The sequence below is a fragment of the Acomys minous genome, assembly GCF_964271855.1.
Source record: "Acomys minous genome assembly, chromosome: 18".
Lineage (NCBI taxonomy): Eukaryota > Metazoa > Chordata > Mammalia > Rodentia > Muridae > Acomys > Acomys minous.
This window is the reverse complement of record NC_140501.1, coordinates 52,377,474-52,521,652: the sequence shown is the minus strand read 5'-3', so window position 1 is coordinate 52,521,652 and position 144,179 is coordinate 52,377,474. Positions and strand designations below refer to the sequence as shown.

Below are 144,179 nucleotides of genomic sequence, written 5' to 3'. Positions count from 1 at the left end.
AGGTGCATGACATTCTTTCTCAACTAAGCAAAACAAAGTGAAATGTGCAATTCCAGCCCATTTACTCATGTGGGGACTGGGGATAAGAAAGTGACTGTAGCAAGCTAGGGCCCCAAAGCAAACTGCTCCCATCAGCTGGGCCTTACGACCCAGAATGTCCATGCTGCATGAAATCACCATGGAAACCAGCAAGGTTGTGTGAAGCCTCTGACATGCTTCAGTGGCAGCAGCCTCCTCAGGGCTGTGAGGTTTCAGAACAGAGCACCGGCCCCACTGCTGGGCCTGCAAACGATGAAGCAACCTGATCACGGCACATCCTGCAGTTGTGTGGCCTGAGAAGCCATTTTTGAATGGGGTGTGGTAGGACACAGTGACTTCCAGTGTTAGGAATCACAAAGTCTGAGGTGTGTGTTTATGGATACTGAAGGGATGCTGAATTCAACCTGAGCAACTTCAAAGACACAAGCAACACACCCACGCAAGATGCCTCAGGCTCCCCAATGCCCAACCCTCAATCTCTTCATCCCCTGCCTCAAGTCAACCTATAAAACCAGCCTAGTCTATTTTCTATTGCCTTGAGAAACACCATGGCTTTGCTTTGTCTTACAGGTTACAGTCCATCACTGAGGGCAGGAACTCAAAACAGGAACCTGGAGGCAGGACCTGAAGCAAAGGCCACGGAGGAGCTCTGCTTACTCGATTACTCCTTATGCTTGACTCAGATTTCATTTTTTTTTAATGCAACCCAGTCCTGCTCAAACTATGGCACCAGCCAAGGACAATACATGCAGTAAGCCTCAAACCCCTACCCAGATCTAACCAAATGGACAGGACATTCTCTACAATTGAGTGGAGAGTGGGGTCTGACTTTCACACAAACTCTGGTGCCCCATATTTGATCATGTCCCCTGGAGGGGGGGAGACCTGGTGGCACTCAGAGGAAGGACAGCAGGCTACCAAGAAGAGACTTGATACCCTATGAGCATATACAGGGGGAGGAAGTCCCTCTCAGTCACAGTCATAGGAGAGGGGAGTAAGGGGAAAATGGGAGGGAGGGAAGAATGAGAGGATACAAGGGATGGGATAATAATGGAGATGTAATATGAATAAATTAATAAAATATTTTTAAAAATAAAAAATAAAAATGCAACCCAGGACCACTTGCACAAGTTTAGCACTGACTAGACTGGTCTGGGCCCTCCCTCCCTCATCAACTATTAGTTAATAAAACACCTCCCCCCACAGCCTTGCCTGCAGGCCAATCTGATGTAGGTGACTTCTTGGTGAAAGCTCCCTCTTGCTCTGTGTCTTTAGTTTGTTTCAGATTGAAAAACACGAAGCAGAACAACCATCTGCTGGGGATCACCCATTGGCTGACAGAATGAAAAGGCTCTGGCCTTGGCGTGCATGGGTCCAAGCAATACAGGAACAGGAGATAAACTACTGACAGCTGCTCAGTGGTACTCTGAAAGACAGGAGAACTTCAGTCAGCATATTGTCCATCTTCCGGGGAGAGGCAGTCAGAGGCACAAATTTCAGTTGGTTTTGCTGGAGTAGATAATGTCACAGCCGTTGGTCAGGGACCTGGAGAGAGCAGGCTTGGGAGGTTAGCAACCAGGGTTTCCTCCAGAGCAGAGGCTCTCGGTGATTAGGGAGGTGCGAGCAGACCCTTGGCCAGCTTCCTAGCATGCACAAGAAACTTTGGTATTGGGGATGGAGGCACTACATGCACCCACTAATGGGGGCTCCTTCACACTGAGGCTGGTCTAGCTAACATCGCTGTTTAATCTCTCAACAAGAACGCCAGTGTTGAGCATGAGTCATGGAACTTTTCCCTGGAAAGATCAACAGCTGTCTGGTTGTTGTTAGTCTTGACATCTCCCCTCCCCCCCCAAAAAAAATATAAATAAATAAATAAATAAAAAGAGTCATGAGTTTAACCTTGTGTTACAGTAATGCGTTACCCTCTCTGTATGCAACTACATCACTAGTATGAATGTTTGTGTGTTTTCATAGTTCAGTAGAAGTGTGCTGATGAGCTCAGGCCCTTGACGACACACTTTGGTCTAATGAAGAGCCCATCCCTAGACACTGCAGGCCACAAGGACCCAATGGCCCAGTAAAATGGCTTCCTGAAGGCTCAGTTATCATGTCACTTGGTGGGGGGCAGCCTAAAAAGTTAAAGGTCTCCCTCACGATGGACTTTGAGACAGCAGCTGGCAGGCTACCAAGTCCCTGAGCCCAAGAATAAGTGGGTGAGCTAGACTTAACTCCTCACCATTATCACTGATGCTCACCTAGGAGCATGTCAGACTTCTGTTGTCGCCGTCCAGTTAAGGTGTGCTGGATTGGAGGTGCTAGTGTTTAGGGAAGGAGTGTGCTCCTACAAGGGGCAAATACAATGGCTACATAACAAGCACCCATGATCCTCTTGGGTTCTTCTGTACTAGCTCTGATGGTTGACTCCAGGAAACTGGGTTAGCACTGTACAAAAGACGAGAAATGGGTGCTTCTGGAAGCCAGTAGCTCTGTGCATTCTCTAATACTCCCTTTCTACCAGGAAAAATTTGTGTCCATAAAGGATCAAGATTTGGGTCATGCTATAAGATAACCAAAACCTCAACCAATGTAGGTCCTGGGCTGAGGGAAGGAAGATAGAACAGTCTAGAAAGAAGGCTGTTTAGACTGATGCATTTTATGTTAGGATATAATACAGATGGTAGAGAGAGCCTGTGCACCTGTGTCTTTTACCCAGTGTCCCCTAATGTCATTAGATTTCATTGCTGGGGGACATTTTCCAAGCCAAGAGCCCAGTGTTGGTTGGTCCATTGCTAGTGATTAATCCTGCAGCTCGACTCAGGTTTCAGTGTTCCTCCACTAATATTGTTTTGTCCATTCCAGGATGCAACCCAGAATGTGGTTTCTGTTGTCATGTCCCCTCAGCCTCTCGGCCTTGTTTGTTTTTCATGACCTTGAAAATAATAAAGAGTAATAATCCTAGATCTTGAAGGACAGCCCTCAGTTAAAATTTTTCTGGTCTGGGCAGTGCTGTCGCACGTCTTTAATCCCAGCACTTGGGAGGCAGAGGCAGGTGGAGCTCTGTGAGGTTGAGGCCAGCCTGGTCTACCGGGTGAGTTTCAGGACAGCCAGAGCTGTTACACACAGAGAAACCCTGTCAAGAAAAGCAAAACAAAACATACAAAAAAAAACCATTTCCTGGTTTCGTTTTTTCATGATTAAACTTGGATGGATTTTGTCTCCTGGAATTATGGGGCTTAGAAAAGAATGTCACCAAGGTGACATGTCCTTCTTGTCATAGCCTTATCACAGAGGACAGAGTAGCCACAAGGTGTCACTAGTGCTGTTGCCCTGCATCTCACGGTCAAGGTTATGCCTGGCAGTTTCACCACTGCCAAGTTGCTGTTGTTTCCTTTTCACTGCGTGCTCACTTGGAATGAGCCACCGAATCCAGATCAACCTCAAAAGAAGGTGCAGAGAGAACAGTGTGCTTCCTTTCCAGAGGCGACTAGTGTCTCCGTGAGCCATCAGGAACCGCACTGTAAGAAGAGCTGGGAGGTGGCTCACCTGTTAAAGTGCTTGCCACACGACCAAAGCACAAGAACCAGAGTTCAGGTCCACAGACGCCACATAAGAGCCAGGAGGACAGATAATGACAGGAGCCCTCGGCTGTAACTCCAGCCTTGGGAAGGAGGAGACGAGGAGTTCCCAGAGCAAGCTGACTGGGGCAACTAGCCACGTCAGCGAGCGCTGGGTTTGATGGAGAGGTCCAGCCTTGGTGAACAGGAGGGAGGAGTGAGTAAGGATGACAACCTTGGCATCCACAAGTGCGCACGCGCGCACTCAGGAACACACGTGTGCACACATGGGAACACACACATACACACATTTACATGGAAGAGGAAACAGACCAAAAGAGAGAGAGAGAGAGAGAGAGAGAGAGAGAGAGAGAGCTGTCTCTCCATCTATCACTCATTTAATTGCTCATTTAATCTCAGTAGGGATTCATCTGTATTTTGGACTGTAATTTAAAAGTAAGCCAAGTGTGTGGTGTGTAGAAATTTCTTCCCAGATTAAAAACCTCCCACCTTGGAGGGGAACTCACTAAGACACAGCAGAGGGTGGGGGAGTGTTCTAAGGGGAGGTGAAACATTCCATCCTTCAAGGAGGCTCACGGACCTCAAAGTAAACAATCTAGTGGCTTCGGGAAGTCCCTGAAAATGACCACATATGCTAGGACCCTCCCTTCCCAAGGGAATAGAAGCAAGAGACACTCTGAGAGAAGCTGTGCTGCCCAAAAGTGACAGAGACTCACCCGGGATGCCCAGAAGAACCTCCGATCCACTGAGTGTCTGGAAGAGACACTCTCCCATATGTTGAGCTGCAATGGAGGCTGTGCAGTGTGCTCCTGGTCCCCAGCTCTGTGAGCTGTCAGCCTGTGCCAGGAGGGACTTCTGGTGATGCAGCTGCTCTTGAGCCATGACTATTCCTATAAGTGGCCTCCTGCTCATCTCTCTGTGAGTCTAGTAAACTCATTAGTTCATCAAAGGGGACGTTGGTGGTATCTCTAGCTTGTCCTCTGTTCCCTATCCAGGGTGAGCATACTCACTTGTCCACATCTCCCCAGGAACAGCACCACAAAACAGCACAAGGCTGCAAACCTTTAGTTCCAGCCCTTGAGAGGCAGTGACAAGCGGATCTCTGTGAGTTCCAGCTTTTTCAGCTTCTTTGTCTTTTATGGGGAGAGTCTGGGGCTCCTTATTTTATATGAAGATAGTTGTGTCTCATTAGACCAAAACACTCAGCTACCACTGTGGTCATTCGGATGCTCACAAGCGTATGTGGATGCTGAGTAAAACGTAGCCTATGGCAACGTAAGAACTGAGTTCCTGCAAACGCTATTTCTGCTTTGTCAGTGGACTCGCTGCTTGCTTTTGCCTGGAGAAAACAGTAGAGTGAGATCAGCTGGCTGGAGAAGGATTTTGCTCCTTCCTGCTCCCAGGGTTCCTGCCAGCCCTGCGCAGCAAGGACCCTTCACCATATTAGCAGCCATTACTTCAGCTTCAAGCCTCTTTCCAAACTTCCAGAGCCAGGATTACATTGTGTGCCATTATGTTACTTGCCACCTCAGAGTCACCAGCAGCAGTGGATGGTGTCCGTGCCAGCAGCACAGAGAGCCTCCTCCGAAGCTCCCAGCTTCGGGCACCCTCACCTCACCCACTTCTCTGCATGGCCTGTTGCTTTTACAGCTTCATGGGCAGCCTGTTCTCTACAGGAAATCATTGTCCACACACATTGCCTGTGTTTTCTTGCTTGGTCCTCGCAGATAGGAAAATAAAGTATATAAGCATGCAACAAAGAAATGACAAGCCCTCTGCAAAATGAAAGCAGTTGCTTTAGTGGGGCAGGCTCACGGGGGCTTCCTTATCTACCTTCCAGTATGTCTGAAGGCCTGCCATGACAGGATTTCATAAGTCTGTGTCCTTTGAGGAGGACAGCATGTACCCAGGGCAAACTGCTTCCCGCTTGTAACAGTAGGTAAGGAGACCAATTTATGTAACTTGTTGTTAATTGCCAGGTGGGTGGAGACAGAGTGTGAATTGCTGGAAGAAAAAGTAAACAGAATACTGAGAGAGATAGTATCTAGGGAGAAATGTTTTCTGGAAACAGAAAAGGCCGCTTACAGGATTCAAAGGCAGCAGATACATTTTGCTACATTAAAAGCTGTAGGGAGGGGATAACTCAGTCAAGCGCTTGCCAAACAAACATGAGAGCCTGGGCCTGGATCCCCAGCGCCAGTGTAAATGGTGGGTATAGCACCTGTCTTAAAAAACTCAGCTGAGCATGGTGGTGCACGCCTTTAATCCCAGCACTCGGGGAGGCAGAGGCAGGCGGATCTCTGTGAGTTCGAGGCCAGCCTGGTCTACAAAGCGAGTCCAGGCCAGCCAAGGCTACACAGAGAGACCCTGTCTTGAAAAAAGGAAAAAATTTAACTCAGTTATAACATGAAAACACATTTTTTGTTGTAATCCCAACTGTGGGGTATGGAGCTGCTTCAAACTGTCCACAGCAGCTGACCATTTGCCTCACGCAGGCTCTGGGGGCGGCATGATCTTTGCCAGCTGCAAATAGTTTAATTCCAGGGACTCTAGATCGGGCATAAATGTCAGATCCCAGGAAAGAAGGGGCCACTCTGAAGAAGAAAAGGATGGCTGCTGTTCTCCCTCCCCCTCCCCCGCTGCTCCTGGTTCCAGTCACAAGCAAAGGACAGAGAGCCGAGAATAAATTGGAGATCTCCTGACTGTAAAGGCTGCATTTGCTCCCCAAGGTACTCTAATGAACATAATCAGCAGAAAGTAGGCTAAAGAGACCTACACCTCCTTTCCCCTTTAACCTTCTTTCTTGTTGAGGTGTTGGAAGGGACTGGGATGGAGAAGGGTGGTAGATATATGAACCCGTATGAAGTATTGTTAAAAAAAAAAAAAAAAAAAAAGTAGTCCCCATGCTAGAGTTGAGGGATAGGCAGGTGGACACCACCTCATCCAACCCCCACAATGTCTGGCTAGCCAGCCTACCTAATCTGTGAGGTACAGGATCAGTGAGGGACCAGGCTTCAAGCATTGTCATTATTATATCAAGTACAGGCATTAAAAAGGATACACTGCATAAACCTCTGGCCTATATGCACGTGTATTCACATGCCTGTTCCCCCTCACATACAAACATGTCCTGAATTTTCCTTTCTTACCATTTGTAAAAATAAGTGGGGTACACAGGGAAATGTGGGTATACATAAAAGAAGCAAGCTGGCCTTCCAGAAGCATCCTCTAAGACAGAAATGCTGGTCTGACTCGTTCTCAGCAGGCACCAGCGCCCTCTGCTGGTAAGGACGAAGAGGACAATGCAGACCTTCCTAAATCGCTTTAAGATGAACCACCCAAAATTTGTTTTGAAGACCCAACTCCCAGCCCCTCTGACTGTGGCTGCCTTATGCTCACGTGAGACTCTGTGATGAGTCCTAATCTAACATGACCAATGTCCTTAGGCAATGAGGCAATCCAGGCACAGGCATAGACGAAGAAAGACTACATAACTACACAGGGAGACTCAAAAGGCCTCATTTTCAGATTGGACCTCGAGAGATGTGATAAAATAATTTCCATTCTATATTTATTTATTTATGTAGGAGGGCGCATGTGCCACAGCACACGCGGAGGTCAGGGAACAATTTTCTGAAGTCGGTCCTCTCATTCTACCGTGTGGGTCCCAGAGATCAAAACCCAGGTCATCAGACTTGGGGAGAAGTGTTTTTTACCCACTGAGCCACTTTTATGGCTCAAGTTTCTGTTCTCTAACCCTGTCTTTGGTGTTTTAGCATAAAGGCCTCATCAAACTAACAGTCTGAGTACTTTGGCCACGAGCACTCCAAAGGAATATTTCTCTAGACAGAACGGGGACCCAAGTCCTTACCAAGCCTTGTGCTCTGAGTGCATCGAGACAGTCAGAGAACTCCCTGTAAGGAGCAGGTGGCAATGGGCTGTAGAGGAGAGGGCCCAGCTTGGACCCCATAGTTCCGCCCTAAATGCTGACCACAGCACTCCCTGCCTGAGAAGGCACACGGAGCACTTCCACTTTCTTCTTTCACACAACACAGCCAGTGCTCGCCTCCAAATGGTCTTTGGAAGTCCACCTTCATTCCCACGGTAATGCAGTCTAGACTGTGACTCAATATACCACCTGGGCTGGCTTGGAATTCATAGCAATCCTCCTGCCTCAGACTCACTTCTTCAAAATTGTTGAAATTCTAACTTCAAGTAGGTGTATTTTGAGATGGTCTAGCCAAAGAAGTGGCGAAGAGTGTGTGACGTCATCGTGGAACTCCAATCTGACAGTATTCTCAGGGAAGGGAAAGCAGGGACAGCAAAGTGGCTCAGTGGATAAGACACATGCTACCAAGCCTGGTGACCTGAGTTCAAATCTCTGGTTCCCATGATGAAAGTGAAAGAAAACACTGGCTTGGGCTAGTTGTCCTCTGACTGCCAAATGTGCACTATACGCACACACACACACACACACACACACACACACACACACACACACACTAATGAATATAATAAGCAAAAATAAGGTAATGTTTGTAAAGAAGAAACACCAAAGAAAAGTCTATAGACACACTATATGTGTGTGTGTGTGTATATACACATATATATATATATATACACACACAGTAGGAAGAGAGAATCCTCACCAAAAACTGAGTCCTGACCTTGAATGTCTAGCCTGCAGACACTGAGGAAATGACTAAATGTGAAACTACTGAGTCATTGGGATTTTGTCTGCTGCCCCAAGCTGGCTAGCACACCCGTGGAGATGCCTCATCTCACCTCACTAAGCAAGAAGCAGCCGTCTAAACCAGCGGTTCTCAACCTGTGGGTCGAGACCCCATTGGCAAAACTTTATATCCAGAAATATTTATGTTGTGATTCATAACAGTAGCAGACTTGCAGTTATGAAGTGGCAACAAAAGCAATTTTATGGCGGGGGGGGGGGGGGGGGCCATACCATGGTCACCACACCATGAGGTCACAGCATTAGGAAGAGTGAGAGCCCCTGATCTGCTTGGCCAACCCCATGCACCCCTGAACCCAGCCTAGTGTGAGCCTTGGGAACATCCACTTAGTCTATGATTTTGAGGTTCAGCTCTCAGCTGTCTCCACTGCTCTTCGTTCCCATTTCCTTCTGGAATCATCTCCTTCCCAGCAGAGGGGTTTGCTGCTTTGACACTTCTGCAGCGTGAGGACATTTATCAATACATCCTTCCATCATTTCCTGTCTGAGGAGTTCTGCGTATTTTTTTTTATTTTGTTTTTGAAAATGCCTGTACTTGATATAAAATAATAATAATATAATAATAATAATAATAATAATAATAATAATAATAATAATAATAATAATAATAATATCTCTGCCTAGAGTTTTTCCCTTTGGGCCTCCCTCCGCTGGCTTCTGGCTTACCCTGACCCTGACATAAAGTCTGCCAAAATCCTTACATTTGTTCTTTCCTCAGGTTTCTTCTTCTGGTTGTTTTTGTTGTTGTTGTTGTTGTTTTACTAAAACTAATAGACTTTGCCTTCAAGCAGTTTTAAGTTTGGAGGAAAAAATAAGCAAGGAGTAAAGAGGATGTCTGCCACCCCCTTCCCTGTTTGCCCTTCCTCCCATCCTGCATTAGTGCAGTGCTTGTGTTGCAGCCGATGAGCCAGGGTGAGTGTACCACTGTCGCTGAAGGCCACCGCGCAAGTCCGGCTTCAGCCCAAGTTGTGTAGTTCTATGAGGTTTTTCCTAACACAGGATGTCACTCACCTGCCGCCCACCCCGTGGCAGAACCACTTTAGCACTGTAGAGTCCCTTTGCTCATCGGCCATCGGTGCTTGGTCCTCTTGCTGCCTTTGTAGATGTGTCTCCCCGGCCGCTTTTCACTCGCTACAGTAGAATCTGCATGTTCTAGGAGCTTCCGTTTTTAACCGTTTCTAAGTCTACAACTCAGCGGCATAAAGTAGATTTACCATTTTGTGCGACTGAATCCACTCTCCATTCCCCAAAAAGAAGCGGAGCTGAGGGGCCTCTGGAGGGAACCCCAAGACAGAGAACAAAGGGCATCCATGTTTTCTTATCATTGTCAGGGAGCTTTATTATGTTAAGGAGACCTCTTTAACATGTCTAACGTTTAGCTCTTTTTTCACTCTTCGTATGTGAAATACATCAACTGTTCCTTTGTTTGGATATATTTATAACCGGTAACAGCTCTGGGCTCTGACAGTTTTATAGGCGAATCCATTTAAACTTTCAAATAGACGATTCTTCTTCTGTGTAAGTAAAGCATTCTGCAGCACAGAGCATATGAAGACAGAATTTTTTTTTTCCAGACAGGGTTTCTCTGTGTAGTCTTGACTATCCTGGACTTGCTTTGTAGGCCAGGCTGGCCTCGAACTCAAGCTCACAGCAATCTGCCTGCCTCTGGCTCCCAAGTGCTGGGATTAAAGGTGTGTGCCACCACCACACCCAGCCTATGGAGACAGATTTAACAGGCTGCTGTAAAGACACAAAACTAACAAACACATCAGAAGATGCTTAGAGCTAGCCCAGGTGTAAACACTGATCTAAATGAAAATCTTTTAAAAGGTTGATGCTGTGATCTGGTTTGCTTCTCTGCTACTGTAACAAAAACCAACGTGGTGGGGGAAGGCTTATTTGGCTTACAGGTTACGGCCCAACCAATGCCCAGAGAGAGAAGCCAAGGCAGGGACATAAGCAGATAGTATGGAGGGGCACTGCTTTCTGGCTTGCTGCCCACGGCTTGCTCAGTTTGCTTTTCTTACTCAGTCCAGGACCACATTCCCAGGAGTGGCACTTCCCACAGTGAACTGTGTCCTCCCACATTAAGCATTAATTAAGAAAATACACCCGTGGACTTGCTTACAGGCCAGTCTGATGGAGGCAGTTCTTCAACTGAGAAGTCCTCTTCCCAGGCGACTGCATTGGTGTCAAGTCCACAACAACCAAGCAGCACGTGCAATTATGGTTTACCTCCTTTGTAAAGGCTAGATAGCTGCCCAATAGGATTGGGTGGAATTAAGCACCTCTTTTTTTATTATTATTAAAAAAAAACGCTTACTAACATTTTTACATTTACTAAAATCTTTACATTTTCTTTTTATGTGTATTTGGGGTGGGCATGGACGCACACCATGTGTGGAGGTCAGAGGGCACTTACATTCGTTGTTTCTCTCCTCCCATCATATGGACTGTGGGGATAAAACTTGGGCTATTGGGCATGGCAGCAAATGATGTCACTCACTGGGCGATTTTGCCAGCCCACATTATATTGTCTTAAAATGATAATATCTTTGCAAACCCAAGAGCCAGTATTATATCTACTTTGTATTTCTAAGAACATATTCCAAATAGTTAATTCTGAATTTGATTAGTGCGATTTTATTAGTAAGGACCATGTAAGGAACAAACTCTTAAAATTTGAACAAATAAGGGACATGATTAATAGAGCAAATGAAACAACCATATGCACCACTGTACACTGTGACTCCCATGTGTTCCCTTGAAGAACAGGACAATGTTTCTGTAAGATGGTCCACCAAAAAGGGCTTTATTGAACAACACGACAAAGACTCAAAGCCAAAGACATCACAACTGAGATCTATACTCCTCTTGAACACGTGCAAAAAATTCTAAAAAGAATGTTAGCCAAATAATGTTAGAGAAGGCTAATACACCACAACCACGATTGGCTTCTCCAGTAATGAAAAGTTGGGTTAGCATTTGAAAATCAATCTATATAGTTACTTTATTAACAAATTTTTAAACATAAAAAAAGTTCATCTCAATAGAAAAAGAAAAAGCACTGGATAAAATCCAAAGTCTATTAACAAATATTTTTAAATCTCCGAAAACAATGAGTGGAAGGAAACTCTCCTCTTTGTAAAACTTAGGGAGTCAACAAAAGATACAAGTGACTCCACACACTGTATAGTCTACAAAAGATACAAGGACTCCACACACTGTATAGTCTACAAAAGATACAAGGACTCCACACAGCCTGGATGCTTTACCCATAAGCTCTCAGTCCACTTCTGAGCAGTACTGTTTTAGGAAATGCAGTCAGTGTAATAAGACACAAAAAAAAATGGCACCTCTGTTGGAAAGAAAAAAGTAAAAATGTCTTCATTTGCAAACAACCAGCTGTGAAAGTCGTCCCCTGATCTCCATATGTGCACACCCATACACACACTCACAAAACAAATAAATACAGCTTCTGAGGATGTAGCTCAGTGGTTAAGAACATTCACTTCAGCAGACAGCTGTGAGTTCGAGGCCAGCCTCGTCTACAGAGCAAGTTCCAGAATAGCCCAGGGCAACACAGAGAAACCCTGTCTCAAAAACAAACAAATGAACAGAAGAACATTTTCTTCTCTTGTAGAGGACCTGTGTTTGGTTCTCAGCACCAAAATGGCAGCTCCCAGCCACCTTAAGTTCATTTCAAGGGAATCAACTCCCTCTCCCAGCCTCCTCAGGCACTACATGCATGTGTTGCACATGACAAAAATTCAGGCAAAACATTATACACGTAAAATAAAAAATAAATCTTAAAAACATAAAATGTTAACAAAATTAAAAATAAATACCACTACATTCTAAACACTAAACTATAAGATTATGTACACAATGTAATTTAGAGTAGCATTAAAATATAAAATAGGGATAAATCTGAAAAGCCATTCACTAAAATGTTTATGCTGCACCTCAGAGACACGAAACCCTACCTACCCTCATTTCAAATGCATATTGTTCAAAGAAATGAGAAACAGTAATTCTATTTTAAAAAAAAAAAATCTGAAAACCACTTCCTCAGCTAGGTGACCAAGATGAACAAATACGGTACATTATGAGGGCGAAAAGATGGCTCATTGGTTAATCATTTGAGGGGATACTAGGGAAGAAGACTAAGAAAGGAGGAAGGGAAGGGAGATTCGGGAAGGAAAGTAGAGGAGGAACAGGAAGAGGAAGGAGAGGAATGGATGTAAGGAGGGAAAGGAGAGAAAATATGTGACTACGGGACATCACCACTTCTTAACATTTTTGAGACATTAAACAATTTTTACTTAAATTTTTCCATATATTTTGATCATGTTTTTCCCTCCCCCAGCTCCTTCTGAATTCTCGCCACCCGCCTGAAGTCCGTCCTTAATAACATCGCAGGCACCCTGTTGGAGAACGGGTTATCATCACCCGAAGACCATGCGAGGCTCTGGCTCGACTTACTCAGTGACTTCCTAGCTGTACAATCCACTTCCGGGTCATACAACGCCCCTGGATTCCGGGGGTTTTTTGATCCCACACCAGAGCAGCAGAAAGCTGTCTTGAGCGATTTTTCTTCTTCTCTGGCTCGTGCACTGTCGCCATCTAGTGGCCAACTGCGCTCACTGCACAGCCAAGTCTGAAGTCCCTGATCAACTGCTCTAGCTTCTGTCCACCAGGTCTCTGTGAAAAGTGAAGTTTTCGATACCACACTGTTTTTATAAGGTAGACCCACGGACACTTCCCGTGCCCGGCATGGGTCCTGGTGGATGTTATACACCAACTCATCTGGACCTCACATGGTCGTCCTTCAGAGGGAGAAGCTGAGAGCTTCCAGGAAAAGCCTGCGCACCAGCTCAGAGCTAGGCGTGCAGTGAGCAGGCGCACCGCTCCTGCGGGCATTGACTCCCACCAGGAACCAAACGTAGGATGCGAGCCGCTGTCTCTGCCTTCAGATGGTGTCTGTCTCCTATACTTCAGGCTGCCTGCTTAGCTCTGCGCACGGATTTGTGAATCGCTTAAGGAGTGTTCCGTTTCATCCCTTTTAAGTCTGAAAACCTGGAGATAAGTTATCGTCCTTCAGTCACCTTGAACCTCTCAAGAGGTTCAACAATGCCCCTTATGACTTCCTGGAGGACAGCCATCCAGTATGGCAAAGCTGCATCCTGGAATAAGCATCTCCCAAGAGCCAGATTGATTCCCCCTAAGTGGTGATAAAAATCAGGACTTCTTCCAAGCATCCTGTGCAGAAGCTGAACAGGAACAGTGGCCATCCAGACCATGCCGTGACAGGGACTGTTTGGCCATGCTCACCTCTCGCCCCGCTGCCCCAAGGCTTCTCTTTAAACCTCTTGTCAGAACCTTGACACAAGACTTGGGGCCACACTGAACTTTGGCATGCGTTCCTCTTCCCACAATGACCATAGGAAGAGGTGTCCTAGGCCTGCTTTTCACCAATGCACAGCTCTCTAGTTGCTGTATTGTAGCAAGTGGCCCAGCCCAGCCCTCTTGGGGTTGCTGAGGACCAGTTACAAATACACATCTGTGTATTAAAGGGCATGGTGGCACACACCTTTAATCTCAGCACCGGGGAGGCAGAGGGAGTTGGGTGGGTGTGAGTTTGAGGCCAGCCTGGTCTATAAAGTGAGTCCAGGACAGCCAAAGCTACATAGAGAAACCCTGTCTTAAAAAAAACAAAAAAACCCACCATGTCTGTGCTTAGCCACAGAGCCCACGTTCATCTGCACTGACTTCCGTGTTGTCTCAGGACTAGCAAAAGTAGTCCACGACAGGAAGGACACACACATTTCAAACTTTGTCATTTACTAGAACTATAAGATGAGTTGGAGAGATGGCTCAGCAGTTAACCATCCTGCAGAGGACCCGAGTTCTGATCCAGCACCCACAGCGGGTGGCTTAGGACATCTTGTAATTCCGATTCTGACATCATCTTCCGACCTCTCTGGGCACCGGCACACATGAAGTATCCGTGCACACACATACACATAACAATAAAATTTAAAAACACTTTTGAAGGACTTGACTCTTTCATTTAGCCTGTTTCCAGACCCATAACTTGAGATCACGCTCTCTGCCTTTCCTCACTGGGTGGCTAGTACTAGCGCTAAGGCCAGCAACCGATGGTAGCCGACCCAGAGACCCACAGCCAAACACTAAGCAGAGCCAGGGGAACCCCACAGAAGAGGGGGAGGACGGACTATAGGAGACAGAAGGGTCAAGGACACCATGAGAACGTGGCCCACAGGATCACCTAAGCAGGGCTCATAGGGGCTCACAGAGCCATCCTCTTACATGCTATGGTTATGTGGCTCGGTGTTCTTGAGGGACTCCTAACAGTGGCAGGAGGTGGGGGGTGGGGGAATGGGGGGCTGTCCCTGACTCTAGTGCCTGCTCTTGAGACCCTTCCCCTCCTATTGGTTTGCCTCTCAAAGCCCTGATATGAGGGCTCGTGCCTAGTCTTATTGTAACTTGTTATGCCATGTTCAGTTGATATCGCTGGGAGGCCTGCTCTTTTTTTTTGGAAGGGAAACAGAGAAGCGACTCTCAAGGAGAGTGGGAGTGGGATGAGGGGGAGGGGGAGGGGGAGGGGAAACTATGGTCAGGATGTAATGTCTGAGAGAAGGAATAAAAATCAGACAAACAAAAGAAAAGAGGAGAACATTGCAGGCAGGCGCTCCAGGGTGGAACTACACAGATATGTGTAACTGCCCCTCCCCACAAGGTGTTGTTACACTCAGCCTACCACAAGGAATTACTCACCTTACCGAGTGAGCAAAGGCTAACACCCCTGGCACAAGGGTTTCTTGACCTTTCCCTCAGGTGTGCTTGCATCTGTGAAGTATTTCTTGTGTCTCCCCTAAGTCCCTAGCCTGAGTCTCTGCCTGTTCTTTTCAACCTTCTAACTTCAGAGCGTTGGCCTCGTTCTGCCAAGCTACATGTGCTCGGGTTAACAAATCACATTAACCATAACCTTGGCCCGTCATTTGAAATGGCTCTCTCTATTCTTCACAGCAAGACAACTACAAAAATAAGGAGAGAGTACCTAGATCACCTCCGTGGTGGGTCACTTCTCAAGGCAGAAAGCACAGCAGCAATTTGCCAAAAAGATACCCTGTACCTGGGCAGAAGATGGTGTCTGGGTTCTTTTGTCTGTGATAGCATACCCTGACCAAAGCAAGTGAGAAAAAGTGGATTGGAGAATCACATTGGCAAGTGCTTGGGATATAGTCGGTTATGAGGATTAGAGTAGTTAATTTTAGTTGACTAGTAAGTTAGTAGCAGTTTTAGATTCTGCCCAGCCGAGTGCTTGCAGCTTTGAATTACATTTCAGTCTCATTGTGTCAATTATTGGCTTCCTAGGCCTTACAGATACAGTAACTGCAACAGTGGACACATTTAGACTAGCAGTTTAGGGTGCAACCCATACAGATGGGGAAATCAAGACAGCAGGAGCTTGGAGCAGTTGGTCACACACTGCAGACACAACTGGAAAGCCAAGACCTTGAAAGCATCAGCTAGATATGCCCCTTTATTCCACGCAGGACTCCAAGCCCAGGGATTGAGGCTGCCTACTTGCAGGCTGCGTCTTCCCACACCAATCCACATGATAAAGACAATCCTCTGTAGGCACACCTGGAGACCGTAACCTACAGGATATTTCTAGAATTAACACTAAGTATCACATATGGGATGGGACAAAGCAAGTGAAGGGCTCTCTTGGGTGGCAGGACATCAAGACGTTAAGCTGGAGCTGAGCTACCTATTTTTTAAAGTTTCCAGAACATTCTGTGGAGGCCACTGAAACAGGATTGCCACTAACAGTTTTTCTAAGCTATGGATTTTGGGTGCTATGCTCTTGGCCTGCCAGACAAGATGTGCCCACTGCTGCAAATGTGGCATGGGTGTTTTGAGAGTAATCAACTACTTTATAATTGTATTTGTGGTCCATTTCACAGGAATTCATATGTGGTGCCTTAGACCTGGTGAAAAGCCTGTAACCAAGGAGAGGACTGACTTTAATAGAGAAATTATTGCTGTTTATTGCTAAATGAACATGATAAACCTGTCAAATTGCCGTCCAAATTTTTTATTTTTAAGCCCATAAATGAGTGCTGCTCTCTGCCTTGACAGCAGGAGATGGCTGCTGCAGAGGCCCATAGCTGGTCAAAGTGCTAAAAGTAAATAGACTGTTGAATGCTCAGCAGTAAATGAAACATCAACAGGCCCTGCCCCACTGCTCAGCAAAACTGTGAAAGAGAGGGCAGAAAGAGGATAAGAACTGTGTGGTGTCAGTTCCTTCTTTCCACCTTTCTGTTGGTTCAGGTGATGAGATTCTAATTGTCAGGCTTGTACAAGTGCCTTTAACTGCTTAGCCATCTTGCCAACCAGATGTTTTCTTCAGTGGTCTAGCCACCCCATGCTCCTATAAGCAACCCTAACAGCACTTATTGGATTTGGGGAGGGGAGAGAATTCAGTATCCCTGCAATGAAAAATATTAGCCTATGGTGTATGTCAGGGTTACAGGAAATTGTGGTGAAATGTTTGTGTCCAAATCTTTGTCCACTTTTTACAGAGCTCTTGGAGACCCTATCTTCTTCCTTGTATTTTTAATCTGTTAGCAAGAGATATCTCAAAAGTTTTCTAGGCCCAATTGAGAGAAATGTCTTTTTTTTTTTCTTCAAGATAAATATGTTCTTGCAGCTAGCTACCTCCAATTCAATTGGCAAGATGGAGGCTTAGCAACTAGGGAAAAGAAGGAGAAACGGCAAGCCATGAGTGCGTTCGTGTCTAGTTTCTTCTGTGTCTTTTCTTCATACTCCTTTCCCAGAACTCAATTCCTTTCCTTTCCTTCCTTCCTTCCTTCTTTTTTGTTTGTTTGTTTTGTTGTTTCTTGTTTTTCAAGACAGGGATTCTTTGTGTAACCTTGGCTGTCCTGGACTCCCTTTGTAGACCAGGCTGGCCTTGAACTTACAGAGATCTGCCTGCCTCTGCCTCCCTGAGTGCTGGGATTACAGGCATGCACCACCACACCTGGCTCAGAACTCAATTTCTATTTTGGCTGGTTTTCTCCAAGCAGAGAAGCTGGCTATTTTGGTCCTGTGGAAGAATGTTTGGATGAAACCATGTAACTAGTTCCCTCAGCCAGGGCTTTTTCTTGTTGTTGTTGTTGTTGTTGTTGTTGTTTTGCTTTGCTTTTGTTTTTGTTATTAAGTATGGACACCATTCTGAGAATCGTTAGTGTATAGGTAGACCTAAAAGGTACTGTTGGGATTGGAGTTTGGCGGGGGTGGGGGGAGGAGGGAGGAGGAGGGGAACGTTCTCTTTGTTTTAGTAACTTTTCTCATTGCACCACCATGTGTGACTTAAGAGAGGAAGGCTCCCAGGTAGAGGTTGTGGTCCACGGCGGTGGGAGGGCCATGGCAACAAGAGCGTGAGACAGCTGGTCCCCTGTGTTCCCAGTCAGATAACCTTTAGCACGTAGAACCTGCGTGGAGGAGGTGAGTCACTGTGAACAGCACATAAGGAGGTGGGTGATGGTGCTTAGGACAAAACGCAAAGAAGGAAGTAAGAGAATAACCGTGGGATGGAGAGAACGGTGCGGAGTTGAGAGCCACTGGTGCAGCAGAGCTAACAGGAGAGGCCGCTGACGCAGAGTGGGTGGTGGGCAGCTGGGAGCTGTTGACCACTGGATTCTTGGCTTGCAATGACTAAGGGCCCACAGGGCTCAGGGTTATGAAACACTAAGGGTTGAGACAGATGTGTGGGAGGGGGAAAGAGTAATGTTTGTGGTTATCATAAACTATGAAGTGAAGTTTAAGGAATGGTTAGATACACAGATTTGGCCTTAGAAAGGGACTTTTTTTTTCAGGTCATGGCTTCTTGAGAGTATGTGGCACGTAGGCAGTGAGCGTGGAAGAGCTTGCCTGGGAAGACAGGGTGGGGTGGGGTGACATAAAAGCCCCATATGACAGATCCTTTGTGGATTCTAAATACCAAACTCTGGAGAAGAAGGCTGCCAAGGAATGCCGAATAGCACAGAAGACACCATAGGAAAATAAGGCAAGTGGCATGAAAATAAAGCCCAGAGGGCAGTCAGTCCAGAGAAAGATGGAAACAGCCCTTAGTAGCAGGGAGATCCGTCTGCAAGAGGAGGGTAACTGAGTACTATGGTGCTGTGGCTTGAATGGTGGGGTGACTGTCCCCAGCCGTCCTTGTACAAAGGCCGAAGTACTGGGAGTATTCATCAGTAACTAAAATCCTCAGGCCCCGAACAAGTTGATGGCCAGAGGACTATGTAACAATTTTCTCTGCCCTCCATCTCTTTCTATTGAACAAGCCAAGATCGCTGAAGGTCCTGCTTGGAGCCATGTGTTTGTTAGAACAAAGGTAGTTTCCATAACTGTAACAGCAATGAGGCTTAGCTGTCAATCTCGTGGATCTGTCATGTATTTTAGGTCACCATAAGTCTTTGTAAAGCCTGGTGCTTGGTCTTCTCCAACTTTTGCAGTATTCTCATGAGCCCTCGGGCAAAATGTGACCTTGAGCCAAAGATGGGCTTCCTCTAGCTTCAGGAAAACCCTGGTGTTCAGGGATTCCCTTGCCTGTTACCCTGTGGGCACCAGCTCTCTCCTGCTGCTCAGGGCTCCCCTGCTCTGCCACCTGCTGTGGGCACCAGCTCTCTCCTGCTGCTCAAAGCTCCCCTTGTCTGTCACCCTATGGGTACCACGTCTCTCCTGCTGCTGAAGGCTCCCCTAGTCTGTCACTCTATGTGTACCAGCTCTTTCCTGCTGCTCAGGGCTCCCCTGGTCTCTCACCCTGTGGGCACCAGCCCTCTCCTGCTGCTGCTCAGGGCTCCTCTCACTTGTTATCCCCTATGGGCACCAGTCCTCTCCTGATACTAAGGCTTAACCAAGTAACAAGGCAGTCAGTATCTAGGTCACTTCGCCCTTTCCAAATGATTGTTTTTACAAGTGAGTCTCATAGATATTATTTTACTTACAGCCCAGGGTCCTTGTAAGAATTAATTACATGTAACTTGTGTATAAACACATGTTGGTCTTTTCCTACCATTTCAACACGCTGTCCCCAAAGCTCCTCTATAAAATCGAGCACTTTCAGAATGGTAGTTTCCTGTTAACTCCTATCATCTCCTAGGCTACCTTTCCCCTGGATTTTTGTGTGTAGTATATACCACTGGGTCTCTTGACTAGAGGCTACGTATTTCTGATTTTGCACCATGTGTGGTTATCCTACACCCTCCATGTTTGTCCATGTTTCCCTCGTGCTGGACAGTCCCCTGGTGCTCTCCACCCCTCTCACTCCCGCGCTCCCAAGCAGGAACTTTCTCATGAGACAGTGGATAAAGGTAAGTGAGGATACACTTGTTGCTTGCTCGGTGCATTAAGTGACACAGTTACTTACTACTCCTTAAGTAGTTCTCACACTGCTAGCCAGAGAGGGGAATGCCTTTCCTGCATTTATTATGGATCTATCCTGGATTCTTATTGCTACTTTATTTCTATTGTTATCACTCTCTTAATTACTAATTTATAGTGGCTTGATGTCCAGGAAATCCATTTTGCCTTTTTCTTTTTTCCCTTCTTCTTTTTCTTCTCCTCCTCCTCCCTCCCTCCCTCCCTCCCTCCCTCCCTCCCTCCTCTCCCCCTCCTCCTCTTCCATTTCTCCTCCTTCTCCTTTTGGTTTGGTTTTTTTGAGACTAGATTTCTCTGTGTAGCCTTGGCTATCCTAGACTCACTCTGTAGACCAGGCTGGCCTCGAACTCACAGCGATCCACCTGCCTCTGCCTCCCGAGTGCTGGGATGACAGATGTGCACCACGACTGCCCGGCCTGTTTCCCTTTTTCATTATTCTTTTCTCCAAATATTTTCTGAGTTGGGCAGAGTGGTTTGTGACTGTAATTTCAGCATTCAGGAAATTAAGGCAGAAGACTCATGGGTTCAAGGCCAGGCTAAGATACCTAGGGAGAGGACGCCTCCAAAAAGCAAATCTATTTGAGGAGTGGAGAGATGGCTCAGTGGTTAAGAGCAGTTGCTGCTCTTGCAGAGGACCCAGGTTCAGTTCCCAGCACCTCCCATGGTGGCTCCCAATCATCTGTGACTACAGTTCCAGGTGATCTGATGATTCCTTCTTCTGGCCTCCTTGGGCATTTTTGCAATATTAAATACTCCCTTGAAAACAAATAAGGTGTGTGTGTGTGTGTGTGTGTGTGTGTGTGTGTGTGTGTGTGTGTGGCTGCGGACTCAAAGCTGCTTCTAAGACACTGGCTTGATTCTCTTAGCTCTGTCTCCTTTATCTAGTCACCAACACAATGGCATCTTCTTCATGACATTCTAAGATAAGCTGTGTTTAGAAGCTCTTACTTAGCACAGTGCCTGGTGCATCCCAGTGAGCGTTAGCTGTCAGCCTCGTGACTAGCCGGCAGATTGGCTGGAAACAATGGGCGCTATCTCCCACATCTCCAGCAGTCCCTGGTCCACCAAAGACTGTGGGTGATTACCCATCATGTCTTGACGTTTAGATCTTAGGGGAGACCTGGAGGACACGGTTGCTGGAAATTTCCTGGTGTTTGTTTGCCATACTTCATTCCTGGCTTGTTCACCAAAGGCTGAGGAGCGATCAGGGAGACACCTCCCAGGTCCCATTCGGAGAGCTAGGTTGTCTAAATACACTCCTGCTCCACAGCATCACATCACGGAGCTGCTCCCAAAGAGCCAGCTCCACCCCCTTCTAACAGAATGCTACAGAACCTTGCCTGAAGATGGCGCCTTCTGTTCAGAGCAGTGTGAGGCTCAAGCACAGCCTCTGGTCTAGGCATGCTCTGGACTTTTCCTAGCTTTTGCCTGACACCGTCTTCTGTCCTCCTTAGGCTGTTGTGTATGTATCTAGAATACAACATGCCAAGAGTTACACAGCTGGCTGGACTTATCCTCGCCAACAGCTACCTGGCCTGCCTTTAGAGTTTGCCTCCCCCAGCGTACCTCTTGCCATTCAAGAGGAGCGGCCAACATTTGATGAGACACTAAAAGCCACAGCCTGGGCTCCAGGACCTGAGGTCCCTGCTCAAGTAGATCCACACCTCTTAGTGCCTGCAAGGGCCTCTGTGGGGTCTCTGAGGGATTAAACGGAGTGTGGACTCATAAGCTACAGGGTCCACAGGCCCTTCTTGATTAGTCTAGAAGCTGATGGACCATGAGTCTGGGGTCTTCACTGTCCCCACACAGCTTCCTTGTTTTGAAGAAGAGTTCATGCTCGCCTTGACTTATTCAGTCAGTCAAAGCCAGCCCCTCACACTTCCGCTCCCAGGAGAACCCAGCCTTTCCCTCTGGATTCAGTCTTTTCTTTCTTTCACCCTTAACCATGGTCAGTGTCGTAAGTGGCCATAGGAGGATCCCACCAAGGGTTTAAAGGATCCAAGCAAGTGTCTTGTTCCACGTCACTTGGGGCCTTGTTTTTCCTGCCCTTACTTTCCCATCTCTCTTCTTATAATGATGACATCGTCTTTTTCTTTTCGTTGCCTTTTTTTTTTTTAAAGGGGGAGATCTCGTTATGTCACCCAGTCTTAACTCAACCTCCTGAGTGCTTGGCATTTGTCCCTGTCAACCACCAGGCCGGGCTTGTGTAATTCTGCATGTCACCTCACACACAGTTTAGACTATAATAGATGATGGTGATGATGATGATGGTGGTGGTGATGATGATGGTGGTGGTGATGACGATGATGATGATAAGGTGTTGCGGGGATAAACTAGCCCTACCATATGATAGGCCCAGGGTGCCCAAAGCACACAACCTTCTTCATTCAGAGCCAATACCACCCAAAGCAAGGAACTGTGCCAACCCAAGGCCCAGAAACTCAGTTTGATTCTCACCCCCACCAGCACCCTCCATCCTGGCCTGAGGGTGGTGGCTCAGGCCTTGGTCCTGGTTCAGATAGCACCTCCACTGATGTGTCAGGACATGCTTGGCACTCCCTCTTTTCTCCTGCACCAAGCAGTTGGAAGATTTCCCAGGGGAGACACATTAGGAGGAAGCCCAGCACCTACACTGAAAACCCACCTCGTCTTACGTGGTCCTACTTGAACCCCAGGTTTGGCTTGGCACCCCTGGAAACTCACCACCTCTCCAGGATGGGGTTTTAGACACTGATGCTTCTGTGGCCCTCATCCTTCAGGTGTGGCATTGCATGGGCTGAGAACTCATTCTTAGCCAAGATATCCATAGCAACCTGAGACGTGGGGGTAGGCTCTCTTGGAATGGTCCACAGTCTGAATCTAAGCAGAGCCAGGGCCTTCCCCATGAGGAACGTCAGAGAGAAAGCCCACACGCTGTGAGAGTCTGAACATAGACACGCCTCTGAAACAACCACATTCTGCTTTATTGGGTGTTCCGTGGTAATATAACACAGACTTCTTAAGGAATAATAAACACGAGACTTGTATTTTACCATAATTATTTTTGCCATTAAGACAGTGGTTACAAAAAAAAATTAAAAAAAAAAAAAAACAACAACAACAACAAAGTACCTTTCTGGCTACACACGTGATCAGCTTTAGCACTGAAAGGCCCCCCCCTTCATGGGTCACAATCACAAGTTCAAGGGTTAAAAAAACATCTAGCAGTAAATCCTACACTGATTTAGAGCATCAAGTCACTGCAGTTACTCAGTTCTGAGACACTGTTGACTTAGTTTAGCATTTACATATGACATTCATTGAACAGACACAGAAAGCGAGCCAACGGGTAAACATGCTTACACGGACTGCAGAAAATCTTCAGGTTTGAAACTGTTTTTGTTTTGTAGTTTTCTTTTGCTTTAAGAAAAGTATCTGAAACAACCAAAAGGACCATGGCCCTGTACAAGAGACAGCAGGAAGACGAGTGAATACTGAAGAGCTGCGAGTGTTTCCCAGAATCCAAATAATAATTAAAAAAAAAAAATGTGTTTTCCAACTGGTTCAAATTTTCTCTCTCTAAGTGCAGGTAAGAAGGGGGGGAAAAAAAAGAAAATATATTAAGTCGACCAATTTTTAAAAGTGCAATTTACCTTGAAAATAAAAATCAACAACAAACCTAAAAGCCCAACCATTAACCCCAAAGGCAAAATGTGTGGACACTAAAAATATCACTATTTTTTGATGCCCTGCTTTACACAAGCAGATTGGATTCGGATAAGCCTATGGACCTAACACTGCTTACAAAGACCTGTAAACATGTCTGAAAAGAAATATGACAGAAGTCAGCAGATATAGAAAGAAGCCAGCTAGTGAAAAACTGTCACGATGACAGGAAGAGGAAGGGTGACAGATATGAGGTGACACGGTCTCTGAGAGGCAACGTGATCTCTAAGTGGGCCATGCACCCAATTTGTACAGTTTTCTTCCCATGAGATAGTGTTTCTTAAAACAGGGTTGTTCCTCTTGTACAAAACTGGAAGTCAAATTACCCCAGAGATTTCTACCCTTATAAAGACTTTGCCCATCATGTCAGACCTTCTGAAACAACTGAACAGACAAAAATGTTCTCCCGTCCATATATACACTGAAAAAGTCCTATTTGTCTAGCATTCCCAAAGACACTTCCTGGGCAGGGCGGGGAGGGCTCCTTCACAGGGAGTCTGGTCCCAGTTTGACTGGCTCCCGTGAGCTTGGGGGCTGGGTTGACAGATTTGACTGGGAACTCTGCAGCTTCTACAGCCTCTTCTTTCCATTCCTTGTGACTCTATTCTGGGCCCACGTGTGACAATATGGGTGACATAATCCGGGCCATCCATCCCTATATCCGGCAAGCTTCTAACTCAGACGCCCCCTAGTGATGGGAATCGGATAGCACCAATCTTAACAGAAACCAGGAGGGCACAAAAACCGGTTGTGGGTGCAAAACCTGGGTCCCCCTAACTATGCCTGAGGCCAAACTGGGATGTCTGGCTTTAAGATCAGACAAGGGGGGCCAAGGAGAAAAGAACATGGTCTCAAAGAAATGCAAAGCCAAAGACCAACATCTATATCTCTCCATGGGTGCAGAAGAAAAAGCCAGAACAGGAGAGGCAGGAAAATGATAACGAATCCTAAAAAGGTCTCATCTGCCACAAAAATCTAGGCCAATGAAGAAAACGTGCCTCTTCTCGACAGCTGACCCAGAAGAGTAAAGGATGAAGATGCAGACACATGGAAACTTTCCAGAGCGGCGGCAGCAGCTTGCCAGCCTTGGAATCAGCTTAATGGTTACGTAATTGCATCATTAGGATGTCCAGTTCAAGACCCGCGGATTAATATTGAATCAGGCTTTTAATTTAGTATTTAAAAAAAAAAAGCCCTCTCCCATCCCCCCCCCACCCCTCCCCAGTCCCACAAAGAAAACCCCATTTTAAAATTTTTTTAAAAAGAAAGGAAGGCAGCTCAGAGCAATTCACTATCTTCCCCATGACAGGAAGGTGCTGACTGCACAGCCGAGGGTGTGATAGGGGCACCTGCCTGGGATTGGCTTAGTGGCGCATGTCTGCGTGTTGGATGCAGCTCCGTGTGGGGTGGGTGGCTAGGCTTGGGTGTGGGTGGTCATGACTGTGTGGGGACTTGGGTGAGTGAATTCAGAAACTCCAGGGGAGACCAAATGTAGGGGGGCCCAATAGCAAGCCCCAGGAACTGGCTGCCCACAGCAACTATCACAGGCTCTTTAAAAAAAAAAAATGGAAGAAAGGAAGTCTCAGAATGTCCTCAGGTGTCCCATCCCCCATCCCCACGTGGCCTGCAGGCCTAAGGGCTTTTAGCCCAGGCTGGTGATGTTGGCACGGCCACCAGGGGGCGCCACAATGCGCTGGGTGGTGCGGCGGGGTATGTTGTCATCAATCTGAGCACCTAGAGAGAAGAGACAAACCAAGGGTGAGCCTTCAGAAACTAAATCAGACTCCTGCGGTACGCACAGGAACACTCCTCGGGAGAAGTTAGTACAAGCACCCCACCCCTTTCTCCAAACCTCACTACAGAAAGTTCAAACTGCAGGAAGTAAGTGGTCCTCCCTGCAGCATGCAGGCGGAACTTGAGGCAAGCAATCTTTCCCTGAGAATCGGTTAAGTTCGATGCACGGTATCAGTGAATAGGGCTTTTCTGAGGAGGACCCAACCCTCTCACTCGGGACCAGTATGGGTGGTCCAGGTAAAGAATGTCGGACCTGAAGCTCCCAAACCCAGAATGTTCTAAACTCTAAAACTACTTGTGGGTTGACACGATGTGACATGTGGAAAATTCCACACCTGACCTGATGTGACTAATTATAGTCAAATTTGGCATACTAAAAATAGTGTGTGAAATCCCCTTCAGGACTCTGTGTTGCAGGTATATGAAACACAGATGCACTGTGTATTTGGATTTTACGATTTTATTTTTATTTTTAATTATGTGCGTGCGTGCGTGCGTGCGTGCGTGCGTGGGTGTGGGTGTGTAGGGGCTGGGGATATGCACATAAGTGCAGTGCCTGAGAAGGCCAGGAGAGGGCACTAGAGCCCCTGGATCTGGAGTTAAAAGCTGTAAGTCACTTGACATGGGTGCTGGGAACAAATATGGGTTCCCTACACAATCAGAGTTCACTCTTAACTGCTGAACCATCTGTCCTGCCCACATTTTGTGTTTGGGCTCCAGTCTTAGTCACAACATAGGTCATTATCTCCATGATATGTTTCCAATTTTTAAAAGTGCAAACTACCTTCAGGTCCCCGAGCATTTCTTTTACATAATGGACGGGCAACCTGTGCCATCTCTGTGAAGACGATGGTGAGACACAGCGTGGCTGATCTCACACTAAGGTTTAAGAGCCCGTCTCCCAAACCAAAGCACCCCGATGGGTTCTGAAGGCGGGCAACTCCTCACCCATCATGGGCATTACGCGGTGCTTTGTAAAAATCCAGCAGAAATGACAAGAGGAGCACGCTCGTGGAGTGAACTGCGCTGTTCATGCACCACAAGGCGTGGACGACGTCTGTCTAGGCTCAGGAAGCTGCAAGGATGGAAGGGCCCTATCCTGGGCCACACGGAAGAGGGAGAGGGAGGAAGTTTCCAAAACAGAAAGTCAGCTTTTCTCTCACCAAGAGGGGGGTCTCGAGGGTGGATGCCACGGCAGCTCCGAAGGGGACTAGTGCTGCGACCCATCGCACAGGTACGAGAACTGAAGCACAGAACTGCCTAAGCAAGGTGAGGCTGCCAGAGACTCCAGTGCCCACGGTGGATGGGACAGATCGGCAAAATGTCCCTTCAGTCTAAAGGGGGTCAACTCACAGGATGGGCGTCTCGGCACCACATGATACAAAAACCGATCTGAAGGCTCTGGAACCCATTTACGGATTCATAACTGGTGGCTGGAACGCTCCCCAATGGGGAAAGAAAGAGACTGTGGTTGTCTCTCAGTGCCTTTAGCCTTCTGCAGTAGTGGAGCCGAAAGCCTCAGGCAGGCTCCACGGACCTTGCTCAAGCTACCCAGAAACACCCAGCCCAAGCAAGCCATACCAGACAAGCTGAATCCAGACTGATGCAGGTTCCGAACGGGTGGTGCCTGCTGCTTGGCAGGGGACGTCTTGGCTGATGAGGCTGGAGTGACCGTCTTGGGCGTCACGGACACCTCGCAAACGGGTCCATCATACAGGCCACGAGGGACCCCTCTCAGCTCAGCCAGCTGAAACACACAATGCCCCCCCCCACACACAACCTATGTCACAGTCGCAGAGGACACCTTCCCTGTTGTACCTTCCCAGTGTGATGGGGCAGCAGTCAAGACAGACCTGTGATGCGTGAGGGCAAGGCCCCCTTATTATGGACTGGCACAACAGAGACAGATGTGCAACTGGCCTCCGAAGTTCCAGGCCAAAAGTTTTCCCAGGGTGGGTCCTCTACAGCTAGTTACTCTACTGGTTTTTTTATCATTTCCCCCACCATGTCACATCACCTTTGACCTCTCCAAGAAGCCCCTGATGGTGCTATGAAGAGGGTCTAGGGTCATTTGGAAGATCAAAGTCTCCAATCTCCCTCTTCCTTCAATTTCCTCAAAGCTCCACCCCCTTCTCCGCATCACCTTTCCTGTGCCCTGAACACACGGTACGACTTCCACAACATACCACATTGTCCTGTAGTGTCTTCATTGCCGTCCTTTGGCCTGAAAAACTCTTACTTAGCCTTCAAGACCCAAATTAATTCTTCCATGCATCTCCCTTTATGGTTCTGCAGCAGTGGTCCCCTCCTCTGGGTCCTTAGCTCACACTCATCATCAAAGCCCTGACCATCCTTAACCCCTCTAGTTAAATTTGGGGAGAAAATGTCCCCCATTTCAGTATTCTGACTCATGGGGCTTAATGGACGTCGGTGGAGTTTAACTCAATCCATGACGGCTTAAAAGTTAACAAAACCTCTATTTCCCCTGCTACTAGGGGTCTCAACTAGAGCCACCCCATATCTTCCCCTCTAACCAAACAGGACTCCTAGTGGAGGGAGGGCGAGCACCAACCCACCTATTAAAAACTCTGACCCAAAATGTACCCTGCTTACAAGATGTGCAGGGATAAAGATAGAGCAAAGATAGAGGGAATGTCCAAGCAATTCCTGGCCAAACCTGAGACCAACCGGATAGGAGACGGCGAGACCCTGACACTATTAACGACACTCTGCTAGGCTTGCAGACAGGAGTCTAGCAGAGCTGTCCTCTGAGAGGCCCCCCCACCCAGAAACCGATAGAAACAGATGCCGAGACTCAGAGCCAAACATTGGGCGGAGCGCAGGAAGAGGTTGGGATGGGGAGTTAGAAGGACCTGGAGGGGATGGAGCTCCACAAGAAGACCAACAGAGCCAACTAGCCTTGGCCCAGAGGGGCTTGCAGAGACTGAAACACCAACCCAGGACCATATATGGACTGGACCTAGGCCCCCTATACAGATGTAGCCGATGGGCAGCTTGGTCGGCCCCCTGGTAAGGGGTGTGGGGGCTGTCTCTAACATGAACTCTGTTGCATATATTTTGATCACTTCCCCCTGGTGGGGCTGCCTTACCAGGACAAGGTGGAAGAGAGTGCGCTCAGTCCTGACGTGACTCTGAAGTTCTGGGATGGGTTAGGGGGCTCCCCTTTTCTGAGGGGGAAGGGAGTAGGTGCAGGGGAAAGAAGGAGGGAGGGCAGGACTGGGAGGAGAGGAGAGAGAGGGCTACAATTGGATCTAAAGTGAGTAAAATACATTAATTCTTTTTTTTTTTTTTAAGTTAACAAAACCACTCACCCTGCTCCTGGCCTTGATGCGCTTGTACACGAAGTCAGGGAAGGGCTTCCGGGGGATGTAGCGTCCTGAGCCTTCAGTGACATGAACCGTGCCATCCTCCAGGACAATCTTGCCCTGGCTGATGACTACCAGCGGGGAGCCACGACACTCCATGCCTTCAAAGATGTTGTACTCCAGAGCCTAAGGGAAGGAACAGGTGGCCATCAGAGCAGTCCCTGCCCCTGAGTGGACTGAATGGAGCTTTCTGGTAAACCCCAGAATGGAGCCTTGTCTCTACTGGCCAGTGCAGGGGCACTCGCTTTCTCTGTTTATAATATGGACTGCTCTCACCTACATCTCCAAATCTGAGAGAGAAATAACTAAAGAGAGTAACCATCTAGGCAAGATGTGCATGTATATATGGGTGTACATGTATGTTTGTAAACACTTCACAAATAGAAAGAAAATTACTCCAGCTGGGTCTCATGGGACAGACCTAATACACCCAGCTACTCAGGATTCTGGGGCAGTTAAGACCACAGGTCAAGGCTCTGCCTGAGCTACAGAGTGTGATCAAGGCCTGGCTGCGGGGGATTTAGTGGCAATGTAGCTCAAAATAGAGTGGGGATGTGTAGCTCAGTGGTAGAACAAACTTAGTGGTAGAACCCTTAGAATGCACAGAGCCCCGGGTTCAATCCCAAGCACTATATAAAAAGGGAAGAGAGAAACAGAAAGGGTGGAAAAATGGCTCTTCCCGTTAGCAGAGACCACACCCACCAACTGTGCAAACTGAATTCCCAAGGCTTGCCTCTGAACAAGGTCCCAACTGAAATGTTGCGAAACGAGGCAGTTTCTCCATGAACTTGCCTGGCTTTCCAGGCTATAAGCAGCCGATGGCTCAACCAAAGTCCCCGACTATATGGCCTGGTGGCATGTAAAAGACAATAAGCCTGTGCCAAGGAGTGAGGGTTAGCTTCCTAAATGACCCAACCATGTTTGGGGGCTCAAGTTGCTGAGAAAGAAGACAGCCATCTGCCACACCCTCCTGAGAGATAGGTGGGACGCCTTTCTGTGCATTTGTCTGACAGTGAAAGCCACGGAAAACAAGAGGCTGTGTCCTCTGACACAGAAAGTGCTGAGAGTCAGAGTGGTGTCCATAATTGTGGCTCAGCTCAGCCTGGAGGCCTACGGCTCTTTCCCCATGACTGACTACGGGAACAAATGGCTACAGCTGTAGATTAACATGTGGCACAGAGCAGGTGCTTGTGGGAAAACTCGGGCCAAGAGGAAGAAACAAGCACAAACAGCCACTAGAGCAGCAGTTCTCAGCCTGTGGGTCACGACCCCTTTGGGGACAGAAGTACTCTTTCATAGGGGTCGCATATCAGATATCCTGCGTATCAGATATTCACATTGCATACGGTAGCAAAATTACAGTTATGAAGTAGCAATGAAATAATTTTCTGGTTGGGATCACCACTCCATGGGGAGCTGTATTAAAGGGTCATAGAGTTAGGGAGGTTCAGTGAGAGGGCAGGGCGGCTGCACCACCATCAACATCCAGGTCAAATGTCATCTCTGCTCTGTGCAGAGTCCAGGGAGTACAGACAAAGGGCACAGTGGCTTAGCAACATGCATCCCATCGTGGTGCGGAAAACTGCTGCCAGCATGGGTCAGAGACCCCCGGAGAGAAACATGGGGGTTGCTGTAAACAAAAGTGGAGGGGCGTGGTTACAGGCAAGAAGCTCTATACATCGATTCCATAACTCTGGAGGACCTCACATCTGCCTGTAGCCAGGATGCTTGTCCTTAAAACCAGACTAGACTGTGCAAGCACAGTGACCTAGGGGGAGCCCTCAGATCCTCCAGGAATCTGAGTACCTGGGGTACCAGGGGAATACCACCACAGAAGGGTCACACACAGCATTCTCAGCTCAAGACTGTCTGCCCCGCAGGTGGTGGGACTTTAAACCTTGAGCCCAACTTGCAGTTCAGAGTCTCAGGAGGGACCTTCTGCCCATCCCCCACCCTTCCTGTTGAGCAGAGGCACAGTGGGGTTTCACACACTGTGTTCCCAAGAACAGATCCACTTCTCTGGAATCCCACATGAAGGCCATAGCAGCCCTGCATTTTTTCCTTAACCCGGTCCCCAACTGGAGGCCTCACAGCGGGTGTCTCCCTCACCATGCATCTCACAATCAGGTTTGTCTCGGAGATGACAAAAGACGGGCACTGAATAACAGTGCTCTGTGTCACTTAAACCCTGCCATCCTGCGCCACCCTCCCAAGGCTTAGGTCACAACAATGGCACAAGAAGAATCTTTGTGCACAGACCATGGTGAGAGAATGCTGCCTCCTCTGACATGACTTTGGGAAGGGTGTGAGTGCTCTCTGAGATCAAGGCTAAGAAGGAGCTGATGGTAAGGCTTCTTCTGGGGCCATCCCTCCTCCTTCCTCCTTTTAAATATGAAGGGAAGCAGCCCCATGACTCTAAGTCAACAGTTCTCAGCTGTCCTAATGCTCTGACCCTTTTTAAAAAATACAGTTCCTCATGTTATGGTGACCCCCGACCATAAAATTATTTTCATTGCTACCTCATATCTGTAATTTTACTACTGTTATGAATCGTAATGTGAATACCTTACATGCAGGATATCTGACATACAACCCCTGTGAAAGGGTCATTTGACCCCCAAAGGGGTCGTTAACCACAGGCTAGGAACCTCTGCTGTAAGTGACTTTTTTTTTTAAGTTGACATGTTCAAAGATGGGATCCCAGGCCTCCTATCACTCTTTGAGACAGAAGGCTCCGCCACTAGTAAGCATGGGCATGGTTTTTGTTTTGTTTTGTTTTGTTTTGTTTTGTTTTGACTTCATCCCTGTGAGCATCCCAAAATTACGGGAGCAGGTTGGTATCTTGCAAACTGCTCACGGAGGCCTAGCCATAGGGAAGTGGATAAGTTAGATTTTCTATCCTGAGGCCAGGCCTAGAGTCTCTTATTTCCTCCACCAGATGGACAACGGCACGCAGGCATGCTCAATGCCGCCCCCTAACGCAGGACGAGGCAATGAGGTAGCTGGCAGGGGCACATGGGACACTGCCCAAGACAGGTTCAGATTAAAAAAAAAGAAATGACAGGTGAGGAACATCATCTTCCCAAACCTTCATTCCTTCTTGTTCTGTCAGTCCAGGCAGAGAGGTCCCAATGCCAGGTCCCAGCCCAGTCACCTATGCCTTTGATGAGTCTTGGCAGAATGTTTTATTCCCTCTGGGGAGAGGACTCCACAGAAGAGGGACAGCTCTTTCTCCACCCCACCCTGCAATGATGCTCCACACATAGGCAGTCCGCTGGGGAAGAATGCTGAAAAATGAAGGCTTCTAACTCTGGCTCGACCGCAAGATCACCACGTAACCTTAGATGGGCCTCTTAAGCTCTCTGCACCTCTCGTTGATTTATCTTCCCACATGGGATAATCACAGCAGGACCCTTTAATGAAAAGGTCAGATGAAAAGAGTGGGGAATGCGAAGGGATAAACATATACACAGATAGGTTAACCCTGAGGACGTCACTGAGGATCCCAAGACGGATGATGCGAGTTGGCACAGGCTTGGCACTTAGGCTATGCTGAACCAGCAGGGCAGGGCCAGCCATAAATATGGAGCCCAGTGGTCTCTCCACGAAGCGCCCACCATCTCAGCATCCACTGGTGACAAAGAAGCTGGCACCGAGCCCAGCATGCCCAACCCAAAACCTCTGTCCAAGAGGGGGTTGGGATTAGACTGGCAGAGGGCGTAGGACCATCCTGGAAATGCCTGGACGTGCCCTATGCAGTTGTGGCACCGGGGGTCGGGGGGGCGGGGGCAGCAGCCTCTTAGTTTCAGGCCCACTGAGGTGAGAGCTAGGAGTTATGTTCCCTGCGGTGCCTGCTGTCCACGTGGCACTTCATACAGAGATCTGCTCCAGGCATTAAGAACTCACTGCCAGCCAGGAGGTGGCGGCACAGGCCTTAAATCTCAGCATTCACGACGCAGAAACAGGTGGTTCTCCGTGAGTTCGAGGCCAGCCTGGTCTACAGAGTAAATTCAAGACAGACAGGGCTGCACGGAGAAACCCTGTCTTGGATGCCGCTCAAACAGTGATAATGGAATGCTGCCTCACTTCTAGAAGCTTTTAAGGTTCTAATGTTACTCTAGGGCAGTGGTTCTCAACCTTCTGGATGCTGCAACCCTTTAATGTAGTCCCTCATGTTGTGGTGACCGCCACCCGCCCCCCCAGCCAAAAAATTTAATTGCTAATTCATAACTGTAATTTTGCCACTACTACAAATCATAATGTAAATATCTTACATGTGACCCCTGTGAAAGGGGTGTTCAACCCCCAAAGGAGTCACAACCCACAGGTTGAAAACTGCTGCTCTACAGATCTGATGGTCTAAGGACAGAGGCCGCTGCCTCTGAAACACGCTCTTGTGGCCGTCCATAAAGAAAGTGAAAAGGGTCGGACTGGCCCCCGGGACACTGCAAGTTGCACCCCATCCCGGGGAAACTTCACTCCTCTGCAGCCGAGGTCCTTCCCGAATCCCTGGACTGGCCCTGTCTCTCAGCGCCTGCAGCACACATGTCTAGCCACGATGGGCAAGCCTTACACTGTTGTGCGTCTTGGCAGAGATGGTCTTCACACTGTCAGGATCCCAGATGACCAAGTCCGCGTCAGATCCCACCGCAATGCGGCCTTTCCGGGGGTAAAGGTTGAAAACTTTGGCTGCGTTGGTGCTGGTCACAGCCACAAACTGGTTCTCATCCATCTTCCCAGTGACCTGAGGGGCAGAACACACACACACACACACACACACAAAACACACACACACACAAACACACACACACACACACACACACACACACACACACACACACACAGGGCCGGGGGTCAGAAAACTGATGGTGGCACAGGTCCAGCAATAAAGGATCACATATTGACACATAATGCATCCTGGGACTTCCCTTTCAACAAAGGATATACACAGGTCTGGGCTTATTAGTCTCAGACCAGCACTGGCTTTCTGAGGTAAACAGTAAGGACCAATTATTTCCTACAATCCTTCCCTCCCGAACCTGCTCTAAATACAGGAGAAGAAGGAAATGAGTGTAAACTAAGAGGAAGAAAAAAATTTTTAAATAGCCAAAAAACATATTTTAAAAAATCATTTCAATCAGTAATCAAAGAAATTGATTAACAAATAACATATTTTGGGCTTCTGATCTTAAAACCCATTGAGGTGGGTCATATGCCGTGTCTGTTGTCACAGTCTTTTCAGTGTCTGTTAACAGTGTGTAGTCACAGTCTTTAACAGACTCCCTTTGACCTGCCAACGTTATTCGAGAAACTTCTCATGCAAACATAATTAAAGATGTGCCCAAGGATATGTCTATATGGATACTCATTTCATTAAAAATAAAAAATAAAATAAAATAATAAAGCAACACAAAATTTTTAGCCAAAGAATTATAGACAAATGACTGTTAGGAGAAAAGAGAACCATTAAAATTAAAATCAAGCTTTTCACTGGGTGTGGTGGCCACACCTTTCATCCCAGCACTCAGAAGGCAGAGGAAGATGGATCTCTGTGTGTTAGTTGGAGGCCAGGCTGGTCTACACTGCTAGTTTCAGGCCAACGGAGGCCACATAGTAAGACCCTGTCTCAGGAAAAAAACAAAAACCAAGAAGATAAAAATAAGTTTCCTGGTTCTCATGTGAATTTGAAAATGATGACTTTAATGATATATTAAGAAAAATTTTAAGATTTATTTATTTTATGTATGAGCACTCTATCTGCATGTGTACCTGCAGGCCAGAAGAGGGCATCAGATCCCAGTATAGATGTTTGTGAGACACTATGTAGTTGTTGGGAATTGAACTGAGGACCTCTGGAAGAACAACCAGTACTCTTAACCGCTGAGCCACCTCTCCAGCTCCATATTAAGAATTTTTTTAAAACGGGCTGTGAGGCACTGTGTGCGATGCTAACGTCACGCTAATGTCACCTGCACGCTGACACATACTGTGCATACATGTGCTGGCCAAAACTGAAGACATTCCCCAAGATGTCCACTGTAGCTTACTCTGACACAAGATGATTTTTACTCAGAGAATCTAAATAATTCATTAAGAATCAAAATATCTGTTACTATATTTAAAAACATTGAAGGAAAAAAAGTCTTTCAACTCCCCCCAGCCCCCACCAAGGGTCGGTATCTGTCCAAAACAGGCCGAGCAGAAGCCTGGTTTGGGTGCAAATACAGAAGCCCGGAAGCCTTCAAACACAATCTCAAGGAAATGAATGGACTTGAAGACCATTGGCTGGGAAGGTGACCAGGTGACTGAGAAAGCTATGTCCTCACTGATGCATGATGTCTATGTGACATTTAGAAGGAAATGAACTCTTAGGGACTGCCTCAGATCTCCACATGGGAGAAATACCATCGCACAAGCTCTAGCTTCTAGAATGTTCTCAACTGGCCAGCATTAGCCTTTCCACCCACAGAGACAGTGGCATGCTTGGGCCAGCCACGAGGGAGGTCATGAGTCCTTACCACAGCTTTATCCCAAATGACGGACATCCGCTCCTCTGTACCATTGGTGCCCTCAGGAATCAAGGTGAAGTTGTCCTTCCCCACAGCCTTCTGGGCAGTGTTGAAGGTACAGTGGGCACTGCCAGTGACCTGGAGGTCTCCACTGGAAAAGAACACATGACATGAGGCTTCCTTGAAGGGTACCATACCTCAATCTGTCTGGTGAGATATTTCATAGCTGATGTCCCACCAACCACGCTAGCACCCTTGATACCTCATTCAAGAGCCTTTAGTTGCCTGTCAGAATGCCCCGGATTTCCATCAGGAATTGCCACCCAGAGTGGTGACAGAATAATTCCTTGTTCTCACTTATTGACTCCAACGTTGGTCAACAAGGGTCTATTTTTAAACCTATTGCCAGCCACCATGTTGTCACCTACTGGCTCACTTTGGTCTGAGGAGACCTGGAGTGTAGATGTGAACAAGTCAACAGCGCTCACCAGGACAGCAAGGAGTTGAGAAAGTCTGGAGTGGTTGGGTCGGGGCTCAAAGGTGGGGAGGTGACGAAGGCGGCAGCCTTGGCCCAGTTCTTGCTCCAGTAATGAGAGCCATCAGTCCCCAGGCTGGCAGTGATGGGCTCACCATACACCACAGTTCCTGAGAAACAGAACGCAGGCAGCTCAGTCTGACACACCAAGAACAAGAGACCAGTCTCAGCGGCCTTTACTGCATGGTTAGCACTGCAGAGGGCTCTCAGCACTCCCGCCATAGGGATGCAGCCTCATTGTGTGGGTGAAAGATGACACTGATGACGACACTGATGACCAGAAGTCCAGTACCCTAGGCAGCCAAGTCCACCCTAGCTGGCACGTACTAAGATGCCCTGCTCTGTGGACTCAACCCTCTCTCCTGAGGCAATCCTAAACACTCTACATGTCACATGCCACTCTCTCCAACTCATATAGTTCCCGACACCTAGGCCTCAGAACCATCTAGAATCTTCTGTTTTGTTTAAGTGGATTTAACCTTACTATGCAGAAGTTGGTCTCCCTGCTCATACCTGACAGCAGCCTCCCTCCTCCACCACACCTTTTAGTATGTCTAATTGTGGCTGAGATACGAGAGAGCAAATAGTGTCAGGGTCTTCCAGAGACGTCCGGATGCCTAAGTTGCCTCTTGAGGGGAGCCATCAGAGGCACATGACAATCTGGGGTCAGGCCACTGGGTTTCAGACTCTAGAACCCTAGGCTAACTCCATACCATGTCTAAGATAGAACATCAGATCCCCTGACATTGGGGTCAAAATGAAGTCTTCTTATCTGTCCATTCAGAGTGGGCCAGACAGTGGGGTCACATACATTGGTGGATGTCAGTCCCTTCCCTTGACCAGGCCTCATTCCTACTCTTAGTTCATTCTATGAGACTTTAGGTTTGTGCTTGCTTCCTCAGCTCCCTAGCCATGATCTCTGACTTGACAGAACTCACAGAACACTCTCTGCATCCCATCCCCCACACACAACCCCCCCTAAGAACCTCTTATGTCACGTCTTCTATGTTTAAAACAAAAACAAAACGATAACAACAAAAACCCTGCCCTTCCCCCAACACCTATGTCCCTCATGATTCAAAGCTGAGCCTCTTCTTTTTTACCTAGCTGAGGCTGGCCTCGAACCCACTATGTATATAGCAGAACTTGTTATCATCCTGCCCCGCCTCCAGAGAGATGAGATTACATAAGTGTGCCACCAATGCCTGGCTTTTCAGCCTCCCTTTAATGGCCCAGGCATTACCACTGCCCCGAGCATTACACCCTACACCCAAATGATCACCCACTTGGGACTTTTTGACTCTCGATGGTGACACGATGATCACTTTTCTGCCTGCACACAGTAGGTACTTAATGAATGTTTGTCAAGCCGACTCAGTGCTCGTCACATTTCTGAGAGCTGGAATCTTCTCTCAGGTTATCCAAATCCATCTGCCTCTCCTCCCAGCACGCAGCCAAGCTTCTCTCTTCTCAAGGCCAAACCCTTCTCACTCAGGAATGTGTCTCCCTTCCTCTCCACAGCCCTTGCAAAGACTTATCACTGGATAATATTCCACAACACCCTCTTTGCCCAGACACTCAAAACTGGCTCCAGGGAGCTGCCCCCCTCCTGCCTCAGGAATGTCACAAAGAAGTGGCTGTTCAATTAGAGGGTGTTGGGAGGCCAGAGCCACAGCTGCCTCCCATCCATACTCGGTAACAGTCGCCAGGCAGGACGGAGGCTTCTAGAACTGAGGGCAAGCACGCACAGAAGGAAAGCCCTGGAAGAAAGTGCCAGGAGAGGAGCCCAGTATTCCTGACCTACTGGAAGCTCTCTCAGTAGAAGCTTGTACAAGCACACTGGGCACGTACCCCCAAAATGGAAAAGACCTCATTAAGCTACAGCCAGCTGTTAGCTGTTCCTTAGGCCCCTCATGACATTCAGTGGCAGAGCAGGGGCAGCAGCGGCCCTCGTAGGGACTTCCAACAAAATCTGGTGAAATCTAAGCCTGGATCCAGCCAGGTCTGAGAGCCATGCTGTCCACTGCCCACCAGAGCACAAAGGACCCACAATGTATACTGGTTTTGTTACTTTTTTTTTTTTTAAGTCAGAACAGCAATGTTGCTCAGAGGAGAAATTAACAGCTCAGCCGTCTGGGAAATCTACATTCCCAGAATGCTCTGGAATTTGCCATCCTCCATCCTGTTACGGAATCTGCACCTCATCCTGGTTTTGGAAATCTGACCGGGGGAGGCTGGCACTAACAGATGGGCTTCATCCGAGGCTGGAGAGGGAGTGGAGCTGTTTGACAAGGGGCTGTGTCTCCTGCCCTCTGCTCCTCTAGCACAGAACGGTGAACTCAGCCTTCAGCCTCTGGAAACCCCAGGATGGGTCAGAGCTTCCAGGATCACTGGGGCCTCATACTTTCTTCCTTACACCTTCACAGAGCGGGGGACTTTGGCCAGTCCAAGTCGGAGCCATGAGGGGAGTGGTGACACCCAAAACTGTGGCTTCCTTCTTTTTTTTTTTTCTTCCTCTATTCACAATTTTTTTTTTTAATTTATGTGTATGTGTGTCTGTGTATGACTAGAAGAGAGTGTTAGATCCCCATGCGGAGGGGCTACAGGTGCTTGTGAGGTGCTAGGAACAGAACTGTGTCTGGTCTTCTGTGAAAGCAAAAATTCTTAACTGCTGAGCAATGTCGCCAGCTCCTGCTTTGCTCCAGTGAAACCTCCTCAGGGAGTCGGAGGCCTTTATAAGTTTTTGTTTCTATCTTTTAGCCCCACAAATTAGGTAAAGGACCCATCATGTCTAAGGCCTCTACCTTCAGAGGGGTGTGGCTCACACACTGGTCTCTATAATCACAATACACACACACACACACACACACACACACACACACACACACACACACACACACACACAGCCCCACTTCAGTGGCTCAGAGCCTTGACCTGGGATCCTCTCCCTATAAACCCTGAGCTGGAGGGAGCCGTGGGCTGGCTTCCAGAGCTCAGTCAGACCACTGACACCAGTGAGCTGCTGTGAGCCAGCAATCATTACCACTAATGATAATAAACCACAAATGGCTTAATTGGCCTTTTATATGCTTCTCCAAACGCACTGCTGATGCCTTCTTGGCGGCCGTCGCAGTTCCATGACTCTCTCCTCTGGGGAAAAGTCTAAACTGAAGGATGTGACCCCAAGCTGGACTCTGGCAGGCACACTCATCACGCCAGGAATGCAGGGGACAGGACGGGCGGGTGATGTTTATTCACAACCGGCCCGAGGCCGAGCACATTCACGAAGAATAAGTGCAAGCTGAGGTTTGGAAACATTTGACAGCTCCGGGCCCTGACACTTGGGCCATTTCCCATGAAGGAGAAGCAGGATGAATCCAAAGCAAGAACAATGGAAAATCGCATGTAGGGAGCTCAAAGCACAGCCACAGCAGTCCAGGGAAATGAGACCCAGTGGAAAGACAGACAGGTACGCATCACTCTGCCTTTCCTTTGGAGGGCTCGGGCCACAATGTATGCAGTCGGATGTGGCAGCAAGGTTGGTTCAGTTCTAAAGCGACAACAGGTTCTGTGTGTGTGTGTGTGTGTGTCCCCAGGGTGTGCACATATATAAGACAGTGTATCTCGTTAGCCTGGAGCTCTCTAAGGAAGCTTGACTGGCCGGCTGGCCAGTGGGCCCAGAGATCTGCCTCCCCAACACTTGGATCACAGTGTGTGTCACCACACTCAGGCTTTCTTTACATGGATTCTGGGAGACGAAGTCAGGTCCTTGTGCTTGTTTGACAACTCTATCTGCCAGTCCCTGTTTTCGCTTTGCTTTGTTTTGTTTTTTGAGTCAGGACTGTGCTAATATAAAGCCCAGGCTGGCCGTAAGCTAACAACCCTATTTTTATGCCTGTTTTAGCTCAGCCTTATGGATTATCCCTCATAGTCTCGTGAGCATGATATGAATCCTTATCCCTGTGCTGGGATCAGAGGTATATGCCATTCCATGAGACAATAGGTATACTATTCAGGGTAAGTTTTCTGAAGTTCCTAGGATTTATTCTCTAGTCTGAGATAATTCAGAGGCACTAATGATTCTTCTTATTGTAAAGAAGACACATATAGTGTACACCACAATGACTTGATGAAATACACAAAATACCATTGGTGGCCCCGAGTCCAATACTTCTACGAGGGAAGGCTGTTGCATTTGATACTATAGATATTTTTTTTAAATCAAATTAACAGACAGAATGACCCTGGTTGGTTGCTTGGAATGATCCTGGACAAACGATTGGAAAGAAAACAATGAATTTAGGGATTCAAATCTTTAGGTCAGGCACCAGTCTTCTGTCTGTCCTGAGCGAGGCCATGTATGTGTTACAGATGCAGAGCACAGGTGGCTGAAAATCAAACCCAGGATCTTATCCTATCTGGCTGGCTTACAATGCAATCTGAATTCCCAGCCTCCGGGGACACATGCTGTTCAAGTGGGAACATTGACTAGGAAGTGCTCTATCTCTGCACAGTTGGATGCCTCTCACTTAGGTCTCCAGCCTTCCCTAAAGACTTCATACTGCAGCAGCACTACTGTATAGGCCAACGCCTTGAAATAAATCCACCTCTGTCTGCCTGTCCCCCTCCTCCGCGCCCCAGTGGGACTGTTTCTCTGACTAATGGACTAACTCTTCTAGGAATTTATGACATTCCCAAACCAAAGTACTTGCCACCCTCGATCTCAAACCTAGTTCACACTTACTATGTGGTAAATTAAGTTTAACCCTAAGGCCTCATCCCCAAGGAGAAGCAGTCTTCAAACATGACACAACCATGGGATTTTCCTGATGTCCAACATCCCCATCCATCGGGCTATAGGTCAAGAGAAGGGTTTGCATTTAAGTGGATTTGCATTTAAAGTCCCTCCGCAGCCATGAGTGTTTGAGTGTGGCGGATATCCACAGGTACTGCCCATAGGATACCATTCCCTCAGGAAGGCATTTGTAGCCACAAAGGGCTCCTCACGTGAACAGAAGGCAGCCGGAGGGAGAGTGTGCTCTGAGGGAGAAGTGCCCACCCTGGACGCTCAGGACAAAGATGGCAGGTGTCTGGACTCATGCTGTTACTCCCCCAGCATGGATGATTAGGAACATGTTCGGTTTCTGCATCTCAACTTCTCTTCTGTGACAAGAGCTTATTAAATTAATGACTGTCTAAATCCTTCCTAAGAATAAAACCCAAGCCAGGACTTGATGACACAGGCCTGTCATCCCAGCTACTCAGGATGCTAAAGTAGGAGAATCACAAGTTCATGGCCAGCCTGAGCGACATAGTGTGACCTTGACTCAAAATACAAAATAATATGAGGTCCCAGGATAGAGTTTAGAGAAAGAACACTTGCCGTGCATGGACCAAGGCCCCAGGTTCAAATCCCAGTAATGCGTAAAAATAAAATAGAAAGTAAAGACAAGAAAAAAAATTAAAATCTAGTTAGTGTATCTGGGTAGTGTGTTTCATTCAGTCTTGGTTGTATTTCATATCTCTCTCTCTCTCTCTCTCTCTCTCTCTCTCTCTCTCTCTCTCTCCAGTGAGGTTGGTAAAGTGGTATCCCAATGCATGGCACAGAAAAATGGTAGCCATGGGTCACTCAGAAAAGACAGGCTGCTACTGTCCGGGGTCTAGCTGGCATGCAGCTATCGTCGTCACTGGCATCTCACCTCACAGTTTCATATTCTGTAGTTGGGGTTTATGGCACAAGGAGGGAAGGAAGGGCCTGCCAACATGTGCTAAGACTATAACTGTTGTTCTGAGTCCTTCCCATAGTCTGCGCCTCACAGGCTCCCTTCTGCATTCTGGTCTTGCTTGGCCACGACAGCACTGACCACTCCCCTTGTGTCTTTCTACTTCTACCTCACCCTCCCTCCAAGGGCAGATGGTTCTGGCTCAAGGCCAAGACCACTTTTGGCTCCTGGCACTGAGGCCTGGAGTAACACACAGGAAAAAGACACAGACATCTTCACCTTGGCTTGGCTTGTTGAATACGCACCGAGAGAAGCCATCATTTCATCCCCGACTGGCAAGGATGACTGGTTACTACACACATCTCTACTCTCACTATATCACTTAAGCACAGCATCCATCCTTCTGTGAAATGAGTAACTACCACCGCCTTCCCTGTACAAGTGGGAAACAGACCAGGCCATGTTAATCCTGATAGCAGAAGCACTGTAAATAGGGCTGATCCTGAACAGTATTATTAATCCCAAAGAACAAGCCCTAATACAGCCTGCCACTGTTTTCTTCTTGATTGCTTGCTTGAAAATACTTGTTTCTCGTTATCCAGGCCCAGGAGAGTCAGGCTCCGACTCCTACCTGAACGAAGCCCCAACCCACACAGACCACAAGAATTTCCTCTGCTAAAATAACCTCCAAGAGGAAAGGTGAGTTGGTCAAACATTAACATGGAAAGTTGGAGCCAGAAGTTAGATGCCCAGTCATCAACCCAAGCTCTGCGCTTCAGAGGTAAACAAAAGATGAAGGCTGCTGCCCAGGCTGCCTCCTGAGGATGGCAAGAGCCTCCTCGGCCCACTAGAGGCCGAGAGCCAGTGACCTGGGTCTGTCTAACTTCAGGGTTTTGGAGGATGGCAGAGCAACCCTGAAAAGCATGGTGTGGGTACAGCTGTGTCCGTGTGTGGATGGTTCTGGAACAGAACTGACTGAATCGCTTTCCTTTCTGGCCAGACTCAAATGTTAACAAAAACAACAAAAAAGACTCTGGTCCCTGAGGCAAAATGCTGGAAGGAAACTGCCACACGAGCTCCCGTCAGTCCACACTTCAGGGATGACCAGAGGTTTGGGAGGGAATACCAGTGCTGCAGGAGAGCAATAGAGGTTCATGACTCCACCCCAGCTGTGGTCTATAGAGGGGCTGATCCCCTCCCTCTGCCAAGGTGAGTCTATGATGTTTTACACTTTGGGCAGGAAGACCACAATCCCAAGTCATGTGACATTTGCCTTAAAGAACTCACATGAGTGTGGAATGACCAGCAAAATACACACACTTAGCTGCCCACCATGGTCCCCCTCTTCAGACACCGAGCCCACTGTGTCCCTGCTACATGGAAGCAGCAGCCCCACGAGGGGCGTTCCCTGTTGAAGCTGAACTCCCAGCCACCTTCCAAGTGCATCTGGCTGACAAAGGACCACAGACTCAGTCACCGCCTACAGGGTCTCCTCGAAAAATAACTCAAGGGAAATTCTGAACGTATTCTGAACGCTTTTCCAACAGGGCCCGGTGGTGTACACCTGTGCTCCCAGCACTCAGGAGGTGGAACAGCAGGGTCAGAAACTCACCGTCATTTAAAGCTACACAGTGAGTTCCAGGCCAGCCTGGGCTACATGAGACCATGTCTCAAAGTACCAAAATGATACCACTATTGTTGCTTCTGCTGTTGCTGCTGCTGCTGCTGTTGCTACTGCTACTACTGCTATTGATGGCAATTTCTTCAATCAGCCAGGAGAGGGCAGGCTCTCAAAAATTAATAGTCCCAGAAAGCCCCCAAAGAACAAAGGGTCAGAAACCACAGGATCGGTCTAGAAGCCATAGCCTCCTGGGACAGGCTGCCTGAGTAGGCGTTGAGCAATTTCTTAGGGAGCTTATACCAAAGTCACCCCCACCAGTGCTAACATCCCACAGCTCTATCGATCCGCTTTGGATCATGCACCCAAGTAGAAATCAGCTGTACAGGCCAAACCAGAGGAGGAGAGTAGCAGCAGTGAGCACACGGGAGGAAAGCAGATGGAACAGATGGATGGATGGAAAGATAACACAAGCAGGTCTCGGAGACAAAGAGAAAGACAGGAATCCCTTTGCAACGTTCACTTCAGATCAGGCTAAGGTTCCCATTGAGGTCAATGCTCTACACGCTGGGCTCACACGCCTACACATAAAGCACAGAGCACTTAGCCAGTGTGTGCAGCAGGTGACGATGGAGCTGCTTATTCATAATGTATCAGATGCTCCGTGGAACATCCCGGAGGAGAAGTGCTAGGAGCTACACTTAGTGAATTAAGTTTCCAAGACCTGCCTCAGGAGAACCAGCCTCACTCGGAAGGCATCTGCAGTATACTGACAGGGAGTAACTGCAGGTGAGAAAGCTTAGGTGTCCCACACAAGGCTTCGACTGAGCCCCCTTCCCCTGGTAGAAAGCCCCACCCAAGATGGACAGAGGACACACTTGGCACAATAGCATTCCCCAGAGAGGTTCTGTAGTCGGTGAAAAGTGACGTCACCTATGTATGTAACTAGTTTGTTTACACAGAGTCAAACTGAAAGATGGACTTACAGAGAGAGGGGGGATACCAGCCCACGTGGCCTTGGCTTTAAATAGCTGTGAACAAGGCCACGGCCAGGGAACAAAGGGAGGAAACTGGAGCTGCCCGCTCTGCTGGGTTGCAATTAGGTTAATGCTGGAACACGATGAAAAGTGGCCCAGTTGGCATGAGGGTCGGAAAAAGAGCCTCCTCCTTCCTCCCACCTGCCCACGGTGCGTTCGGAAGGCCCCACGCGGCTCACCCTTCTTCCGGGCCTGGGCGATGACTTCAGCCGCGCTCTTGCTCATCACTTTGGTGACATACAGGGGGCAGTTGGTCTGATTGGCAATGGTGATGGACCGGTTCACAGCTTCAGCCTCGACCTGCGGGAGGGCAGACACACCATGAAAACCCCGCCTACCCTCGTGTCCCAGCTTTGTCTTCGTTCATCACCAGAGACAGATGGATTCCCTCCCCCAAGGCTCTTTCCCAAAGTGTCACCCAGAAAAAAAGATCCTGGGGGGGATGGATTCCCTCCCCTAAGGCTCTTTCCCAAAGTGTCACCCAGAAAAAAAGATCCTGGGGGGGATGGATTCCCTCCCCTAAGGCTCTTTCCCAAAGTGGCACCCAGGAAAAAGATCCTGGGGGCGGGGGTGGGGGGGGCACCTGGACTTACAGTCCAGTAACGCTGGACTAGAATGTAGCCAAACGGGCGGTAACCGCCCTGGGCGAGTGCTGTAAGGAAACAAGATATTCTGAAGATATTTGTCACTCCCTTTAGTTATCAAACCCTTGAAACAATGGCCCCTAAGAAATCAGAATTTCCTGAGAAGAAATGTCATGGTAGGAGAAGGAAAAGGCTAAAGCTGGGTGTCTGCCAGAAGAGGAACTTATCTTCAGGAAAGACAGCTCGCACAGTCCTGACTTGACATGACACCTTCCAGGACAGCACAGCCGAGACAGTGATGTGTGGGAGGACCCACACCACAACCCGGACAGCTTGGCTATGCATACTTCATGCCTTCTAATTAAAGCTGTCGTTATTTTATTCCTTTTAACTATGTGCCTGTCTCTATGTCGGTCTGTGCGCTGGTGCCCATGAAGATCAGAGACATTGGATCTTCCCAGAGCTGGAGGTTCAGGCAGCTGTGAGCCACCTGACATCAACGCTGAGAGCCAAGCCCGGGGTCCTTTACAAGTGCAGTGTGAGCTCTTGTGCGGTCTTAGCCACTGGGCCAGACCTCCAAGCCATAAAGGTTCCAGGCTGGCCAGGAACCCCTGATCCTGCTTCCTCCTCTCCACCACAGCCCATGGAGTGTGCTGCCATGACCTGCAGCCTACTGTTTAAACCTGAACACGTCAGGACTCCGAGGGTGGGCCTAGAAAGCCCCTAGATCTCTCTGGTCCTCTTCTTAAAGTGATTACACCCAACCAATCCCCTTTCTTGCTGTTCGACACTGCTTGTTTCTCTAACTCGCCTATGGATGGTCAAGCCAAGCTTTTTAGGGCCCAGTCTTTGCCCCTAACTCTGCTAACAAGTCCACTTGCTGGCATTTGAGAGGCACCACACACACCACCCAGACCCTGGCTGATCTCATTGTGGATATTCGAAAGAAGACCTTCAGTGTTTGTGTGACTCTGGAGCCGAGTTCACCAGCTACCTGTGAGCAAAGCCAACATCACCCACAAAACAAAACAAGCTTCGCGGGGCTCGGGAATGGAGTAGGCAGCAACATGTCCCCCCAAGAGTGTGACTGGCCAACCACAGCCTGGTATGACCTTCAGCACAGATGAAGAACTACCCAAATTGACCCGCTGGCTTTCCATCTGACCCTCAGGGAATGGAATGTCAGATCCCATGGCATGTCTGCTGAACACCCCAACCAGGAAAGCCGCCTTGAATGGAGGCACATCTTATGCACAGCAATGTGCACGCTCAGCATAACAGACTAAACTGACTCAAAGTGGATCCTAAAAGGGCCACCGCCAAGTCCTAAAAAGACACTGTGGGGGAAACTCTTGCAGGTAAGAAGGGGAGGATGGATTTATTCTTTTCCAACCCACTACGCCCCAACTCCCAACATCCCCAAACAGAGCCAGCACACACTAGATGCTCAAAGCTCCTTGCTGAACAACTGAATGGTTTCATCTCATTAATGTAACTTTGGAAGCCAGGCTGTCGCTTTTTGGAGGCGATAGCCGCACCCCTGGCTATGATGACTCGGCTAGTCCTGTTTGCACTGGAGCACGGTAGGGCTGGGGTCTGTCGCTGTTCTAAGTGCTCAACCCAGCGAGAGAGACAAACCTTAATTCTCCCTCAGCTTCTGGGTTTCATGTTGTGAAAATAGAGCGCCTACAAATCGACAGGAAAGCAAACACTCGAATGCTTTCCATTCCAAGGATAGCTGAGGGGAGCCTCCCTTTTACTCCCAGGCCACGCCCCCCTCCCTGGAGCCTCTTGCTGGGCTAGCAGCTCAGAAGTCTCAACTGTGAAAAGTGTGAATGAAAAAGACTCAGAGATGCTCCGCGCTGTGCAGGGATGCCAGACACAGCCCTACTGATGTCCCAGCACAGACCCTTCCCAAAAGAACAGACACACTATAAATAATGGCTGCAGTTACAGGCCTGTCCTCGGTAAAGTGGGGGTGTGCAATGGCTCTAATTAAGAGGCCAAATGGCACGGGCTTCCACTAAGACTAGAGAGGAAAACTCTTGGTCCCAGGGGTCTGTCTGGATTTGCATACACACTGTGAATGGAATTCAGACTCCATCTGGCCCCACAAAGAGGCCTGGAATTGGACAGAGGCCAGACTAAAATGCTAGCTCTCTGGAAGAAGAGAGCATCTAAACCTCGCTCTCCACCCTCCAACCGAACGCTCCAGCCTCTGGCACACGACGGAGATCTGTTTAAATCTTGCAGACAGGGTAAAATAGCTTAAAACAAAACCTCGTCTCATTACAGAGATCTGGAGCATCAGGGAGGTTATCTGTGCGATTTTGTAAACGGAGTAGTGCAAACACCGCAGGGAAGTGACCTATCTGGGGACCCATAGTAGCATCCAGACATGGCATTCTCTGGACAGCCCCGCCTGCTTTGGCAACCTGCACACGTCAGTCGTAGAGCCCGTGAGGCCCAGCTGGGAAGGTCTTCTTCTGTGATGGCTTCGCTGTACACATCTGAATGTCCAGTTTATTCCCAGGCCTCAGGCTCTGACAACAACTGTCCCTTGAGGGTAGCCAGTCATTCTGTCCTCATATATACTTCCTGTCTGCCTTATTGAAAGGACCTCTCTCCGAGAGGACCACCCCCTTTCGTCTCACTGCCACACAGGGCCAGGCACGGTTGTGATCACAACACGTGCTTTCCGCCCCGTGTCACCTCAGACCGGTGATCCCTAGGATGCAACATTCTTACCCATCTCCCCTTTTCCATCTTCTTAGCTAAAAACCTGGGGAGATCCTACTGAGCAGCCCACACAGTAGGGCTGCAAAGAGAAACATACAGTGGCAAAAAGCTGCCCTGAAAGGCCCCATCGCCTCAGGGATGTCCCCTAACTGGCCACTCAGCATTCTGCAATCCCTATGTGACAATGGCCAAAGAGAAGGCCCCTATGCCGAGCCGCACACAAACGGGTGTAGGTTTTCTGCTTAAAGAATCAATCGGAACAGCTATGGCTCCCCCATAGCGATCTCCTAGAAGGCAGGTGGGCATCCTTCCTGTTTCCGTGCTTTGTTCTGCCAAGCAAGCTCTGTGATCTGGTGGCCCCATCTCCTTCACAGACTAATTACCAAGCATCCCCCTCTGAAGCTGCTTCTGGAAGGGACACCTTAAATGTTGAGGTCCCCATGCGTCCAGGTCCCTCAGGGTCTCCCCTTGCCTCTCACACATCTTTACAGCCTAGAATGTTCCTTGCCGAAATCCTCCATCATCCTCTCCCCTCGGGAGCTGTCAGGCTGCCATTAGTCGGACCTTTACCCTCACTGAAGGAGCAGCCTCTGTAAAGCACTGTGAGGTTACAATTCTAGTGCCGGAAACTCCACCTGCCGGGAGCCTTCTGGCTCACAGGCTCCGCGGGGACCCTTGTGCTTCTCAGCCTGGGCTAATCCTGCTCACGCTTTTCAATGGCTCCGTCCACTAGGCCCCACTGAGTGTGTTGCACTTGGCAAGGGCTTATCATGTGTGTTTTAGAAATGTAGAAGCGCTTTGTGATTCCATCCTATGTCTGGGGGCTCTGGCGGGCTCACTGGCGGGTGTGTGCATGCGCGCATGTGCGCACACGTTTCTTTGAAAGACCAGCATTCGTCCAAAAAGCCCCACTTTCAATAGGTATGGGGTGTGGGGTGAGGGTGTCGGTGCCCTCCTCAGAGTCCAATAGATACCAGGTCCCATATCCCACTCCCAGATTGTCACCTCCTCTGGCCGGCTCAGCACGTGTCCCTCTGGGCCGGTGATGCCCAGATCCAGGATCCTCTGCTGTTCCTGTAAAGTGTAAAGAAAGCCAAGAGGTCAGAGGAGGTGGGTTTCAGGTGACTGATTGGGCAAAAAGTTCCCCCATCAAGAAGTACAGCGAGCCCTATTGGATATCCAGCGTCATCCCAGACCTCAGAAAGAGAAGATGTCACTACACTAATTGCAGTGTCGCTTGAGATAGACAAATCCAATGGAGCCTCCCAAGGTGCTCAGCATCCCTGGGCAAGCTTCTGAAAGCCAAGGCACTCCTGGCCCACAGCACGGTATATGATGATAGCCAGGTGTGACTGGGTTGTTCCTCGACTCCATCCAGAACAGCTACATTGCAGTGCCAAGAGAATGGGCCTTTCTAGAAGGGGAACCAGCCACGTGCCCTACAGAACACTAGCAGGAGCTCACGGACAGCCCCCCAGTACCAGAACACCAGCCCCTCTGGATTCCCATGCTGGTGTCCAGCTTCTAAAGCTGTCCTACACTCTAGAGCTGATTTCCATGAGATGAAGGAAGTGTAAAGAGCCCCACCCCCCACCCCCATACCTCTGCAATGATGTCACCATTCTCTGCATGGACTTGAGCTATGGCGCCAATGTCCCGGATCACGCTCAGCACTTCATAGATCTGAGGAAGAGGAGAACAAGCTCAGAGACCCAAACCTGCATCTTCCAGTCAAAGGAAGAAGTCCCCTCAGTGGTGGCATCCAGGATGCTCTGGAAGGCCTGACTTGACCACATGCTCGAGGGAACTGCTTCTGGCTACTCTGTGATTCAGAGGGGCAGCCCAACCAAAGGACAGGAGAAGCAGGGATGACACCCAGCTCTGCACCAGGCATGATGAGGGGCTCGGAGTACCAGCACTGGGCCACACAGTATCCTGATTAGAGGTTACAAGGGATCAGCAATCCATCCAGACCCTGTCAAAAACCAAGCCTGCCAGCCATGCCCCATTAAAGCTGCGAGTGAGCTCTACACACATGGAAAAAATGCTTCCCTGGCTGACAGCAGTGACCAGACCAAACAGAACACCAGGAGACTACTCCGAAAGGCTGAGCTTCTTACCTGGGAATCTGTCAGCTGGAATCGATCTTTGAAAGCCATGTACACGAGGAAGGAGTTTACCCCTAGTGATGGACAAAGAAGAGAGGCAGATACGTGACTATTAATAGATAAACGCAAAGCAAACAACCTAGAAGCAAGAAAGGGGAAATGTCGGTCATACGTGTGTGTGCATCTCTGTGTGGGGGGGGGGGGAGGGGAGTGCTGAGGAAGAGGAGGAGATGGGAGACATCAGAGACCCCATACTGACAGACTCAAAACAAGGTGACAGTTGAGTGAATCTACTCAGCTGCACACTTAGAAGTGACTCACATTGGGCACCTTGGGCTAGAGGGATGGCTCGGAGCTTTTAAGGGCACTGGCTGCTATTCTAGAGGATCCAAGTTTGGTTTCCACACCCACAGACTGGCTCACAACTGTCTGTAATGCCAGTCCCAGGGGCATCTAATGGGCCCGGCTGGCTTCTGTGGACACCAGGTACCCACATGATGCAGAGACACACATACAGGCAAAACACTCATACACATAAAATAAAAAGTTTTCTTTAAAAAAAAAATAGTCAATGCTATATGTATATCATTTATCACACATTTTTTTAAAAACCTTTCTCAAAACAACTAGTTATTTTGACTTTGACCAAAAAAAAAAAAATGAATTAGAAACTTCTGACTATGAAAATTGTCTCTTGTTTTTTGTTTTTTCTGCAAGCCACGCTGGTTTTTTAAGAAACATTTTTTTAAATAAGAAAAAACTCCATTAGTTTGGCAAGCAGCTGTCCATCCTAGCACCTTGGAGTCCTTGACTCCCAAGGCATTAGACCAAATAACCCTCCCTACGATCCATCACAATCCTAAACAATTGTCCTGACAACCTCGGAGCCTTGGAGCTTAATTCAAGCCACCTGGGGATGCTGGAAGCTGCCTGAGCTAAAGGCCTCTGGGCATCCCAGTTCTTCACTCCATGCCAGGCAACGGTTGCCATGGCAACCCACCTGGTCCGATTTGGGATAGATTGGCCCTAAGAACTGAGAGTTAAAACCCACCAGCATCGGGGTATTCTCAAGAAGTGAGAATGGTTCTAGCTAGAGGCCAGGCATGCCAGAAGCATGTTTGGAGGCTCTGGTTCCTAAATGATTTTAGGGTTACCTCTTCAGAGGCGGGGAAAAGGGAAAGGTTACGGTAAATGGCCATTAAGGGAAAGCTGTTGTCTCCTAGCTGAAAAAATGAAATCTATTTCTGGATGCAGAGGAATCATCATCTCCTCTCTTAAGCGTGAATGGCCTGGCCAAGGGACCGCCCCTCTGGAAGGCAGGTTCATCTTAAGCCGTGCCACAGAGATGGGAGGGGTAATCAGCCTTTAAATGAGGCAATGTTCTCTCCATGCCAGAATTTGAGGTTCCAGGCCTATGGTCCCCGAGGCTTCGTACGTCTGCCCGATTTTGTGAGTTACTCAGAAAAGCATAACTTTTCCACTTCTTCTTTCGATCCCTTCTCAGATTGTGCTTTCTCTAATGCCCCGCCCCACCCCACCCCGGGCATTGCTGCTTCTCCAGTTTCCCTCCCTGCCTTGTGGCTGCTTGTCAGCCATGTGGCTGATCATGGCTGACCTCGTGCTAGCTTAAAACAAACAGCAGGGCCTTTTTCTCTTGTCTTGTCTCCCTCCCTCCTCCAAGCAACTTACCTGCCATTTGGGGTCTTTTCTTTTAAACTCTATTAAAATAGCCCTTGAGCTTCACAAAAGAAAAAGTAAGAATTTGTGGGGTTGGGGGGGGGGCGGGTGGTGGGGTGACCTCCAAACGAGGAAGAAACTTAAAGGGCATCTTAATCCAATAACTCGCAGAACGGATTTTTTCGAAATATTAAAATTCAGAGTTTGCGTGAATCGCCCAAGGTCGCACAGCTGGCCCTCCCACTCTAGAGCCTGTTGTAAGGCATCGGTGGAAGCTTCCCCTGTCTGTTTCCAGGCCTAGAAATTTGCCTCCACCTTCTCACACACAACAGACACTGTTCCTGATGCTGAACCTCCAAGAACAACAACAACAAAAAAAACCGGTAAGACACCTGCAGTGGAGTCGCATGACCTACCGTGGTCCTTCACCAGAGCTTCCATCTCTTCCTGGATGCCCTTGTGCCACTCAGTTATGTCCACGTGCAGAGAATAGTCGCAGCAGGACTTGCTGTCCGCCCACTCCCTCCACTGATCAAAGGCAGCCAGCAGGCTTGTCCCAGGCTCAGGAACGACATGGTCAACTGGAAGAAACAGACACTTGTCACCATCACCGGAAAGTCATCAAGCAGGTGTTTACTCGCGTGAGCCCTGAGCTGAGCCCTCCTGGGCTCCCACTGGAGACAGTGATCTCTCCAACAATGTCTAGGAATGCACTTAAGCCAGCTGAGTACCCAGCAGAGAGAAACTTGGCACTGGACAGCAGGCAAGTGAAACCACGCATGAAGTACTCAACTCTGATCTATCAAATCCGAGTCCCTGAGACCTGGGGCACATTCCGAGGACAACGAGTCCTTATGGACAATGGCTGTGTCAGGGGGCCCAGCTAGAGGAACCAAGCCCTTCTTTGTACTGCTAGCTGCGGTGAGACGCCCCAGTAGATAGCCAGCCCTCGGAGAGGCTGGAGTGAAGCCATGCACGATGGGTCTTTCCAAAACACCCAGCAGCCCCACTCACTCCTGGCCACTCAGGTTTCCCCAGTGTAATTCCACTCTGTAATTTAAGGACAATCTTTTATCTTAAGAGTTCAAAGCATTTTGATGCTGAGCTCGCTGTAATATTATTACCAACGTTGGCTGATACTTTGGACAAAAGGCCATGAATTTGGGCAGCTCAGTTTGTTCCCTGGCTCCGCTGGGTACCCATAGGTGCCCTTGGGTATGCTGCTCTGTGGCCCCAAGTCTCAGGGTTGCCTTTAAAGGGGATTGTATTTCCTCCGGACTTTGTTATAAGGAGCACACATAGACAGGATGTCTAGCAACCTTGCATTGCTCCTGGATTTAAATCCTCCAGGGCCTTCCTCTTGCGCTGCAAATACAGATTAAAGTCCCCAATGAGCTTTGCAAGATCCTGCCTGACCTCCACGCCGTGACCCTGTGCAGTCTGTTCTGCACTCTGCAGGAGATCTTTCAGTTGCTGCATCAGTCTGTTTCCTCTCACCTCAGGGCCTTTGCACACTTTATTATCCCTCACAGGTCCCCTTGCCCAGTTTCCTTAACGACATGAGGTTTTCTGGAACTATTGTCACCCATCTTTTTGTGCAAGCATGCATATGCACATGTGCCTTCTCTCTCTCACACACACACACACACACACACACACACACACACACACACACAAGCACTGAAATGTTCAAGGTTTGATCAAATTCATGTGACGATAAGGAAAAGGCTCAGGACTTTGAACACCTAGAACCATGAGCTATTATTCCAAAATGAAATATTAAGAGTCCCTACACGCCGAATCAAAACTTGCAGATGCAACTAAATTATGATTGCCTTGGGTTGGCTTCATACATTTCAAAGATATAGTCATCAGATACAGCAGTTACACTTGCCTGATCAGTATAAATTACATACCTGCAACTACTAACATGCACCCTGTAGGCTGATATCATTACTAGGTGGCAATGAAAACAAATGTATTTTAAATCACGCTTCTCCGTTCAGTTCGTTTGCAGCACTCACTCACTCACTAGGGACCTACCTCCGTAAGGAAAGGGTTTCAAAACTACCTAGTCTCTAGAACATGGTGTCAGCCAACAAGGGCTTTGACAAAATGCTTCCCCAGAAACTCCGTCAGGACAATTCCATCTTCTCCCCAGACTGGGCTCCCTGTTCCACTTCACTGTCCAACAAAAATATCACTCTGTTAGCAGCAAGCGTTCTAGACTGTCTGTGGCTACAGCCTGCCTCACCCCTCACTCTCCTCCAGCCCGCGCTCTCAGGAGGCCAGACAGACCTGGGAACACCCTCTATCTGCAGCTGCAGCTGCAGTTGCCATGCACATCTGCCAGGAAGGGCAGACTCAAGCATCTCCCCTGAGCCCAGCGAGATCTGACCCTGGCGGATGTCTCCAGGCTCTTTCGTACTCTCTGCCCCGAACATGATCACCACCCACGACCACCCTGTAGGTTTCTTACTCCTCTGACTCACCCTGTTCCCTGTCCACCCCACGATCCTTATTCAGGATGTGCCCCCCTCCCTGCTCCCCCCCCCCACTGAAATCCCCTCCCTTTGCTCTTCACCTAGCAGCATCTTCCCATCAAGCTCCTAAGACTGTCACTACCTTGGGTTGCACTACCATCTGCAATAGCTTCTGAGTAACACACACACACATACTCACACGCCATTCACACTCACACATATACTCCCACACACAATCACACACACATTCGCACAGAGACAGATATACACTCACATACTCACACATATACTCACACACACTCACATTCACACACTAACATATTCACATACGCACACTGCTAATGCACATATACTCACACACATTTATACACACATACTTATTTACACACAGACACACACAAAGACACAGACATACACATGCATTCACACACATTCACACTTACATATACTCACACATTCATTCACACACACACACACACACACACACACACACACACACACACACACACGATACAGAAATGTAAGCTCCTCAGAGTAGAGACTTTCCTGATACAGAAGGAGTCCAATGAATGCCCTATGTAAATACTTCGTGGCACTCAAACCTCACCTTTCACTCTGTTGAAAAGCTAAATGGGTTCAAGTGAACCCTCAGTATCTGTGAGCATCTTTCTTGGGCACCCCTGGGATGCCAAAATCCATCAACACCCAAGTTCCTTGCGTAACTGTTAGTATACTGTGTACATACAGCCTGCTACATGCACCTTATACTTGTGGGAGGCTGAGAACTGATGCCAGTATCCCACAGCCGGGCTCCACTCCAGACCCCTCCATACACCCCGAGCCCTCGCTATATCGCTTGCTTGCAGTACCAGGATGCAGTGCCACACAGCACTCTGCCTGTGTGGACCTGGTATTAGTATTTGCATTGAGGCAATTTTCAATTTTTGGATTTTGAAACTTTCCAGAATTTTTTTCCAAACATTTTTTGTTATTATTAGCGGTTTGGCCAAACCCAGAATTAATTGAATCCACAGCTGCAGAGTCTTTGGATGCAATGGGTCAACTCCGCTCTCTTGGGTAGCATTGTCAGCTTTCCCACTCCGCTCAGAGGGCTGCTGTGAGCATGAAGCCCCTCCTGCCCCACCCTGCTGGACAAGGACCGCTCTTTCCACCAGACAGCATGGTGCAGGAAGGAAAGCTGCCTTCCTCAAAGCTGATTTTTCTAAAACAGAGATTAATTTTAAGTAAAGTTAATATCACATCTACTGAATTACCACGACCCTTCCTCAAATCAACCAACTCAATCTGGTACATTTTCTCTATATCTTTTTCCCCCTACATGTTATATTTTATTCTATTTCCTTATTTATAATCTACTTCCTTCCCAAAAGCTTAAAGGTGAAGGTGGCTTTAAAAAAAATACCCAAGCCAGGCCTGACTGGCACACCTGTTAATCCCAGCATGTAGGGGCTAGAGGAAGGAGGAGCTTGACAACTTTGAGGCCAGCCTGGGTAGCCTAGTAAGTCAGCCAGAAAAACACTGACTAAAAAACACAAGTGAACAACAATAAAACCTTAAAATACAAGAAGATCCCATGAGACAAAAGCAGGAAAAATAGATGACAAGGAGGACAAAAAAAAAAAAAAGGTGAGACACAAAATGAAATCACGAGCAAGGCTATATATGTTTATATCCATATGTGAAGGCATATATAAACACATGCATGTTTGTGTACATGTATGTAGGCCTGTATAAATGCTTTGTTAGTATCCACATATGTCGGGGTATGTATGCACGAATGCACATTGCTTCTATGTGTGTATGCATCTGCAGATAAACGACGTTTTGAAAGCCTCGTGCATCTTCTAGACTTCAACTTAGGCTCTCAGGCCCACATCCAGGAAGCTTGACATCGAGCGATCTCCTTCCTTAGGGATCAAAAGGCAAATCATTTCTCAAGAGGACACTGAGAACAGCACGCTCATCCTGGGAATAATGCTCATGCCACTGAGTATTATGATTTTTATTTTATCTTAATTATTATATATCTTAATATTGGATAAAATCATTTGCACTTATACACTGAATGCTTTGATTTGTCCACCTCATAGAATTATGACTAAGTTCTGTAAGACTCTGTCCCCAGAACGGTTCCCTTTCATTCTATGTATCCTGTCAGTAAAAAAAATATAGCCGCTTTGAGATACTCTAAGATTTATTTATTTTCATCTTATGTGTAGGGCTATTTTGCCTTCCATGGAAGTCTGTGCACCATGTGCATGCCTGGTGCCCACAGAGGCTGGAGGAGGGTGCTTCATCCACTGGAAGTGAGGTAACAGGTGGTTCTGAATCACCATGTGGGTGCTGCGAACCAAACCTGGGTTCTCTGGATGAGCAGCCAGTGCTCTTTAACCACTGAGCTACCTCTCCAGCTCCCACGAGACCATTAAGATCCTGGGCTTTAAGATTTGGCGGTAAAAGTTCCTGACCATTAAGCACACACACATATTCATATTCATATTCCCCCAGAGCAGGGCATCAACCTTAGCGTCTTGTATATGGTAAGCAAGACCTCTGTGAATGATGAGCTACACTATCCGGCCTCTAATTTTTATAAGAGGAAAAAGTTTCTCACTTTTCCCCACAAGATCTGTCTGATTTCACTCTCTTCCTAAAGAAACCCAGGGAGGCTGTGCAGGATGTGCCGTGCAGATGCCCCATGTAGGATGCGTCATGCAGGATGCTCCATGCAGAGATGCAGAGTGCTCCATGTGGAGTGCTCCATGCAGGATGCTCCATGTGGGGTGCTCCACGCAAGATGCTTGCTTCAGGATAGCTCAAGCCAACGAGCCTGCTGTGGCTCAGCCTCCACTCACCCTTCTACAGAGCAGTATGGGCAGTGGCCAAGGACACCTTCAGATCAGTAACAGGACCCACAAAGGCACTCAGACTATGTGATGCCAGCTTCTCCAGCCTCAGGAACACGAGAAGTGCCTTGGGTATAAAGCCCAGTTCACAGCCTCACCCTTTGCCCCTGTTCTGGGATCATGGGTCCAGGCTACAACCTGGGGAAGTGAGTGTCTGATAAGCAGCCATTTTGACTCCGGCTGAGTGTAGACTGGTTTTCCATTGGCCTCTCCTTCCATTCCCACCCACTCAGGCATGTGAGGGGACTGTTCACCACACAATGGCAATGCCACTGGCCAAAACAGGACCAAGCTCCCTGGCTACAAGGCTAGGCCCTCAGTCCACATCCGAAGCCAGTATCTGATTAGGGAGCCACGTGATGCCCAGCACTTCAGAGAAACAAACATGATGTTTTCCCCTAAGCTAATGACACTTGCAAATGTGTCCCTGAAATGCCTGCGAGAGTTTTCCCACTGTTCTCCTTCCATGGAAGGTCTCCTGGGAGGAGCTGTTCTTCGGGAACAGGGCAGAAAGTCAGGATCATTTCCGGAGGGAGCGCTCAGGATGCAATCCAGAAAACTCACTCACAGATCATCTCTCTGGTGAGCTTCCTGGCCTAGCTGGCCCTGTGAGAAAGGCACAGCGAACCACCAGCCGCCAGCAGCCAGCAATAGCAAGGGGATGAACATCAGGGTCAAAGCACCTCAAGACCTGGGTCTGCTTCTTGTGGTGGCCTTCCCTGTGGTTGTTTTCTGGGATTTCCTGGCTTCATCCACAAAACAGGCATGAAGCTCCCCATCACACCCAGTCGAGGGGGCTACATATGGGGCAGAGGGAAAGGTGTTTGCGAAATGCCTTGTGCATGCTGATTCTCTTTCCTTTCTCAGTGCATCGCCATGGAGAGTCAGCAAACACACTGATTCTGGACAATGCTTTCAATTTCCAGAAAGCAACTGACTGCAAGTTGTCAGTTCTTCATTCTGAAAGTTCTAGATCCAAAAATGCTCCAAAAATCTGAAATATCATCACACATATGGAAAGTTCTACACTGATCTCACATGACAAGTGCCAGCCAAGTTGCAAGCAGGCTAACTAATGAGGCCAGGGTAGAAGTTGCTAGAAGGCCTTTCTAACATGCCAGGACTTAATCTCCAGCACTGAAAAAAAAACTAGGTCTCTCATCCAAGCATTCAGGAGGTAGAGAAGGCTGGAGGCCAGCCTAGGATAGAAGGGCAAAAAAAAAAAAAAAAAAAAAAAAAAGCCTTTGTACATTATACAGGGTTGATAATAAACCTTGCATAGGAACTTCACGTTTAGACCTGGGCCTCATCTTCAAGATAACTCAATATATGTACATCCAAATATCTTACTCTGAAATGTGAAACTCTTCCGGTCTCAGAAACTTTAGGTAAATGGTACTGGACCTGTAGTGTTGCCTGCACTATTTCTATTTTTAAAAACTGTCAAAGGATAGTACTTTTTAAGAGCTTGACTGAGATATAACACAAAATTCACCCAGTTAAGGGCACAACTCAGTATTTTTAGTATATTCACATTTCTACATAAGCATCATCCTGTCTAATTTTAAAACCCCACGCCCAAAAATCCCCAATACCCACTAGCAGTCCCTCCCTGCCCCTTCCTGCCCATTAGCCCCAGCCCAAAGCAACCGCTAATCTGATCCCTGTCACTTCGAATAAAACAGAATTGTACACTGCGTGGCCTCCTATGTGGCTTCCAGGCCAGCCACTGTAGCATGAGTCAGCACTTTATCCCTCTTTATGACCTGCACTGGCTTTGCTATCCCATACCATACTGTTTTTTGGACATGAACAAAATATTAAGACACAAGGAAACAAACTACAACTTGAAAAACCTGAATACAAAATCCCTTTGGAATTTGCAATATTTCAAAGACTCAAAAAGTTTAACTTTTTAAAAAAAAAAAGATCATTGTAAACTCAAATGCAGTTTTTATTGATGTGGTACTGTGTGGTATGTGTGTGTATGTGTGTTCGTGTGTGTGTGTGTGTGTGTGTGTGTGTGTGTGTGTGTCTGTGTGTATGTGTGTGTGTATAGTTGAGTGTGCATCCTTGTGTACATACACGTAGAGGCCAGAGGTTGCCATCATTCTACACTGAGGCAGGGACTTCTCCTCGATCCCAGAGCTCGCCAATTTGACTGGTGTAGCTAGCCAGCCAGCTCTGGGGATTAAGGGTGGGCCACCAAGTTTCCATGGATACTGGAAACCCACTCTCTCACATGACAAGCACTTTACCCAATGGGCCATCTCCCCTCAAACACTCACACATGGTGCAGAAAGATGACTCACACCCTTCACGCTACTTCCAAGTTTACACAATTCTCTGGCTTCCATTTCTGACATGTACTCAGGAGGGGGTCTGAAGAGCTGAGCGGCAGGCCCCGCTACCTGCCTGGGTAGGACAGGGCTCCTTACCTCCTCTCCTCTGAACTTCATCTGCCCCAGTCTCCCACAGAGCCAGTCTTGGTCCTAGCACTTGCCAGACAACGGAGCTGAGGCTGGCTTTCTCTTCAGCAGCAGACAAACCGCCCCCCCCCATTGAATATCTTAAGTGGGGGACACTGCTAAGAGTACCAATCACGCTAAGGGAGCCATCTGTCACAAGATATGTGGAACTGCCTGCCTCTGAAGTCCTCCCTTCTCATGGGTTGTGCCGGGTGGGAGGAAGTGACCAATTTCTTCCGAGCTGCAGGAAGACAATGGCTCTAGGAGACCAACAGTCAGAACCAGAGATGGAAGTTGGCAGCCTCCAGCAACAGACTCCTGGGCAACTGTGCTGAAGAGTGGCTACCCATCCATTGCCACACCCTTGTCTGCCTTCCAAACACAGGCAGGTTTCCTGAAGCAGGCGGCTCGAAATGGAACCCCAGGGTCAAAAAGCCAATACCCCGTTTTGGGGTGAATGTTGATTTGGGGTATCGGAGCAAGAGCTTGTCAACATGTCCGGCACCTCATAAAATCCCTTTCTCCATGCAGCTCTCATTTGTGCTCCTGGCAACCCAGCTCAAAGGCCAGGCTAATGTCATGTGTGGTTGTGACGCAAACGGGTGAGAGAAGCCTTGAGGCAGGTGAGAGCCCTTAGGCCACCTGCAGACAGCAGGAGATCGAGGTCTTAGGAGCAGGAGGGCCCACCGGATTCAACTACTGGGCATGGGCCAGACATGGGAAGGGAAGGCCCAGAATGACCCTCTCCACCACAACCAGCTTTGCTTGCTTTCTAGGGTCTGATGGTTAGCTCATTCACTCATCAAGGTTGTACATGGCTTGGGCGCTATCTGAAAGTGTTACGAAACCATGAGACCATGTAGTGGTTTAAATAAGGATAGCCCCATAGGCTCATACATTTGAGTGTAAACGATCTGTAGTGGGTAGAACTGTTTGGGAAGGGTTAGTGTGGCCTGTTGAAGGACGTGTGTCACTGTGGGGTTGGGCTTTTAGGTTTCAAAGGCCACACCAATCCCCATTTAGTACTTGAGCTCCCTCTGTGCGCCCCCCTCCTTCCCCTCTCTCTATCTCTGCCTCCTGGTTGCAGATCAGAGGTAAGCTCGCAGGTACACTGCTCCAGTGCCATGCTTGCCCACCTGCTCCCACGTCCCCACCGTGACGATAAAGGACTAACCTCTTCTGGAACTGTAAGCCAGCCCATAATTAAATGCTCCCTCTTATAAGTGGCTTTGGTCGTGATGTCCCTTCACAGCAATAGAACAGTGACAAAGAGAAGCCACGTGGCTCGGGTGATGGCTCAACGGGCAAGGCGGGTGAAATGCTTGCTGTACACGTAATGAGGACTAGAGTTCAAAGTCCAGCACCTCCAAAAAAAAGTTTGCTAGGGCTACCTACCACACTCCTGACAAAGAACCCAGGCTCCAGGCAAGTCTTGAAGGTTGCATCATCAGTGCTGTCAAGATGGCTCCGTGGGTGGGAGCAGCTGCCCCCAAGCCTGATGCCTGATGTGCAGAACCACACAGTAGAAGGAGGGAACCGACTCCTATAGGCTATCCTCAGACCTCCACGCTGTGGCACTCCCCCATCATGCATGCACGCACACACCCACAAACAAAATAAATATGTGTGTGTGATTATTTTTTTTTAAGATGCATAATCAGATGGAATAGCTTTGAAGTTTAACTCAGGTCTGAATCCTAAATCTACTTTTTTTTTCCTTTTCACTGTAATAGAAGAAAATGTTACCTATAATCTTATCACTGTATTAATAACTACTTATCATAATCTGTCATGCAGATACACATATTTAATGTGGGTGTAATCACGGGCCATGCTCCTTTTTGGCTTGACGGGCCATGCTCCTTTTTGGCTTGTGTGGGGCTTTAGCTTGTCTTAAGAGTATGTTGTGTTACCATCTTCTAATGAGAATCATCCTTGTGGGTGGCTGTCAGTTTCACCATTTCCCTGAGGAACAACCTGCGGCTTTCCCTGGAGAAGACAGCCGGGGTCAGCATGAAGGGTTGGACAAAAGCTCTCAGTCCAGATGACCAACATGGCACGGCTTCACTCTGCCACCAACAATTCATGGGGACGTCACTCCAGATAATGCTGGTGTTCACTTTCCATGTTTGCTATTCAAAGGGGCAAAACACAACACCCCCTTCACCCTTCTCGGCTGTCTTTGTTTTAGAAAGCCGGCCCACTTTCCAAGACCCATTGAGAAGGAGAACACGGAGGAGCTAGCAGGCCAGCTGTACAGAGAGACACACAATCTTATGAGCGCCTGTCTCAGTGGCCACTTGTGCCCTTCTTGACCTATCAACCTGCATTCAGGACAACTCCCAGCTCACACTAACATCAGGCGTGCACAACGGAGACAACATGGGAGGGCAGCCCAGGCCCCAGTTCCCAGCACTGAGAAAAGCTGTGTTCCATCTCTACTCCATCTCGCAGCACAAGCTGTTCATAGGAAATAGCATCCCTGCAGCAGGATGACACAACCATGGCCTGCAGGAGGAAGCAAGGACAGCCAAAGGTGAACACTCTCCAGCCAAACCCGTTCACTTGCAATGATGCAGGCTCCAGGCTGTGTGCAGGACTTAAAAAAAAAAAAAGTTGAAGTCACTGGCTGAGGGAGGGGCGAGGAGGTTCCTGTTTCCTGTCATTAGACATGCACTCTGGATCAGACTCTGAACAAAAGCCACATTGACAGCAGCTTACGTCCCCTCACCGGAGGGAGAAATGCACTGACGCCGACGGGTGTGTCAAGCCTGGAATTCCTCTAGCTCTGCCGTTCCGAGATGTGACTTTGCCCACCCCTGCCAGTGCCCTGATCTCAGTGACACTGCAAGCCCACAAAAGCTCACCAGCTCTGGCATCCTCGGTGCAGACCACGGGGACTCACTCATCTGAAATGGTGGAATGAAATACTTGCTCATTTAAAGAAATGTCAGAGGGCCAGGGAAAGTCGTACTGCGTGAGAACAGGCCCCGCTGCTCTGACTGTTGCTCCAGGCCTGCAGGAAACAGGGACAAGACAAGCCACAGGTGTGGCCTAAAATCCTGACACTACCACTGCTGAGGTCCAGGAAGCTGAGCAAGTTAGTTAACTTCCCAGTGCCTCTATTTCCCCCATCTGCAAAAGAGGTGTGGCAACAGTGTCTATTGAATAGTATTGGGAAGCTAAAACCGCTGTGTCTAGGTTTGTAACTGGGTACCACTTCTCTCACTGGTTGTCAAACCTCAGGGTCCTTGACCCTCTCTAGACCTCAGTTTTCTCATCTGTAAAATGGACATCATTCTAATACCTGCACATAGGGCTGGTGTGAAATAGCACGTATCAGGTCCTTACAACAGGAGGTCCTGTCAAGCCTGCATCAAATGACTAAGAGTAACGCAGGAAGACTGAAAGCTGTTTCATGTGATTCCCGGCCAGTGCTGTGGTCTCTCTTAGGAAAAGCAGCCACACATCCTCAGCGGCAGGAGAAGGGATGGGATTGAGGGTGGCCTCGAGCAGGGAGTCTTAGCGAGCAAGACCAGGGAGGGCATGGGGAGGAACTGGCTAAACGCCCCGAGAAGGCAGGCCAAGGCCACAGCACCACAAGAAAGGCTTGGAACTATGAGTCATTATCCCCTCAGAGGAACCGGCTTCTGCAGAAACAGACCAAAACCCAAAGCTCAAGAAGAAGCTGTCCTATTTACAGGACAGGCGTCATTCGTAGAGATCCTCCAAGGACGGTCAGAAAAGGAGACTTCTCACTTCCTGGGGAAATTCCCTGCACTACCCCCCCCCCCCCGACTCCCACCCCCACCCATGCAGAGACACCAGGATACAAAAACAAAGCAAAACAACCTTCCTATATGAAAGCCTTAGGGCCAGGTAAACTGGCTTCCCAATGTTGCCACAAGGTCTCAGATGTGGGGAAAGCTGCCAAGCAGGGCAGATAACAAACTGGCCTCATTAGCAGGGCTCTCTGTCATTCCAATAAAAAGCAAAGCAATCTGATCCCAGAGGTTCCTAGAGATCTCCCCAAACATCAGTGCCACCCACAGCAGGCTCGGAAAAGTGCTAGAGCAATGCTTACTTTCAAAGTCCTTAGGGACGCAGGAAGTCCAGGCTGGTGCCTGGCTCCTTCCCTTTCCCGTGTGTGTGTGTGTGTGTGTGTGTGTGTGTGTGTGTGTGAGAGAGAGAGATGTGCCTGGCTCCTTCCCTTTCCTGTGTGTGTGTGTGGGTGTGTGTGTGTGTGTGTGTGTGTGTGTGTGTCATGAGCCCATGGGTGGACGTACAAGCACGCATATGGAAGCTCATGCATGCACGAGGCCTGTGTTTGAGCGACAAGGAGGGGGTGGGGCCTTTGGGCTGCTTAAGGAAAACAGAAGACACTTCCCAATTTTCACCACAGTCAGCCAGAAATAACTCCAGACAATGAGCAAATTACAGAAAGAGTAAAGAGATGTAATGAGCCTGGAGACCGTGGAAGACAAGCTGAAGAGTTTCCACACGAAGCTGGGTCAGTCCGGCCTGGCCACACTGAGCTGTGAGCACCACTTTGACAGGGTGGGGGTGGGGGTGGGGGTAGGTGGCCGCTGGCTGGGCTGGCCAGATGAGGTGGCTGGAGAAACATGTCATTCATGACACTTCCTCTGTTTGTCTCAGCTCTCAGTTGCCCTGGGCTACAGAACCACAGATTTGGTGCTGGCTTGCCAGAAATAAGGGATTAAGGGGCAGGGTGGAGCCTCAGAAGAAAAAGAAGAAAGAAAATTAAAAAAAAAAAAAAGGAAGGAAGGAAAGGAAAGGAAGAAGGAAGGAACAAAGGAAAAAATAAAGACAGACAGACAGACAGACAGAAAGGTAGGTCATACGCTACTAGGCTTCTATGTACAAAGAGTGAGATTAATTCAGTGTCCATGCCAGAAGGTTCCTTGTCCAGAAGACAATCTAAGGACAGCTTGAGAACTTAGACTTCCCGTTAGCAGGGACTAACAGCAACACACACATTTAGTTGGGCAAAGCTGTGTCCGAATACTCCCCAAAGCCCGAAGGCCACAGACAATAACAGGAAAATACAAGGTGCCACTGGAGAAGGGTCTAGTCTCTCTCGAAATACAACCTGATGGCCACAACCCCTCTGTGAAAATATGAACCGAAGCAAGCATTACAGCGCTCGCACCTATATTTGAGGACATACGTGATCAGCATAAAGGAAGGAGCGCTCAGTTCAAGCAGGAGCCACAGTGTACATAGGACCCCATCGGCACACAGACAAACATGCTGGCATCCTTATACAAAAGCTGCCGGGATGGCTCCCTGTGCAGTCAGGAATAGATCAGTTTTCTGGGCTAGGAGCTAAACTAAGAAACAAAAAAAAACAAAGGAGCTGGCCTCCACTGTTTGTTCCAACATTGCACAATGGCTCTTACATCCCCTCCAAATGAAGTCCAGCAGGGAAGGAAGACTTGGTGAGGTCATCTGTTGACTGGGCTCAATTTAAAGCCAAAAAAAAAAAAAGTGACGGGTGTTTTTCTCCTAGGAACCTGGACTGAATTCAAAAGGACAGCACAAACCATATCGTGGGCTCACTGGAGCCTGACACAGCCGCTGCACTGGCCAGTGTCTCCCTTTTCCACTGAGGATGATGGTTCAATGGGCCTGTTTTGTTCCCAGTTGGTTGAAAAGACTGAATAGGAGCCAATCTGGACCGTGCCTGATAATGCTGTTGAGGCCTGATAAGGGACCAGCGCTTAGCATCCAAGCGACGCCCACCAGCACCCCACCACACATAAACACAAGCAGGTGCTCACAATAGCGCACTCTCACAATATGTCCTCCCGGTTCTCAGGAATGACAGGGCTACCCAGATGCCAAGCACAGCCTCGAATGCAAAGTAGCTGAAAACTGAAAGCCTAGGAAATCATAAATGCCATCCACCAATCAGCCAAAGAAAATACTCAACGGTCTTATTTTTATGAGTATCTATATCATTCGACGTACCCACCCACACACATAAATATAACAAATACAGTGTTAAAATAATATAGTATATAAATTATTCATCACTAATTATTCACCTCTTTACAATAAAAGGGAAAGGGGGATCCCTTAGGCACAGTGCTGTTTGCCTATAGTCCCAGAATTCAGGAGGTGAGGCAGAAAGATTTCTTAAACCCAAGTGTTTAAGACCATTCTAGGCAACAGGAAAATAAAATAAAATAAAATATAAATTAACTAATTAGGGCTGGGGAGATGGCTCAGCAGGTAAAGCCGCTGCCAAGCCCCATGGCCATAAACCCCCAGGTTCACGTGGTAGAGAAGACAGAACCAACTCCCTTAGCTTTCCTTTGATCTTCCTATACGTGCTGTGAAGTGTACATGCGCCAAGTGCAAAAGCATACAGATTATGATTTGACTTACATTAAATGCTCCAAACAAGCAAATGCATACAGACAGAAAAACGGAATTCATGGTTTCCCATGTGTGGGATGGAGAAATGACACAGATGACCTTAGCCCTGCCGCCTACCAAGAACTGACTGTAATAAAGAAGATATAGGCTCTGTACCCAGCCTTGCTACCCCGTCAGGGGACATAATAACATGGGTGTTACAGGCAGCACTTACAAGGGCTTTTTCCTATGATCTCGGATACCTGACTCTCTCCTGAGCTGGAGGCTCGGGAGAAACGTCCTACCAGAAGCATAGAGCTCAGCAGAGCAAATCCTGTCTTCATATGAAAGATGCTTCTAAGATGGTGGGAAAGGGAGGATGGCTATGATTTGAACGTATCCCCCAGAGTTCACAGAGCTCCCCAAAGTGTAATGTGTTTAAATTTTCATGTCTAAATTCTCATGTCCATGGTGTCAGAGGCAGGGACTCTAGGACGTGGTTAGGGCTAGAGAATGTTATATGGGCGGGGCCCCAATGATGGCATTAATGCTCTTAGAAGAAGGGAGGAAGAGAAGTCAAGTCTGGCCACAGTTCGCCACGTGACGCCTCCCTCCTGTGGCTTTGCCACAGCCCCCCTGCCCTCTCCAAATGCCATCACCATGTTAGTAGACTCTCACCAACGAGCTCCCAGCTCTCTGTTGTTTATAAATGACCCAATCTGTGGTATTTAGTTAGAGCCATAGGAAGTGACCGAAGATGAGAAGTCTCCAGTAGTCACAGCTGAACGCTCTTTAAAAAGAGAGAAAAATCAGGTGGCAACAAAAAAAAATGTGTCTCTAGAACAGAACAATAACTGCTTCAGGGCAAAGAGGGGGCACTTTAAGCAGAAAAACAATCTTGCCAATGCAGAGATCAGTGCACAAAACAAAGCCCCCCAAATCTCCCGCGAGTCAGACATTCTTATAAGCCAGTTGGGCTGTCCGAAGCGAAGCTGGTGTGCCACCTCCCTCCACTTCTGTAACTCACCCCACTGTCTGTCTAATTTACAACACCCAGCTAGGAGGCGGGAAAGGCTTCTGACAAGCGGGGAAAGCTAGGCAGACAGGGAGCTACTTGCTAGAGCTAACAAGGAGCAGTCTATCCCAGAACTAAGGTCTCCTCCTGACTCCCTCCAAGAAGATGTGTCCTTGGAGAGTGAGGCCTCAAATTCCTTCCACTACACCTCATGTTTCCTTAGTGAATCCCTAAGATATCCATACAAAGGAGAAAAACAATGCCGAGAGCAGCAGCCCCAAGCCGACCCTGCCGATTCTCCTCCCTGTCCCCGGACTCTCCCCTCCCCCGACCCCCATCAGAAAGCCCCCCCCCCCACATTCCTGAGGCCTTTCACAGTCAGGTACAGGAAGGTACTGAGCTGATGAACCTCACAGAGACAAGGGAAAGAGGAGCTCCAGACAAGGTCAGGGAGCCTATGAGGACAGTCAGCCTGAGGGCAATTGGCTCAACCTGCCACTGACCAGGGGCTGGGGCCTCTCAGGAGCGAGATTAACTTAGGCTGGTGAAGTCATGGCTTCAGTCACTACTGGGGACTGCTGTCCAAACAGCCCTCTGGGAGTTGCAGGGGAAATTTAGGCTTCTGTGGAGAGAGCAGAGAAGCTTGGTAGATCACCATAGTAACTAGCCTCTCCCCACGGGTGTAGCCTCCTTCTCAGTGGGAGATGTACACTAACTGATCATCTTCTCCCTCTATATTACAGAAAAGGAAAAGCACTTTGAAGTGATGGTTGGTTGGAAATGCAGAATAAAGCAAGTCTCAATACCAGAACCATCCTGCTGCTGGGGAACCCAGGAACTGGACAGGAGCCTGATCCTCCAAGCAAACTCAAGGTAGGCAGGGGCTGTGTGCAAGATTTCTGTGGCATTCACACACATTGTAATCGTTTAAAGACAACAACAACAACAGGGGGCTGGAGAGATGGCTCAGTGGTTAAGAGCATTGTCTACTCTTCCAGAGGTCCCAAGTTCAATTCCCAGCAACCACATGGTGGCTCACAACCATCCGCAGTGGGATCTGATGCCCTCTTCTGACATGCAGGTGTATATGCAGACAGAGCATTCATTCAGATACACAAAATAAATAAATCTTTAAAACAACAACAACAACAACAAATAGGAAAGCAAAAACTTTGGGCTGAGGAAACGGCTTGGTTAGTAAGTGCTGCTCTGACAAATATGAAGGCTTGAGCTCAGTCCCCAGAACCCATGTGAAAAATGTGGACATGGCGGTGTTTGCTTATAATGCAAGCACTGGAGCTATGGAGCTTGATAGCTCGCTAGGGCTGGCTAGCCTCGCTTCCTCAGCATGCACGCACACACTCACTCCCTGACTCTGCTCTGCACACAGTCAAGAGCTCAGATGAGAGCTGCATCTTTATCTAGGCTCAGAGTAACCAAGCAAGTCCCGTGGTGTCTCTGGGCTTCTTCCCAGTCCTTCCGTCCTAGCCGGATAATCAGCTCTAGACCTTCAAGAGCAAAGAGAAGACAGGACCGCAAATGAGAGCCGTGGGCTTGCAGGTTCCTAGTACACGCCCTCAAAGTGAACTTTCTTCTCAGGTCTTGTGGCAAGGTCAGAATCCTGTCTGGGACTCCTGCTGGGTGTCTGTGGAGGGGTCCAGAGAGCATCTACGAGGTCACTTGGCAGGGCTCCTCAGAGAACAAGGGAGCAAAACAGGAGAAGACCTCAATGGTCCAGCAATACATGGATTCCTTTGATTGGATCAGTCTGACTTGCACTATTGGTCTCAACGTACGTCCCACACTAATAGGATGTAGATTGAAGTGCACCCATTGAACAGGGCCTTAAATGTTGGTCCTCAGAGAAGTTCCATGCAGTAGCACAAAATGAGCCAACATATAACCAACATCCCTTAAGCTGTGCCTTCCTGCCAGGTTCCCACTTCAAACTCTGAAGCAAAAAAGTTTCTCTTCGGCCAAAATATTAAATATCCACACCCTTTCTCTCAACACAGTAGATTTGAGAGCAGCCCTGAATACTTGGTCAGGCCTTTGCGGATATGGTCCCCTACTTACACTCTCTCTCAGGTCTAATAGTATTCAGCTTGGCCTTTATCTGTTACGATTTGTGTTGATAATTAATTAAGATACAAAATAAATAATGATAATAACAACTACCAGGTAAAGGGAAGCAGGAGAGGTGCCTGCCATATGTCTCTTCCTGCACATGTACTTTGATATCGGAAGCCATGATGTGGTTCGAAGGTTTGATGCTATGAAACAGGAAGTCATGGCCCACAGTGCCCACCCAGGCAGTCCCTACCCAAGCCCGCTTCCCTGAGTTGCAGGCACTAAATGACTAAATGGTTCCTTAGCCAAAACACCCACTCAAAAGGATCTGTCACCAAGGCTCGTAGAGGAATGACCCAACGCTGTGTCCTGGCGTCCTCCACAAGCCACAGGACAAGATGGTGGAGGAAGGCACATGAGTGCCAGCTCAGGAGGAATGGACACCAGGAGACAGACTGGGTAACACACCCACAGGGCTCAGTGTGCACAGTAGCTCAGAAGAGGCAGCTGAAAACTGAAATCCTGGGAGAATAGTGTCCCAAGAGCACAACTTTACATCTCCAGGGTCAGATGTGTTGAAAAAATAAAAATAAAAAATCCAGTAGAGAAAAGTAAAAGTTACAACTTTTACTTTAGTTTATAATTGTTCTTCTTGCTGTGTTCAAAGGAGGAACTCCTTTACATAGGCTTGGGACATAAAGCCGACTTTGAACTCTCTTCCTGGTCTTATCAAGTACTGTGACATAACACACACAGTCAGGCAGTAAGTGACTACATCTTCCTGTGTCCTCCCTCTATTCAGAAGAGATGGACAGATGACTGATGGGACAGACAGATTAGGAGAATGGCAGACAAGGCTGCACATAGATGGGCAATTCAATAGATTATACATAGGCATAGATGCATTTAATACTGCAATAGACAGGTGCCAATATAGACATTAGACTGATGCATATGTGACAGATTAATTAAAAGAGGTGAATGGATGACAGACAGATAGAGGCAGATGGATGATACAGTGAGCAATGGCCTCAAGAGTAGTAGTGTCCCCCAAAATTCTTTTTTCAAAAAAATTCTTATGTTGACATCCCAACCCTAGTAGGACAGCATTAGGGGGCGGGGTTCTGGGAAGGGCCAGAGAATGGATCATGAAAGTGGGGACTCCATGAATGAACTTAGTACTCTCACTAAAGAGGTCCATGAAGACTCCCCACTAATTTTCATCAAGTGAAGACACAATGAGACAAGTGTCTGTATCCTATAAAACAGGCCTTCACCAGACACCAAATCTGCAAGTGCCTTAAACGTTCAACTCCCCAGCATCCATAACTGTGAAAAATAAATTTCCATGGTTTGTAAACTGCCTCATAGGGTATTTTTGTCATAGTAGCCCAAGGTAAGTAGGTAAGTAGATAGATAGATAGATAGATAGATAGATAGATAGATAGATCACACATTGATTGGTTAAGACAGATGGCAGATAGATAAATGATAGACAACTTATATAGAGAAAAAAGATAATAAATATAGACAAGTGGCCAGTAGACAGATACACACATGAATACATAGATGAGAGAATCCAGCAGATGAAGATGGTTGAGGTACATGAGATTCACACACCAGAAGTATCACAGTAACCGTTTGTAAATATCATGGTGCCAAAAAAAAAAAAAATCCACAAATCTCACTTATTCTGTCCATAGCTATAACAAGTAGCAGCCTTGTCATTCTCACTGACGTAAAATTGCTACCTAAAAATGCATTGAGACGATGGGCTCCAAATTGCAAGTTTGAAGGGAAACAAGAGAAAACAAGCTCAGAGCTGATTCTCGGAGCTGCCCCCTGTCCTGTGAAGCTCATCCTCCGAAGTGGTCCATGAGTGTCACCTAGCCACAAGAGTGGAGCTGGGATGGAAGATCCGCATGGCTGCCGCCCGCTGTGAGTGGCCTGATTCTATGTCATTACCAAGGTCTTTTGATTCCTTGTACGCAGGCTCCCCACAGGGAAAGACTCCAGTCCTGACCTGTCATTAGAGGGAGACTGGGTCATAAACACTACTGAGTCAACCTAAGACAGTAGGCTTTTGGCAGAAACATGGCACAGCGGGTGGCCCGTGGGGCTAGGAAGGTAGTCCCTGGCCTGGGGATGTACCTCTGCCATATACTCCTCTCATCCCTGTTTGCTGCCTGTCCCACTCACTCCACGTCCTAACCAGTGTTGGGGAAGGAGCCAAGTGAAATCTTCTAGACACACCGAGGACAGCAACTGAATCAGGACGCTCAGTCCCATTGGTCTTTACAAGCCACGGCCCCTACCAGGTCCTACCCAGTAATGTCTCGCCCCTTGCAAAGAAGAGAGAGCAGAGCAGGGAACACAGGCCAGAGGGCACCTCTGGCTTCCAGAAATCTCCGTGAACATTCATTCATCCCATTTCACTAGAAGTCGACTGTTGAGACAAGATCTTAGATGCTGGAAGCTTCCAAACTGGCAGTGTTGAACCCACCCAGAATGAAGTCAGAAGAGTCTGTCCCTGGAGTTCGTTAACTCCCCAGGGGGTCCGAGCTGCAGTTATACCCCTTAACGTTGGCCAGAGATCACTACAAAACTCCCTTTAGTGGAGAGGCCCGGGCCACCACGACCCAACTTCAGGCAGCATCTGCTCTATCATTAGGGGAACATTCAATCACATTCTAAAAGGGCTGCCTCCCAAATGGGTTAGCCAGAAAGAACTCTAATTTCTACTCTCCGTAAGCCCCCTTTATCATTAACCACAGCAGTGGGGCTGACTAATGGCAAGGAATTTGAATAAATGGCTTCACCCAACAATGGCAGCAATCTGAGGCAGAGCCCTCAAAACCCAAAGAAATAAGGGACTGGCTAGTTGCTTGGGAAGAAGTAGAGGGGGAGAATGGGGGTGGGGTGGGGGGAGCAGCTACTCAAAGAGGAAAAAAAATAACAGAAAAGGATTATTAAGGGGGTGACTTAGGGCCAGAGCTGTCAACTATGAGGAAAAACAACCACTCCCTAAGGCACTTAGTTTTGCTTTTTACTATTGTGCACCATTTATTGCCTATTTGTGCACATGTTCTGCATTAGCAGGTGTGTGTGTGTGTGTGTGTGTGTGTGTGTGTGTGTGTGTGTGTGTGTGTTTCATGAGCAGGTGTGTGTGCCATTTTCAGTGCTCTAAATGAGAAATGTCCCACATAGTCACAGGTATTTGAATATTTGGTCCCCTATTGGTAGTGCTGTTCGGGTAGGGTTAGGTGGTAAAACCTTTCTGGAAGAGGTACATCTCTGGGGTATTTCTCCTGCTACCATGCCTTCTCACTGGCATGCCACACCACCATGATGGATGCTAGCTCTGGATCGAGAAAATAAGCCCTTCCTCCTTTAAGTTACTTTGGTCAGGGTATTTTATTATAGCAACAGAAAAGTAGCCAATACAAAAGCCAGAGAAAACTTCTGATGTTGTTCTTAGAGTATTTGCCACCGTGTGTGTGTGTGTGTGTGTGTGTGTGTGTGTGTGTGTGTGTGTGTTGGATTTTTGTTTTGTTTTCTTTTGGGATGGGGTCTCTCACTGGCCTGGGTCAAGCCCAGCAGGCAAGGCTGACTGGCCAGCAAGCTCCATGAATGGTCCCACGTCCTCAGTTCTGAGATTACAAATATGAACCTTCCTAAAACGCCCAGCCTTTTTTTTTGGGGGGGGGCATCAGTTCTGGGGAATATACTCAGATCCTCACACTTGCATGTACACAACTTTAAGTGAAACAGGTACTCTACCTCAACTCCTGTGTTGAGCAGAAGGAAAGGTTATTTGTTGACCGCTAGGCAGAGTGAGGTTTCCGAAGTGACTAAGCATTCTGCCTCTGTTTACTAAGCCCCTTCTGCCCTGTGACTCAATATGGAAGCTGGCCAGGGCACGCACGATGAAGGCAGGCAACCAGGAAAGGGCGTGGTTTCCACATCTCCCTTTCCCTAAATTCTAGGATGCTCCAGAACCTGGGGAGGGGGGTTGGGCGGGGGCAGCTACCAACAGGATAAAGACAAGAGAAAATAGGGACAAGGGCCCAGGTCTTCCACAGCCCACTAGCACCCACCGTCCCCACTAGAGCTGCTTTTATCAGTCCCCTAACAGCTGAGGGACAACGGGTTGTCCAGGACCACAGTAAAGCAACCTGCCAGGCAGCCAGTGTAGCCAGTTCCCGGCAAGCCATGGGCATACAGAAATGGCCAGGGTTCAGCCCAGAAATCTAGGCCACATTTACTCAGCTGGGACACAGAACAGGGGATCTTTGGGTCAGGGGGGCTCTTACCCACCAAGAGGAACCCTACGTGGAAGCCTATCCCTTGTTCACATTTGAAGGCTGGGGAGACCCGGCTGTAGCCCCCAACATGTCCCCTGTAACCCCACCACTACTCCTGGCTCTGTTCATCATTTCCACCAATGGGACTGACGGGAAGTTCCCAACAGTCTGAACACTCTAGGGAAAACTGGAGAACTCTGGAAGCATCTAAGAACTGAGACTCTCCCAGATCTGTGCGCAACCCCCATGAACGGAGTACAGACTGAGATCCAGGAGGAGGGAGGGAGCTGTCTCAGAAGATGGAGACCATGCCTTCCTAAGTTGGCTTGATCTGTAAGGCAATGGCTGCCAGCTCTCAGAACCAGGATACAAGAAAAACACCCTGGTGGGTTATGGGAACTCCCTCAGTGCCCTGGATGGATCTAGCAGGGCACACGGAAATACCTTAATGCTGGGCTTCAATGCACGAACTCCACTATCCTACCCAGCAGGCTGGTCAAGCCCAACATTTTGGGCTCCTTCAAGAGAAAGCCCCCCCGTGAGACATGAGTGCTGGACCACTGGGATAGAGCTCTGCTGTCCTCTAGGATGCTCTGCCCCAGTCTCCTTGGCAACAGATATCAAGTGATTGGCCCAGCCATGGACAAAACCTTCCAATCCAGTCATCAAGTGACACCTGAGCCGGTCGAGAAAAAAGGCCTTCGCATCCTTAGGCGAATCATGTGAGTTCATCCATGGGAGGCTTGGGAGAGATAAGGAGCTGAGAGCGGGTGGAGCGCACCCACACGGACAATACATTGGATAACGTGGCTTTCTAATCACCAGACCACAGGCAGATTTTGTGGTAACAATTTTGGTCCTGGACTTGGAAACTGCAGTGTGATGTGGCTGGGTGTTTTATAAACACTTTCTAACCAGAGTCAAATGAGCACTGCAAAGGGAATAATCAAAGTATCCATTTCAGACACGTTCGGCTTACACTGTGTGTTCACACGCAGGCCCGCCACAGGCAGGGAGCAAACCCAAATGCCACATGGATGAACAAATGACAAGCAATGGATGTACCACAGTGACACTCCTGAGCCACGTCCCCTCAATTTTCCTGCACCCAGAGAAGGACCTAGGACAACCCCAAAGGGTCCTGGGAAAGGCTTCTGAGTCCATCAGTGTCTCTAGGGTCATGTGACTTCTCCTACAGCTCTCTTTGCTGTGTGGACCATCTTGAGAGTCTCAGACTCCAGCACTTACGCAAGGACAGCTCAGGGTGAGAACGTGCCTAGTCCACAACCACAGGCTGACACGCCTGAGCCCTGGGGCTCTCCCCAATTGCTGGCAGAGCTGACCATAGCACTGGTGTTGGTGGGGGTAGCTGGAGCACTAAGGGAGCAGCCACTGCCATCATAGTGAGCACAAGACACAGTCTTCATTCAAACCCATCGGGCTCAGTTACACAGCATCACTCAAAGCTAGACTCCTTGGAATTTCCTTTATTCTCTCATCCACCCATCTTAGCATCCATCCATCCATCCATCCATCCATCCATCCATCCCTCTTAACACTGACACTGGTTGGGTGGGATACTTGAAAACAAAACAGAGGGCCTCAATGGACCCACTCCACGAAACTCAGTGCCACAGAGTTATGAGACAAAAGCCCATCTTTTGCCAAGGCACAGGGAAGCTATGGACTGCAGGCAGGGCACATCTATGCTGACCCTCAAAGGCGGTGAGGATTCTCACAGGCAGAAGGAAAGGCAGCCAAGAAGTCAGTGGGTGGGTAGCGGGTGAGCATCACATTGCAGACAGCTTGGGTTGTGTTCTCTGAGCAGGAGGGAACCACTGAAGGCGTCAGAGGAAGGAGACAGCATGAGCAAAGCTTGAGGAGGAAAATTCCAGGCCCAAAGGGCTGGGGCCAAACTACAGGCACAGAGAGGTAAAGGCAAAATGCATCAGAGCGAGTGATGAAGACCCAGGGAGCAGGGCGGGGGTGGGGGGGGTGGGGGGGGGTGTCTGCGAATCAAGCCAGTGCGAGTGTGAGGCAATGCTCTGGAACTGGCACTGAAAACACAGCAGTCACTGGGGTGCAGTGCGCCCAGGTTCCAAACCTCCAGGAAAAGCCTTGAACTCATGCCAGCAGCAGCAACTTCTAGCCTTGGAGATTCAGCCTGTGGAGGCAGCACGGGCTTTGGGGAACTGCCTGGTGCTCTGCACTCACACACTCCACATCTGATAACTCAACTGACCCAAATTCTTTTTTAATTTCATCTTACTGAGCATGTGTGGACTCTACCTGTCATCAAGTCCTGTGCTTGACACCAGAGAGACACACCTGGGAAGAGAGAACCCTAAGTGGAGAAGCGCCTCCATCAGACAGGCCTGTGGCCAATGACTGATGTGAGAGGGCCCAGCCCACTGTGGGCAGCGCCATCCCTAGGCAGGCAGGCCTGGACTGTGTAAGAAAGCTAGCTGGGCAGGAGCCAGAACGAACAGTAAGCAGCGATCCTCCAAAGTCCCTGCCTGAGTTCCTGTCCTGACTTCTCTCAATGATGGAGTGTGACCTGGAAGTGTAAGTTGACATAAACCCTTTCCTCCACAAGCTGCTCCTGGCCGCACAGGAAAGCAAACTAGAACACACCCTGAAGTGATCCAGCGTGACCACAATGTCCCCCAGCGTTTACTCTGCATTAGGTACTATGAAAAAAACTACAGGTTATTCAAAGTCTCCAGGAAGGTGCAGGAGATATGTAAATACTATACCAGTCTTACATAGGAGACTTGCGCACCTTCAAATTCGAGTATTCTCTCAGGGATCCTAGAACCGATTCCCCTTTTCCTAAAGCAGCACTCCAGTCACTCCCCCACAACCAGCCAGCTCCAGCCACCACCATGACTGTGGGGCCAGTCTGGACGCTGCCAGCTGGCTGTATCTGGTGTCTCTGCCCACCCCTCCCTGGATGGAAAGGGCAAAGGGCACCCTACCACCCTACACTGGGTCCCTCACAAAGATCCCATTGTGTGATGCCCAACGGTGGCTTGGCTTGATGGTAACAGCATGCTCTGCTGGTGATCTGGTGATGTGTCACCTTCTTTACACTGGAACCTTCAGCTGCGTTGTCTTCAGTAGGCAGAGCCTTGACAGACAGAAATGGTACCTCGAGGGCCCAGGAAACCACAGCCAGCAAGGAGAGAGGTGAAGATGAAGACTGACCCACCGGTGCAGATGAAAGGAGGTAAGAGGGACAAGAAGAGGAAGGGGTGAGCAGTCCTTGTACCAATTTACCCAACTGCTTGTTTCCACGACAACCAGAAGCCCGTTGAGTTTGGCCTTGAAAACACCCAGAGCCTTTTTCCAGGCTTCAGCATGTATTCAGGAACCTAGGGGCCCCTTTAAAAACAAAAACAAAAGCCTGGCACTGAGTTACATGAAGCTATACCCCTGCCCTGCAGAGCAAGCTTCAGCCTCACACTTAAGCCAAGAAGAATGTACGTGCACCCAGCAAGCAGAAGACAGTGAAAAAAAAAATCCTGATTTCTCACCTGTGTCATTACATAGCCCTCCGGGAGGGGGCTGAGGGAGGGGGGAGAGGGGGGAGGACAGTAGGCTGCTGGGAAACATGCCTGAATTAGCAACCATGGTGAGTTTTTGCAAGAGTCCTTGGTGTTTTTCACACACTACCAATTCGACAAGAGGTTGGGTGTGACAACTCTGAGCACACAGTGCCGCCTAATTACCCTCGGTCTTTCTCTTTCCACCTTTTACAAGGTGTGGTTTTACAACATGTGGTTCGCACTGAGGACCTCCCAGATGTAAGATCTGCTGCTGAAAGATATGTTTTGCCCTTCTGTTCTGTGAGAGGGTTCACACCTCTTTACTATTGAGCTACAAGGGCTGCATCTTGAACCGGCATTGATGCCAAAACATTTCATCCCAAAAGACAGAGGCAGACCTCGCTCCCCTTCCCTAGGCATCTCCCTGGGGTCCTCTAGTGATCATCATAGGGGACAAAAATGCCTCCACCTAGGGAAGGAAGGGAGCCCCTAAGTGCTGAGTGAGGGGGTGAGAAGGCCAAAGGGACATCGGGGTAGCAAAAGAAGGGATATGGCCTGCAGCAGGGAGTGTTGGGAAAGGTCATGAAGCAGACTGGGGCTGAGGCACAGGTCAAGTGCAAGGAGTGAAGGAGCAACTGCAGAGATGTGAAGAGATGACAGATGGCACCTGTCAGGTCCTCCTCTCTCTTCTAGGAAATCTGAGAGGAAACAAGGCCTTCTGCAGCTGCAGAGAAAAGTACAGGTGGCTAGAGGGAATGGTAGGTAGATAGATAGACAGACAGACAGACTGACTGACTGAGCTCAGTGCATTGCCAATGTGGGAGTGGGAAGAACTTTCTATTAGCAATGTAAATCCTTCTTGTACAGAGGAGCTGCTGATGTCCAGAGGGGACCTGCCCAAGGTTACACAGCAAGTTCATGTTGAGAAGAGATCAGATTCTTAGACTCCTGATTCCCAGAGATGGGTATTTTCCCTGAGGGAAATGTTGTTTGTGGAATACTAATCCCCAGCCGCCAAAGCACAGGCCTACATGATGTGTGCCTGAACTCAAGGCTGAGGCAGGTTACTACCCCGACTTAACCTTTCTAGCTGATATCTAAGTGGCCTGGGTTGCTTTTGGTTCATGCTGCTCAGAGAGAGAGACAGAGACAGACAGACAGAGAGAATCGGGAAGTGACCACTCACCCAAGCCAAGTCCCAAGCAGCCAACAGACCAGCAAGCCAAGGTTGGGGTGTCCATGAAGGGCTCTCCCAAGAATGGCACCCGCAAGGCTGGAGCAAAGCAGAGCAGCAAGGAACACTCCTGGATGGTCTGTCTCAGAGGTGTGACAAGGGAAAAGAGCGCTGTTCCCAAGGCCTCAAATTGAAAACCAGGATGGCGGGAATACTGGATATAATTTCCAAAGCAGGAGACACAAGACAGTGCTCCTCTGGCTTTGGGAAAACAGACGAAAACCTTCTAGACAGAACCTAAAGCCACCGTCATCACTGAAGAACACCCAGAAAGCCAGGCTTCAAAAAGCATGAACTGTGAGGTGGTTATTTCAGTGTTGATGCGAACCCTCGCCCCCACCCCACTTAACTTTCCTCCATGACACAGTACACTGACTTTTTTTTTCTCTCTCTCTCTCTTGGATGAGCTCCCTTTTCTAACACAGGCCACTATGCAGCTTCCCCCACCCCACCCGTAAACAAACACTTGTCAAAAGGCATTCTGGAATCAACTCCTTCACAAGCAAGCTGAACACAGCTGCTGTGTTTGGTGAATACACTTTAGATTTGCTTGAACCAAGAACATAAAACCCGAGAGAGTGATACGTGAAAGGGTGCCACTGTGGCTGCCTATGGCTTTCCTAGTTAACAGACAACTGCTGTCAGTGGGTCTTGTTCCAAACACAGTAGCCTAAGTCAGTCAGTGTCCAGCCCAGGCTGGAAAACTCCTCCAATGACAAGCTTCAGTCATGTCATTGGAATGGGGGTTTCGGGCTAACACCCCACTGCACCTGACTGTGGCGGCATATACCTAGCATGCCACCATTTGGGAGGCAGTAGCATGAAGATCAGGAACTAACCTCATCTACAACAGAGGGCTTGAGGCCAGCCTTGGCTACGTAAGGCCCTGTCTGAAAAACAAGCAAACAGGAAACACTTCGTTTATCCTATCTTCATTCTAATAAGTACCCTTGGAATTTTGTTTGTTTGTTTGTTTGTTTGTTTGTTTAGACAAGGTCTCTCTGGGTTAGCCTTGGCTGTCCTGGAGTCACTCTGTAGACCAGGCTGGCCTCGAACCCACAGCGATCCGCCTGCCTCTGCCTCCCGAGTGCTGGGATTAAAGGCGTGCACCACCACACCCGGCTACCTTTGGAATTTTTATAATCTAATATTTATGGACTTCAGATGCTGTATTTTCTCACCGCAGCCAGGCACATTTTGAAGTCAAGGAGGACGAAAGTGTCAAAGCAAATAGAACAAGGCCTCCTCTTACCCTACACAATTTCCCCAGAAGCTCACCCTGTAGGAAAGCTTAGCAGAAAATAGGGCTAAGGAAATATGACAGTTTACTCTCTCCCCTCTATTCTCTCTCTCTCTCTCTCTCTGTCTCTCTCAGATCAAACCTCTGTTCAGTTTATCAACGGAAGACTCTAGCAACACAGACTCTCTGTCACACTGCCCTTGACCCACTTTAAGGTGACAGTGCCCAAGCCTTACTGATCATGGTGGTTCCCCCAGCCAGGGCTGCCTTGGTTCCCTGGAAGAAGTCATCAGCTGATGTCATTCCCTGGTCAGGCATCTGGAACCGAGTGTGCACGTCGATTCCTCCCGGGATCACCATTCTGGAGTGGGCTTCAATGGTCTTCACCCCTCCTGGCACAATCAGGTTTTCACCTATTTGCCTAAGAAAGCAGAGTTGATGAGAGAGAGGCCAACGAAATGTGGAATCAAACTGGATCTGACATCTGTTTTCATTAAGCTAGAAACAGACCTTTGCTACATAATGAGCACTTTTTGGGGTGATGCTGTAATCTTTCATAGGAGCACCACCCACTCCTCATCCCAAAACATGAGCAGATGCAGGGGGACTCACATAATCCCAGCACTTAAAGGCTGACAGACTGATTACCTCTAGTTCAAGGTCAGCCTTGGCTACGGAGTGAATTCCTGGCCCACATGGCGACTCACGCAAGGCAGCAAATCCCCTGTTTGATAACTAGTTATCAGAAACCTAGGGCAGAATAATAGCAAGACCCCAAAAACCCTTGTGTAGCATTTATTCTCCCTTCCTGACTCAACTAGTTTCCCAATAACAACTCACTCCAGATCTGACTCCCTTCCCCAACATTTGCTTTTACTATTTTCCTTTTCAACGTAGGGAAAACAGGTGGAAGAGTGTGGAGAGAGGGGGGAAAAAACAAAGGGAAAAAAGAAAAGGAAAAAGTAAACGCTGTAATTCCAACCATTGTGGAATGTGGAATCAGGTGTTCATAGACTCAGATAAAAAGATAGAAAAACAAAGATCCATGCTGTTGGGGGCAGGCATCATATCCATTTTGGGTGGATTTTGGAGCAGTGTTTTTTGCTTGTCAGGCTTTTCTGTGCTATGTTTTGTTTCGTTTGAGACAGTGTCTCTCTACAGAGCCCTGACTGTCCTGGAACTCACTACAAAGACCAAGAAGGACTCAAACTCACAGAGATCCACCTGCCTCTGCCTCCCAAGTGCTGGGATTAGAGGTGTGCGCCACTGCACACGGCTGTAGGGTTTTGTTTTTGAGACAAGATCTCATCATCCAATTAATTTTTTCTTAAATTTTGCTACATCATTCTACCATTTTTTTTCTTTTTTTTGGTTTTTTTAGACAGGGTCTCTCTGTATAGCCCTGGCTGTCCCAGACTCCCTTTGTAGATCAGGCTGGCCTCGAACTCACAGCAATCCACCTGCCCCGAGTGCTGGGATTAAAGGTGTGCATCACCACGCCCGGCCATTCTACCAATTTTTAAGAGGGAAAAATTAATCAAAGAGGAGTTAAATTTCTAAGACAGAGGAGCTATGACTAAAAATAGCACTGGGCTGCTCCATCCCAGGCCAGTGTCCTTCAGCCAGACCCATCATGCTTTCCTGTGACTGGGGATGCGAAAGGAATAAGAAAGTAATAGCCTGTGATTGCCCAGAGCTGAAACTGTTGCAAACAAGCACACATGGAGAAAGCATTAGCCGTGGAAACGGTAAGACCCATTTTGGCTTCATAAATCAGAGTGTGAGCTTCCAAGCCATCAGAGCCAGTCCAGCTCTCCTGGCTCCAGACTCACTTGCTGCTAGAGATGAGCTCTGCTTATTTAAAAGATGTCATGCGCTGTGATGTTTGTCTTTGAACAGATGTGCTCGCTCTCTCTCTCTCTCTCCAGAGCCTGTGAGCTGTCCCCAGAGGAAAGGCGTGAAGATACTGCTGTACACTGTGCTTAGTTAACCCTCCAGAGGCCCAGAACACCCAAACCCGGAACCCAATACACAAGCAATACAGGGTAGCCTGATCTGTGTAAGGAACCCCTTCAAGAATGAAACATAGTAGGGCTGGAGAGATGGCTCAAGGGGTTAAGAGCACTTGCTGCTCTTCCAGAGGACACAGGTTCAAATCCCAGCACCCCCGAGGTGGCTCACAACCCTCCAGTTTCACAGGATCCAATGGCCTCTTCTGACTTTCAAGGGCACAGCGAGCACATACGTGTAGTGCACATACGTACATGGAAGCAAAGCATTCATATACATAAAATAAATCTAAAAGAAAAAAGTTTTTAAAAAGGAAGGAAATATAAAATCCTTCCAGGGTTAGTCATTTGTCTGAGTAGCTGGTATTAATCTAACGTCCTGTGGCCCTTCCTGATTAGGCAAACAAATATCATCTTAATAGGACAAGCTGCATTCCACATTTATGTCCTATGACTGAGTACCCCATCCCAAACATCTACAGTGGAGCCTATCACAAACCAAGTGTACGAGCTGGCAACAAGAGGATGTTGTGTCACCTCTGTTAAAAATAGTAAATTACATAATACATGGGTGTTTGTGTGTGCTGTGACTTCGAATTCCCCGAATCTGAATTCCCAAATTTATTAATTACCACCAATAAAAACAAGCTTTTAAATATGCTAAATTGGTCACTTTTTGGTTTTTTGGCAGTGCCTGACTGATGCCAGATGCACATTCTACTAATGCTACCACATTCCCAGCCCAAGCTTAGTAACTCTTGGAGGCATTAAAGCTTAAGACTATTTACATGAAAGAATCTAAAGCTTAGGAACTTGGGGGGGGGGGGGGAATGTGTTCGTGTGCACGCCCATGACTGTGCCTGTGCATAGACGCACCTCCACATAGCAATGACTCATACTTACTTGATCAACCCATCTTCCATGTATATGTCTGCATAGAAGGACTGGTCATCATTCACGATCTTGCCACCTTTGATTAGAAGCCGATCACTCTGTAACAAAGAGGGGAACAAGGTCATCACACATAACCGACCTAGGAAAGGTACCAGTCCAGAGGAAAGGGAGCTGAAGGGCAAGAGTTTTTGTTGTTGTTGTTTTGTCTTTCTTTGCTTGGCTTTACTTTGCTTTGCTTTGCTTTAACCATTCAAGAGTGATGCTCAAAGGCAGGGAATTTTGGAAGGTACCTCAACCAAAGTGAACCTATGCTAAGCAAGCTGTTCATAACCTGATGAGTCAGAAGATACCGGCAAAGCTCACCCTAGATAAACAACCATCTTTTTAAGAACACCTTAGACCTGAAAACAAAAAGAGGCATTACAGAACATTCCAGCTAAGGAAGACAATGCTTTTAAAATGAATTTTGGCTAAACCTCATCTTTTTAAAAAAAAGAGAAAAAAAATTCCACCCACATGTAGGAAAGGCATGTCTTGGCAAAGCTTTTGTCGGGGAAAACTGACCAGAAGTCTGTTGTCATAGCATATGCTACACAAACACAGGGACATTCGGCCATAGCAAGTGTGCAGCTCGGTGTGTCCGCTCTGTGCTCATTTATCTTTGGGGTAAATCACAGGAGGGAGTGTGCAAAGGAGAAACTATGAACACATACGCCCACTTAGCAGGTAGGAAACAGCGCTTTATGATAAATTAGAAGCATGGAGAATTTTTAATTCTAATACCACTACAGAGAGTTGATCCAGTTTTATGTTAAAAGAAAAAGAAAAGTATAACTCAACTCAGAGAGCCAGATTCATGTAAAAGAAACAGCAATCCAAAATACTTCGGATGGGTTATATGCCATGCCATCATCCTGGGCTAGGTGGATGTACAGGTTTATTATTTCAGAGTAGATATAAACCTCACAAGCAGAACCATGCCCTTTTATTATGCTATACCTTTCAAAGAAGAGCATTCATCTTGATAACAGTTCACCCAGAACTTGGTTACAAAACAGAATCTCAGCAAGTGCACTTGCTTTTTGCAACTACCAAGAAAAGGAAACTATAGAATTTCCTGGAAACATGCATACAGTGCTACAGAACAAAAACAAAAACAAAACAACAAGATACAATTGCATATAAATGTAAATGCTATTGAGCTTAGGAAACAGTTATTGTTTCTACTACATAGAAAAACAAGATTAGTTTAGTTTTACACTGTTGGGTCTTCTATCCAGACATAGGCACTGGGAAAGCCCTTGAGAACAGTCAATATGGAGAGAGCAAACAACAACAACAAAAATGTTTACTAATCCTGCCTCACATATCATGCTATCTGAGCCTTGGAACCTCCCTGAAGTGAATGGAGCAAGACATAGGAGGAAAGTGAGGCTCAGTGGCCTAAAGCCTGCTAGGATCCCTCCTTTTCTCCCATGAGGGGAACGTCTGGGAGGCAAGAAGTCCTGCCCTTTACCACCTCCCCTTCCTCACAACAGTACCTGTCAGAAAAATCACTGCGAATCCCCCAGCCAACGGGCGGGAGTTGGGTGGGGAATCACAGTCTGTTCAAGCTAGAGCCTTCTTACATAAGAGTCTGACCATGGTGACTGAAGGAGAAAACCAATAGGTCCTAGGGCATATGACTAGATCTTTTTTTAAAGGGTGGAGGGGGCGCTCTTTTAAAATGTGGTCTTGGTTGGTTGCCTATTTTTCCCCTCCCCATACTGTCAAAAACGAAATTGTCTTGATCACACAGGAAGACAGCAAATCAGGAGAGGTTTGCTGGAAACCTCCGCACCCCCACTGCCCAGCTCCCCAGACGCCGTCCTTCATAGGGGCGAACACTTAACATTGCGTCTGGTGTGTCAGCCCTTGGGGTACCGAGGATTACATGTGGGCCGGTGCCTGAAGAAAAGGCTATTTACCCATCCTCGCCTAAGAACAACCCAGCCCAAGCTGGAAACCCCGGGCACACGCCCCCTCCTCTGGGCAATGGTTCCTACACTACGACTGCAGATGGGTGTGTCCTTGTGCACCAAGGAAAAAAGGCCGGGGTCCCAGGGCCCCAGAGACAAGCAGTGCAAAAACTCATCCTCAAATCTTGCCTTAAAACCCGTCTTTCCTATTTGAGATGCCTTCGAATCTGAGTGCCCCCTGGGTTCTAGCTGGCCACACGCTGACCAGTGCAATCGCACAGCATTATATAACAATGAATTTCCTTAGCAATTCTCCCTGCTTGGGATTTCCTTGGGGGATGTAGAAAATTGGACCCGTGAGATTTTTTTCTTTCTTTTTTTTCTTTTCTTTTCTTTTCTTGTTTACAGTAAAAGAAGCAAAGAGAAGAGGAGGGCCGGGGCACCACCCGCTGCATCCCCAAGCATCACAAACTCCTCGCAGAGATGCTTGGCCACGATGGAGGCCCTGAACGAGGTCGGCACCTCGGCCGCGGTGATCATTGTCTGGGACCGGCCCGGCCATCTGCGCGAGTCGCAGCCAGCGCCATTACCTCCACAAGCCGGCTCGCTGCTGTCCCCAGCGCCCACCCTCCCAGCCCGCTTTGTATGCGCCACCACAGCCGCCTCCCTAGTGGCGGAAGGGACAGAGAAGGAGGAGAAAGCGAGCCGGAAGCCTTGCCAAGACCCCAGCCCCAAATTAGAGGGGCCCTTAGGTCCTTCGCGTCCACAAAAAGCTCCCGCCCTTCTCTGTTCTTCATCGAATCCCGATCCTCCCTTCCATCCGCATCATCCCCGCTACACCCTGCCCTTTCCAGCATCCCTCCGCTGTCATGACGCCTCCGGGTTGGAACTCGCTCCTTCTCGCAAGAGAAAGGCTCCAGAAAGCTCTTTCAGGAGGGGGCGGAAGACACACACAGGAGGACCTGTTTTCCCAACTCCCCACCACCGAGCTCTGGGAGCCCAGGCTCGCAGCACGCAGCCGGAGAACAATATCCCAGCGTCGACCATGCATATTCAATCTGGCATCCATTTGCTTGCACCCCGCGGGCAGCGCTGCAGCATCTCGTGCTGACAATGAAGGATACAGCGGATCTGGCGCGCTACCCAAGGCTGCCTCCATGCACTCCCGAGACTATTTCAATGCCTTGCAAATTGCGTGCCTTAAAACTGTTATTACATCTCCAACCCCCACCCCCACCCCACCTTCACCACAATCGCCTCCGTAGGCAACAAGAAGGAGAAGAAAAGTTGAGTCTCTTTCTCTCCTCCGCCTTTAAAATAAATTTCTTAGGTATTCTGTCTAAGGTTGCTCGTCTCTCCCAAGTATCAAACTTACCGTGATGCGTGGAATATTTTTCTTCCCCTGATAAGACATCTCTCCGGGGGAGGTGGGTGGTGTAAATTTCAAGAGGACAGCCTTAAAGCAAAGATAGCTGGAAAAATGACTTGGTTTAAAATATATATGTAAATTTTTGTAGGAAAAACGTACAATCCCTTAGCTGGTCTTTCTGTTAGGAGATTTCAAAACTATAAGAGACAAATCCAATCCTCTGTCTCTTTTCCTCTCCTCCAACACAGATCCAGCTAGGGCGGAAAAAAGAAAGAGAGGGAGAGAGAACAGGAGGGAAGGGGGTGGAAATAAACTACAGCAATAAAAGCCTTGGTTCCAGTCGGCGGACACTGCGCATGCGCCATCAGCCACTCCCTTTCCTCCCAGGCAAAAGCCATCCGCTTCGCGAGAGAAACTCACGGATTGGCCAGGATCGTGGGATATGCAAATGAGAAAGGCGGGGCGGGGCGCAGCGCCCAGGCAGCCACTGCTGCAGTGCGCGCTGGGCGCGGTGCGTGCGCCCGAGTGGGGAGCGCGCCTTTCGCGCCCTTTCTCCGAGCCCGGGCGGGCGAGTGGGGACTGCGGTTGGCAGCGGCCCCAGATGCTGCATCTGCAATGCAGGGCACAATGAAGGGGTGATCGTCCCGGGAGGGTGAGGAGGGGGCGCAAGCCTGAGACGGAGGGGTTTCGGTACGGCCCGGGCCCGCGCGCCAATCCGCGGAGGCCGCCGCTGCAGCCCCGCGTGGGGTGACTGCGCAGAGCCAATGGCCTCGCTGCCGGCGAGCGCGCGACTGCACCGCGGCCTCCCCCGCCCTGCTCGCCTGGCGCAGCCTCCGCCCTGCTGCGGCAGGGGACTGCCGGCTGGAGGAACACGGACAGCATCCGGGAAGGTCGTGGGCTGCCCGGCACCAGACGCCCCGCCCTAGACCGGTTTTGTGTGTGTGTGTGTGTGTGTGTGTGTGTGTGCGTGCGTGTACGTGCGTGCATGTGTTTGACTGCAGACTATCCAAGATATGAAGGCCAGCGCCTGTGGGGCAAAAAGGGCCCAGTCTAGCACCCCAGTGGCCCTCTTGGCTGGTACGCCAAGACTGACTCCTTTGTGTGGTTGCGGTGCCTGCAGATCTGAGGAGGAAAGGCTGCTGGGACTTTAGCTACAAGGGAGTCCTGAGGCCAGAAGCGACATAATGGGTTATGACGGAGTAAGAACAAGAGATAAGAGAAGTTATATCCCACAGAAAGGGGAAACTGAGTCATGGAGAAATGTAACCTCTGGTCACCAATGTCATTCCAGGCCTCCCTTAGTGGCCCTAGTGGTGATACAGGCCTGGGAGCCTTTGACTGTGTCAAATCAGGAACAATCCCAGGGGAAGGGAAGAGCTGGTGCGAGGAAAGTTCTCCAGACAGATGACAGAGCTGCAGAGGCATGGCTTTGACCTTCTCACCTTGAGATCTAAGCGCGCACGTGGTCACTGCTTAATCTAGGTCATTGGGCAGTCTTCGAGAAGGGTGTTATCTGTGCAACTGGCTCACACCTACTCAGCGATGATTAGCCAGATAGAGAGATTTATTCTGGAGCTCTGTGTGTTCCCTGTTTGTTTTTCTGCTCTTGGCCATGGTAGGGTTTTCTGTCTTTCTAGCCTCAAAGGAGGTGTAAATATTACCCTTTCAATTCCTGCCTTAAAAGTCTAGGCGGGGGGAGGGAGCCGCTGTGAGGCAAGAGGCAGGCTTCTCTCCTGGCCAGTTCGTTCAAGTTCGATTTAAGCTTTGCATCTTGAAAAGAAAACGGAAGCCAGTCCCTGCTTCCTGTTCCAACTGTGGGATGTGCACCAGCAGGACAAACTGATAATCCTAAATACTGGTGTCAGCCAGTAGGTGGGCCCTATAATCCCAGCACTCAGGATGCTGAGGCAGGAGGACCAAGACCCACCTAGGCAATATCATAGACTGATTGACAGAAATAAAGCAAAAAATATTACACTTTCCTCTCTGGGAAAGCCAAGCTGTAAGGTCCAGCTATAAAGTCAGTGGGGGAAGGATAGCCCTATTAAGTCTCGGAAAAATAACTACTTGTCAGACAAGGATAATGAGATTCAAATTAATTTAAACAAAAATAACCTCTAGTTACGGTTTGTTTTTGAGCGCTTTCCTGCTCTTGATCTTAATGAGTTTAAATACATTGTGTTATTTAGCAATTTGCTGTGGAGTATTTTGTTTTGTCTAATCCATCCATCTTATTAGTGTCAAGCTCCTTCCTACAGCCGTATACACAATGTCCTTAACCCATGATAATTGGCATTTCTTCCCATAAATGTCCAGAGACAGAAGGTTAAAATTGATTTATCTGCGGCGCTAACTGGAGCTTAAGAGAATATTTGGCACATAGAAGGCCCAGAAAAACACAACTGTAATTAATGAAGGAAAAGAATTGTAGTTTGCCTTTCTTAACAAACTTACTACTCAGTTCCATGCAAGAAAATAAAGAGGGGCAGGGGTGGGAAAGAAGCATCCACAGTGACAGATCAGTTAATGCGAACTCTATTTGTTAACTATCGTTAAAAGACACCGAGTGGAAAATTCCTAAGGAAATCATTATCTGGAAATAGGATATTGGAAGCTGGTCTCCAGCCTAACTTCTGGGTGTTTAAAAATTAAATGCGTGGCAACATGGGTGAATCTATTCTGCATTCGCTATCTCTTCCAGAGCCCATCTCTTTGCAATCCCTCACCCAGCTCCAGGAGAAGGCAAGCGTGGGATCTACCTGAGATTACTGGGGGAGTAAGCTGAGGGGTGAGTTGGAGATGCCCTGCCAGGGACCGCCTTCAGCCCTCACCGAAGTCCCATGCCCCTCCCCCTGGCCTCCCACCCTATCCCCATGCTCAGCAGGTTCACAGAGCTTCAAAGCAAACCTCTCCCTGCAGAGAAGAAAAAGATACCACCCAGTAGTAGGATGCTTGCCTAGCACGCTCAGTGCTCCCTTGTGTTTAGGTAGGCCTGGTGGCATAGGCTTGTAACTGCAGCTGCTCAGGGGAAGCACAAGTTCAATGCCAGCCTGGCCAACTTACCAAGACCATATCTCAAAATAAAAAAAGAGGTGAGAAAGCACATTTCTTTCACTTCTGGTTTTTGATTGGTTTTTGTTTTGTTTTTTCTGTTTGTTTGTTTGTTTTCAGAAAATACAGATGCTATCCACTGTACTGACATAAATAAATAAATGAATAAATAGGCTTGTTGCTTCATTGTTAAGGTAAAACCCAAAGCCTCTCCAACATTACCACCATGGCAAAACCATCCCAGGCTCAGTCGTTATTCTGGCGGTGTCACTGTGCTGGGACTTGCCTCCGGCCACACCGCTCCCCTTCCCCAGGTCCCTGGAACCACAGCAGAATTCTGCTCACCAAGCTTATTCTTGTCGGGAGAGGGAAGAGGAAGCTGCCTATGTCTTTATGCTGTTTGTCCTAACAAAACCACCGTGTTTAACTAAGCCAGAAATCGGGGAGGTTCATTAACCTTTTAAGATGAACCTCAAAACCATCCAAGGTGTCTCAGGAAAACGTCTTCATTACTACATTTTCTGAAGTTATATTTTGGAGGGCTCTAAGCCAGGGCCTTACGCTTGGGAGGCAAGCACTCCACTGTGGAGCCACACCCTAGTCCTCGGGAGCTGTTGCTTTCTCTGCTCCATCTTTCCTCTTTGTGCTTATGTGATACCTTTGTCCCATATACTGTGTGGTGCACCCCAGCAGCCGGCCTGAGGGGAGGGTCATTCTCCTTTCTTTTCTTTCTGTTACAACGTCTGATTGCTCACCCTTATTTAAAAAAAAAAAAATGCAGCCAGAGGACTCCAGTCTGTGAAAGGATGGGTGTGCAGACAGCGTCCACATAACACCCACCACTGGGCCTTTATACGGCGTTTACTCCAGGAAATGGAGGTGGTGGGCTGAAGAGGCTGTCGTTCTGATGCACCAGGGTGACTGGCTGCTCTCAGTTCCTCAGCCGCTTCCTAGTGTGATTTCTGTCCAGGCCCACCCCACCCCCCACACGGTTCTTAGTTTCATTCCCTGCCCCCACCCCCCTATGTGGGAAAGCTGAAGTAACTATTTCTGCTTCTACAGCACCTAGGGGCACAGTGTTCAGAATGTCACAGAAAAGGGACACTGGGAAAAACAAAGTGCTGACGGGAAGATCGGAACCTAGATGTTGCCAAGAAGAAAACGCCACTAACCTCTGCGCCATGGCAGCCAATAGTTGCGCAGGGCTGCAGCCTCCAATGTGGTCTGCAGAGGGTAAGGTGATGGAGCGCCCAGCAGAGGGAGTCGGGACCCTGCGTTGCCAAAATCGAAGGGCTTTGGCTGCGATGCTCTGCTGCAGAGAAGTACAAGCAATGTCGATTGCTTCCCCGACTATGGAACCCCAAAGGGCCCAAATTGCCAAAAGACAGCTAAGTAGCCATACATGAGGCCAGCCCCGCTACCACCTCCAGACGGTGACCAGTGAGGACCATCAGGGAAGTCATACACTGCTTTTTTTCCCCCCAGAACTGAGTAGATATGAACTGCCCCTTTGGGGCCTGGAAGAGTCCTGAGGGTGAGGCCAAGAGGGCTCAGAGGAAAGCAGGTACTGCACAGAAGCAATTTTTCTCTCCCAGTCTCCATTTAGCACAGATGCTATCGAAAGGACCCAGCATTACACACCTTGCACCCCAATGTGTGTGAATACAGATTGTCCTTGGGGGGCGGGGGGCGGTCTCTGTGCCTGCTGGAGACATTAACAGCACCTAGCTCTGGCCTTCCTGTCTCAGGTCTGCCCTCTGGTGGCGGATAAGGAGTATGCATATAGTTCTCTCCTTGATCCCGGCGGGATGGTAAACTAGTTGTCCTAGAGTCTTTAGCCTGTCTGCCCAACAGAATCATCTGACTCTAGCTCCACCCTCAGGTCCAGAGTCTCCCACAGTCAAGTTCAGGAAGAGTATTCTCCTCTGGGCACTGAGGCACAGACCCAAACCTTCTAGTTCTGAAAGAGGAAACTAAGAAAAGAACATGAGCTAGCAGGAAGGTTTTACCTCTACTCAGAACTTCTGCTACTCCCCCAAAGTGCAACAGGATCTGTTCTTTCATTCTACAAAAGAGTGCTAAAGATTACTGCTAGCTTCCGACTTGCCTGGTTTCTGCTGACAATGCAGTCTGCTGTAACGGTGTTATATAGCTAATAAGGCAGGGAACAGCGTCTATTGTGCACAGACCCATCCAGTCCCGGTGCTGAGATCTTAAACACATATTCCAGTGCAGGTGCAGCTCGGTGGTAGAGTTTGCCTAGAATATGCAAAGCCCTGAGTTTGATCTCTAGCACTGGCAACGTTCAAATTAAATACATTTTTTAAATATACAATACAAATCTTTCCCCTTCTCCAAGCCCTACAAGGTGTGTTTTGGCATCCTATCACATAAATGGAGAAAGTAAGGCACAGAGAGGCCTACAGTCAGGCACAGTTTCCCACTGGAGTGAGAGAAATATTCACATCCAAGAATCCCCATAGTTCAGCAAGCCCCTTCTTTCCATGATAAAGAGCTTGGTTGTTGAACCCAGGCCCTGCCTTGTATGGGAGGAAGACACGGCTGACCTACTATCTCAGTTCCACTGGTTTCTAGCCCTGACTCTGACTCCTAAAGCACTTCCGCTTATCCCCACATCCATCCCTTTCTTCTTAACCCCCACCCCAATAGAAACTGGCTTCTCCAGGCAGCCCTGGACTTCCTGTCATGAGAACCAGCACAGACAGACACCAAAGTTTAAATGAAAAAAAAAAAACCTTAATGGTTCTTCCTACTGACAGAAGAATGTTTACCTCAAAGGCATGTGGAAAACTAGATGCACAGTGGGTGTGTCTGTTTGTACATTCAGAGCACAATGGGCAAAAATTGGCATGGGATGGAGAAATCCCATACTGAACCAACACTGTCAACTCTTCACTGCTCACCAGAATCACAGCCCAGAAGGGTGGCGCGTGCGTGCGCGCAAGAGAGCAAGCCTCTGCAAGAGCCCTTTCCTCTGACGCCCGATCGTACCATACCGTCCCCCCACAGCAACACTTCACAAAGCAGCACTGACAGAGTGTTGCAATGTGTCCATGTCTGAGAGCAAACCTCCACTGAGTGCGACCCCTCAGCCCATGTGGCTGTGTGGAGCCCTGCAATACAGCTAGAGTGATTGAGGGAGTTTGGTGTTTTTGTTTTTGTTTTTGTTTTTGTTTTTTAAGGCTTATTTCATCCCAGTTAAACTGGCTTTCATGTAAAGACCCACCTGAGGCTCTTACAAATCTCTCCTGTGCTCAAGTCATAAAACCTGAGGTCTGTCTGTTTCGGCTGCAGTATTCTTTCTGCACTGACTGCCATCACAATGTCTAGACTTTAAATCTCCATAAAATCCATACATACGTGTTCTGGGCCCTCCCGTCTCCTCCTTCCCTCCCCCTCCCTCCTTCAGTCTCATGACCTCAGTGACTCGGCCATTGTCAGAGCTACCCGAGCCCTCATTCCCTCACTACGCCGTCAAGAGTGAAAGAATCCCTTCTTCGTTCCCAGGTAGACCCCGTGGTCCAACGTCTGCACTGCACCCTTCCCTTACTCCCCCTGGCAGATGTCCTTGATTCTGTCACCCTGCCCCCATCTCTCAGTTAATGGAACCTGGCCTTGGGGAATTCACTCTCTGCCTAACAAGGCCAGTGCTCACTAAGAAAATAAAGCGGGACTGGGTAGTACTAAGTTCCTGAGACTGAGTCACACACACCTACTCTTCTTCCCCTGCCCCACTTTATCCTTTTGAGACAAGATTTCGCCATTATAGTCCAGGCTTGCCTTGAACTTTTGATCTTTCTGCCTCAGCTCACCCAAGTGCTGGAATCACAGGTATGAGCCACTCTTCCAGAGTGCAAATTCTCTTCTTCCCTTCAGTCAGATAGGAAGAGGTTGTCCAGCTGAGGACTATTCCAGAAGCTGTGTTGGTTCCCATTCCTTCTCTCTCCTAGATCTTTGCCTCTTGATTCCTACTCTTTACTCCCTTGACCTTGGGAAAATGTTCCGGCCCTGTCACCAGCCTAGGCCTTGTGTCCTCGACAGCCCTTGCCTTGTCACTGCCCTTCCTTCATGGCTCTACTTTGGCAAATGCAGTTTATTCTCACGGCCTGAACTTCCTCAGCTTCCCTTCCTATTAGCTTCTCAAGTCATGACAACCAACGTCTTTCCCTGCTCTGTTGAAAGATATCTAATGCAGATTCGGCAACTGGTCAACCTTAGGAGTACTTTTTAGATTTTTTAAGCTAAGGAACTTGGCAGTGACACTTAACTGTTGTCTTTACCTCTTTTCTTTCAACAACTATTAGCTTGTTAGTGTCCACAAGATATTACTAAATGAATAAAAGTAAGTTACAGTGTACTATTATATATTATGATCCCATTTTTTTTTTTAAAAAAAATGAATAAACCTGATTTTAGAGCATTTAAGTTCACAGAAACAAAATGAGCAGAAAGTAACAAGAGTTCCATATTCCTCTCCCACAAATAGTTTCTCTTATTATTAACACATTAGCATCTTATGTTCCATGACAAATTTGTTACCATTAGTGAACATATATGTGTTTGTGTGTGTGTGCAAGGTCATATATACATGCATATGTGGGTGTATATGTATTCAAGGTCTCATTCTAGCCCAGGATGACCTGGAATTTACTGTGTAGCTCAATCGGCCCTCAAACCCATGGCAATATTCCGATCTCTACCCTCCCAAGTGCTGGGATTACAGGCATGAGCCACCATATCCAACTTTGACACATTATGATTAAAAAACACAGCTCACACTAGAGTTCACTCCTCATTCCTGTGGTTTGGTTTTTTTGAGACAGGATGACAATATGGCACAGGTTGGCCTCTCACTGTGTAGCTGAGAATGTAAATGAACTCTTAATCCTCTGCCATCACCTCTCGTCACCTCTCAGGTGGCGGGATTAGAGCCATAAACTAAACTACCATGCTCAGCGGCTTCACTCTTGACTATATGGTCTCTGGGTTATGAAAGTCAGTGACATGTAACCACCATTACAGTATCATACAGAATTGTTTCATTGCACTAAAAAAGGCCCCTGCACGCTACAGATTATCATACAAACACACACACACACACACACACACACACACACACACACACACCCTTGGCAAACACCAATCTTCTTGCTGACTCTATTGCTTTGTTTCTTCAAGAATATCATGTTGTCCGAGTCATAGGCAAGTAGCCTTCCAAAGTTGGCCTCTTCCATTCAGCCGTCCATGCTTAGGGTTCTCCAGGTCTTTTCACAGCTTGATAGCCCCTTTGCTTTTTATCAGTAATTATTCTATCAAGTGGATTAAACTATCTGCTTCTCTATTGGAAGGCACCTATCTTGGGAGCTGGAGAGCACTCAGGGGTTAAGATCACTTACTACTCTTGCTGAAGGCTCGGGATCAGTTCCCAACATCCACACGATGGCTCACTGCCACCTGTAAATCCTGTATCAGGGGATCTGATGGCCTCTTTTGTAATCTGAGGGCACTGGATGCACGTGGTGCACATAAACTCATGCAGGCAAACACATGTGTGCATTAAGATAATAACAACAAAACCCAAAAAAATCTTTCAAAAGATATTTTTTTAAAGGTTTTGGAATTATGACCTAAGCTGCTGTAAACATTTCCATGCAGAGTTTTGTCTGAATGTGTTTCATCACAAGGAGTAGGGTCAGTGGGTCACCTAGCAAGAGCACGTGTAGTTTTGTAAGAAATTGCTCAGCTCTCTTCCAACTTGGTTGTTCTGCTTTTTGTTTGTTTGTTTGTTTTTTGTTTTTTGTTTTTTCGAGACAGGGTTTCTCTGTGTAGCCTTGGCTGTCCTGGACTCACTTTGTAGACCAGTCTGGCCTCGAACTCACAGAGATCCACCTGCCTCTGCCTCCCGAGTGCTGGGATTACAGGCATGCGCCACCACGCCCGGCTTGTTCTGCTTTTTCATTCCTGCCATGGAATAAGTGAGAGATGCTGCTGCCTTGCATGATACCGGCATCTGGCTTGCCTTCAGGAGGAGTTCTTAGCACCTTCATCAAGGATTGGCTGGCCAATGGGGCAAAGGGCTCCTTCTTCTTCCTCTTCCTCTTCCTCCTCCTCCTCCTCTTCTTCTTCTTCTTTAAATATTTATTTGTTATTATGTATACAGTGTTCTGCCTGCATATAACCTGCAGGCCAGAAGAGGGCATCAGATCACATTATAGTTGGTTGTGAGCCACCTGTGGTTGCTGGAAATTGAACTCAGGACCTCTAAAAGAGCAACCAGTGCTCTTAACCACCGAGCCATCTCTCTCTCCAGTCCCTTCCTCTTCCTCCTCCTCCTCCTTCTCCTCCTCCTTCTTTTCCTCCTCTTCTTCTTTCTCTTCCTCCTCTTCTTCCTCCTCTTCCTCTTCTTTTTTCTTTCTTTTCTTTTCTGTTTTGGTTTTTTGTTTCATTTTGTTTTGTTGTTGTTCATTTTGTTTTGTTTTTGGTTTTGAGACAATTTCTCTCTGTAGCCCTGGCTGTCTTGGAACTCGCTTTGTAGACGAGGCTGGCCTTGAACTCAGAGTTCCACCTGTCTCTGCCTCCTGAGTGCTGGGACTAAAGGTGAGCACCACCACTGTCGGGCTCTTTTCTTTTTTTTTTTTTTAGTAAAGGTTGTTACTGGTGTTGGTAGTTGGTTTGGAAGATTTTGTTTGTTTACAGTGCTGGGATCAAACCCTGCCCTTCACACTTCTAGGCAAGTGTTCCACCATGGTCTTCATCTCCAGAACACGTGACTTGACTTCTAGGCACCATATTTAGTTGTGCCTCTGTCTTTATGACATTATCACCACAGCTTGTAACATATTTTGAAATCAGAAACTTTGATGCCTCCAGATCTGTTCTTCTTGCTTAAAAAACCTGCATAGGTTGACACTCTCCTTGGTGATTCTGTGTTAGTTAAAACTGGTTTCTATTTCTTTAAAGAGCACCAACAGGATCTGAAGGAAACCACTGTCACTATGACTAGTTTAGTGATACAGATAGCTTGTTTGTCTTTTTCCAGTATTCATGTGTGCACACATGCTTTTGCATATGTGTGAGTGCACATGTGTTCATAAGCATATGAAGGCCCAAGGATGTTGGAATCACCCTCGAGAGTCAGGTCCCTCAGTCAAGCCCAGAGCGCACTGGTGTGGCCGGTCTCCCAGCATGCTCTGGATGTACAGTGTGTAATTTTCAACACAACACAATGTACAAGTCTTTCACTTATTTGGTCACATTTATTCCCACACATTTTATTCTTCTGTTAAGATATGGATGGAATTGTTCCCTAAATTTCTTTTTAGAGATAGTTTATTATATACCAAAGCAAGATTGAAGTCAGGCGTGTGATCCATGCTTGTAATACCTGTACTAGGGAGGCTGAGGCAGGAGGATCACAAGTTTAAAACTAGCTTAGACTACATAGTAAGACTTTGTCTCAAAACAGTAACTTTTTTTTAAAAAATCAAAATATGAGAGGAAAGGGGGTATAAGATGGCTCAGTAGGTAAACTCATAGCTATAGATATAGACATAGATATAGATATAGATGGATAGATAGATGGCTAGGTAAATAGATCATTGATTGAAAGATGATTGATGATAGATAGATCTTTGACAGATGATAGGTATGTAGATAGATAGATAGATAGATAGATAGATAGATAGATAGATAGACAGATAATTTATCCATCAGTTCTGTTCTTCCAGTGAATCTTAAGTAATATGGGCAAATTGTCTTCAAAAGGCACAGGCTATTCTTCCTTTGCTCTGAACTCAGAGGAAAACTTTTGGATGTCCCCATTGGTTATGGGACCAGCTTTGGAAATGCCCCACCCCGTTCTCTGTGATGTCTACATACATGTGTGTAGGTAGAAGGAGACCCGAGGAGAAAGTCAGGTGACCCTGCTCCATCCTTCTCCACCTTATTCCCTTGAGACTAAGTCTCCCACTGAATCTAGAGCTAGTCCACATTTAGTTGAACTATTTGGGAAGGATTAGGAGGAGTGGCCTCATCGGAGGATGAGTGGGAGTGAGGTTTGAAGTTTCAAAACCCACACCAGGTCCAGTCTTTCTCTCCCTCTCTCTCTTTCCCAGCACGCTGCCTGTGGATCAGGGTGTAAAGCTCTCAGCTACTGCTCCAGCACCCCTGCCTGTCTGCCTGCCTCCATGATGATAATAAACTAACCCTCTGAAACTGTATGCAAGCCCCCAATTAGACACATTCTTTTACAAGAGCTGCCTCCACTTAAACTTTCTTAAAGCTTTCTTTTATATAAGAGCTGCCTTGGTCACGGTGTTGCTTTGCAGCGGTAGAACAGTAACTAAGACACCTTTGGCTCCTTTTTTGTTTTGTTTTGTTTTTCTAGACAGGGTTTCTCTTTGTAACAGCCCTGGCCGTCCAAGAACTTGCTCTGTAGACCAGACTGGTCTCAAACTCAGAGACTCATCTGGCTATGCTTCCGGGGCGCCAGGTTAAAGGCATGTGCTACCACAGCCTGGCCCTAAGACACCTTCTATACCTGCTTGATTTACAGTCTTATTAATGAACAACTGTCAGACTCTATGAAAAGCTGTTTTGTGTTTCTTTACATGGCTTTGTAGGGTTTTCCTTTCACTTTGTCTGCATGTTGTAGGTTGGTTTGCCTGGGTTAAAACATGCTTGTATTCCTCAAGCAAATCTCACCTTGTCACACTGTGCAGCCATGTGAGGTTGCATTTGGTTGAGAGCGTTTATAAGTATCTGTGTTCATTAGGAATTCTGGCCCGTGGCTTTTTTTTTTTCCTAGTAATGTCTTTGCCTGATTTTGAAATCAAGGCAAACCTGTCTTGACTCATGAAATGAGCTGGAAATCATCCCCTGGGTTTTGGTTTGGGGAAGAGTTTTAGAAGGCCTCACTCAACTCTTTGAGCTTAGACGTTCCCCATGGCATGCAGACGTTAGGCTCCTTGAGATCACCTTCTGCTTGTGTGACAAAGTCATGGTCAGCGAGACCCCTCTAAGGTTAGTTAATGGCCACATTTACTACCATGCTAATGCTGATCTCCACAGCACAGGAACACTCAGAGCAGCCACAAAGAGTGTGTGTCAGGAGGGGATGGCACGGGTTCTGACACTTGCCACACTTTTCTCTGGTCTTCCTCAGCTTGTGCGTGCCATTCAGTTTCCTGTTCCTTTGTTGTACCCCAGAACTCTTGCAGGTCTCCTGTACCCAGTTGTCTGCTCTCAGATTCTGTGTTGGGGCACTGGTCACTGGGACATCCTAGCATGCCATCTTGCTGGTGATACACTTCCCCATAAAGCATAATATGCTTACTAGTCAATTTTACAGCTGCATCTGGCAGCCCCACCATGGCCAGTGATCAAAGCAAAACTGACTAGTAATGGAACACACTGACATCTTGTACCCCATAACTTGGGAAGGTCTTGGAGGAGACCTGGAATCACTTTAAAGAAGCTTGCAGAAAACACATAGATCACAAAGCGCCACCAGATACATTTCGATTGAGTGGCAGGCTACAAATTAAGTGACCCGTAATCTCCATTAGGTGCTAGAGTCAAAAACTCAGGCAAAGATTAATTATTCTAGATAGAAATACTAAGGAGACATGAGAACCGTTGCCTTAGACAGTGGATCCACCGAAGGCCATCAATAAACAGCAGTGTAATGGTCAGAGTCTCGGGGGAGTAGGAGTGCTACCGAGTCAGTGGTGATCTTCTGACTTTGGTGGTGAGAATGGTCTTGTGTTTTTAGGAATGCACGCTACAGTATCAAATGATGACGGAGCAACAAGTTGACGGCATATTCTCAAGTGATGCAGAAAAAAACATATAGTTGGGGAGTGCAGGGGTGACAGAGAGAGGGAATGCAGTAAAACCTCAGCAATTAGGGAAGCTAAGTGAAAAATTAGCATCCCCAAAGTCTTTCTCGTTGTTGTTGTTTGTTTGTTTATTTGTTTGTTTTTCTTACTGTGTTTCCCTGGGGCTTGGAACTCACTGTGTAGACCCCGATGGCCTTGAACTTATAACAGTCCTCTGCTTCCGCTCCCCAGCACTCTTGTGTACTACAGATTTGCATTGCCATGCATGACCTCCAAATAATTTAAAACACTTTTAAATGACTTTTAATACCAAAGTCATTCTTACAAAAATACTAAAAGCTACACACACACAAACAAAATAAAACAAAAAAAGTCTTACAAAGGCTGGCACTTGGGGCCCCTTGCTTCCTCGTCCTGAAGCTCTGAGTTTGCCTTGACCCTGAAGCCTCAGGGCCAGCTGGCCCAGAGCTGGCTCTACCACAATGGAAAGCAAATATCCAAGGCCATGCCTTTCTAAAACTGATATGTTTGTTCCTACACTGAGGCAAAAGTTCACGTCCCACATTCCCTTTTGTATAAACAGGCCAAAAGCATAGTAGGTGGCCTTCAAGATGGGCCAAGAGTAGGTAAAGATGCTTCCCCAGATCTTAAGACTTTGCCCCAATTACCTAAATATTTACACGACAATATGAGATGAATGGTAATTACCTGGGATTTGTATAGCCCTTAATTTAGTTATGAACATATTAATTTAAGTCACTCATTAGAAAATCATCTTTGAAAAAAGAAAAAGAAAGGCTTTCCATGGGCCTCATGGGAATCTCCAAACAACCCAGGCTTTGCCAAGACTATAGTTTGTTCTCCACACACTGACACCGAGACCCCACTGCTGAAAACAACAGCTACACAACTCATTGCACATGGAGATACTGAGCTGGTGTCCACACAGACTCTTCACCCCTTTGTCCCAGTGTCTTTGGTACCGGAAGGCACTCTGCATGCTATCAAAAGAGAAATGTGACAACCACGCCAGCCTATCTACAATGGCGTGCCACCTGCAAAACATGCTAGGGCAATGGTGGCACAAAGCTTGTGGGACTAGGCAACCAATAATTGACCTGACTTGAGGCTCATTCCATGAGACAGAAGCCATACCTGACACTGCATGGGTGAGCCAGAACCTGAGATTAGATGGCCCAGGAACCTAAGACAAAAACCAAATAATACTGGTCTTAAAAAAAAAAAAGATAAGAAAAATAATGTAGTGATAAAATAACTCCTAATGATGCATTCTGCCATACTCATAGATCAGCGCCTTGTTCAGCCATCACCAGGGAAGCTTCCTCCTGCAGCAGATGGGAACAAATACAGAGACCCACAGCCAGACCTTGGAACACACAGCCTTGGGTGGGATGTCTTCATCAAATCCCTTGCCTCAGAGCTCAGGGGAAGATGAGACGGGAAGAATGTAAGGACCAAGGCAAATAGAGGACACCAAGAATACAAGGCCCTCTAAATCAACACGAGTAAAGCTCATATGAGCTCATGGAGACAGAGGCAGCGCGCACAGGGCCTGCATGGGTCTGCATCGGGTTGCCTGTGCTTGTATCATGGCTTCCAGTGAGTGTTTTTGTGGGATTCCTGCGTGGGCAAACTAGTGAGTCCTGATTCTTGTGCCTTCTCCTGGGCTCTGGTCTTTCTGTTTGTTTTATCCATCTCGGATGTGTTCGTTTTTGTTTTATCTTATATTTTTATTTTATTGCATTCAAATAATTGATTGAATGAGTCAATGAATCAATGAATGCCAAGAAACTAGGGTAAAGGTTAGCAACTGAACTGCCATTTATACCTGTTAGAGAGGAAAAATCTGTTTCCTCCAATGGAGTGACACTGGGGATATCAACCACCCCAGGACAGGCCTCATGCTGAGGAGAAGCCGACTCCACGGGTTCATTTCGGGTTTTTTTTTTAATGTGTGTGTGTGTGTGTTTGTGTGAGTGTGTGAGTGTGTGTGTGTGTGTGTGTGCTTTTATATGGTTACAATTAAGTGGAGATTACAGTTTATATGTATATATGTATGTGTTCATGTATGTTCAGTGTGTCTATGTACAGGTGCATGTATGTGTGCATGTGTGTAAAGGCCAGAAGACAACTTTAGCTATCCTTTTTCAGCAGCTGTTCATCTTGAGTTTTGAGATAAGATCTGTCACTGGCCTGTTTGGGGTTTTTTGCTTTGTTTTGCCTTTTCTTTTTGGGTGATTTTTTTTTTATTTGGGGCATTTTGTTGTTGCATTGGGGTTTGATTTGACTTTTGATAAAGATTTAAAGTGGATGGGGAGGAGGAGTATATCCGGACAACCTTGGAAGAGGGGAAGAATTGGTCAAAATATGTTTAAACTTAAAAGTGTTTTAAATTATATATAAAGAAGATGTAACAACCCAGCTTCCTGCTACTACCAACACGCCATCCTCCTCCACCACTTCAGCCTCCCGTCTTCTGGACATTTAAGCCATAATAAACTCTTTGTTAAAAAAAAATAAAAGAAAAAAGCTCTTCACAAAAATATTATTTATTTATTTATATGTGTGTGTTCATGTGTGTACAGGTACATGCACGTGCACAAGTGTACAGAGGCCAGAAGGCAACCCTGACTGTCATTTTTTCAGCAGCTATCCACCTTGATTTTTGAGGGAGGATCTCTCACTGACCTGGAGCTCCCAAAAGAGGCTAGACAGCCTAGCCAAGGAGCCCAGGGATCCACCTGCCTCCTGGGATTACAAGCATGCTCCACCATGCCTGGCTTCAAAAACAAAACAAAAAACATGGACCCTGCAGGACAACCTCAGGTCCTAAGGCCTACCAGGCAAGCACTTTGCCTATTGAGATGTCGCCACAGCTCCGGCCCCCACAACATCTTTGTAAGCAGGCATTAAGGTACATGTGGTCTCAACACTGAGGTTGACGACTGCTGCGACCGTAAGGCTGTGAGTTCAAACCCTGCCTTGGCTAATGAAAGAGAACCAGCTGGGCGGTGGCGCGCCTTTAATCCTAGCATTCAGGAGGCAGAGGCAAGCAGATCTCTGAGTTTGAGGCCACCCTCATCTATAAGTTTTGGGTTTTAGGACAGCCAGGATTACACAGAGAAGCCCTGTCTCAAACAAACAAAAGAAAAGAAAGAGAGAAAAAAGAAAGAGAACCAGTCAAAACAATCTTCATTACAGCTGTGAAGATAACCAAGCTTACCACACTTTTTTTCACCAATCCCTGGAGTCCCTTTGGTGGCCCCGGGCAGGAGGCAGCCACATCTTTTTAGCTCTCATCTTCGCCTTGTTCATCCACGCGCTACACTCAGAATCACAGCCATCGCTTTTCTCTATTGTACGTGACCCGGAATTTGCTTCTCTGGTGCTTCAATTAGGCTTAATTCCAAATTCCTGTTTGTTCAAACATAGTTTGCTCCCTTTCATAAATCAACTGTTCCATGCCAAACCCACCTAAAAATTCCCTTTTTAAAACATATAACCTGCACAGCATGTATAATTCAGACAGAGAAAAATCACTAAAAACATGTATCAATGGCACGCTCATTCCAAAGCAATGTCAAGACTCTCATCTGACTAGCTCATGTAAATAAATAACTGATTTATATCCCAATCCATAAAAATGATGCATGGGTCTCTACACTGAAACCAAAATCCAAATCCTCACATTCTGTTTTGCATAAGCAGATCAAAAACACAATACCGGGACTGGTGAGAAAGGTCAGCAGGTAAACGCATTTACACCAAGTTTGATTTCCAATATCCACATGAGAAAAGGAGAGAACTGACTCCAGCAAGTTGTCCTCTGACCCCCACGACAATGACAGGCCTGTATACGTACACACACATACACACACATAAACACACACACATACAAATACACACACACACACACACACACACACACACACACACAATCAACCAATCAATCAATTAACAAACCTTAAGAGGTAACAGCTTTTTCTTATTGTTGTTGTTTTCCTCTTTGACACAGAGTCTAACAATGTCACCCAGGCTGGCCACAAACTGATAATTCTCCTGCCTCAGCCTCCTAAGTGCTGAGACTGTAGGAGTTTTCACATTGTTTCAGCTCCTTACCTAAAAACTTCAAGTAGTATACAATGAACCCCCTAAGCAACCCTAACATTGCGGCCTGGATGTCTGTCCCTCAAGTTCGCCACTCATGTGATGGTATTTCTAGGGAGGGTCTTTGGTAGGTCATCATTTCATGGGAACTGAGCCCTCATGTATGGACTTAGCGCCCTCATCTTAAAAAGAGAATGCAGAGCTGGCATGTACTCTAACTGCCTTGTTAGGGGGAGGGCGGAGCAGGGAGAAAGCTCTGGTATCCTTTGTGGATACAAGAAGCTTACAGACTGCAACCAGGAAGCATGTCCTCACCAGAGCCCAGCCGTGGTGGCATCTGGTCTCAGACATGCAGGCTGCGCAGCCGTGAGAAATAAATACTCAGTGTTTAAGCCATGACTCTGCGGTAACTGGTTCTCCCAGCCCAAATCAGGACAACTTACACACTACTCTTATCCTAAGTAATGAGAGAAAAATTACTCATAGAAATGCTACTCTATAATATTCCTACAACAGCTAAGTCACAAGGTGTCTTAGATACTGTTCTATGGCTGTGAAGAGACCCTAAAACCAAGGCAATCGTGAAAAGAACTTCTATTCGCCTGTTTCAGTTGTTCTCTCGGAGGCTTATTGCCTCTGTCTGCTAACCTAAGCCTAGTCCTGGAAGCTTCTAGGCCTTATAACCTAGGCCTAGGATGTTTTCCACCTCTGAGACTTATTGCTTAATAAGCTTACCCTTTTTTGTTCTTACTCTGCTCTGGGCTGGCTGGTTCAACTCAGCTGTTCTGTCTTACACTCCTCTCCCAGCTGATTCATTCAATCTGGCTTGTCTCTCGGCCTCAAAGAACTCCAGCAATCTTTTCTAATCTTCTGGCTCCTTCTCATTCTCTGGCTTGCTTGGTCTTCACCTGAGTCTAGCCTGTTCTCTCTCTGCAACCTTTCTCTCTACTACTGATCTAGTAAAACTACCTTCCCTCTCTCTCTCTCTCTCTCTCTCTCTCTCTCTGCATTGCTCCCTTAAGTAGCTTCCCTTTCCTTCTTGTGAGAGTTGGGTATGTCCTAGTCTGTCAAATCTCCTCTGATTCATCACTTTTTCTACCACTCAATTAAACATCACTTTCAAACATGGGTGCTTCCTTCTACAAACTAATTTTACACTCTTTCTTTGGGATTAACAGTGTGTACCACCATGCCTGGATATAAGCTTTTCTTTACCTGATACTTGCTGTATATCGGGCTGGCCTTGACCTCAGATCTTTTTGCCTCCATACAATTGAATGTTTGTATTCCAGCCAGATCACACAAACCTAGAAGGTCTTTGGATGTGATCTCTTGCTAGAGCAGCCGTGTTCTGAATTAAAATTCCTCTACAGCTAATCCTTATCACCATGGTGAGGAGAATGGGAGCAAACAGGCAGGCATGGACTACAGCAGTAGCATCTATCTGTTCCACAGCCATTGCAGGGGAGGGGTGGGGGGTGGGGGGAGGAGCAGGGGACAAGCTCAAGCACTCACTGGGGGTGGTGTGCACTTTTGAAACCTCAAAGTCCACCTCCCATGACATACCTTCCTCCAGCAAAACCACACCCACTCCAGTAAGACCACACCTCCTAATCCTTCTAATCCTTTTAAACAGTGCCACTTCCTGGTGACTAAACCTTCAAATATTATGAGCCTATGGGGGGCCATTCTTATTCAAACTACCATATACTAGGCAACGTCATTCTCAGACTGAACTCCTTTGTGTAGTGATTCAACCATGTATATCTGTGCAGTGTAGTACCGGTCAGCCCTGAAGGAAGGAATGGATTACTGGCACATGCTGCGAGTGGCCCTTGAAACACTATGCTCAGGGAGAGAAGCTCATCACCAAAAGCTATATTATGCATTTGTTTTCATATAAATAAAATCTCCAGAATGAACAAATCCACAGTGGCAAAGAGGAAATTAGTAACTGGCAGAGGCACCAGTGGAGAAAAGGGGGGCTTTTTTAACAGACCTCTTGGTTGGGGGTGGGGACAATAGAAATGCTTAGTAAATATTCGATGATGATGCACAGCTTATAGAAATAGTAAAAGCTGCCCAGGTGCTGGTGGTGGCATGTGCCTTTGATCTCAGCACTAGGGAGGCAAAGGCAGGAAGACCTCTGTGAATTCACAGCCAGCATGGATACAGAGAGAATTCCAGGACAGCCAGGGCTACACAGAGAAACTCTGTCTCAAAAAACTAATAAGAAACAAAGAAGGAAGGAAGAAAGGAAGAAGAAAGAAAGAAAGAGGGAGGGAGAGAAGGGGTGGGAGGAAGGAAAGGAGGGAGAGAGGAAATGAGGGAAGGAAGAAGGAAGGGAGGGAGAGGGAGGGAGAGGGAGGGAGGGAGAGAGGGAGGGAGGGTGGGAAAAAGCTACTGTGCCGCACAGGTTAAAGAAGTGAGTTTTATAGTCAGTTCACTCCATAAATTATCACAGTGACACTTGCACATCTCTGTGTTCATTGCTGCTCTGTTTGAGCCAGCAAGAAAATGGAAACCACCAGATACACAGCCACTGATGAGTGGAAACTGAAAATGAATTCATATACATAATGACATTGCGGCCAGCCATAAAGAATATGAAATTATATTTATTTCTGTAAAGAAAGTAAAGTTCTGAAATTTGAAGGAAAATAGATCTGGAAAGTATAATATTAATGATATGTCCCAACCCCCAAAAGACAAAACCTCATGTTCTCCCTCATATATGGTTCCTAGTCCATGATGCTCAAAAGGCTTTAAGTGCGGGTAAAACCTAAGAAAACTAGGAAGGAAACCAAGAGAGGATGGAAACAGGCAATAAAGAATCAGGGATTGGGGAAAAAAACATACAAGACATGAAAGAGACAAGGTGAGTGCTGGGATTACAGGCATGCCCCCACCATGCCCAATTCTCAAGGATAATTTTAAGGTATGTGGATATATGTCAATTAAAATATGCTTTTGCCAAAATCCAGCTATCTCCAGAAGTTACTCTTCCCTAACTTGCTGTAGGAGGAGACCTACCCTCCTCCTCTACATACTGTTGGCACCAAAAAGATGAAACTTGAGTGTTCTGCCCTCTGACTCGAGCCCCATGTCTTCCTCACCCTCAGAGCCATGCCACCTCTGCACTGGAAGGCAGACTCCTCCTCGTGAGGGAGCTATGTCCTCCTCTCCATTGTCCTGACCTCTGCTGGGACCTCTCTTACTATCCAATGTGTCCAGGACCTCTCCTCACTATAAAATGCGACCAAGGATCCCATTTTCCCCAAAACAAAAGAATATATGAATGCAGGGGACCTTGCCTAACAGCCCACTTGCCTTCTCTGAACACCCATCAAAGTCCCTACCTGCCCCTCTTCTCGCCTCCTGATCCATCTCATTCACAGCACATGACAGCTGGCACAGCCCATGCTGTCCTGTGGAGAAAGTTCAGACTTGTGGAGCAGCCAGTCAGGGGAGTAGCCAGTCAGTGGGGCAGCCAGTCGGTGGGGCAGCCAGATCTCTAAGTTTAAGGCCAGTCCAGTCTACAGAGTGAGTTCTAAGGACAAACAGGGCTACACAGAGAAACCCTGTCTCAAAAAAACCAAAACAAAACAAATGCTATATAGCCTCAGCTAGTTGATTCTAGGAACATAAGGACTAAGACAGGCCCGGAAGATAGTTCTGACATCCTCTTTACTTATGCTTAGCCTTGGCATTTTAATTTTTGTACGCAGAAAAAGTTTTGATGCACACATTAAATTTGAAATTTGACTGCTCTCATTCTGGAGCTATCCTTGGCTTTCAAATCACCCTCCCTCACAGAAAGCCAGTATGTGACGCCCACATAAAATGTCCCTCAGGAACCTCACCCTCAAAATGTCCATAGCGAAGTCAGTCTGAGCTCTCTTCAGGCCGCCCCTCCTGCATCCTGCTCCCTGAGTTTCTGAATCTCATTTTATCCAAGTGGGGAACAGAGAGACCGTCATACCCTCCCACTCTTTCTCAGCTTCCTCCACCCCAGGATCTCCCACCAGCTCCTCCATCTCCATCCCACAGGCCCAGGTCACCACCATCCCGTACGACAGAGCCTCCCGCAGCCCCTCACTCTCACTGCTGTCCACAGAAGCCCTCTGAGAACCTCAGGTCTATGGTGCCACTGTCCTGCACTGCTCCCACTCCCCAACCCCGACTTCCAAAAACATCAAAGCCAGCATTTCTAGGATGGCCAACAAAATTCTTGTCAATTCCCCTGCCCCATGCAATTCCCAACAGCTTGTTCCCCTTGGCTCAGTACTGCAGGCACACAGCCCCTCTGCAGCTCAAGTGTTCTAGATAACCCTTCCTTGAGAGTCTCTTTCTTCTATCTAGAACTCTCTGGAGCTTCCTAGCCAACTCTTTGAAGTCTTCATACAAACTCAGACCTCTTCTGTAAGGGAGCCTCCTGGGCCACGCCCTATTCCCTCTGGTAGTTCTGTTGGTAATGTTTTGAGGGCTCTCCAAACTATTTTCCCTGAGGGCTACAACATCTGTCTCTTGGTGTCTAAACAGCTGCAAGCTCTGCATCCAAAGATGATAGAGAAGATGAAATCAGCACAATGGTAGAAATTTGTAGCTATTTTCGTTCTAATATTGTATCTATTGTTATTTAAATCATTCGATTTACTGTTGGGCTCATTTGTTTTAATGAATGCATTCTTATCGGGACTATGATTTTTTTTTTTTATAATTAGAGATCTGAAGTGATTTTACTTTTATTTCCTTCACTTTAAACCAATCGTGAAATTTCACAGTGATTTCTAGGGTGGGTGGGGCAGAAGGAAGGCGCCAGTTAAAAAAGATGGAGGCTGTGGCCTGGTTGGCCTGAGCCTGGTTGAAGCAGGGGAGGCCTCACTGGGGAAGCCGCAGGAGCACAGACTGCCCGGCTGGCAGGTCAGTGATGTTCCCAGAGCGCGGGGAGAGCTGGTATAATATCCTCAGCTGCCTCCAGCTTTCGCAGCTGAATCAGGCCATCACCAGCCGTGGCCAGCGAGTTGGTGATCAGCTCAGCTGCCTTGGAGTCGCCCTCAGCAGAGATAAGCTGCCTTCTGCTGCTGCTGCTCAGCCTTTTCCACAAATCTGGCCCTCTCTGCTTCCTGCTGAGACACCTGGTTTGGCTTCCATCGCTTCTGTGAACTCCTTCCTGAAAGTCAGATGTGTCAAGGGACACGTCATCCAGGATGAGCCCAAGTGTCGCCGCTCACTCCGTGAGGTCATCGCTCGCCTGTCTGGAGACCAGCTCTCTCTGGGTAATCAATTCTCCAGCGTCGAAGTGAAGCGAGCCTCCACCGACTTGAGGATGTCTGTGGTGATAGATGACAGCACCCAAGCATCATAGTCCTCGCCGATGCTGGTCTAGATTCGAGGAAGCCGGCTCGCCACCGGCCGGAAGAGGATGCGCAGCGTGATGTTAACGTTCTGTAGGTCTTTGCTTCAGATAATGACTGGTACATTCTGTGGTCAGGAGCGGCAGTCAAAGATAAATGGTTTCTGTACTCAAAGGATGAGAAAGTGAGTCCCCCCTACCACAATGTCCTGTACTCCATGGAATCTGTCAAAGGTGACAGCTTTGTGCCCAGCATCCATGTTATATAAGGCAGAGTTCACCACGCCTCCTGAGACTGCCAACGCCAGGCCGAACTTTCCTCCAGACTCAAACACCTTGGCAGCCATGACTCCTGTTGCATCCACTCACACCTGGCTTTCACTCTGACCTCGACATGAACCCCACCCCCCTCCCCCGCGATTATGATTATTTTTAATGAATAAATAGATATTTAGTCCCAAGCCTTACTCTCTAATGTGAAACGTCCATACAAGCCATGAAGACAAAAGCCCTCAATAATTTTTAAAGATGTAAAGGAACTCTAAGATAACAGGCAGGGCGACATAAGAGACAGAGCTGGCAGAAGACTGACCGTGCGGCTTGGCGGAAGTCAGGTATAAAATGGGTGAAGGCGAGCCTGCGCACTGTCCTCTAGGTCCGTCTCTTCTTCATACAGACTGGAGCTGCCGGCTCCAAGCTAGCCAGCACCAAACTCAAAAATGTACACATCCAATGACCTTACATGACCTCAATAAGCCTCAAACCATTCCAAGCTTTCCTCTCTACAAAAACCAGACCCAGCGTCTGCTGCCCAGAGCTAAGTGATGAGCCAAGTGACCACAATTGTCCCCTGCTGCTGTCACCTTCCAAAGCTTGTTGACTCAGGAACTTAGCTGGCAACGAGTCTTCATCCCACCCTGGACGCCGTCCCCCGTCCTCTATGCATGGGTGGTGGTCTATCCTTCTCTCCGCCAGGCCTCCAGCTGTGGAGGAGTTCCTGTTTCAGGAGTGTCTCAAAATGCCCACCCCCCGCCCCAATGAAGCTCATCTTTGTTACTGTTGCGTCATGTTCTTTTTTCTTCATTTCCTAGCCTCATAAAAGAGGGGGGTGGCCTGCCTATGAGGGCATCTCCTCAAAGGTTTAATCAGTGAACAAAACCCACCCTCAATATGAAAGCCCTTTTCCATTCACTGGAATCTCCAACTAAGTAAAAGGGAGATACTTCCTGCTTACTGACTGACTGTGGGTTCGATGTAACCAGTTACCTCAAAATCGTGCCACTGTATCTGCCCTGCCATGACGAACTGTATCCCCTCAAACTGTGAGGCAGAACAAACCCTTCCTGCCTGAAGTTGCTTTGCCAGGTGTTTTGTCACAGCAATGAGAACATTAACCACTGCAGCATGGTCATACAACCCTGGGGGACAGGGCTGCTGAGTCCACAGCATGGCAGTACTGTGGCCTTGACAAGTTTGGGTAAGGACACTAGCCACATCAGAGTGGGCTGAAGAGTGTGCGCTGTGGTATCCAAAGTACATACGAAGTTCTTACAAACCAACATTAAGAAGACAATAATCTTCTCTACAGAAAAGTGGAAACTGATTATAAATACACAGCTTAGAAGAGAAAGGCCACAAATAACCAGGCACCATATGAAATGATGCTCAGCTCACAAGCACAAGGGGAAAGGCAAAGGTTACAAGAGATGCTGGAGAGATGGCTCGGCAGTTAAGAGGGCTTATTGCTCTATCAAGGGGTGTGGATTCGAATCCCAGCATCCTTGTCTCAAACATGTATAACTCCAGCTACAAGGAACCTAGGCTGTGTCCACACACACACACACACACACACACACACACACACACACACATGTACACATGCATGTGTCACACAGACACACACACACATGCATGCATGCACACACACCCACAAATAAAACACTAAAATAAGTCTTTCATAGTGAAAAGAAAATCACAAGAGTTCATTAAGCCATATTACTGGCATGTATTTAAAGTTTGCAATCAAGTGTTGGTGAAATCATGGAAAACGGCTCTCCTCCTCAAGATTGACTGATGGAAGTGTAAAATGAACAGTCCAAGAGCCAGTGAGATGGCTCAGCAGGTTAAAAATGACTTCCACCAAGGCTACCTACCTTAGTTCAATCCCCAGGACCCACATAGTGAAAGGGAAAAGAAAACCAACTCCAACAAGCTGGCCTCTGAACTCTGTAATCATATGCCTTGGTATAGTGACCACCCATGTGGGAACACAGACATAATAAATTAAGTCTAATTTTAAAAGGATTTAAATGGCCTGGGCACGGTGGCACAAGCCTATAATCCCAGCACTCAGAGAGGCAGAGGCAAGTGGATCTATGTGAGTTCAAGGCCAGCCTGGTCTATAACACAAGTCCAGGACAGGCAAGGCTATACAGAGGAACCAGGTCTCAAAAAGCAAAAACAAATAAACAAAAACAAAACAACAACAAGGTTTTTAAATGGACAGCCTCCTATGGGGCTTACCTGACAATACCTATAATGATGTCCAATGTCCTTATCCTGGGACCCAGAGCATGGCTCTCTGACCCTGCAGGTTCCACTCTATGGATTCAACCAAGTTCAGGTGAAAAACAACGTTATACTATTGCTGATGTATACCATGTAGGTAGGGCTAAGGTGGCCAAGTCAGCACCGAACACCTATGGACTTGCCTTCTTGTCTTGGCCCTATAAATAGTACATTACAACAATTTGTATTGCAGCAAGCATTGTAGGTCATTTACAGGTGATGTGAGTCAGACTGTATGCTGTGTGCAGGTTCTATGCAAATATATTATCTATGTAAGAGACTTGCATATTTGTGGGCGTTACCATTGGTTTAACATCTTAACTATCCTTTTAAAAAATCCAGGTCTGGAGAGATGGCTCAGAGGTTAAGTGCAGTGACTGCTCCTCCAGAGGACCTGAGTTCAATTCCCAGTAACCAAATGATGGCTCACAACCATCTGTAATGTGATCTGGTGCCCCCCTTCTGGCCTGCAGGTGAACATGCAGACAGAGCACTGTATACATAATAAATAAATAAATCCTTTTTAAAAATCCAAAATCCCAGAAGAGGGAAGGGAATATAAAAATAAACAAGATACAATGGTATACATGGATGACAATGTCATTATGAAAGCTATTAGGTTACAGACTGAGTTTAAAATGTTGAGGTGAGGGCAGAGACTTATTTGTGCTGTGTGCTGGCTATATTTACGTCAACTTGACACAAACTATCGTCATCAAAGAGGTGGAAATTTCAACTAAGAAAATGCCTCCGTAAGATCTGGTTGTGGGCAAACCTAGAGAGCATTTCTTAGTTAGTGATTGATGAAGATGGACCCAGCCCGTTGTGGGTGGTGGACCCCTGGGCAAGCCGTCCAGTTTTATAAGAGAGCAGGCTGAGCAAGCCATGTGGAGCAAGCTAGTAAGCAGCACCCCTCCATGACCTCTGCATCTGCTCCTGCCTCCAGGTTCCTGCTCTGGCTTCTTTCAGTGATACACTACAACATGGAAGTATAAGCCAAATAAACCCTTCCCTCTCCGACTTGCTTTTTTTTATCATGGTGTTTTATTGCAGCAATAAAAACCCTAACTAAGACATCATCAACATGAACATCATGAACAGCTAAACAATACCAAGACCCCGCCCCCAAAAAAGACTAGATAGCCATAGTATTACTATTAAGCTTTAGTTTAAGAGCTAAAAACATGTTTAGAGGTTGGTAAATGTAAATTAAAACTTTAGGACACTATAAGGCTCACTAGGAAAGGATAGATAGTGGAATAATTTCTCTAAGATTGTCAAATGCAAATGGCCTGGTCCTTGTAAATGTGACTTTTACTGGATAATTCTCATAATTATTTTATCATATATAGTTTATTATTTTTAATAGAAAGGGGGATATGTAATGGATATATACATGTTTTTGTTTTGATCCCAAATATGGGATAGGTATTGGATGTAAACATGCTTTTGTTTTGATCCCAAGTATTGGATGAGGAACAGATTTGTGAGAGAGCAGGTGATGTTTATCCAATTAGAAGTTCAACCACTTCATTGCGTGGGGGCTTGGTTTTTGCCAGCTGAAAAACATCCTAGTACAGACTCTGAGAGTATATCTGGGGCTTTTTTGGTCTTAGTATTGTTTGTTGTTCATCGCTCCACTTTTTTTTTTTTTTAAGATTTATTTATTTATTATGTATACACTGCTCTGCCTGAATGTACACCTGCAGGCCAGAAGAGGGCATTGGACCACATTATAGATGGTTGTGAACCACCATGTGGTTGCTGGGAATTGAACTCAGGACCTCTGGAAGAACAGTCAGTGCTCTTAAACCTCTGAGCCATCTCTCCAGCCCCTCATCGCTCCACTTTGAGACGCCCCTAGAGAGAACTGCTCCAGCAAAGGCTTCGAGGCTATGGACTCTGGCTGAGGCTCCGGGTTCCAGTAGCTCGAAGTTCTAGCAACAACTTTGATGGAATTGCTGGTCTGCTGAAATCCTGCCAGCTATGTCAGGGGACTCGCTCCCAGGAACTGAATCTAACAAAGTCTACTTCTCCTGTTCCCATAGACCTCCTTTCTCTCCTGTCTAGGGTAGATGGGTTGGAAGGGAGGTATAAGCATCTAAAGAACCCCAAATAAAGTAAGTTTGGAAAAGTTGGAGCCTACAAGAAACAGATGAAATACTAGAAAACAGAACCTATGACACCAATCTCAATTTTAACACTATATTAAGATGAAAGCTGTGTTAGGCATGGTGATGCACTTAGGAAGATCGGAAGCAGTAAGATCAGAAGTTCAGGACCATCTTCAACAACATAGCTAGTTCAAGGCCAGCCTGGGCCACCTGGAACCCTAAAAGGAGAGTGAGAGAGGAAGGGAGCCCCTCTGCAAAGGGAATGCTGCCACCTATAATGGGCTAGGCCTTCTAGCATCAATTAACAATCACGACACTCCCCCAAAGGCATGCTCACAAGCCAACCTCCTCTAGATAATTCTTCCTAAGACTCACTTCCTGGAGGGAAGGCTAGAAGGGCCTGGAGGGGACAGGAACTCCACAAAAAGACCAACAGAGTCAACTAGCCTAGGCCTAGGGGGGCTTGTGGAGACTGAAGCACCAAGGACAATGCATGGACCGGACCTAGTCCCTCAACACATACGTACCCGATGGGCATCTTGGTCTTCATGAGGGTCCCCTAGTAAGGGGAATGGAGGCTGTCTCTGACAAGGACTCTGTTGTATGCCTGCCGATCACTTCCCCATGGCAGGGCTGCCTTGGAAGAGAATGCCCTCCAGGCCACCAAGGAAGAAGAGGCACTCAGTCCTGATGTGACTTGATGTGCTGGGGTATGTTGGGGGGCTCCCCTTTTCTGACAGGAAGGGGGGAGGAGCGAAGAGGGAGGGAGGATGGGACCAGGAGGAGAGGCAGAAGGGGTCCATGATTGGGATGTAAAGTGAATAAATAAAATTTTTTTTTAAAGAAAGGACTTTCTTTCCAGGAGATTCTAAGTTATGGTGTGTTGGCATTCAACACCAACCATCGCCAGGCACTGTGGGGCACATCTGTAATCCCAGAACTCAGGGAGGCAGAGGCAGGTGGACCTCTGTGAGTTCGAGGCCAGCCTGGTCTACAAAGCAAGTCTAAGAAAGCCAACTGACACAAAGAAACCCTGTGTTGAAAAACAAAACAAAACAAAACAAAACACACAAACAAAAACCAACCAAACCAAAAATAAAACAAAGTAAAATCAACACCAACCATCACATTTTTCAGCGTCATCTAAAGTCCTCTTGTCATGTAGTCTCCAAAATTAAAATTAACTTTAAAACTTCCCTTCACCATAGAAAAGGTGAAAATGTCTGCAAATCGTGTGTCTGTTAAGTGCTTACTAATAGTTGGTACATGGGCACACTTCTATAACCCAGCAATTGTTCAATCCAACTCAAAAACTGTCAAGGGAGTGGACAGGTATTTCTCTAGGGAACAGATACAAATGTCCAGGAAGCAGCTGAAGAAGACACGATGACAGCCCGTTAGGGAAATGCAGATTAGAACCACAGTGCGATGCCACTTCTCTCTCGTACACGGGGGTGGCTACCATCAAAACAAAACCAAAGACAGCGAGCACCTGTACTCCCACCTGCTGGAGAGGTCAAGGCAGGAGGATTGCTTCGGGACAGTATTGACAAAACAGTGAGACTTCATTTAAAATGAGGGAGAACAGGAGGGAGGAAAAAGAAGAGGGAGAGAGGGAGAAGATTTAGAAAGTCATAAGTGGGAAAACAGGAGCCCTTTTCTCTGGTGCTAGGATAACACAGCATACCCACTGTGGATACCATTTGGTGTTCTTTCAAAAAACTAAAAACAGGGGCTGCACTGATGGCTCAGCAGTTAGGGAGCATCTACTACTCTTGCAGAGGATCTAAATTTGGTTCCACTCACCAATATTGAGGGGCTCTACCTGAAGCTAGCGTTTGAGGGGAATCTATTGCTTCTGGCCTCTTTGGGCAACGCACTTACATGCACATACCGACACACAGAAACACACAACTACACAACCCAAAAATAATAAAGGCCCAGAGACATGGCTCAGTCATTAAGAGCACTGATTGTTTTTCCAAGGAACCTGAATTCAATTCCCAGTACCCAAATGGTAGCTTACAGCTATCTGTAACTCCAAGTCCAAGGGATCGATACCCTCTTCTGGCCTCTAAGGGCACCAGGCATGCACAAAGCGCACAGACACACAGGCAAGTAGACTACCCATACAGATCAAATAGGTTTATTGTAATCATCATCATCATCATCATCGGGGGCTGGAGAGATGGCTCAGTGGTTAAGGGCACTGACTTCTCTTTCAGAAGATCCAGGTTCAATTCCCAGCACCCACATGGCAGTTCACGACCATCTGTAACTTCAATATCTGACACCCTCACACAGATAGACATGCAGGCAACCCACAAATGTACATGAAATAAAAATAAATAAATTATTTTAAAAAATAGTCATCATCATCTTTTAACAATTAAAGACAGGGCTGGGGACATGACACAGTTGTGTTTGCCTAGCATGCACAAAGTCTTGGGTTTAATCCTCAGCTGCATACACTGGATTTGATGGTGCATGCCTGTAATTTCAGCCCTCAGAGTATAGGATCCTGAGGAGGAGCCCCAAGTTCAAGGCCACCTTCAAGTACTTAGTGAGCCCAAAGCTCTTTATGGAGTATATGAGATCATGACTTACAAAAAAATAAATAAATATTTTAAGTAAAGCAGTGTTATCAAATGATACAGCAATCCCACCTCTGGGTAGATATTCAGGACTAAAATCAGGAGCTCAAAGAGATATTTTTGGTATTACATTCACAACAAAATCATTCATCATGTCCGCGGGTGGATGAATGGGTAAACAAAACGTGGTTTGAGACTGGGGGTATAGCTCAGTGGTATAGTGCTTACCTAGCACACGCAAGGCTCTGGCTCTGATCCCAGCATCCCACGGGGGACGGGGGAGGGGCGGAGGACAAAACCATAGTCTTAACAACGAGATAGTATTCGGTCAAAAGAAAGCAGTTGCGTCCATATTATAAAACGGCATACCCTGAGATCTTCGTGGTGAGCGAAGACAGCCAGTTACAGGGATGTAACAATGCCGCTTCCAGTTAGGACCCGCCTACGGTGCCAAGGTTTATGGAGACCAGAAATACACTAGGGCTGCCAAGTTCTAGGGCCGGGTGGGGGTGGGGGTGGGGGTTGTGCCTAAGGACAGATCAGTGGAGACAAAGCCTCAGGTCTGCAAACCACAAAGAATTCTGAAGATCTAGCCGAGTGTAGTAATGCTATACAGGCCTTTAATCCCAGCACTTTGGAGGCAAAGGCAGGCGGATCACTGTGAGTTCGAGGGCCAGCCTGGTCTACAAAGCAAGGTCTAGGACAGCCAAGGCTACACAGAGAAACCCTGTCTCAAAAAAAAAAAAAACCAAAAATAAAAATAAAATAAAATAAAATAAAAAAGAAGAGAAAAGAAAAAAAAGAATTGTGAAGAATGAACAAATGTGTGCTTATATTTATCACTGCACACTTACATCATTAAGATGGTAAATTCTGTGTCACGTGTGTTTTACTCCAAAAGGAAAAAGAAACCCATTTAATGCAGATTTCCAAATGTAATAGCTTTAAATTCCTCTTGATCATTGCCTTCTCCAGTGCCACCCCTGACACTTCAAAGTTGTTTGGAAAGCAATTTTCCATATTATTAATTATATAGTTTATGTACACACATTAAACTTTCAATTTTATTGAAATACATACAATTTTATTGTATGTGTTAAATATTGTCATATATAATGTAATTAGATATGCATATATGCAGGGATAATGAAGGAGTCTTTTTAATATAAGCAGGACCAGAAGGCGGAAGCCTCATTAATGCAGAGCAAAACCACAACACTGGGGACACCCAGCTATTGTAAGTGAATTTCAAAGCTCCCTGAGGACTTGGTGATTTGACTGTGGTTGCGGGCGGGGCTCCCCGGAGCTCCAGGATAGATTTCAGGCAGTTCTGCCATCCTGAGGAGAGCCAGGGATGATGGGATAAAAACACAAGCAACACAAAAGAGACAAGTTGTACTTCATTAAAATTAAAAACATTATTTTAAAAGGTTAAAAATTGGAGCTGGAGAGAGGGCTCAGATGCTCTCCCAGAGGATGAGGTTTGGTTCCCAGCATGCTGGGCAGCTCACCACCAAATTCCAGTCACAGGAGATCTAACATCCCCTCCTCACCTCCGAGGTCACCTGTATACATGATACATACACCCAGAGAGACACAGACACACATATGCACATAAATAAAAATAAAAACTAAATAAAAATTTGGAAAAGTGTAAAATAACCCCCCAAAAAGGAAGAGAATATTATCAGGAACCATATGCCAGGGTTGGAAGGACAGCTGAGAGATGGAGAACGTGGCTGTCATGTGCGAAGTCCTCGGTTTGATGCCTAGGACTAACGCTAAACAACAACCACTATCTATCCAATAAAGAGTCAGGATCCAGAATATATAAAGAATTCTTATCACTCAACAACAAACAACAAACGACAAACAGGCAAGGATTTTTAGGCAGACACATGGACACCCAGCAAGCACAGCAGGATGCTGTTGGGAAGAGGAATAAAATGACCAAGAGATTCCACAGAAAGAGAGAAAATAACCGGTGTTGGAGAGACTACGCAAGAATGGGGTCTCTCACACTTGGGCAGACATAGGCCGCAAAGGAGTGTGGCTGTTCCTAAAGTAGCTGAGCCCAGAACCACCACAGAGCCCAGGAATTCCACTCAGTCCTAGGTAGAATCCAGGAAAATGGAGAATATAATTATGCTTTGAAAAGACTGTGAATCACCAATTTATTCAGAATTGCCAGAAGGTGGAAATAAACCCAATGCCCATTAAGGGACAAGTGGATAAGCATGCAAAAGGGAGGCACATCCTAGAGCCAATCAAAGGAATAAAGCCCCACGCAGGCCACAGCGCGAACCCTAACAATAGTGTATTGGCTAAGAGGAGGAGGACACAGCCAGCCACACATTGTCTGACTCTGTGGACATGAGATGGTCAGAGTCGGCAAATCCACAGACATAAAAACAGGCACATGGTTGCCAGAGGGTCCAGTAGAAATATCCACTTACCGGGCACAGGGTTTAGTTCGAGGGTGGTGACAGTGTTTGGAACTAGGCAGTTATGGTGGCATGCACGGAGTAGTAAAAATACAACTTTTATGCTGTAAAAATCAGCTAGAGCCAGGCTGGGTTGGCACACGTGTGTAGTCCCAGCACTTGGGAGGCAGAGGCAGGTGGATCTCTGTGAGTTTGAGGCCAGCCTGGTCTACAAAGCAAGTCCAAGATAGCCAAGGTTTTACAGAGAGAGAAATTTTGTCTTTAAAAAAAAAAAAAGAAAGAAAGAAAAAGAAAAATGGTTTTTAAAATATCAGCTAGGAATAGCATGGCTGTCTTTCAGATCCTCTGGTGGAGATGGATAAGAAGTCTTGGCGATACAGGCTCACCAAATAGGCAGCTCAAGGTCATGACTTGGCAAAGCCAAGATGGCGGTGGGTTTCCTGTCTCCTCACACAGCCTTCTCACTACTAGACAGTTTTCTGGGAATTCCACCCCACATATCATATACCGTGTGTAATCGTTCAAAAACAAAACAAAACAAACAAACAACCCAGAAGCACCTTCAAGGCACAGTTCTCTCTCCTCTAGGTCAGGTTTGGCTCTTCATGGCCAGGCCCTGTCCCCTCAGGGCCACACTCTGGCCCTGCACGGTCAGGTTCTCTCCCTCGGGTACGAGGCTCTGACCCTTTCACCCCAGCACTTGTGTTCAGCTTTTGGCCTAGGCCTGCCACACGTCTCATTCATTCCTGCACACAACTCAGGTGCCGTAAGCCACCTGTCACTACTTTTACTGCAACCCCTCCCTGCTCACAGAGCAGCCATGACTGTTGAGGGCTACATGTTTGTATCTCTCAACCGTCCACATTTGAACCCTGATCCCCGGCAGGGTTGCCTCACAAGGTGAGACATCTGGAAGACGTTAGATCATAAAGGCGGAACCACCTGAGAGATTAGAGTCTTTATAACGGACAGCGAGCCTGCTCCGCCACCTGAGGAGTAAGAAGCATCTCTCCCCAGACAGGGCATCTGCAAGCATCTTGACCTTGGACTTCAAGAGTGTGCAGCTGTGAGAATGAACGCCTGGCGTTCTAGAAGCCTAGTCTACAGTAATCTGTTACAGCGGCCCCGGCTGCCTCAGACAATGATTGACAGCAACTAGAAAAGGTAAAATGTCATCACAATGATCTAATCTTAGAAAGGGGTGTCATTCATGCTGTTCAGATTTGGCCTGTGTCCCAGTGGTAGTTGAAGATATTTCTTGTGTTTAAAAATAACTGGACAGAATATCATCCGTTATGGGCATATTCATAACGACAAATCAATAGCCCACTTGATAAATGACATTGAAGAATGAATAGTAAAAGAAAAATGTAGTCACTCAGAGTATGTTCACAATAATTATTATTTTGGAGATGGATAAGAAATGGAGAATACAAAAAGCAGCCCAGAGGTAAGCGTGGCAGCATACACCCTTACTCCCAGCAAGGGTAGCCTAGTCTATGTGGTGAATTCCAGGCCAGCTAGGAATACATAGTGAGACCTGAGATGCTGTGTCAAAAAGCTAGGGATGAGGGGCAACTCAGTACACCTTAGTGACTAAGAAGTTCTCAGTTGCCTAGTTCTGAGTTCAAATCCCACCTTTTGCACTTCGTTGGAAAGTTGCTTTTAATTTCAGATACTTTGCAAACTATGGGCCATAGTAGCACATGCTTCAAAAGTCAATATAGCATTAATAAAATAGAACACACAGGGCATTGGCCCTAGACCTGCACCATAGAGCTATGATGCTCAATGGGGTACAAGGTGGTCTGCCAAGAGAACTGAATCACACCGTGGAGTTCACGATGCACCACTGTCCATGGCCCCGAGCAGCAGAGCATGTTGGGAGAAGCCCAGGCCAGGTTAGAACAGCTCCATTGTATGCTCAGTCCTGTGCACTTCCCGGATTCACAAGGCCTCAGTGGCCAGGTGAGGAAATAGTAGTGACCCTCCCGTTCCTTATAGTCAGCAGGATGAAGACACACCTGTCAAAGGGAAGGTTTCAAGGTGATGGGGCTTCTTCTCAAGCTGCCATGGAGACTCTAGAGCAGAAAGCCACAGTTGAGAGTTAGGGTGTGACTTGTAAGTAACGGGTTGTGTTTGACACAGGGTGGGGAGGGATGGTTTTTTTTTTCTTTAAGAATTTATACACTTCCCTATTGGAAACACATTCCTAGTTTTGAAATATATTAATGTCATGAGTCATAAAGATAGGGTTTGTTTAAGATGGGGTCTCTTTTTAAAACATTTTAATCACATTTATCTATCTATTATTTGTTTATTTATTTATATTTATTCTGTGTATGAGCAGGTGTGTAAACCAAAATAACATGGAATTCAGAGGACAACTTGGAGGAGTTTATTCTATCCTTCCACCATATGGTTGTAGGAATTGAACTGGGTGTGTCAGGCATGGCAGCAAATGCCGTTACCCAGTGAGACATCCTGCTGGCTTGAAACAGGGTCTCATAAGCCCAGGTTAGACTCATACTTACTACATTGCCAAGGTGGACCTGAACTCATTCTTCTGCCTCTACTTCCCAAGTGCTGGGATTGCAAGCATGCGCCACCGTGTCTGCCTAGTAGCAACAAGGCTAGGGCTAGAGTGGTTCCAAGAGAAGATGCCTCCACTTTAGTCACAGGACTGCCACCTGAGGGTCAGAGGAGGAGTCCTTTCTTCAATGACTAAGTCTCATTTGAGCTCTGACACGAAAGGCAAAGACAACACAGGTGATGTGCAAATAAAGGTCAACTCTGGCTCTCCCTCCCTTCTCAAGGAAATAGGTGCTCTTCTGGCAATGGACAGCTAAGAACGGCTTCCATGTTGTAGTTGGGGCTATGACCAGTGGCTCAGGCCAGCCTTGACTGCTATGGTGCAGAATCTGTACACTGCGACTTTCAAATGGTTGGGAGCAGGTCTTGCAGGGGTTAGAACAATGGTAATCACCTTCCTCTTGAGCTACTGTGGAGAGATGGGCGCAGCCATTCAGCTGGCGGGTTTTCCCTCAAGCTGTCTTAGGCACCAGGCTGGGGAGTCTTACGTCATCATGGTCCTTCACTTCTTCCTCCTGCAATTAATTAATTACTCATCTACTAACTGAACAATATTTTTAAGTTATTAATGATTTGTTGTAATTTAAAGAATTATAAAACTACTATTCAGCCTTAGAGAGAGGGGGCACTGGGAGATGGCTCAGTAGGGAAACTGATTACTTTGCAAGCTGACCCACAGAACTCATGTAAGAAGCTAAAAGTGACAAAGCTCATAATCCAGCACTGGGGAAGCTGAGGCAGGAGGACCACTAAGAGTTCCAAGTTCCTAGCCTGGTTCTGGGCTCCCAGCCAAACCTCCACCACTCATCAGTTATCACGCAAGAATCTCAAGGGACAGCTTAGGTAATTAGCCATTTCCTGGAGGTGGACAATTTAACCATCAGGATTTCTCTGTAGCTAAGATTTGGGGGTGTTGAATGGAAGAGGAGAGAAGAAAGGGGAAGAGACGCGATTTAGGACATGGTGTCCTTTAGAGGAGAGGGGGGCAGAGAGAATGGATCAAGGATGCTGTCATGGAACACTGGGAACCTGGGCTGAGGAGTAGTCACCTTGGGGTGGGGTGATGCAGACACAGAATGGAAGGGATCGTTAAAAGGCACTGTATAGGGGTGGTGACTGTCTCAATCCATTTTATGCATTTTATGCTACTATAACAGAATATTTGAGTTGGGTAACTTAGAATAAAGACATGTTCCCTATTCTTTGTTTTGTTCGATTATGTGCATGCATGTGTGCAGATATGCATGTGTGATAATGTATATATGCACATGTATGTGCATGCATGATCATGTATGTATGCACATGTATGCACGTGTGTGTGTGTGTGTGTGTGTGTGTGTGTGTGTGTGTGTGTGTGTAAGCCAGAGGCTGACCTCAGGTATCCTTCTAGGATCTAGTTTTCTGAGACAAAGAATCTTACTGGGCCCTAGGGCTTCCTGCTAACTACACGGGGATCTTCCCAGCTGTGTCTCCCCAGCTCTGGGATTACAAGCACACACCACCACAAGCCACTCAGCACTTGTTGGTTTTGAGGCAGCATTTCACTGTGTAGCCAAGGCTGATCTGGAATGTATTACACAGAGCAGGCTGTCCTTGAACCCACAGAGATCTGCCAGCCTCTGCCTCCAAGGTGTGCACCACCATGCCCAGCTCACAGCCAGTTCTTTATGGTGGCACTGAGGACCAACTCAGTCCTCACACTAGTGTAGTAAGCACTTTATCAACTGACCCATTTCCCCAGCCCTAAATGAGAATTGCATTTGGTACTTGGATCTATAGGCTGAGAAGGCTGAGGTTGAGATTACACACCATAATAAGTCTTCATCATTGTCATGTGACATGGTAGAAAGCATCACATGGGCAGAAGAGGAAAAGTTACATGGCTCAAGAGCCTCGGGCCCTTGTGTTATCAGTGTTCACAGCATAAAAGCAGGGTGTTCTCATTAGCCTTGCTTCCCAGCATGGTGCCACACTGGAGATTAAGTTTCCAGCAAACATCTTAGAGGACACTTTTGACCACAGCCTGATGTGCAAGCTCAGCAGAGCTCTACAGAAGTCACTCAGTGACACCTGCCCGGGACCAAAGGACGGTTACTTCCCCAGCATGGTAGTCTGCACAGGTTGTTTGTGGCTAAATGGGCCTGAAAGTTTGTTTAAAAGGGCTCAGGATCCAGTAAGATAGGATGTTTCTGACCCAACCATATCTCTAATGGAAGAGAGGGATTCCAGGAGAAAGGGTGGTTGCCCAAAGACTCATGTTCACTGGCAAGCAGGACAACTGCCATGGTTAAGCACTGAATGTCCTTCAAAGGTTTGTAGGTGAAGTCTGGATCCCCAGGGAGGTGCTACATTCCTTTAAGGAGTATGGGTTGATAGGAACTCCCAATGTAATTGTGGGTGTGTCCTCAAAGTGGGATTATTCATTCTGTCTATCTATCTGTCTATCTATCTATCTATCCATCTATCTATGTCTCCCCCCCCCATGTCATACCTCCATTGCCGAACCCATAAAGCAACCTGATCTTGGAACTGAACTTCTAGAACCATAAGCCCAAACAAATCTATCTTTATTTACTTCATAAGTCTCCCTCTCCAGGCTTTTTGTTATAGTGATGTGAGGCTGACAAACACACCAAAACAGGCATCCTTCTGTTCTTTATCTCCAGATGCTCGGGTCCTTCACAGTGGGAATCAACGTAACTTCATTGTAGCCCAAACTGGCCTCCAGCCAGAACACAAGAGAAAGAGAAGCAACAAGATAAAAGCTTTCCTTGCTCTTAACTCCTTCTACTGGCTCTTTCTCTTCACCCAATTCCAAAAGCCTGGAGCGAACCACTCCTGGTGTTTTCTGATTATGACCTGCTCACACTGTGCACCATGCTTTGTGGTCCACTGGAAATGTATCTATAAGCCCCTCGCATCTCCATAAGTGACATGGCTAAGGAGCCTTTTTCTGGCCCTTTCTTGACTTTTCTAAAACAGTGGGTCTCATAATGCGGTAGGTGAGTGGCCCCCTCCCCATTTTTTTGGGACAGGATCTCACCAAGCAGTCCTGGCTGGCCTAGAACTCACCATGTAGCCCAAGCTGACCTCAAACTCACCAAGATCCACCTACCACTGCCTCCACAATGCTGGATAAAAGGTGTGTCCCACCATGCCAAGAAACTCTGACCATTCTTAAAATTCCCTACGAACACAGATCCAAGGGAGAAGAAGGAAACATGACCCTTCTCTGTGCCAAGGCTTCTAGAAGAGTGCCTCAAAGACACCCTGCTCATGAGGTAGCTATAGATAAGCAACGATCACTAATTATATCAAACTAGGGAGCCAACTGCACTTTCAGAAGCCACCATCACTATATGCATACCCTCTTGTGAAACAGGAAAAATTCATACATTGTAAGCTCCAAGCTGGGTAAATGCTCCTAGTTATGAATGACAAAATCCCACAGGAATGTCCCTTTCGTGATAAATGAACTAGAAAGGGCTGCCGAAAGGCTGAGCCGGAGCCGACCTCGAGAACCAGGAAGCAGAGGCAGAGATGGGTTTGTAGGGGCTGAAACTACCTAAGGATTTAGCCTGGTGCTCTTGTCTTCAAATTGCCCTGCTCCATGTGCCCTTTATTCGCAATTTAGAGTCCCTGTTAAATTCGGGGTGTGTTCCAACAATCACTCCTGATCGGCCAGTCAGGCAAGCTGCTTTTCAGACTCAACGGGTTAACATGCTGCCATTGTTACACGGGGGTCACCTCATCTGACACTTTTACATGTTTTCTCGTGGGTTCTCCGGGTGTGAATCTGTTCCCCCGAGGCTGTTGGGATGACCCACACACCTTGCCTGACTTGAGAGTGCTCACTCACCCTCCATGTTAGGTGATCTTGACTTTCACCAATGTGCTCCCATGAGGACTCCTTTTGTACTTACCCAGCTTTCAGAATAATATTGAGACATTTGGGGTTAGGAGTGTAGCTCGGTGATAGAACACTTGCTTAGCACACACAGTCCCTGGGTTTAGACCCCAACACCACAAAAAAAAAAAAGAAAAAGAAAGAAAACAAAAGATAGATAGATAGATAGATAGATAGATAGACAGACAGACAGAACTAGAAAGTTGGTGGTCATGGTGGCTCACATCCGTAATCTGAGCACCCAGGAGACATGGGATTGTCATGAGTTCAACTCCAGCCTGGACTACAGAGTGAGATTATATCTCAAAAAAAAAAACAAAATAAAAAGAAGAAAGAAACTTTTACTTCAACTAATCACCTGGAACAAAACAAGCTTCCTGGATTTAGATTCCAGCTGCCTCTTAATGAAATATAAATATAAAAGCCAGAGTTTGGGTGGGTGTAAATTAAGTAATTACTTGCTTCACCTTTCAAAAATGAAAGGAAATAGCACCACCCCTCTTTGGCTAGAAGTGATCCTAGGAAAGTCAAATGCTAGACCGCTCTGCTGTGTCAGGAAACGAGGAGGCTGTAACCCAATCATTGCCCCCAGAGCTATTCTCTGAGGCTTTCTCTGTAGCACACAACCTGAGTGCTGGGCAACTCCCCCAGTGAGCAGGTGCAAACCTCCCCCGACTTCTCCAGTGGCTGTCTGAAAGGAAGTGCCTTTAGGACTAACCTCATCCTGCCCTAGAAGGGAAGGCACACAGGATTCGATTTAAAGTCATTCATAGATTGGTTTCTTATCTTCGCCACGAGCGTGGGAGAGAAGCAGCAATGAAGCATTAAGACTGTGCACTGTAAATGATCAGTTGAGACATTAAAGCTGTGAAAAAAAGTATACGAGCATAAACGTCACCCTGAAACGGAGGGAAATGTGTGTGAAAAGACCACTGGGCTTGAAATGTGCCCTGCTGGGAATTATTGGACCGTGTGAAACATTATCCATGACCAAGGATAACCAAGCTAGCCTTCTTTGTCTCGCCATTAACACAATCAGGGACTCTTGTCTTCAAATGAGAATCTTCCCTTCCCACCCTCTTTTTTTCCTTTCCTTTTTGGCTCTTTAAATATAATCCACGCAGTCTCTCCCCGTTCCCGAAGTGCCTCCCAAACAGCTCTGGGGAAGCGCTCTGGGAAGCCCTTGCCGAGACACTTAGCGGAACTTTGTTCTCCACATGGGCTATCCAGCTTTCCTTGGTGACATCACAGCCTCCAGACTCTTCACTGGCTGAGAACAGAGTCCTGGCAGTGGGGAGAGGCTCCGGGCGCTGGCCGTGGTCCTGACCTCCGAGCTCAAGACTCTGGTGCGGAGTGCGCCCAAGGCCACTCCCGTTTAGCCAAGTAAGCCCCTTCCCCTCCCAATCCCAGGAAAGTCCTGTGGCCTTCACTGCAGCCCTCCACTGCGCTCTTTGAGCTGCATCGAAAAAGGGTGGGGCACTGAGCCACAGCTGCAATCGGATGCCGCCCGGGAGGATTTAAGAACAGCACAGTGGTCCATCCCAATCGCCACTCGCCGTCTCCAGCCCGGGGACCAGCTGGTGCCTGACGTGGGTTCCCCACCTCCCAGGCACAAGGAGGAGAGGGCAGCCTTTGTGGGCGATCAGACGCCCACCGGCGAACCCGAGCCTCGCCTCACCCTGCGCGGTGAAGGAAGGGGTGGGCAGGGCGCGGTGCGCGTGCAGATGCGGGAGGCAGAGCTCCAGGCGCCGCGTGCTGGCAGCCACGCGGAGATGCTCGCTTCTCCGCGAGATGCCAGGGGTCAGCCCCACGCTCCGTTCTCCCCCTCCCCCCATACCAACCTGATCATAGATGTTCTGCAGGGCTTCCTTGCCCGAGGCCCGCCGGATCTCCACCTTCCGGCCTGATTCAACAGATGTCTCCCCGCTGGCACGCCGGCTCTGCCGGTGTGGGTCGGGGCCCAAGTGGGCGACATCCCGCTGCTGAGCCACCACCTGCCCCGAGCCCCGGCCCACTGAAAGCGAGTCGAAATCGATGGTCTTGTTCTCCGAGGACCCTTCCACCGGGCAGAACATACCGCAGAATTTCTGCCGGGGCTTGGGACTGCCAGAGCCCAGGTTTTTAAAAAAGGCAGGGACCTCTTCGTCCTCTGCCGCCTTCCCAGATTGCTTTCTCTCGGCCATGGCTCGGGGGGCGCTGGGGAAGGTCCTCTCCGTCAGTCCGTCCGTCCGTGGTTCCCTAAGTCTCTCTGGCTGGGTGTGCACTAGCCTTTCACTGCCGCCGCGGCTGCTGCTCCCTGCCTACCGCAAGGTGCACAGAAAGGATGGAAGACTGGAGAGCCGGCGACCCACCCCTCGCGGTCCCTCCTCCTGACCCGGCTTTCTCCCTCCCTGCCCACGCCCCCCGGCGCCGCCACGCCACCTACAAGCGAGCGGCAAAGTTGGATCTGGGCGGGCGGTCGCTGCGGCAGAGGATGCCAATTCCCGGCAGCGCGGGGCGGGGCGAGGCGGGCAGAACGCGCGATCAGCAGGGAGGGGACCCAGAAGGAGGAGACAGAGAAGGGAGGGTACGAGGGGGTGGGGGGCGCATGGAGCCCGCGCTCCGGAAGTGAAGCGGCCACTCCACCCGCTAATGGACGCGCGGCGGCCGCCTGGCAGACCGCTCTCCGCGCCAGGGTGAGTGTCCGACAGCTACAGCTGGGCGAGGACCCGAGGGCTCAGATCCTGGCCCTGAGTCCCTTTCCTCCACCTGCCTCGCTGCATTGCTAAGGTGGCTCTAGAGCTTCCTTGATTCCGGGTGAAGGCTGAGGGTTGTGGGAGCCAAGGGTCAAGCCTGCAGGAGCTGGGATGCTAGGACGCCGGGGAGGGGCTACCCTGGAAACAGCAAGGACTAGTTGGGATACAAGTATCCAGCACCAATGTCTCAGTTTACTCCGGACCTGGGGGCGGGAGGCGCAGACTGCAGGGAGCAAAGGGAAAAGCCTTGCAGCCGCTGTGGTTGGAAGGTGGGGCTCACAACATGGCGGGGGCGAGAAGCAGAGGGGCGTAGCGAGAGGAAAGGATGACCCGGAGAAAGCCGCAAGTCTGTGGTGCACGGGAGCATAGCAAAGAACCTAGGCTGCCGAAAGGACCTCAGCAAAGATAGGGGTACCTTCAACATTGCCCCAGGAAAGGTCTAGGAGGGTCGGAATTTGGTATCTTCCACTCCTACACACACACACACACACACACACACACACACACACACACACACACACACACGGGGGAGGGGCGGGGGGATGACCATCATCCCTACTCAAAATGGTCGGGGACTAAGCAAACTGAAGCACATCCCAGACTCATCTTGCTTTCAAGGCGCCCCGCCTAGCTCTCCGCCCTGTTGCACACTGCGCCAGAGCCCTGCGGTTGCCAGATGCTCCTTCTCTAGGGCGGTTTGCTTGGAGGGTAGAGGGAGATCGCGGTTTAGGGGAGGATTACATGCTGCGTAGTGTGCGCAAAGTGTGTGCGGATTTGGAGTGTGCGTTCTCGCGTGCACTCGGCTCAGCCACAGGCGCCTGGTTTGGAGGCTTTTCCAGCCAGCACTCTAATCTTGAGCCTTTCCTTGGTTCTTCACACCTACCTTGGGTGGATTTAAACCCCTCTTGTTTTTCCAGAGTGGCTGAAGCCTGCCGAAGTGTTGCCTATCCTTTAGGGGCTCTGGAGGGAGATCTGAGCATGCTCACGAGGAGAATGGGTTTGGTCTATGAGAGACCGTTTGCTGCAGCTAGTTCTCACAGGGCGGTGTGACCAAGAAATCAGTCCCATTGTCAGCTTTTGCTTCAGGAAGGATTGCATGCTGAGGCCAACGCCCCCAGTTTCCAGAGACAGTTTGATGGATGGGGTTACAGTTTGCACACGCGCGCGCGCACACACACACACACACACACACACACACACACACACACACACCATAGGAGCTGAGAGGGCTCTGTGTGAGGAGGGCCTGCTGTGCTTGGCGTTTTTAATATAAAGCTTCCACAGGAACGATCAGTGCTTCACCAAAGCCCTGAGGTGAGAGCTTTCACCATCCCTGCCTTCCAAGTTAGGCCAGGGGTTTAGGAGGTTTTATGCCCAAGGTCATGTGTCTAGTTGAAGCACCCAGCAATTCCATTAGGGTCTTTGACCCTAGAGCCTGGTTCCTTTAACGGGCTATCCCCATGGGTCCCCTTTATGTGAGAAAAATCTGAAATCCTTGCATTCTCCCACAGGCAAACATTTCCCTGTGGTCCCGTTGTACATCAAGGGTGTTTCACTTGGCGTCTTGAATTTTTGTTGTTGCTGTTGTTTTCATTTTATGCATATAGCTGTTCTGCTTGAATGTATGTACATGTACTACGTGTGTGCCTGGGGCCACTGAAGCCCAGAAGAAAGTTTCAGATTCCCTGAAATTGAAGTTACAGATGGTTATAAGCCATGTGGGTGCTAAGAACCAAACCTGTGCCTTTTTTTTTTTTTTAATCGAAGACCATTCCTTGTAGGTGCAATTACTATTGGGTGAAAGACCTCAAAGCCTAGTGGATTTTAGCATGACAGTTTTTCTGCAGACCTAGCATTCAGTGCCTTTTGTTTGTTTTTTGTTCTTTTGGAGACAAAACCCTGTATGTAACCCCAGGCTGGGGAGCTATGAAGCCAAGGCAATTGAACTTCTCATCCTCCTACTTAACCACTTGTGTGCTGGAGTGATGGGCATATGTCACTCTGCCTGGCTTATAAAGTGCTGGGGACCTGACTCAGGGCTCCGTGCATGGTGGCAAGCACTCTACCAACTGAGCTAAATTCTTAGTTCTTCTGATTCTTCCAAACACTACAAGGGGAGGAAGTTCACTCCCATATTTTACAAGGAAACCTCAGGCCTGGAATGATCTGAAGTTCTGGGCCTCCATGCTGCCAGGCACAGGGTGAGGTGGCACCTTGCCCTCCTGGTTCTGGCACAGTGGAACAGCCTTCAGCACCTTCTAGGAAGACTGTAGGTGCTCCTGTGGCAGCTGCTGCCATACTTAGAGCCAGCCTCTGTGGCATATGGCCTCTTTCAAAATGATAGGAAATGTTCAGGACCAGGGGAAATGACTACAGCATCCTATACGCCGGCTACCAGTCTCTAAGAGGCACCTTCAAGCACCAAATTACATTTCACTTGGCATACCACAATGGCCCCATAAGAATGCGTGGTCTGGTCTTGTCGAGTTATCTTAGTTTGCGTAAGCATGCTCTGTGATGTTCAGCCAATTGGGAACTACCTACGCTGCTTCTCTGAAAGCATCCCCATGGCTAAGGGACCCTGCTGTCACTAGGACCACTCCCTTTTACCTTCTTAGGTCTTCCTAGCTCTGCAGATCAAGCTTCTTGGTGGACACTTTGGAGTGGATGTATTTTCTGCTTTTTGCCTTTTTCCTCAATGGTCCAGTCAAATTTAAATGACAATATCAAATTCAAATGTCTTAGTAACTTTTCTATTTCTGTGACAAAATGCTGTGACCAAGGCAACTTACAGAAGAGAACATTTAATAGGTGCTTACGGTTTCAGAGGGTGAGTCCATGACCGTCATGGCTGGGAGTATGGCAGCAGACAGACAGGCACGGTGCTGGAACAGTTAGCTGAGAGCTTACATCTGATCCACAGGCACAAGGCACAGTCATTGACAGTGGCAGTGGTGTGAGCTTTTGAAACCTCAGAGCCCATGCCCAGTGACACACCTCCTTCAAAATCCTTCTTGAACAGTTCCACTGACCAAGGACCAAGCATTTGAATACATTGGCTTAGGGGGCCCATTATCATCCAAAGCACAATAGGAACAGTTGGTTTGGTAACTTACTGTGTGTGACCTTTGTGCTAGACACAAGAGAGGATTGATTTGTAACTCCAATGTGCACTCATTTTTTCTGAGGTTTGATTTTTCTTTGTTCTGCCCATCTTTAATTGTTTTTTAAATATTTGAATGATTCTGTTTAGATTTTTTTTTATGTCGTCATCTTCTTTTAGACTTTTGTTGTGTTTTGTTTTGATTGAGACAGGGTTTCTCCGTGTAGCCTCGACTGTCCTGGTCTTGCTTTGTAGACCAAGATAGCCCCGAACTCACAGAGATCCGCCTGCCTCTGCCTCCCAGATTGGATTACAGGCATGCACCACTGCACCCAGCTCATCTTCTACCTTTGAGACAAGATTTCTCTATGTATCCCAGATTGATTTCAAACCTGTTATCCTCTGGGATCATCTTCACAAACGCTAGGAGTGCCACCACACACAGTTCAGTCAGATTTGTTTTTAAAGATGGTTGTCATGTAGCCCAGGCTGGCCTCAAACTCCATATGTGGCCAAGAACAATCTTTAACTCCTGATCCTCCTGCCTCCACCTCCTGAGTGCTGAGATTATAGGCATGTACCACCATGCCCAGTCTATGTGGTTTCCTACATGTGTGCTGCATTCTTCAACCTGGGGGGCATCCCCTAAAAGAGATGAGCTTTTTCTGCAAAGAAGTGTAGCAACACTATCTTGTTTAAGATGTTCTGTTAAATTGTGCAGGACTGTCATCTTTTCCCATCCTTTAGTGAAATGTTATGTTTTTAGTGTGCATTCATCTTCACTACTAGATTTTAGGCCTAAAGACATATTATCCATGCTTGTGTGCCACAGGACAGCTTGACTTGGCTGAAGTTAAGACCCATTCACACTGTTGTATAGAGGTGGTGACACCTTCAGAGCTGGAAGCTGAATACATGGCTCCTTGATTCTTGAGGAACATTCTGGATCACATAAACAGGTATTTAACCACATCTCCTAATCTCACCTTTCGAATGGGAAGGGTCTTGAAACCTGCCCAGTGATGGTGCATTGGGATGGAAAAATTCGATTGTGGGTGGTCCCAATGGGGGGGGGGGGGGCGGGAGAGAACAGAAAAGCACAGTGCGAGTCAGAGCTTTTAGTCCACTCCCACTGTTCCGTCCCAAACTAGCATGTGGGTACATCCTGGCAGGCAGAGGGTTGTGTAATAAAAACGAGCCTCACCATCTTGCTGTGTGCCTCCACAGAGTTCTGGGTTCTAGAGTGGAAGCTTCCTCCCCACTGACTAGAGAGAGGTGAAGCGACCGAAACCAGGAGGTGGTGGGGAAAGCAGTTGTTCCAGGTGCCTGGCAGTGACAAGAGTCAGCACAACACAGCTACCTATGGCCCTCAGAAACAGCAGCAAGCCCACTGCAGGTCCACAGGGCTGGTAACCGCAGGCCTCCCCACCCACCCTGCAGGACCCATCGACCTTGCTGTGGGTCTCAAGACAGGACAAGAAGTGCCTGGTTCTTGCTGCTGGATAAGCAAAGGCCAAGGCGTTTGGTCCACAAGGCTTTGAGCTGCTTTGGGAGTGAGCCAGGCCAGGACTAAGCGCAAACAACACGTCCTGGGACGATGGCAGTGGCGTTGTTGGAGGAGTGGTGCAAGATCCTGAGTGTGGATGAGCAGAAGTCCTTGGTGGTGACCGGCATAGCGGCCGACTGTGGGGAGCCCGAGATCCAGACGGCCCTGCAGGAGGCGCTGACGTGCGTGCGCAGCTTCCGGCTACTAGGCAAGATATTCCAGAAGCAAGACAACACCAGTGCTGTCTTACTAGAACTCCCGGAGGACACAGATATGTCTGTGGTCCCCAGTGAGGTACAGGGAAAAGGGGGTGTCTGGAAAGTGATCTTTAAGACCCCTAATCAGGACACTGAATTTGTCCAAAGACTGAAACTCTTTCTAGAAAAAGAAGGACAGACGATTGCAGGGATGTTCCGAGCCCTTAAGCATGAGGGAGTGTCTCTGGCTACCACACCCTGCATGTCCCCTGAGTTACTGGCCCACTTGGTGGCGCAGGCAATGGTTCATGCCCCAAGGCCTTTGCTGCCTGTGAGGTACTCTAAGCTCAAAGTATTCTCTGGAAGCACAGAAACTGCCCCAGACGAGGAGCCCTTCGAGGTCTGGTTGGAACAGGCCACTGAGATAGCCAAAGAGTGGCCCCTCCCTGAGGCAGAAAAGAAAAAGTGGGTAATGGAGAGCCTCCGTGGTCCTGCCCTGGATCTCATGCACATAGTGCAGGCAGACGACCCTTCCATCAGCGCGGAAGGGTGTCTGGAGGCCTTTAAGCAGGTGTTTGGGAGCCTGGAGAGCCGTAGGAGCTCGCAGGTGAGATACCTAAAGACCTATCAGCAAGAAGGGGAGAAAATCTCAGCCTACGTGCTGCGGCTGGAAACTCTGCTCCGCAGAGCCGTGGACAAACGGGCCATCCCGCGGAACATTGCTGACCAGGTACGCCTGGAGCAGGTCATGGCTGGGGCCGAGCTCAGCAATGTTCTGTGGTGCCGCCTCCGGGAGCTGAAGGATCAGTGCCCGCTACCTACCTTTTTGGAGCTGATGAAGGTCATACGGGAGGAAGAGGAAGAAGAGGCCTACTTTGAGCATGAGAGCAGGGAGGAGCCAGGGGAGAGGCAGGGCTATGGCCGCTGGGACAACTCAAGGAACAACTGAGAGACACACCCCCACTCCTTTTGTGCCCTGCCGGGCATAGGGACACGACTTGACAAGGCTAATCCCATTAGAGTGGACTCCTCTGTAACATGCAGGATTGAAGTCAAGCTTTAGGACAGAGTCTTTTCTCTTTTCTCTTTTGTTTTGACAGGGCCTCGCCTTATAGCCCAGGCTGGCCTTGAGCTTGCACTCTTCCTGACTCAGCCTCCCAAGTTCGAGTCCTGGGAGGAATTTACCCCCACTGGAGCTCCATCTCAAGTTTACTATCTGAGAGAAAAAAAAAATGCCTGAAGTTTGGTGGACTCTAAGTAGATTGTTAATAACTACAAGACCGAGTTCTTAAAAATACCTAAAACTTTGTACTTTAGGTTCCTTTAAGCATACCAGGGTGAGACAGACAGCTCGGTTGGTCAGGTTGCTTGCCAACCTCTTCAGAGGGGGTAGTGATGTGAACAGGAGCTAGGAATCGGCTAGGCAGGGGTTGGAGAGACGCCCAGCTGTTAAATGCACTTGCTGTTCTTGCAGAGGAGCTCAGATCCCAACACCCACACGATGGCTCACAACTGTCTATGACTCCAGTTTCAGGGGATCCAGCCCCTTCTTCTGGTCTCTTTGGGTACTGCACACGTGTATGTGGTGCACATACATACATGCAGACCACACACATAAAATAAAATAAATACTTAGAAAGAAAGAAAGAAAAGAAGCTGGCTAGGCTGTTCAGGGGCAGTCCAAGAGTGTCCCTGGTCCTCTGAGCCATGGACACCACAAAGGAGCCCTGATTTCCTGTCATCGCCTTTGTGCTACACTTGAGGGTGGGACTGGAACTTCAGCCAGATACAGTTCCCTTGTGGGTAGCTTTAGAATTCCATCTACAGATTTTCATTGTAAAATGGCTTATACAGGTCTCCCAACTTTAGTCCATCCCCTAAATGATTTTTAAAGTTACCTCAACAGAGGAGGGAATTCATAGTAGCCTGATCAGGGCTTTTCTGAGGCTCATTAAGAGAAAACTGTTGCCTTCTGGTCAGAAGAATGGAATCTATGTCTTGCCTAGGCAGAGACCTAACATTCCAAGCTAACCAGAACGAGGTGTCCAGTTGGGCAGGTCCATCACCTGGTTAATGGACTGCCCCCCCCCCAGGAAGGCAGATTCACCTAACTCCACTCTAAGGAGATGGGAGGAATAAATATCCCCTTAATGAGATCTTGTATGTTTCCTTTCCAGGGTCCCTGCTGTCTGTGCAGTCACTGTAGAACCACTATGAAATGTAATTTTTTTCGCTTTTCCTTTTGGCTGCTGGCCCAAACCTAAGTATGCATTCATTCTCTAGTACTTTGGGCTTTTTCACTCTTTCCACGTGGCCGCTTGCTAAACCTCTACCTAACTCAAAACAGGTTAGAGCTTTCTCTCTTCCTCTTCTCTGTCTCCCTCTTCCTGGCAGCTTTGATCCCCAGAACCCCCATGGTGCAAGGAGAGAACTAACCCCTGCAAGCAGTCACCACACACACACACACACACACACACACACACACACACACACATAAATAAATAAATAAATACATGTAATTTTTAAAAACCACACCAAGTAGACCAATGTTTACTCATACCATAGAATAATGAATTGACCTTATTTTTAAAAAAAAAACAACTTATGTGAAATATATATACCACTTAATGTGTGCAGCAGTGTACTCTTTATAGGGTGGGTGTGTGCATGCATCATATGTGTGTGGGAGGGTGGGGGTTGCTTGTGGTACTCTTCATGAAGAGAAAGAAGCAAAGGTTAAATTAATTAAATGGTCTCAACATCAAAATGCTCAGAAGTTATAACTAGACAGAAATCCAGAACAAGAAGACTTTAGGGATCCACCTTCTGCTATCTATGTGCCATTCAGACGTGTTCGCTTAGTTCTGTAGAGGACTGATTTCCAAGCAAATGCATTTTAAACTCCTTAGACCTCACACACAGCAGCAGGGAGTCTCAAGTGTGCTGATGACCAAGTCTCAGCATAGGAGTTTGCTTTTGTTTCCAGACTGACCCATTTGCTGTGGAACAGAGCTCCCAGCTGGCATTGCCGTGCATATCCCAAACACCCAGTAATTGTGAATAAACCTGAAAAGCTGTAGCGTCTTGTGAGTGTGTGTGCCAGATCAGATGCACCAGGACACTGTAAACAAACAGCGCTTAGCTACACGTGAGGCAGAGCTCAGGAACAGCTAATGTACGGCCTCCGGGTAGATCGCTGTGTGCTGGCTTTGGGATTGGATGGCGTGAAATGACCTTCAAGCACTTCAAGTGATGTCTGGAACTTCCAAACACGAGGATCTTCATGGTTTTGTGATAGTTGTTGTCCGCTCAATGCATGCCCTCCTGGCTGTTCTAGCTGTGTGGAAACAAGGAAAGATGTAACAGACTTCCTTCCGTTCCTGTCACGATGCTCCTGCAGTTGGGAAGCATTTGTTTTAGCTCTGGAAGCAAGTGTGTACTAGGTGCCCTCCACATCTGGGATAAGCATTCCACGAGTGGTTGGTGACTGTTACCTGACTTTGGACTGATAACCTGTTCCTCCAGGTTGTGGGTTCATTTAGTTGAAGAATGAGAAGTTGTTGTTGTTGTTGTTGTTTTTAAAGCATTTTTAAAAGGTTGTCACTTGTGATGATTTATCTCTCTGAAGTACGTTTCTCAACACTGTCCCACCACAGTGATGTGACTGTCATTGCTGATCATTACGTCCTGATTTCATGTGGCGCTGTGTTCCTGGTAATGGCCTCACCACTGTCACTTATCAACAGACTAAAAGTTAAGTGTTACCACTGTGAAGTTATGAAATAAATCTGAGTTAGTGAAATACTGAGTTGTTTTCTGCTTCCTATATGCCTGAGAGATTGTTTGAAGGAACCCCGTTACTAAGAACAAAAGCCGATCAAACTACAGGGTCTGGAGAGGTGGGTCCGTGGTTACGAACGCCTGTCGACCTTCCAGAGGACCAGAGCTGTTTCCAGCATCTACATCTGGTGGCTTCGTAAGTACCTGACGCTCCAGCTCCAGGGATTCTAGTATCTTCTTCTGGCCTCTCAGGATACCAGAACACACGGGGTATTCACACACACATACCAGAACACACGCGGTATTCACACACACGCATTCAAACACATCTTTAAGCCAGGGATGGGGTTGGGGGCCGGGGATGGTGCACACCTTTGATCCCAGCACTCCTGGAGGCAGAGGCAGATGGATCTCTGAGTTCAGGGCCAGCCTGGTCCACACAGTGAATTCCAGGACAGCCAAAGCTACACAGAGAAACTTTGTCTCAAATGAAGGAAAGAAGGAAGAATACAACTTTAAGAAAAAGAAACTAAAGCCAAAGGTCTTGAACTTTTCTAGGCCAAAAACAAAATAAAACAAAACCCACCTGGGAGCAGAGGGCTAGAGTAAGTACTTGGGAGGTATCCCCAGGGACAAGACAGAGCTCCGCCCACCCATCGTTGAGTTCCCTATCAAACGCACAGGACCAGATGCAGATCAGAAAAGTAAAAGCCCAGATCAGTTCTCCAGCCTGTATTCTGCCAAGAGTGAAGGACTGAAAGGTGACCTGCATTCGGGGCTGGAGTCAGCTTTTCTGTGTAGATTTATATGGAGAAATTGTCTCGTGCCTTCGGAGACCTTAGAGTCTCTTCACTTCTCTGGAACACATTGGGAGAGCATTTCATACTGTGTTAGGAACACTGTGGCCAATCCCCAAGGGATGCTGCTCCCATCGTTTAAGCAAAATCCCCCCAGGAAGGACTCTTATCTCATGCCCTCTCCCCACTCCTACCCTTAAGGATGGACCAATCCAAGATTCTTTCTTTCTTTCTTTCTTTCTTTCTTTCTTTTGGGGGGGGGGTTAGAGACAGGGTTGCTCTGTGTAGCCTTGGCTGTCCTGGGCTTTCTTTGTAGACCAGGATGGCCTCAAACTCACAGCGATCCACCTGCCTCTGCCTCCCAAGTGCTGGGATTAAAGGCGTGCGCCACCACACCCGACCCCAATTCAAGATTCTTGAACCATTGCTAGAGAGCGCTTTTCTTTCCAGTTGGTGCCCCTGGTGCAAACTGCAGGCCAGGCCACCAGATTCCTGCATGTTTCAGAACCCAGATGTCATCTGATCTCCACATCTGCATCAGCTACTCACGCCTGAGCATCCTGCTGGCTTCTGCTTCCCAAACCAAACGCAAAGCTGTCGTCAGCTTGATCAAACGTCTATGATATTCAGCCGATCTTCTGGACATCCCATGGTTTGCCAGACAAATGGCCAAGACCAGCAGAGTCTTGACTGAATGCCTGTCACCCACATCTTTAATGGAACCCTAGTCTTTCTTCCAGTGTTCTGCAGCCCTTGTAACCCCAGTTAAAAGCTGCTCTGCACCCCTACCCCACCCCCCAAGAAGGCCTGTAAGGTGTTAGTAGCATTCCTGTGCCCTCCATATCATTTAGGGCATTCATTTCTTTCTGGTGTGTGCTCATCCCTCTGCCTCATCACCCACCATCTACTTAGACCTAATCATCTGGATGGGTGTTATCCAAAGGGGGAAGGGGGAGGGAAAGGAGCCTAAGCTGTGTGCTGTGAGCCAGGAGCAAGGCAGGAGGATCAGAAGCTGCTGCTGGGAAGGGACTGAGCCTGAGACAGATGTGAGGAAAGAGGATCCAACACAAATGAGTACTGGCAAATGGGCTCCACCAGCATCGTCTCTGGGCTATAGAAATGGCAAAAGGCATTTGCTAACAAGCCTGATTATCTTAGTTCAATGCCCAGAATGCACATGGCGGAAAAAAAGAACCTGCAAGTTGTCGTCTGACTTCCATATGCATAACATGGCAGGTACACCACACCACACCACACCACACACACACACACACACACACACACACACACACAGAGAGAGAGAGAGAGAGAGAGAGAGAGAGAGAGAGAGAGAGAGAGAGAGAGAGAGAACCAAAGAAGAAAGTTGTCCTGGTCTAGACCTATGTGACATTGCTTCTTTTGTGCCCAAGTGCTCCTTGACATCCCAGATGGACATCTTAATAAAGATTTGCAAAACTCCAGGAGCGCAAACCCAAAGCAATGTCCCTGTAAGGAAAGGTGTCGGGTTTCTGCCTTGCTTTCAGTACACCAGCTGGGACTGCCCATTAGCTGCTTGGGCTTTTTTCAACAACAGCTGAGGCTTTCCCTAGCCACCCTACCTCCCCTTAAAGGGAGCACTTCCATGGGGGAGGGGTGGCTGTAGCTAACAACTGTGTGGTGGGATGTGCTGGGCTGTGGCTGGCAGCCACCATGAGAGGCACCACAGGAAGAGAAGATGTTCCTTACCCTGCCCTGCCCAGACCTCCCCTTCCTCCATATGGTATCTCCTGGGCAGGTCTCTCCCAGTCTCCATAGGTCTTTCCCAACAAGCTTAATAACCAAAATAAAAGCTTTCTTGAACAAATAACTGCCACAAAAGTCCATTTTATACTGTTATTAAACAAAAGAAAGACAATGAAACCAGATCAATGAATCATGGAGTTTGGGCCTGTCCAGAAGCTCTTGCATGCTTCAGGGTTATTGACGGCATCATCTAAAATGTATTGCAGTGTCGATGCTGCTCCCGACCAGCAGGAAAGACACCATCACTGGGAACTCTTCTTGCAGCAGTTTATTCAGGAACTTTGACTACCGGAGTGACCTCGGGAAAAACTCCCACAGAACCTTTATAGTGTGCCTGGTCCTATCAGAGACTGCCACGTTGTCGCTCTTGGTTGGTGCGTTCGGATCACGCCACCCCACGCTATGCCTTCAGGCATGCGCATAAGGGGCTCACTCAAAGGCGCATTGTGCATGCGCATAAGGGGTACATTGCTCCGGGGAAGCAGCAGGGGGCGCTGCTATCTGTGGCTCTCCACATTGCAGGGACTGGAAAGATGTCTCAACACTTAAGAGTGCTTCGTCTTACGGACATCTCAGGTTTGGTTTCCAGCATCCATATTGCAGCTCACAACCATCTGTTAACTTCAGTTTCAGGGTATCTGATACCCTCTTCTGGCCTTGGAGGTCACTGCACACACAGGGTGTACACACAAAAATGCAGGCAAAATACACATACACATAAGATAAAAACAAATAAACCTTTCAAAATAAAACTTATTCCAACGAACATATTTTGGCTCAATTTAGAAACTTCTGTTCAAGAAGGAAGGTTGGCACAGCTGTTTTCTCTTCACCAGGAGGGGGCTGGGCTGTTTTTCTGTAGTAGGCAGGTTGTATGTACCTAAGCCAGGCATCTTGACATGGAAAAAGCATGCATGCCCAGCCAGAAACAGGGATGGGAATTGATATGCATTAAAGAATAAGAGGTGATGCAAGGGCCATTGAGATGTCTCCATGAGTAAAGTGAGTTCCACATGAGCCTGACAACCTAAGCTCGGTCCTTAGAACTCAGGATAGAAAGAGAGATCCAACTCCACAGAGTTGTCCTCTGAGCCCCACACATGCACTGTGGCATGAGTGCCCCTACACACATCACGCACACACATTAATAACAAATCAAAATAAAATTTTAAAAAAGGAAGGGAGACAGAGACCACACTTGCTACTTACCCCAACATATAGAGTGCCACTGGCGTTTACTATTGGCATCAGAAGCAAATGGTGAGAATACAATGTAAGGACAGGGCTGGCGAGATGGCTCAGCAAGGAAGGGTGCTTGCCAACAAGCCGGGTGACCCGAGTTCAATCCCCAGAACCCACAGGTAGAAGGAGAGAGCCTACTTCTCCAGCAAGCTGTCCTCAGATGCTCACATGCGTCCTGTGGCACTCACCCATCCACCTGCATATACAAATAAAGAACCCCGGAAGCAGCTATAAGAAAATGATATTTATACAGAGGAAAGATGGTAGAAATAACTGCTGATACCACATGCAAGCAAAAGACGGGCAATAATGCTATTAAGCCACAAGATATAGGGGACTATCAGCTAGCTCAGTCAGGATTCAGTGCAAACATGCCTTCGGAGTCATCTGAGGCTAGGAGACTATGGAGGTGCTTGCCAGGGGAGGACCTGGGCACTGGGAGGAAGCCTGCCTACAGAATGGACAGTTTTTTTTTTAATGAGTATTGGACCACTCAGCATTTCTCATTTCCTCTGGGATCAATTTTAATCATCCAGATTTTGTTTTTCCATTTATACAGGCTTTCAAATGAAAAGGCATAAATTTGTCAGTTTCCTTTTCTTGTTTTAAAATATTAGTGCTTTATGGTTATAGTTTTCATTTCCATTCTGAACATATCTCTCTCTCTCTCTCTCTCTCTCTCTCTCTCTCTCTCTTCATATATTACATAAGTTTTGATATTTTGTTGATGTTTTGTGGGGAATCGGCTTTTGCTGTTTTACCATCTTCATCTGCACTGCACTAACTGCCATTCTTAGTTCTATCCTGTCTTCCCTTCCATCTGGCTTATAATTAACACACTACTTCATTTCCACTTCTTCTGATTGTTCCTTGTCTGTTTTTTGTTTGTCTGTTTGTTTTTGTTTTTGTTTTTTAATGTAGGGTATAAGAATTAGGGCTTCACAACTCTGAGCTACACTGCAGTCTTGATCTTTGTCATCTGTCTCTCATGAATATACTTAAGCATAGAAATGTATGCCAAAGTATCAGGTTTTTTTTCTATCTCACTTTTAATTTTTTTTTTGGTACTATAGGGATGGAACTTAAGACATCACACATGCTAGGCAAGCACCCTATTACTGAGCAACAGCTCCCAGCTTCTCTATTATGTGCGTGTGTGTAATCAAATATATATATGTGTATGTTATGTATATGTGTGTGTATGTTTTAAAATTCTTGTTTGTTTATTTGTGTGTATGCTTTTTCAAATCTTGTTTGCTTTTGTTTCCTTGCGTTTGTCTATGTGGACAGGCATGTGCACATAAGTGCATTGCCTACAGAGGCTAGAGGAGTGTGTCAGACACCTAAGCTGCTCAATGTGGGTGCTGGGAACTGAACTTGAGTCCTTTGCAAGAGCTGCAAACACTCTTGACTACTGAGCCATCTCTCTAGCCTGGTGTGTGTGCACGTGTGTGCGCATGTGTGTGTTTTGGTTTTTTGAGATAGGATTTCTCTGTATAGCTGTGCCTGTCCTGGAACTCACTCTGTAGACCAGGCTGGCTTCAAATTCATAGAGATCCACCTGCCTCTGCCTCCCAAGTGCTGGGATTAAAGGCATGCGCCACCACTGCCCACCCCCGGCACCTGTTAAATATTTTATAGTCTTTTTTTTTTTTATTAAAAAATGTGTTCAGTGGAGGACAGAGTGGCAACAACATCTTTTCATTTAAAGATATTTTTAAATAATTACAGTATAATTAATGGATACGATTGCTCTACCACTGTGCTCCACCACACCCAGAATTCCCTTTCTGGGATGTTTCTGGTACAAAAGACACTCTCTTTGATTTAGATGTGGGAGGGAGGGAAGAGCCGTTCTGCAGCACAGGTTCTTTTCTAGTACTGCACAAATACAAGCTGATGCACTGTTCGGAGAGGTTGTTTGCTGTTTGTTTGCTTTGATATGCAATTGAAGTCTATTGTTGCAGTTAATTTAGAAGTGGGGCCTAATAAAGGTTTATTATTAGACTAATTACTATTTAGTATTTTCTAACCCACTAGCAACCAATGAGAAGACTAGCACTTGATGTATTTTAAAATGAGCCTTTACCTGGGGCAAGGCAGATATCACCTCCTAAGCCGTCCTCCAACAACTCCCCATCTGCATCCCATGCCACCTGCTTCTAATGATTTCTGTGGTGCTACCTCCCATCCACAATCCCCAAATAGTTGCTATTATTGTTCATTTTGGCCATCTCTTTCCATTTGGAACTTCAGAGTTCCATTTCTGGCCCCATGTAGCTCTTGTTCTATCCCATGGCAATTCTCCTTCCTCTTCCTCCTTCCCGTCTCTTCTTTCTCTTTCCCAAGATTGCCCTCTGTCTCCCAAAGCCTAGGAAACCTAGCCACGCCTATCCCATTTGCCCGCCCACGTGTGTCAGTTTTTTAGTGGTCAAATAGGAATACTTTGCTAGGCAAGATTACATAGCACAAAGACAGCAAGCAGTAATTAGCATCAAAATGCATCAGGCCAACCTCCAACAGCCCATAATTCATTGTTCTGTTAGTTAGTTCATTTTAGTTTGATTGTTTTTGCAGTGCTGGGATCAAATCCAAAACCTCGCACATGTCAGTTTTCAAGCTACTGAAATGAAGTTTATTTAAAGTATGTCTGACTTAATCAGCTGGCAGTCTTTCCAAAGATTTTCATTTTTTAATTTTCAAGTGTGTGTGTGTGTGTGTGTGTGTGTGTGTGTGTGTGTGTGTGTCTGTGTGTGTGTGTGTGTGTCTGTGTGTGTCAGTGTGTATCTGTGTGTGGGTATACGCACATGAATACAATACCCTCAGGAGCCAGAAGAGGGCTTCAGATCCCTGGAGCTGGAGTGACAAGGCTGCTGTGAAGTGCCCAATGGGTGCTAGGAACTTAACTACCCAGTTCCAGTTGAACATCTTTAGAAGAAGAAGAAGAAGAAGAAGAAGAAGAAGAAGAAGAAGAAGAAAAAGAAAAGGATCTGGGCACTTGGAAGGCAAATCTCTATGAGTTCAAGGCCAGCCAGAAATACATAATGAAACCTTGTCTACAAAAAAAGAAGAGAGAGAGAGAGAGAGAGAGAGAGAGAGAGAGAGAGAGAGAGAGAGAATGGAAGGGAGGGATGGAGGGAGGGAAGGAGGGAGGGAGGGGAAAAAAGAAAACAAGGAAAAGATAATTCAGACCATTCCTGAGCTCAGGCTCCAAAGGGCAGGTGCATCTGAAACAACTTCTCTCTATCTATGACAGTTTGCCCGACAGACTTCAAGTTTGCTTAGTGAGCCTTACATACGCCAATTCTCATTTGATATGTCCTCCTATGTTTGAAGGCTGACTGGCCTGGGAGTGACACTGGTTGCTGTAAGTGTTAGGTTACTGAGTGTCTGGATTTTGCTTTCTTCCTTTAAAGAGTGTTGACGTTAGCGCTAGCAGGTGGTTAAATTACTTGTGAAATAGCTTCAATCTTTTGCAGTTTGTATTTAAGGCAAAAAAGAATGAGCCATGTAGAATTAAGTCTTGCTGCTAAAAGCTATAGTTTCACTACTCCTACAGTGCAGTCTTCCTGTGTAGTCTCAACTGAGCAGCAGCACTGTTCAGAGAGGTCTCTGTCCTCCGGCCAGTCATACTGCACACATCAACAGCCCATGTGAGCTCCAGTCCCACACTTGGCGATCAGAGGGGGAAGCCTCCACAGTTCCCTTTGACTTAGGAAGAGAGTGTTATCCTGTGTATAAATCAGCATTCGCAGACTCTTGGTTGCTCTCTCAGAAGTACACAGCTCCTGGATGGACTCTTGGAGCTCTATTTCCTACATAACTTCCTGCTCCCCTACACTTTCCTGGGAAATCCAGGGCCCTGGGTGCTACATAAGTCAGTAATAGATACTACTGTCTCTACCTGGAAACCCGCAGCCTTCGTTATGGCTGTGATGTGGTCTCCAGGCACCAGCAAGGGCCCCTATCAGGAGTCATAACCCAACACTGCCTGCTGTCTTGAGCCAGAAAACGCCTTCCATTGTTGTTTTGTTCAGAATATTCATGTTTACAGAAGAAGTAAGATAAGTCTGGTTCTAGACCCATTGTAGGCAAAGTGCAAGTCCGCCCATCTTTCCAGTTTGAAAGCAGTCAAAGCAGCAGAGGGGCTGGCAATGCCACTCAGTTGCTAGAGTGCTTGCCTAGGATGCAGAAGCCCTGGGCTTGGTCCCCAGCAGCTCAGAAACAGATTGTAGCAGTGGCGTTAAGTCTGTGATCCGAACATTCTGAAGACAGAAGCAGGGACAGCAGAAGGCACGGGCCAGCCTTTCCTACACGGTGAGTTCAAGGTCAGCCTAGAACACATGTGACTCTGTCCCTACATAAATGACTAGGACCTTAAAAGCTGATGGGTAAGAAGTGCTGTGGAGGAGGAACAGAAGATATAAAGGGGGCACCTACGGCTCTGAGCACATGCTGTCTTCTATAGGAAGATCCTCCCTGCCCTGCATCAGAAGGAAAGAAAGGAGATTGGTGCTCTACACAGACTGACAGCAGACCTTGGGCTGACGCGTGGTCAGTGTTAAGGTGGGAGAAGCAACTTAATGTCTACTCTAAGCCCCCCAGCACAAAATGAAGGGATTTCAGGCGTGGGTCTTGTCTGAAGTCATGGCCATACTGCTCGGCAAAGGCTGAACCTTCCTAACTCAATGCCCACTCCAGGAAGCTCTTTCCACTCTCTTCTGTTGCCTACCCCTTCCAGCCTCAAAGGACGGACGGCTTAGCTGGCCTCCAAGCTGGGGGCACAATGTAGGAGAAAATGGACTGTAGTGGAGCTGGGCAGGCGGCTGAGAGAGCACAGTCTGGGTGTGGGCTGAGCCTAAGCTATGCGTGTCTGTGCAAGCTCACTAGCGATGGACCGTAAAGGGTTATATCTGAGTGCTGGAGACGGAGGGACCAGATTGTGGGAGGCTTCGAGTGCCAGGAGTAGGAATTAAGAATGGCTTCTGCTTTCATTTATTCATTAATTCGTTTCTAAAAATGTGCTGAATGCTGATGGTATGTAGACTCTGGGCTCAAAAGCACAGACGTTAGGGCCTGCAGGAATTTCTAGTCAAGAGAATGAAGGGATGAAAGATGTAATTACCTGCAAATGAGCTGTGTGATGTGACATCCTCTGAAACACCTTTGATTTCTGTCAACAAGAGGATATGCCCCAAAACCCAGCCTGGGCTCACACGCACACCA

General features: G+C 47.7%; 2 protein-coding genes and 1 pseudogene across 5 annotated transcripts; 1 reads left to right on the top strand and 2 right to left on the bottom strand.

Moving 5' to 3' along the window:
* Nucleotides 1-22,784: 22,784 nt before the first annotated feature.
* On the bottom strand, nucleotides 22,785-126,080 carry DPYSL2 (dihydropyrimidinase like 2). 2 transcript variants are annotated; one of them, XM_084767157.1, is made up of 14 exons: nucleotides 125,613-126,080; nucleotides 81,840-81,928; nucleotides 79,164-79,348; nucleotides 51,674-51,838; nucleotides 49,593-49,654; nucleotides 49,075-49,155; nucleotides 48,478-48,546; nucleotides 44,329-44,449; nucleotides 35,725-35,881; nucleotides 35,246-35,387; nucleotides 33,301-33,471; nucleotides 28,674-28,853; nucleotides 26,923-27,088; nucleotides 22,785-25,281 (listed from the first exon to the last, which is right to left on the bottom strand). In XM_084767157.1, exons 1-14 carry the CDS (start codon nucleotides 125,952-125,954, stop codon nucleotides 25,190-25,192), a joined length of 2,022 nt encoding a protein of 673 aa, XP_084623283.1. In that variant the 5' UTR covers nucleotides 125,955-126,080; the 3' UTR covers nucleotides 22,785-25,189. The 2 variants fall into 2 exon arrangements, with proteins under 2 accessions (XP_084623283.1, XP_084623284.1); XM_084767158.1 differs by lacking the exon at nucleotides 125,613-126,080 and adding an exon at nucleotides 85,164-85,508.
* Nucleotides 107,078-107,899, bottom strand: LOC311589329 (prohibitin 1-like; annotated as a pseudogene). Its single transcript has one exon. The product of its transcript is annotated as a prohibitin 1-like (transcript).
* PNMA2 (PNMA family member 2) lies at nucleotides 125,051-135,154 on the top strand. Of its 2 annotated transcripts, none has more exons than XM_084767171.1 (3): nucleotides 125,051-125,154; nucleotides 130,442-130,568; nucleotides 130,837-135,154. In XM_084767171.1, exon 3 carries the CDS (start codon nucleotides 131,207-131,209, stop codon nucleotides 132,299-132,301), a length of 1,095 nt encoding a protein of 364 aa, XP_084623297.1. In that variant the 5' UTR covers nucleotides 125,051-125,154; nucleotides 130,442-130,568; nucleotides 130,837-131,206; the 3' UTR covers nucleotides 132,302-135,154. The 2 variants fall into 2 exon arrangements, with proteins under 2 accessions (XP_084623297.1, XP_084623296.1); XM_084767170.1 differs by lacking the exon at nucleotides 125,051-125,154 and adding an exon at nucleotides 126,320-126,446.
* Nucleotides 135,155-144,179: the final 9,025 nt, after the last annotated feature.

Excerpts from the sequence above, each read along its gene's own strand:
- DPYSL2 (XM_084767157.1), bottom strand. The coding sequence starts at position 125,954 with ATGGCCGAGAGAAAGCAATCTGGGAAGGCGGCAGAGGACGAAGAGGTC. Across the intron at positions 49,655-51,673 it reads AGCTCTGGTGAAGGACCACG|GGGTAAACTCCTTCCTCGTG; the intron begins GTAGGTCATGCG and ends GTCCATCACTAG. Across the intron at positions 25,282-26,922 it reads GTCTGGATTCAGCTTGTCTG|GTGCTCAGATTGATGACAAC; the intron begins GTATGGCTTGCT and ends TCTTCTCTCTAG.
- PNMA2 (XM_084767171.1), top strand. The coding sequence starts at position 131,207 with ATGGCAGTGGCGTTGTTGGAGGAGTGGTGCAAGATCCTGAGTGTGGAT.